At 34.5% G+C, this 144,179-nt stretch overlaps 2 protein-coding genes and 1 long non-coding RNA gene across 3 annotated transcripts; all 3 read left to right on the forward strand.

The window, feature by feature from the left end:
• Positions 1–32,291: 32,291 nt before the first annotated feature.
• LOC129754408 (nuclear RNA export factor 1-like) lies at positions 32,292–40,068 on the forward strand. Its single transcript, XM_055750471.1, has 6 exons — positions 32,292–32,519; positions 34,689–35,581; positions 35,650–35,759; positions 37,691–37,727; positions 38,213–38,623; positions 38,688–40,068. Exons 1-6 carry the CDS (start codon positions 32,429–32,431, stop codon positions 39,153–39,155), a joined length of 2,010 nt encoding a protein of 669 aa, XP_055606446.1. The 5' UTR covers positions 32,292–32,428; the 3' UTR covers positions 39,156–40,068.
• A 7,980-nt stretch (positions 40,069–48,048) lies between these two features.
• LOC129754411 (uncharacterized) lies at positions 48,049–113,864 on the forward strand. The gene is made up of 3 exons (XM_055750473.1): positions 48,049–48,564; positions 58,030–58,934; positions 111,797–113,864. Exon 3 carries the CDS (start codon positions 112,041–112,043, stop codon positions 113,679–113,681), a length of 1,641 nt encoding a protein of 546 aa, XP_055606448.1. The 5' UTR covers positions 48,049–48,564; positions 58,030–58,934; positions 111,797–112,040; the 3' UTR covers positions 113,682–113,864.
• Positions 113,865–142,306: 28,442 nt separating this feature from the next.
• Positions 142,307–143,366, forward strand: LOC129754415 (uncharacterized). The gene is made up of 3 exons (XR_008739022.1): positions 142,307–142,800; positions 142,863–142,981; positions 143,041–143,366. It is a non-coding gene; the product is annotated as an uncharacterized LOC129754415 (long non-coding RNA).
• The last annotated feature ends 813 nt before the right edge of the window (positions 143,367–144,179 follow it).

A 144,179-nucleotide genomic window follows, 5' to 3' on the forward strand; every position in this document is an offset into this window, starting at 1 on the left:
ATTTTAGGATTGTAGTTGAGAAGATACACTTCAGTCCGGAACCAGCTTTGAAGATGCCTTGAGAAATCCAGCAATTTCCAGGCAATTTCCTGCACCCTCAGGTGTGCCCCAAGGAAGCCATTTAGGACCGATAATTTTCGTAATCTACTTCAATGACGCACTCTCGCTTCTTGACGGCACAAAACTCGCTTATGCTGATGACCTGAAACTTTTTCACGCCATAACTAACCAAGACGACATCGACTTTTTACAGCAGCAATTTTCCATATTTGCTCACTGGTGCGACATTAAGGCGGCATCCATAAATTACGTAACGCAAAAAATGCACTTTTTTGACCCCCTCCCCCCCGTATGTCACAAATCGTAACGCTTCGACATACCCCTCTATTAAAATTACGTAACGCTGGCAATTCCCCCCCCCCCCCCATCTTCTCATGATTTTAAACACTGATTTTCCAAGGTAAAAAAAATATAACATAATTTTTTATAACATTCTTTAAAACGAAATTATTATCCTTCCAAATCGCTTCTCAGTACACATTGATGAAAAATCTCTGATAAAATAAATTAATTGTCATATTACGAGTTGCTGTGTGCTTGTTAACTGGTGATCTACCTTGTTTACTTTATTTATTTTTACCTTGTTTACTTTATTTTGTTCAAGCAGCATAACTTGTAAAAAGCATAACATGCAAAATAGGGGAAAAGTTCATATAACGCCCCATGTGGCTAATACGCGCCACTCTTGTTCTGAAGAATCTGAAACATTTTAAGCCTGCAAAATATTACCAATTTGTTTTAAATGCTGTGATTGGTCATGGCAAGTATGAATTTTTCCTTAAAATGCCCCTGTGTCGTGATAATTTCACAATTTAGGTTTTTCTTCATTTCGATCTAAATTTTAAAACACTTTTAATAAGGTGTCACCAAGCAGAGAAACACGAATAAGACAATATTTTCTGACACATCGATAGAGGAGAATCTAAATTATGGTTTTATGCTAAAAAATCATACTGAACTCGCTAAGGTATGCTTTTCATGGGTATGTTCTATCACGGCCCATGCGCTCTTTATAACGCGCCAATCGTAGTAGGCTGAAAATAGCATTGATTTTTCAAAAAGGCCAATTTTCATTGAAAATGAACAAAAAGTCTAAAACCATATTTTGAACGTTAATTCAGCCCAAAAAACCTATTTTTCATTTTTTGTTAAATTTCTATTAGTCCATTTTGATTTTCTTTTCAGTCAAAGTGTCTGTAAGTATTGGTGTGTTTTCGGTCTTCGGCTGCTCTCGGGTGTGTTCGGCTGCTAGGCGCGTATTGAATACACAGCGGCGCGTATTCGCAACACAGTTTTGTTTTGTGGCTTTGAACATGGTTTTTAAAAATCGTGTTTTTGAAGAAACTATGGTAATTTGAGTAATGAAAAATCATAGGAATTTGTAGGAAACACTTTTCTTCAACGATTACACCCATTTTTAACACAATTTGTACGTGGAATACATAGAAAATCAGCGATTCGCTTAGGTGGCGCATAATAGGGCATGTTCCCCTATACTACACTTGGTAATATTCATCGGAATAATCAAAATAGCTGATCGGAATAATCAAAATCAATTGAGAAAAAATAGTAAAATTTCCGTCTAAAGATTGGATTGAGTTCTTGGGGGTATATGTACCTAATATTAGGTTTTCCAGCGGTTATTTCACGGATATCCAATACACTTTTAGTCTATCTTTGATTCTTCAAATAGGAATCGTTACAAACCAGTTTCAATCTTGTTAAAGCTTACAAATTTTAAGCTGATTTTGGATTGCTTATCATTCAGCAAAAATTGCATGATATCAAAAAAGCTGCGATTCAACCTAAATTTTTACGTTAAATTATCGTTACGTAATGTTGAGCATACCTCCCCCCCTCCCTTATGTCACAGTTCGTAACGTTAGAGCTTTCTCCCACCCCCCCCCCCCTAGGAGCGTTACGTAATTTATGGATGCCCCCTAGCTGCCTGCCGTTGAACCGCAGCAAATGCTTGGTTATATCATTTTCCCGTAAGCGGCACACTCTTCATGTTGAGTACATCATTGGAAGCGATACCATCACCCGAGTGGAACACATCAACGATCTAGGAGTTATCCTCGATCAACGGCTGGAGTACAAGACTCACACGAACTATGTTGTTGACAAAGCTTCTAGAAACCTTGGATTCCTGTTTCGCATGACCAAGACTTCAAAGACTTCGTGTACTAGCTTAGCTTAGCTAGCTTAGCTTGATTAACTACTCACATCCACCTTAAACCGTAAAACCCGAAGTGCATGGTTGTAGAAAATGTATGCATTGCTTGTTCCAAAAACATAATATGATAACAATCACTTCGAGGTCCACGATCGCTGGCGTGGCTCAGTAGAACAAGTTCCACATTGCCAATGGTTGCTACTCCGTGATTGACCGAGGGCATCAATTTTGATCAGAGGTCAAATGAATGGTGCTTGGGATTAGCAGCTCATTCACACTGCACAAAACTGATGCTCTCTCTTTTAACGTCAATAACGGCGCCGGCCACGTCCTAGTAGTCAATAGATAGATTGGAAGGAAGAGAAAAGAATGAAAAATCTATTTTGTGCTTTAGGACCGAGGTTACCTCTGCATCCTAGCAAAACAATTTTTGTTCGGAGAGGGGTTGAAGGAATTTATTGGGAAACACTTTTGACTAGTGCTACGGTGAACCTTAAAAATTATTTTCCTAACTCCTATTATTTCCTATTGAAAGCTTTCAGTTCATTGAAAGGCTTGAGTATGTTAAGTTAAAAAGTGACAAAAATTAATTATGAAGGGACTCTAAAAATTCTTGTTTCTTATTGTTTCTTATTTCGAGTGAAAATTTTAATGCATAGTGTCTATCAAATTTAATCATGCTTCCATTTCATAGTTTTTCCCTACTTAAGCAATAAACGTTTAACTTTAATACAAAACATATCAAAACTACTTTAAAAAGACTTGAAGTATGGTTGAAACCCCCACAAAGTTTGTTTCTGGATCATAGAGCATTTTCTTAACAGCTCTAATGATAAAAAAAAACAACAAACAAAAAAATTATGCAAAATAAAATGTTTCCGTTTATTCCGAAAAAAACCCGTTAAAAAAACGCATAAATGAAGACCACAGTTTTCAAATATATTAACCGTGCTATCAATATTTCAATTAACATGAAGTACTGACCCCGCACAATTCCTGATTCCTACATTATTCAATTCATTACAAACATCAAACTTTAAGTTTTTGTCTGTTATTCTGTATGTCTGATGACTATTTATACCTTTCACTGTATTTGGTACTAAATAACTATTGAAACTTTTTCTTTGAATGCTTTGTTAAGTTTCAATTTATAACAGTCAAATGAAAAAAAAAATACTTACTCCATAACATCTGATGAACTATTTTAGAAATATGAAAAAACTTCAATTGTAAGGAACTCTGATGTACGATTGCTAGAGAAATGAGGTCGTTCATCTTGCTGCTGATACTTAACGCTCAATAAGGTTGAGGAAGTAACATAAAATTAGTTACCTTTAAAGAACAACTCAAAGTAAAAAGAAATTAGATGATCAAATAAATAATTTGTTTGGCATTATCGGTATAAAAAAAGCTCTTGTCGGACAATCAAGTTGTTACTGAGCAAGTTTACTTTCAATTTAACTGTAACTAGTATCATTTACAGAGTAATTATCCGGAAATATAATTAAGAAATACCACTTATCTTAAACATCCTGCCGGTCGCAAAGAAATAGGATCCAGGGACAGTCCGGAGGGCGCAGAACCAGCCCCTTTCAGGCACAGTTCCAGCAAAGAGTATTCCGAGAAATCTTCGCCGAATCCGAATCAGGGAGCCAAACAATTAAAAGAATCCTGTAATCCTCAAGGATAACACTCAAAACTAATTCAAAACTGCACTTGTTGATTATAAAATATCAAAACACTATTCAAATTTTAAAATTTTTGACACGAAATCACTTCAAAGACTTCGTGTACTGCCTTAAAAGTCTTTATTGCTGCATAGTTCGTTCCATCCTCGAGTACGCATCAGCTGTCTGGTGTCCCTTCTATCAGAACGGAGCTGAACAAATCGAGACTATCCAGCGGCGCTTCTTGCGGTATGCCCTATGTCACTTGAATTGGCACGATCCGTTTCGTCTGCCATGCTACGAAAATCGTTGCCGTCTCATAGACTTGGACAGGCTTCAAGTTCGTAGGAACGCTTCTCGAGCTCTGGTTGTGGCTGACCTGCTGACATCGAGAATAGACTCTCTCACGCTGCTGGAGGCTGTCCCTCTTAGTGTACGACCCCGAGGATTAAGAAACCAGCATTTGCAGCTTTACGTTCCCATTCGTCTGAACAACTATGGGGCCAACAGCGCTTTTGTCGGAATCATAAAAACTTTTATTTGGTTTTTCTGAACATTTTGACTTCGACGTTTCGAGAAATGTGTCGCGAAGGAAAGTATTAGACGTGTCCAGAACTGTGTCGAGTGGATTTTAATTTAAAAAAGTTATTTAGGATTAGGGTATCATTTGTATCAACATGTGATCCGTTGATTTTTTACACAAATGAACAAATAAACAAATAGAAAGCAAACGGGCCTTCAATTGATGAACCCGTTGAGAACTGAATTGTCGATGCATTTTCTCCAGTGGAGGCAGCTTTGGATTCATTTTCATTATTTTTGACGGTCGCCATAAAACAAGAAACTCACCGTATATAAATAGCATTCACACCCTCCCGGAAGATAAACATAAAAATTAATACATTAAGGACTGACTGCGAAGAAATTTGAAAGCCAAAACATCGAAATCAGAAGATTTTTTTTAAGAATTATGACGCTATAAAGGATGCTAACAACACACTCGCGGAAAACTAGCTACAAGATATCTCAAAATCAATCCGCAATGTGTTAATTAATTAAAATTAATAATCGGAAATCGATAGATCTTCTGAATGGTTGTCTAAATTTATCATACTCAACGCATCTTTAACTGGAGTGTTTAGTGGTTTATGGTTTTCCACAAACCCGAAGGAGTTTAATAGAATCGTTATGGCGAAACGATGGTTCTAGTAAATAAGATCAAACAATATGCTCTATGTCGTGATAACTTAGCTAATAACCATCTAATTTTCAGGCAGAACAAAAAGACAAAGTATCGAAAATGTTCGATGTAAGAGATAAACTTGTAAATTATTATAATTCATTATTTGTTTAAGGTTTGATTTTATTCGTTTTTAGATTTGATAACAATTTGTGTATAAAAGGCAAACCCTCGTGAAATTATTAGCAGATGTGGCCTTCTCTTTGCAGGCTGAAGTAGTTGTCTCCTAAAAATCTATTGAAGGCAAGGGAAAAATTACATAAAAAAGGCGGAAGCGAGCAAAAACGAAAAAAAAACAAATAAACCAACAATAAAGAAACTATAAAAATTAAAAAAGGTAAAATAACGAAAAAAAGCAAAGAAAATACGAATAACATTGAATAAGGTCAGTCGAGTTTGTCATTTTTGTAATTTTTGTAAGTTTTGTCATTTTTTGTCATTTTTGTCATTTTTGTAATCTTTGTAATTTTTGTAATTTTTGTAATTTATGTAATTTTTGTTATTTTTGTAATTTTTGTAATTTTTGTAATTTTTGTAATTTTTGTAATTTTTGTAATTTTTGTAATTTTTGTAATTTTTGTAATTTTTGTAATTTTTGTAATTTTTGTAATTTTTGTAATTTTTGTAATTTTTGTAATTTTTGTAATTTTTGTAATTTTTGTAATTTTTGTAATTTTTGTAATTTTTGTAATTTTTGTAATTTTTGTAATTTTTGTAATTTTTGTAATTTTTGTAATTTTTGAAATTTTTGTAATTTTTGTAATTTTTGTAATTTTTGTAATTTTTGTAATTTTTGTAATTTTTGTAATTTTTGTAATTTTTGTAATTTTTGTAATTTTCGTAATTTTGGAATTTTTGTAATTTTTGTAATTTTTGTAATTTTTGTAATTTTTGTTATTTTTGTAATTTTTGTAATTTTTGTAATTTTTGTAATTTTTGTAAGTTTTGTCATTTTTTGTCATTTTTGTCTTTTTTGTAATCTTTGTAATTTTTGTAATTTTTGTAATTTTTGTAGTATTTGTGTAATTTTTGTAATTTTTGTAATTTTTGTAATTTTTGTAATTTTTGTAATTTTTGTAATTTTTGTAATTTTTGTAATTTTTGTAATTTTTGTAATTTTTGTAATTTTTGTAATTTTTGTAATTTTTGTAATTTTTGTAATTTTTGTAGTTTTTGTAATTTTTGTAATTTTTGTAATTTTTGTAATTTTTGTAATTTTTGTAATTTTTGTAATTTTTGTAATTTTTGTAATTTTTGTAATTTTTGTAATTTTTGTAATTTTTGTAATTTTTGTAATTTTTGTAATTTTTGTAGTTTTTGTAATTTTTGTAATTTTTGTAATTTTTGTAATTTTTGTAATTTTTGTAATTTTTGTAATTTTTGTAATTTTTGTAATTTTTGTAATTCTTGTAATTTTTGTAATTTTTGTGATTTTTGTAATTTTTGTAATTTTTGTAATTTTTGTAATTTTTGAAATTTTTGTTATTTTTGTGATTTTTGTTATTTTTGTAATTTTTGTAATTTTTGTAAGTTTTGTCATTTTTTGTCATTTTTGTCTTTTTTGTAATCTTTGTAATTTTTGTAATTTTTGTAATTTTTGTAGTATTTGTGTAATTTTTGTAATTTTTGTAATTTTTGTAATTTTTGTAATTTTTGTAATTTTTGTAATTTTTGTAATTTTTGTAATTTTTGTAATTTTTGTAATTTTTGTAATTTTTGTAATTTTTGTAATTTTTGTAATTTTTGTAATTTTTGTAATTTTTGTAATTTTTGTAATTTTTGTAATTTTTGTAATTTTTGTAATTTTTGTAATTTTTGTAATTTTTGTTATTTTTGTTATTTTTGTAATTTTTGTAATTTTTGTAATTTTTGTAATTTTCGTAATTTTGGAATTTTAGTAATTTTTGTAATTTTTGTAATTTTTGTTATTTTTGTAATTTTTGTAATTTTTGTAATTTTTGTAAGTTTTGTCATTTTTTACCATTTTTGTCTTTTTTGTAATCTTTGTAATTTTTGTAATTTTTGTAATTTTTGTAGTATTTGTGTAATTTTTGTAATTTTTGTAATTTTTGTAATTTTTGTAATTTTTGTAATTTTTGTAATTTTTGTAATTTTTGTAATTTTTGTAATTTTTGTAATTTTTGTAATTTTTGTAATTTTTGTAATTTTTGTAATTTTTGTAATTTTTGTAATTTTTGTAATTTTTGTAATTTTTGTAATTTTTGTAATTTTTGTAATTTTTGTAAATTTTGTCATTTTTGTAATTTTTGTAATTTTTGTAATTTTTGTAATTTTTGTAATTTTTGTAATTTTTGTAATTTTTGTAATTTTTGTAATTTTTTGTAATTTTTGTAATTTTTGTAATTTTTGTAATTTTTGTAATTTTTGTAATTTTTGTAATTTTTGTAATTTTTGTAATTTTTGTAATTTTTTGTAATTTTTGTAATTTTGGAATTTTTGTAATTTTTGTAATTTTTGTAGTTTTTGTAATTTTTGTAATTTTTGTAATTTTTGTAATTTTTGTAATTTTTGTAATTTTTGTAATTTTTGTAATTTTTGTAATTTTTGTAATTTTTGTAATTTTTGTAATTTTTGTAATTTTTGTCATTTTTGTAATTTTTGTAATTTTTGTAATTTTTGTAATTTATGTAATTTTTGTAATTTTTGTAATTTTTGTAATTTTTGTAATTTTTGTAATTTTTGTAATTTTTGTAATTTTTGTAATTTTTGTAATTTTTGTAATTTTTGTAATTTTTGTAGTTTTTGTAATTTTTGTAATTTTTGTAATTTTTATCATTTTTGTCATTTTTGTCATTTTTGTCATTTTTGTCATTTTTGTCATTTTTGTCATTTTTGTCATTTTTGTCATTTTTGTCATTTCTGTCATTTTTTTCATTTTTGCCATTTTTGTCATTTTGTCATTTTTGTCATTTTTGTCATTTTTGTCATTTTGTCATTTTTGTCATTTTTGTCATTTTTGTCATTTTTGTCATTTTTGTCATTTTTGTCATTTTTGTCATTTTTGTCATTTTTGTCATTTTTGTCATTTTTGTCATTTTTGTCATTTTTGTCATTTTTTGTCATTTTTGTCATTTTTGTCATTTTTGTCATTTTTGTCATTTTTGTCATTTTTGTCATTTTTGTCATTTTTGTCATTTTTGTCATTTTTGTCATTTTTGTCATTTTTGTCATTTTTGTCATTTTTGTCATTTTTGTCATTTTTGTCATTTTTGTCATTTTTGTCATTTTTGTCATTTTGTCATTTTTGTCATTTTTGTCATTTTTGTCATTTTTGTCATTTTTGTCATTTTTGTCATTTTCATTTTTGTCATTTTTGTCATTTTTGTCATTTTTGTCATTTTTGTCATTTTTGTCATTTTTGTCATTTTTGTCATTTTTGTCATTTTTGTCATTTTTGTCATTTTTGTCATTTTTGTCATTTTTGTCATTTTTGTCATTTTTGTCATTTTTGTCATTTTTGTCATTTTTGTCATTTTTGTCATTTTTGTCATTTTTGTCATTTTTGTCATTTTTGTCATTTTTGTCATTTTTGTCATTTTTGTCATTTTTGTCATTTTTGTCATTTTTGTCATTTTTGTCATTTTTGTCATTTTTGTCATTTTTGTCATTTTTGTCATTTTTGTCATTTTTGTCATTTTTGTCATTTTTGTCATTTTTGTCATTTTTGTCATTTTTGTCATTTTTGTCATTTTTGTCATTTTTGTCATTTTTGTCATTTTTGTCATTTTTGTCATTTTTGTCATTTTTGTCATTTTTGTCATTTTTGTCATTTTTGTCATTTTTGTCATTTTTGTCATTTTTGTCATTTTTGTCATTTTTGTCATTTTTCTCATTTTTGTCATTTTTGTCATTTTTGTCATTTTTGTCATTTTTGTCATTTTTGTCATTTTTGTCATTTTTGTCATTTTTGTCATTTTTGTCATTTTTGTCATTTTTGTCATTTTTGTCATTTTTGTCATTTTTGTTACTTTTGTCATTTTTGTCATTTTTGTCATTTTTGTCATTTTTGTCATTTTTGTCATTTTTGTCATTTTTGTCATTTTTGTCATTTTTGTCATTTTTGTCATTTTTGTCATTTTTGTCATTTTTGTCATTTTTGTCATTTTTGTCATTTTTGTCATTTTTGTCATTTTTGTCATTTTTGTCATTTTTGTCATTTTTGTCATTTTTGTCATTTTTGTCATTTTTGTCATTTTTGTCATTTTTGTCATTTTTGTCATTTTTGTCATTTTTGTCATTTTTGTCATTTTTGTCATTTTTGTCATTTTTGTCATTTTTGTCATTTTTGTCATTTTTGTCATTTTTGTCATTTTTGTCATTTTTGTCATTTTTGTCATTTTTGTCATTTTTGTCATTTTTGTCATTTTTGTCATTTTTGTCATTTTTGTCATTTTTGTCATTTTTGTCATTTTTGTCATTTTTGTCATTTTTGTCATTTTTGTCATTTTTGTCATTTTTGTCATTTTTGTCATTTTTGTCATTTTTGTCATTTTTGTCATTTTTGTCATTTTTGTCATTTTTGTCATTTTTGTCATTTTTGTCATTTTTGTCATTTTTGTCATTTTTGTCATTTTTGTCATTTTTGTCATTTTTGTCATTTTTGTCATTTTTGTCATTTTTGTCATTTTTGTCATTTTTGTCATTTTTGTCATTTTTGTCATTTTTGTCATTTTTGTAATTTTTGTAATTTTTGTCATTTTTGTCATTTTTGTCATTTTTGTCATTTTTGTCATTTTTGTCATTTTTGTCATTTTTTAATGGCATAAAATTCTGCCTCTCACCTTAAAATGATAAAAAAGATATCAACACTTTGTTTAACGATCCTGAAGGGTTTTTGTTTTTTAAAAAAATGTAGGGGAGAGTGGGGTATCGTGGGCCATGGGGAAACGTGGGCCACTTTTAGTATCTCAGATGTGTGTTGAGATAAAAATCTCAAACCAACTGTCATCGTCGTCTCTTTGTGTGAGCATATATTTCTATATGTTGTTGACTGAAATACGCATCATATGCTTCCTTTATTTATCAAGCTGAAAAAAGTTAGAAAAATTTAGAAAAATTGAAAAAAAAACCCGCTAATTTCATCGATGGGGAACCTAAAGTGCATAACAAAAATATGCTCATACGCTTATGATCTTAATTCTGTCATGATCTTTCACGTGGAAAAGTAATTTTTGATGAAACATCAATACGTCACACAAACGCAACCAATTTGCAAATCATAGCTTGTGGAGAATCGTGGGCCACACATCTTGAACCACCTATATTTTTTAGTTTTTATTCACATTCAGAACTTAAAATACGTTTTTCCTATCTGTGAAGTTTTCTTATGCCAAATGAAGAGTTATGAAAAATATTTTTTCCATCCTATATAAAAATTTTCCCAAAACGTGGCGAGCTAGGTTTTGGAATCTATGCGATCATACACAGCTGTCTTTTTTATTTCATCATCTGAAACTGCTTTAAAATAACGAAATGAATTAGGAAATCACAGTTTTCTGTCAACTCATAAACTTTGCATGTTATTTGGTCAATTTGGATTTGGTGGCCCACGATTCCCCACCATTTTTTAAAATCCAAAAAATATTGCTTTTTTTTCAAACAGACAGAATTTGAGGAAAATAACTTATAAAAAATTATAAAAAATACCGTATGATACCTTGAAAATGTAGAAAACCATACCATTTTTTATTTTCATTTTATCTTTTATAATAAAGAAGTTATGGAACAACGAAAAAAAGTGGCCCATGATTCCCCACTCTCCCATACGACTTGTGCGGAAAATATTTTCTATTTAATTTTACTAGTTGTATTTTTCTAGAAAACTTTTTGAAGCTGCATAACTGAAATGAAAACTACGCTAAAATTGCAAATATTGCATCAGAACAACGCAAATCTTTAAAATGTGTCCCGTTTAATCACGTGCACAACCTTTAACACGGCATCATCTTAAGTATCCCTATATAGCTAATTCGATACCAAAGAAAGAAGCATCCAACCAAACCGGCTCCAGCTGGTGTCTGACTTACCTCCCCGAGAGGGGGCGGAATGGGAAAGAAAAATCACGTAGGGCGGATGCTCTAATACGTCCTATCAACTAAACACCCACCCAGCATTGAAAATGCCCTTACTAGCAGGCAGCGTATGGAAGATTTGCTCAAAGAATTAGATAAATCCACCCAAGGTCGAGAAACCGCCGGCCACTGCAAGCCGGAAGAGTGAGATTTCCGCCCTTTTTTCTCATTAAGGAAGAGCCACGGCGGAATGCGATTGATATTTACAACTTAATTCACACGTTTTCCATCGAGACCGATGACTTCGTGACTAGACAATCACTCAATCGAACGGAAATCTGAGCGGATGAAAAAAAAACTAAACTATAGGACAAAAAACAAAGGAAGGCACCTCTAGGTATGACTTAGTCGGTATGTGATTCATAATGACGTCCCTTTTGGCTGCGACGCAATTAATAATGGCTAGTCGCAGCAGCAGAAAAGTGATGCAATAAACGTTTATTTAGGTGAAGTGCGAGAAATGCAAGTGCACGCAATTGTGTCACTACTTGAAAACGTGTTGAGTTAGCGCGAGCAATAATTCCAAGAAGTTCACCCACCGTTATCAATGGATTTCTAGGGAAAATTAGAAATTTAAAATAAATATTGATTGTCTTTTAAAAACTCATAAATTTAAAGTAGCTGTGTAACGTTTCGGAAAGTACCCTTTACGTTGCCTTCAATTTCAATTGTTTTGTAAGATTTATTGAGGCGGAAGGACAAGATTTATAGCTTTGATCGATTGATTAATTGGTGACAGATTTGTACGCCCTGTAATAGTTTCGAAGATTGCGAATAAGAATTTAATTAACCATTCGGAGTGTGTACTGCCATATGTACATATCTACAACTACAAGTATTTAACTAATAGCATTTTGCCGCGTTAGAGCAAAACCTGGCTGGCTAGCTGATGCAGGTTTCCGCATTTATGATTAATATTTATAGCAGTGAAATGAGCTAAAATGCGGTGTTCAAGTTGTACTGAGTGCTTAGCTGAATTCAAAATATAACATGCTTTCTAAATTCCAAATAAAGATGACGTGGTCATTTACGAAGGTGCTTTTAAGTGACAAACAGTACAACCAGAACAGAATGATAATTTTTCAAAATTTTCATTTAAAAGCATGAAAATCTAAAGAATATGGGATCAGGAACGTTTTCTTTTCACGAAACGTATGTAGGTAATGTTAGTTCTACACTGAGCGAAACAAGAATAGCACCACTCTGCTTTTTGCTTGTTAAAATGAATTATTGGTCAACGAATAACTCAACCTAATTTTTTTTCGATGAACCAATGAGGCCCGAAATCATGAAAAAAGGTGCGATTAAAATATGATCATTTTTTCAAATTTACTGTAGGGTGAAAATGAGAAACATTTACCCGGAAAAGCGCAAAAATGTTGTGAACAAATATTTCGCTGAGTAGGCGAAAACGGAAGAAGTAAACATTGGAGCGCACTGTGGTTTAAAACTCGAATTTTTATTTTAAAGAAATGACAGTACCATCAAACATCAAAATAGTGACTGACATCTTCAATGAAGTTGTGTAGTTTTACAATTGTCACAACTCTCTAATACAAAGTTTGTTTAAAAAACTCGCTTCGCAAAAAATTAAACCAATTTTTCGTTTTTTATGTTAGTTTTTGAAAAAATGTCTTCAAACATAAAAGATAGAACTTTGACGTCTTCGACAAAGTTTCTTAAAATTTGATGATCTACAACTTTTTTGATGACTTTTTCAAAGTGATAAAATTATAAATACAAAAAAATAGAAAAATTATCTCACTCATAGGTGAATTGATCAGGAAAAAATTTACAATAAAATATGTGTATTTCAAAATTATGAAACATTGTAGAACATACCATAAAGCTATTTTGATATTTAAATCTTCAAAAAGCTCATGATCACGTTTTTAGAGTTTTAAACCACTGTGCCGGTGCGATATGCGATTTGGAAGTATGGAGAGGAAAGCAGCTTCGTGAACAAAAAAAAATCTGGGCGGAAACCGGGTCCAGTGGACAAAACTTTAGACCGGAAAGTTCGGAAAGAAAGCCTCAGTTCGGGATGTGACAAAAATTTTGGATCCCCTCTCAGCACCGTCCATCGTGGGATTGGGTCTCAAGACATATATAAAACACAAGAAGCCGAGGCGGAGTCGAAAATAAGCTGCTTCTGTGAAACCAAGAGCTTGTAAATGATATGATCAACTGTTGTGTGGAAAATCGGTGTGTTTATAGTTGGCGTGAAGTCTGTCAAAAAACTGTAATTGTTACTTGGGATTTTAACCGGCAGCGCAAGTTGGTTCATTTTTGTCACTCTAGAGTAAAAATTTATAGTTGACAAACAAACATACATATGTAGGTATTTGATCAGTGGATTCACCTGCTGTTCTTGCAAAACCCATTAAAACTAAATGAACTTCCAGTCATGTCTCTGGAGCCACTATGACATGCACAAGTAACACAGATTAGGCTAACTAGCATTAGGATGTTTTATATTGGTTTAATTATGGCATTTTTTTTGTGTCGTTTTATGACGGTTTTATTATGGTCATGCAAAATGCTTATATTCTTGAATCGACCAGATAGTTTTGAAAACGCTAATAGAGCTTTTATTAAACATACAGTTTTAATTCTTTTGTAAGAGTTGCTCTGTTCAAACTAGAATAAAACACCAACTTAGAAGTTTGCCCCAAGCTTTCTTTTGCAGGTTCTATAATTGCACTCAGTGCATGATTATTAAGTCGCCATAAAACTTAGTGACAGTTCCCGATCAAGATGATAAAACAGGACATGCTCAGGTTAGATAGCACATATTTGAATTGGAATTCCCATTTTAATAAATTTTTTTATAAGTTATGTGTGTTAGTTTTGAGTTAAAATAATAAAGATGCTCATAATATGGTTAAAATATTTGTGGTTTTGGCTATTAATTTTACCTACCAGACAGGCCCGTGCGAAGGACCCGTCCATGAGGGGGGTTTTCGAAATTCAAATTTAGCTAAAAATAATAACAATACCAAATTACACAATAAAGAAGGAAATCGATTTCGGACATCATTTCCTTATTCATTATTTTTACACGAACTCAAAAAATAAAAACTAAAATTTATTATTTTTTGAGTTCGTGAAATGAATCAATCTTTTTAAAGCAAATCACAATGAAAGTTTTAAATCCATTATGTTTTCGGTCATTCATTGAAATATTTTTCAAAATGATGTTCCTTATTCTGAACTAGAAATTTGCTTCAAAATAATTTCTCAACAGTCTAGTTTTCAGATTTGAAATACCTATGTAAATATTTCCAAAACACAGATTTCAAAATAAATCTTAATTCGAATTATGTCCAATAAATAAACGTCAGATCAGGAAAAAAATAAACCATGATTGATCGTTAGGAAAATGATAATAATTGATATTTATTACTCATCTTAATTTACATTTCTTTTCTTCATTTTCAACTCAAGAGTTGATGTATTTTGAATATGAAAAAAAAAATAATCGCGATTTGAAATGTGAATAGTTTTATAAGGATTAAAGGTTTATGTTTTCAAACAATAAAATTCAGAATAGAAAAATATTTATAAAATTTAAATAGCTTGACTTTAAAATTCGGTAGATTTATTTAAAAATTGAGAAAAAAAACTGTACTATGGAATTCGGTAAACTCATTTGAAAATTGAAACAGAATAGAAGGATGAAAAAGATTCAAAAAGATTTTTTTTTCCAATAAATACGTCTTACTATTATTAAACTTATTTAAGAAATTTAATTGATAACTCAAGAGAATAACATTTTGGTGCTGATATATTTAAATGATCAATTTGGAAGATTTTAGCACCCTTAACTCGAATCTTTTGTTAAATTTGAACTTTCATATTTAGTTTTAAAATGTGTTAGTTTTAAGTGAAATCAATAATTGATAACTGATTAACCATTAAACCTTCATTTGAGAAAAAATCTGGTACTAATTTCTTTTATAATATTTTGACGATGATGATGATGATGATGATGATGATGATGATGCATGATTTTAAAAAGTAGAATTCGACAGTTTTTGAAAATTTGGAAAGAAATCATTACAATTATTTTTGACATTGCTGCATAAAGGTTAAAAAAGTTGGTTCAAACTTTTTTAAAAATTCGTTAAATGAGAAAAGTAATCAAATAGAACTCTTAATTACTTAACGTCTTGAAGAAATTTCTTTATTCCTTTAATAGGGCATATAGTCTTAGTTACTGGCCCTAAATCCAGAACTGCTGGCAGATCATCGATGCTGCAGAAGCAGTTCAAGTAGAAAGAAGAAGAATCATTTAATACTTTTATTTCAAAATGTTTTTTTGTTGTTTTCAAGTTATGTCAAAAGAGTCCAGAACTTCCTTAAAGATTTTAACCTATTTTGAAAAGTTATAAGTTATTTCAATAACAGCTGATCACTGATAGAAAGATTGCATATTTAGATTCAGAGCACTCAAGTTAGACAAAAATACTTTTTTAAATTCTTTTTCCTTGGAAAAATGTAGATTTTGAGGTCTTTTGTTATTCGTAAATCGCTCTTCTCTATCGATTCACCGAGTATGCGCTGGGACTTGAACCTCCCAACCTCGGCAAGATTCGAAGATTTTGAGGTCTTTTGTTATTTATTAAAACCTTTTCAAATCTGATGTTGAGTAAGAACAAGAAATACAAAATGTAATTAAGACTGAAATTGGTTTCTTGAAGAATATTTCATAACAGCATAATATTTTTAATGACATAAACGATTTTATTAAATCAAAATTTAAGTAACAAGGTAAGGATATTAGATTTTAATTTGTTTTTTTTTTTGCTAATTTTCATTGTGCCTGTTGCATGGTTTCCCACTTTTCGATAGATAAAATTAGTATTCGATAAATAATTTTAAAATTAAAATGGTTCGCTTCATACTTTGATCTTGCTTAGTTACAATTCTTAATGAAAAACCATTCTAAGTTAAGGGTTTTTGTATGTCAAGTTAAGAGTTTCAATACAAAAGGTTAATTGAATTGCATCCAAATCATAATTTACAATAAAAAATTAGTTTCAAATCGTGAACGTCATGAAGTGTCGTAGAATGAAATGTCTGAAGCCAAGGGTGATGCAGACTAAATTCCGCCGGAGGCTAGCAAAATTTTTGGCTTGCTTGTTAACACTTATTTAAGATCAAGTTATCTGATACTACTGTGAAAATTTTACTTGGAAAAAATCTTCATGGGGCGAGGGGGGGTTAAACCCCTAAAACCCCCTCTCCGTTCGCACGGCCTTGCTACCAGATCATATCTCAATAATGCAATAATCATTCATCAACCATTATGGTTGCTGGAAAAAATAAAAATAAAACTTCGAGAACTCACATAATCGAAAAAAACTAAAATTGCTAACATGTTTGATAATAGCTTTTTAAAAGCTTTGGTGACCAATAATGATTGGTTATGATATTTCTAGGATAGGGTATAATAGCCTGATTTTGGCTTTATTAGAGTCCAGGTGATGTTATAGCTTTAGCTTTTTATGAAGATTAATGCTATAGTCCTAACGAAATTTTTCTGACCATAACAAAGCTAAAATTGTTACTTGGGGGATTATTATTTTAACCTGAAATTAGAATTTCGTGGGTATTGAATCTTTAAACAGAGGAAACTGTTTGCGAAAGGGTCTCATCAGAAAATGTTGATCAATTTGGAGGTTTTTAAACGTCACAAGGCTCACGTCAAGGGAAAAATGTTCATATCAATACAAACAGAATTCCTATTTTTAGGAATGACTTTCTTATACTTTCCGAAGACAAGGGCAACTGACGAACGTCGAGTGATTATAAAAAAATACGTATATGCTGCTTTAAGTAAAACAGCGAACCGTGATTTGATCCACATAAAGGAAAGTGGCTCCATAGAGTCCATCCACGTAAAACTCATAATCGGTCATGTTGCAGTTAGGTTCTTAGGTGACTTTATGTAATGCTAGCTAGCTAGCTGCCGCTTCTGGAAGTTTGTACGCTTGAGTACATAGTAATGGATGGATCTTTCATGGGAATACAACGTTGCACTAAGGATCTCATGTGTGAACTAAGGTAACGTAAGGTTATCTGGCACTTATGAATAGTGCCAGTGTAACTGGAAGCATATAGTTAAAAGAAATAACGCGGAGTAACCCTTCCAAAGATATAACAACTGGTCACAGAGGTCTCTCTCCAACAGAAAAAAAAATTATGTGCGAGTTCGTTAACCTTCAATTTGGCAGAAATGTGGATATACCACTAAGGTATTTTTGCTTTTATCACTTTTATGATCGGCCGTTTTTCGCCCTTTTTGTATTTAATGAGTTGCAAAATTGGAAAAGAATTGTGATTGAGGAAGACACTTGTATAATTTTAATATGTGTTGTGAACCAACTTGGATAGGTTTAAAAAAATTGAATTCAAACCACATCAATCGATGATGTGCTGTTTAAAAAAAACAACAACAAAAAATATGTTAAGCCTGACGAGGGCATTGTCGTGTGTGTTTGAAAGAAATTTTATCATCGCATGATGTTTATTGTTATAAATAGTTATCTAAGTTTTCGATTGAAAAATGTGTTATGACAATTATTCATCTTTTCAGATAACACTGAATTTCTAAATTCCTCAATTTTATAGGGTGGTAGTTTTCCAAATCGAACATCTTGTTCTACTTCCAAAAAAGGCAATCATCGGAACGAATCACACGGTGCTCGGCGACTCATTGAGTTGGCACGATGCGCCACCTCGTTCGAAAACAATCTTTCAAAATAGAGCTGATCGACGAGCAAACAGATTTCAGAAAAAGAAAATTGGCACATTTCCACCGGATGGCAAATTTAGCGACATACATGCCTCCATATTTCGAAACAGTTGTGCGGACTCGGACTTGGTGAATGGCATTTTAATTTCAATTAGCGTGCGAGTGTCTGGGTGCGTTTTGGTGGGAAATTGTTTGCCGCAAAAGTCAGCGACGGCGTCCATTCCGGATGACGTATGTCCGAGCCGGTTCCTACCGGTTGAGTCCCGTTCACAAATGTCGTAAATTTCGAAAATGTAGAATATGGACTCGCACCACCAGCTGTTGAGGAATAAGAAACCTGACCGAAAATAACGGCCAACAGACAACAGTATTTGAAATATGCTGAGCGACGTCCTCTTGTCTGTGGTTTCGTGGTTTGTCAGGCGACGGTTAAAATTGTTGTTTACCACGCCCAGTTAAAAGTTAAACCCCAAATCGAAAGAAATCTGTACAAAAAAAATGACATACCTACTATCCTGAAAGCGAAAGAAAGAAGGAATATTATATGTAATTGTGCTATTTTAGGATACGATATTATTGAACCCGCGTGTTTGTGTACATACGTCAATTATTAGAAGATGGACCCAGCTGCCACAGTTAAGTTAAGGTTGAGAAAGACGCCCGCACGCACGGGGTCGTCCATTGTTGTGTTTATTCGGGATAGGTATATATTTATTGTTTTGTGGCGGCTTTTTCTTATTCACACCACCCAGAGGTCTTCTCAAGGGCGGCCATATTTGTTTGTGATCGTGTTGAAAATAAAATTATAATTTAAGACACGATGACTGCTGCTGGCGTCTTCGATTGGATCCGGATTCTGATCTGCTGTTTACGATGCACTGGTTTTTCGGTATTTTTAGATGTTATACAATGTTGTTGCGGGTTTTTCTTCATATGAAATCTACATGTGATCTAAGCTGAAAACAAACCTGGATAACTACAATAAATTGATCATGACATCGTGATTCCGGTTTCTAATTCGGATCTTATTTGTCGTTGCCGGTTGAACAAAATTTTTGATGAAAACTGGTCATTCAAAAATTGCAACGAATATATAGTTATGTTAGTCTCTTCAATTTTTCACATAACTCAAATACTAACTAAAGCATGGATCATCCAAAATCTGGACGCACTGTTTATTATACCATAGCGCTCCTAGTTGTCGGATCTGGAATGTTTTGACAGTACTTTGATGATCGGAGAAAGGCGAAAGTCGGAATTGAGCAGGCATGTACCGGGTCAGCCAAAGCAGCCGCCCGCTTACGATATGCGGAGCTGGAAAAGGCAGTTAAACGAGCTTGTAGACGAGACAAGAGAGCCTGGACAAACTCCCTAGCCGAAGAAAGAGAAAGAGCCGCCGCCATTGGAGATATCCGATTATTATATGAAATTTCTCGCCGCCTTAGTGGTGCAAGGACTAACGCAAGAACGCCGCTGAAAGACCGAGCAGGTCAGCTGCTGACAGATCGAACAGATCAGCTCAAGCGTTGGACTGAGCATTTTGAACAACTTTTCCGAGTTACAAATAGCGATGGCCAACAGAACCCGCAGCTCGAGGCGCCCACAGTAAGTCGCCATAATGGCGTCAACTCGGAAGCGCCCTCGCTGGCTGAAATAGAAGCGGCAATCAAGGACATGAAATCCAACAAAGCGCCTGGAATCGATTGCATTCCTGCTGAAATGCTCAAAGCCGACCCTGCCTTGTCAGCACAAATGTTGCACCGTCTTTTCGCTGACATTTGGGATACTGCAACATTCCCGGCCGACTGGATGCAGGGTATCCTCGTAAAGGTCCCGAAGAAAGGAGACCTGACAGAGTGCGGTAACTGGCGTAGCATAACTTTGATCTGTACAACCCTCAAAGTACTCTGCAAAGTGATCCTGAACAGGATCCAGGAGAAAATCGACGCTACACTCCGACGGCAACAAGCTGGATTCTGATCCGGACGATCATGTGTGGACCACATCACAACGCTACGAATAATACTGGAACAAATCAACGAATTCCAGGACTCTCTTCTACTAGTGTTCGTTGATTTCGAAAAAGCATTTGACAGACTGAACCACGAAAACATCTGGGCTGCTTTAAGACGACGAGGGGTCCCAGAGAAACTTGTCCATCTCATCGAAGCACAGTACAAGGCATTTTCGTGCAAAGTCTTGCACGACGGTGTCTTGTCCGAGCCTATCCCGGTAACTGCTGGAGTGAGACAAGGATGTATTTTGTCACCGCTGCTTTTTCTCATCGTAATGGATGAGATCTTGACTGGATCGATTGACTGTAGACCATACCGAGGATTGCCGTGGAATCCATCAATGGAGCAACTGAACGACCTTGACCTGGCAGACGATATTGTTTTGCTCGCCCAAACACAACAAGACATGCAGAGCAAACTCAATGACCTCACCGAAAGCTCCAAGGCAGCAAGTCTCAAAATCAATGTCGGAAAGACCAAGTCTATGGAAATCAACACAGAAAATCGTTCCAATTTCGTGGTAGCTGGACAACAGATTGAGAAAGTGGAGTGCTTCCAGTATCTTGATAGCCAGATTACGCCTGATGGTGGTACCAAGAAGGACATCGAAACCCGGATCAGAAAAGGCTGATTTGCGTTTGCGAGTCTCCGAAACATCTGGCGGTCACGCCAGATCTCTCTACGAACTAAGATCTGAATCTTCAATTCAATCGTCAAATCCGTATTGCTGTACGGGTGTGAAACTTGGTGCATATATGCGGTAACGACGCGAAAACTGCAAGTTTTTGTGAATCGCTGCCTGCGGAACATCATCCGCGCTTGGTGGCCTGGCAACTGGATCTCAAACGTTGAACTTCATCGCCGGTGTCATCAAAAGGCGCTAGAAATCGAGATTCGGGAACGTAAGTGGAGATGGATTGGGCACACGCTGCGAAGAGATGAAAACGAGATTTGCAGAGAGGCGCTTGACTGGAATCCAAATGGGCATCGAAGAAGAGGCAGGCCCAGAAGCTCGTGGCGGCGTAGTCTAGCCGCTGAAATCCGCACAGTTGACGAGAACCTTGAATGGCAGCAAGTGAAGACACTGGCTTCGGATCGCCAGCAGTGGAGATCTTTTATCTCAGCCCTATGCGTCGGTCAATCGGCGCCGGACCCTTAGGTAGGTAGGTAGGTTGTGTGGAAATGTTTCTTCTATCAGTGCTGAAAATTTCATTACGATTCGTTTTGTTCCAAAAAAGTTACACGTGATGGAAGCCGCGAGACGAAAATGAATTTTGGACACCCACGTCAAAAACCCGACGTGGTTGGGTTCAAAAATCGCAAAATCTGTAAAAACGGTCAAATCGCCGTGTGCAGAATTCTCAAACGTTTCCGTGAGATGCATACTATCGATCGGCAGGTTCATACCAAGCGTCATAGTGGAATTAAGGATCGGAAACTGCATTTGAAGGTGTTGAGAACGATCAAGGTAAACCCAGGGCAGTCGGACTATGCTATCACCGAGAAATTCAATGCCGACCGGTACACCGTCAGAAGGATTCGTCTACGCGGGTGATGTACCGTCAACTGGGGCAACATGCAACAAATTTCAACTTCAATGGCTTCTAAAATCTTAATCCTGTCAAATAATCATACCTCTTGTACATCAAAAGTTTCAAGGTAGATGGGTCACCAAACTGACGTAGTCAGAAAAATTATTGGTTTCTCCAGTTATTTTTAAATTTACAAAAACATGCGATTTTCACCCCACTAAGAAAAAGGGGTAAATTGCAACAAACTCTTTAATTTATAAAAAATCAAATGAAAACGATTGAAAATTCATAGTTTTTGATTCATTTGTGATGTCATAACGCATAAAGCACCAATTGCAGTAAATTTTGGTTTTGTTCGAATTAAATTTTTAATTTTTTCTGACAAAAATGTTTTTAAGAAAAAAAGTGTTAATCTTCTGCATACATTTAGGGGTAAAAAATACTACAAAATATTCTATTAGTTCAAATCATGAAAATAAATCTAGGAATGGATGAAATTTTAATGTTAATTAACGCATAATGCAAAACAATCATATCCCAGCATATGGGAAGCGATTTATGAGATTTAGTTCCGATTTGCATTTTGTTGCATTTTACCCCAGACGGGTAACTGAATTATAAAAATATTTATTTAAAAAAATTGAGTGATTGTTCGAAAAATATTTCCACATGGTCAATGTTGGTATAAGATGAGGAAACCAGTATAAAGTTTGTAGGTGATATTATCAAGCCAATCCGTCATACTGGGTAAAGTTTTTTACGGCACCGAAAAATGTTAAAAATTGTTCATTCATTGTTCGATTTATCAAATTTTATATGAAAATCAAAAATTTAAAAAAAAAACTATCTTAGGATTCAAGAAACTATGTCATCATCATTTTGCAATCATTAAAAGATAACTTTATCTCATTACATTAAATTAAAAATTGAATCTGTGTGGTGTTATATAAATGTTGCATTCAACCCCGCTGTTGCATGATGCCCCGTTTGACGGTACCTGCCAAATTCAAATTCGTTTTTGCCGATAAGTTTCCAAGAAAGTGTTTGATCTGGCAAGGTATTTGCAGCTGCGGACGAAAAACACGGGTTTTTGTGAAAAACAAGACCATGGACTCCGAAATCTACAAGGAGAAGTGCCTGTAAAACGTTTTTTTCCGTACATTAGATCTCACAAAGGACCAGTAAAATTTTCGCCAGATTTGGCAAGCTGCTACTATAGCAAAGAGTTACTGCAGTGGTCTCGGGCCAACGGGTGAATTTTGTAGAAAAGGACATCAACCCACCCAACTGCCCTATATTCCGTCCTATCGAAAAATTTTGGGCAATTGTCAAGCAGAAGATGGAGAAGAATGGTAGAACGAATCGGGATGCAACAGAGATGAAGAGATTGTGGAACAAAATGGCCGCTGAGGTCAGCGAATAGGGTGTCCAAACTATGATGAGTGGTACTCGACAAAAAGTTCGAAATTTCATCAAAACAACATCGGAATAATTTTTTTTTAATTTTTTCTCCTTTAAAGAGCAATAAAAAACCTACATTTTGAGTACAAAACATTATTATTTCGTTTACATAGCTCCCTTTTTATTGCGTCCAGATTTTGCGTGATCCATGCTTTAGACCATGGGTGGCCAACATTTTCAACAGGCGGGCCATATTTCTGAAATAAGATTGGCTGGCGGGCCAAAAAAAAATTGATCGGAAGTATTCAAAAAAAAAATATATATATATTTACGGATTTTTGAAAAGTAAAGATTAAGCTTATCAGATTGCCTGGTTTCATCCGGACTTGCCCAGATATTTAATACAAAATTTGGGAAACGTCCGGCCGGACTCGGATTTAATCACCTTTTTTGCCAAATCTAACAAAAAAATAAATCAAATTGTATTGCAATAACTTTTTATTCATGAGTCCAAACCAAGAATTTTTGAGCAAATTTTATAAAAATAATGATGAAAGGTTTTGTGGAAGTCTAAAATACAATTTAAAATCTGCTAATAACTTTGGATGGACATTTTTTTTCAAGTTTTTTCCAATTGCTTTGCTATATTGCTTAGAGTTTTAGTCGACAATTTTGAAATAAATTTCCCGGATTTGGCCAGTTTTTTTATGAAAATAGTTCGAATTTTTCCGCTCCGAATACGTCCTGAAAAAATTCTAGAAACCTTAGTATAGATTAAACTTTATATGTCGTTTTTGGTACTTGCATATTTTTACAAATTTTTCTCCATTTGAAATAAAAAGTATAAATATTACCCAATGCGAAATCTAATATATAAAGATGAGTTGGACTATATATGTTTGTATGCACCTTATACAAATCGACACCGCTTAACCGATCAGCCTGAAATTTGGTACAGAGATGTAGTTGGACCATGGGAAGGTTTTAGTAATAGTTCTGAGCTCCGCCCACCTAAGGAAAGGGACCCTCCCATAGAACTTTCGTTTTTAATCCCACGAATCAAAAGTCATGGCACCCATTTTGTTAACCGACTTTTTTCCCCTTGGCGGGTTGTTTTCATCATCACCATGGGCCGGGCATTAGAAACAACTATCCAAAGTTCACGTGTACTGGAAAGCAAATCAAAGCTTGCTGAGCATTAAAGATTTTAAAGGGGAAATTTTGGCGGGTGTTTTTTGTACCTTCTTCTGCTGAAAGCACGTGGTACTGGTACGTGATTTTCGGATGCAATAATGAGTTTACATTTTGGATTGAAAAAATAAAACTAGCCTGTTAGTAATATTTTGACTAGAATTGTAGAACTTTTCAAAGTGCTCCGTACCGCCCTAGGGAGCGGCTTTGAGCGTCTTCAATCATATATAGTGAACAGTGAATTTACTTTTTTAGCTGGATAACTATTTGGACTGAGTTCAGAAAACTAATCAACCGATTTTCACGAATTCCAGCTTTTGAGAACCAACCATTTTAATATTCCTGGAGTTTCCATAGAAAAAGAAAAGTTACCTTTTTAGATTTAGAGTTATAAGGCTGCAATTTCAATGCATTGATAGCCATCGGGGAAATCAAACGGGGGATTAAAGAATTTCTGAGATAATCAAAACAGAGGGTTTTTAGTTTTATAAAATTCAATTTCATTGGCCTACCATACCATCAAATTCTAATAATCTTTACATTGATCAGTTCACAATAATTAATAGGATAGAGCTGGAACAAAAATCAATTTCCCCTTTTTGTCCTCCCTACTCGAAATTTCCAAAAAAAAAAAACCGAAGGGGGGAAATAAATAAAGCTTGAAGTATTTTTTAGTAAATTTCAAAAAAAATAATCAAATATCCTATAACAACACCAAAAAAGAAAGGAAAGACCTCTTTAATTTGATGCATACAAGCTTCCGTGTAATTTATTCCAATTTATTTGTTTTTAGCATTTTGTTTTATTATGCCACCCCCCCCCCCTCCCCCCTCGCGATGTTCCGACTCCGAGTGACAAAAGAAGGATTTGAAATTTGCTGCGGCCTTATTGTGTCCAAAAAAATTAATATTTCAATAGAACTCAAATAAAACCTTTAACATAATAAAATGAGCGATATTGATTCCAAGATGATTTGTTTTCGATTACTTCCAAAACTATTAGTAGAAATTTCAGCATGTTAGAAAAACTTTTCATAAAACAGTGTGAAATAAATCACCGAAAAAACACACATACATTTGGAAACATGCAAAGTGAGCGTTTAACGATGTTCGATTTTTTTTTATAGAAGTTTCTTAGTAAATTAAATTTAAATATACCACTTAACAGGGAGATCATCCATGTTGAAAAGTGGGATTTTCATTAGATGGGGGATGGGAAAGATAAAAAAACAAGTTTTCTCATTTGAAAATAAAAAATATATTGCCATATCTGTACCAACACGTGAAAAGGATCTATCTCCAAAAGTAAACAAAAAACATTTTCAGCACCTCATGATAGGCCAACATTTGCACTACTTAACGGTGAAACCCTTTTCAGAAAATATTATTCCGTTACATTAAAAATTCAATTTAAGTAAAGGATGTATAAACATTCTAAAACCAGAACCGCCATCACATTGATATACACCCTTTACTCCGGAAAAATTGTTCGCTGCTACTCCGCAAACAAACTCAAAATAATCAATTTGACTCTTTATTCAATATAAAAACACAGTTGCAAATGAATGCGAGTTTATAACTAAAGCTAAAAATAAGAAAATAGCGAAAGGTGTATAAACAGGTTAGACAAAATATTACGTGAGCAAGGTTCTATCTACGATAGCGCGTTGTTTTTGCATGAAAATTGATATTCCTCTATTCTAACACATAGAGAATGCTTATAACAATCGTTTGTCTTGCATAAAAAGTAAAAATTTCAAGTGATTTTTAATAAGCGATTAAAAATAGGTTGTATTTTTTTCAAACGCGTTTTTCTCGATTCGCCATACATGGAGATACATCCTTTTCAGGCGTTGGTACAGATATTTGTTCAAGTGTCCTAAAAATCGTGGGTAAATAATGTTTTTTGTAATAGAATTAATAAGCATACAAAGGAAATTACTAAAAATTTCTATTAAAGAAAACCTCATAAATGTAAGTTTTTCAATCATATGAAAACGATAAACACAGTAAATAATCTCAATCAAAACTAAAAAAAAACTTACAACTTACAATAATGAATATAAAGCTTTCAAAATTTCAATAAGTCTAACGACTCATTTTGATTTATATTTTTGTGAATCCGAGCAAGGCCGGGTAAAATCAGCTAGTTAATTATACATACCAAATGTATTTATGTACGTAATTTTTTTCAAGGCATTTAAAATTTCATCGGTTTATTCATTCCAGAAATTTCAAATGACATGACTACTACAATGGACATAAAGTCAATTTTATGGTCTCCAAATATAATAAAAAGACCGCCAATTTTCCAATGTTTGCAAGTTCACCGTTTTTTTAATAAAAAGTTGATAGGCAAATAAAAAAAAAACACACAGGATGGTATTGCTAAAAAAGTAGCGTTCTCAAGCTTTTGACAATTAAAATAATAATTTTTTGACCAACGGTGCTAGTTGAAATTTACTCAACTGTAAAATCTGTCTAGTTTTTCATTATTGATGGTCATAAATACAGATCAAGATGCCAATTAAAATATATTTGGATTTGGTTTAATTTTCATAAATAAACCCTTTTCTGTTAAAGCTTAGCAAACAATAACAAATTGGAAAAATTTCGATATTTTACAATTATATGAGGCCCGCAGAGCCAAATAGGTATAAGTGCAAAAATGATCGATTTTGAGTAAATAAGGCCAAACGATTCTCAATGTTGAGTTTTTAAGATTTTTAAAATTATATTCCCATACTTTTACGTTCGAAAGAAAATTGCAAATGTTCGAAAAATGTATGTAAAATGGCCAAACACAAAAATTTAAAAGCGTGTTTTCTCGAAATTAGTTTTAATACACTTTTACCTCTTCGGCTTATGTCACTTCAAAGAGATTTTCAGATCTTTGTTTTGAATTTAGTTAGAGTAGATAGAGATATATTTTTCCAAATGATATACGCAGACCAAGAAAACCAATCAATTCTTAGAACATGGCTCTTCCAAAAAGAGCTTCGCGGGCCTCAAAAAATTGGTCGCGGGCCAAATGTGGCCCGCGGGCCATGGTTTGGCCACCCATGCTTTAGACGGAAAATCTGTCAGTGATGCTTGTTTCTTTTCACAAATAAAAGAATGCTCTGTTTGGGGGTTTTGACTATTTTCTTGCTGCTGCTACCGCTTTGCCGCCTTCGGCAAAGTTGTAGTCACAAAATTTTCCACCTAGCTCCATATATTGGAATTTCATTTGCATTGCGAGAGAACAAAATATTCAAGAATAATCAAAAAAGTGACATTCTCCGAACATTAGTTTTTTCCGAAAGGAAACTTTTTAAACCACAGGGTTTTTTAAACTCGTAAAAAGTTGCAAAATTATGCAATCTAATAAGCCTGGACCCCTCGTGGATTAACATTGAACTGGTTTCTCATGTAGCAAACAGTGGCCCTTGATAGGTTCCCGATTTTTTTTCGAAATGACGGAACATAAATAAAGGTAAAATTTACCGAGAAGCGATTTATTTTATCCACCCATCTTTCTCGGAAAATTTTACTTTTTTTTTCATTCACCTAGCAAAAAGATAAATTTTACCTTTTTCGCATTCACCTAACAAAATAGTTTATAATACTGTTTTGCCATTCACTGGTTTAAAAGGGTAGATGTTAGTTGGTTTGATTGGTTTTTCAATAAAAATAAAAAAAAACTAAATTTATTTAAAATTTATGCAGTTAACATGTACATTTTTAAGCTAAATAAGTTACCAAACATTTAAGCCAAAAAGTTTTATATATGTTCAGTATCATCGATGTGAGATTGCTAAAGAGCCCAAAAAACAACTGTTCAGTAAATGTTTACTATTCCTAACTTATGTACACTCAACTCTCTGGGGCCACCATTATTTAAAAAAAAAATTAATATAGATTTAATTCATTCAATTTTCTTGACCTTATAAAAAGGCCTGTGCTAAAAGGTTTCCGTGAGTAAATAAATCAACAATTACAATTATAATTACAATTACAATTTTGATATAAATAACACTAGTTTGTGAACCAAAAATATAAAGTCCAATTCAGGAACAATATGATCAACAGTTCAATTGAAAAAAATCCGTCTGTCTGGCGCCGGTTTTTTGTTACATTTAATAAAATTGCCACAGATACTCACTTACTCATCACTTAAAGATCCCCGCCCATCTGATGGTGATGTACCGAAACAGAGGTGGAATGTCGCAAAACTGTCACCGCGGTGTCATTTGTTTATTAGTTAAGCTTGCTGCACCAAATTGGCAACGTGCAGGAATTCAATCAACATTCAGAAAATTTTAAATCTATGGATATAAACTGTACATTTATTGACTTCAAGCATTGCTATTCTTAAATTTCAAATTCAGTCGCTGCTAGAAAATCAAACTTTTCTTCCACTTAAACAATCATTGTTAGAGTGACTGAGCAACGACCTAATCAGAGGTCTTCAGTAAAAGTGATCAGAAAATTACGTCAACAAAAACCGTACACCAATTCCAAGAATATTAAATTGTTCCATTGTTTCGACACAACTGTCATACGCGGTCATATTTTTACAGTTCGGCCTTTCCGTTATGAATGTCCGCTGATTATTTCCTTCCGTGGAAATTCTTTGTCTTTTGCCCGCCAATTTGACCTAGATAGATGATCTTCGTCAGAGATCTGACGTTTAGCAATAATAAATCGCATGCAGCCAAGTTCTCTTCTTCATTAACTAGCTTGAAAACCGCCTGGTGATCGTGTTCGGATCAAACCAGTAACAATTCCCGAGTCACTCGATCGGCATCCGGGAAGTTGTTTAGCGGAAGGTCTTTCTGGCAATATTTCTTTGGCGAGAATTATTTCGAGCCAGCTGGGCAGATGTCTTGCTCTCTGGAGCCGCCGAAGGATTTTTCCTCGGTATGAGAAGGTTGTTAAACTTCCGTCTGGTTGCTTCGAGATGCTTCCGAGGGTTTTGGACCCAGTGGAGGGTGATCTTGAATTTTATAAGCATTCAGAAGAGGCGTATGGTAAATTTTCGTAACGGATGATTTTTGCCGGTGGGTATAAACATTGTATTATAAGGCAGTTGACGTTCAAACATTCCTTTCGCGGGCAGCCATGTTAGACATGTTTGTAAACATTTAAAAATAGATCCGGAAAAGTGTTTCTGCCGCCGGTTGTCGCGACCAGATCTCAGTCATAGGCACATGTGTTAGTTTGATCATAAGCAGTCAGTAGTCGCAAAAACTTAGCGTCTTCGTCGTTGGCTTATTGCAGTAGATTGATATTTTCGTCTTCATTTATTTTTCACAGATGATTTGGTGGATGCTAAATGCGCTCTATTAGTTTGTTTTTTTCTGGTAGTGGCCCGTGCAGTGATAAATATCACTGAATTGGGAAACACGTGCTCATAGAAGAACGAACATGAAACTCTGAATCTGAGTCTCAATACCAAATTCATAAGTTTTCAACAATCATATTTCATAATAGAACTATAAATTTTGGTTTACGAATTTGAACCAGAATTATGAAATCAAAAACTCTCGTAATTTTGTGTTTATTTTGTTATTTGTTGACATTTGTTGTAACTATGTAAACTTTTATAATTTTTGTCGAATTTCGCCATTTTAAATTTTATTTAAAATTTTTTCATTTAGAATTATTTACATTAATGGTCAAACTTCACCTTGTGTCATTTCTATTTTTTATCGATTTATCGTATTTTTTTGTATTTATTGTCATTTTTGTCATTTTTGTCATTTTTGTCATTTTTGTCATTTTTGTCATTTTTGCAATTTTTGTCATTTTTGTCATTTTGGTCATTTTTGTCATTTTTGTCATTTTTGTCATTTTTGTCATTTTTGTCATTTTTGTCATTTTTGTCATTTTTGTCATTTTTGTCATTTTTGTCATTTTTGTCATTTTTGTCATTTTTGTCATTTTTGTCATTTTTGTCATTTTTGTCATTTTTGTCATTTTTGTCATTTTTGTCATTTTTGTCATTTTTGTCATTTTTGTCATTTTTGTCATTTTTGTCATTTTTGTCATTTTTGTCATTTTTGTCATTTTTGTCATTTTTGTCATTTTTGTCATTTTTGTCATTTTTATCATTTTTGTCATTTTTGTCATTTTTGTCATTTTTGTCATTTTTGTCATTTTTGTCATTTTTGTCATTTTTGTCATTTTTGTCATTTTTGTCATTTTTGTCATTTTTGTCATTTTTGTCATTTTTGTCATTTTTGTCATTTTTGTCATTTTTGTCATTTTTGTCATTTTTGTCTTTTTTGTCATTTTTGTCATTTTTGTCATTTTTGTCATTTTTGTCATTTTTGTCATTTTTGTCATTTTTGTCATTTTTGTCATTTTTGTCATTTTTGTCATTTTTGTCATTTTTGTCATTTTTGTCATTTTTGTCATTTTTGTCATTTTTGTCATTTTTGTCATTTTTGTCATTTTTGTCATTTTTGTCATTTTTGTCATTTTTGTCATTTTTGTCATTTTTGTCATTTTTGTCATTTTTGTCATTTTTGTCATTTTTGTCATTTTTGTCATTTTTGTCATTTTTGTCATTTTTGTCATTTTTGTCATTTTTGTCATATTTGTCATTTTTGTCATTTTTGCCTTTTTTGTATTTTTTTTTGTTCTGTCAGTGTCAGCCATTTTAATTTAAATTATTTTTGATTTTGTGAACTCGAAAATAATGTGTTTTTTTTCCAAATTAGAATGGTTATTTTATATTATTTTAAAATTTCCAGTTTTAAAAATAACAATTTTGTAATTTGTAATTTTGTAATTTATAAATTTTAACGCAGCCTGTCGGTTACACAATAATTTTTGTATTATTTTAATTGCTTTTTTTAAAGATTTTCTTGCTCTCGGATGATTAATCTGTATCGCTTTCTTTAAATTTTCCTCATCGCGTTATCACGTTTTTTAACCTACATGAATATTTCTAAAGCCTGCTATATTTTAATTTTTTTAGCAATTCCTCGCAATCAGACTGAATCAATATGGAATACATGTTTTTCAATCGTTAGCAATGAAATAACTCAATTTTGTTTAAGTTGGTTCATACGACCTAATCAAAACAAACTCTAGATTTCATAAGACATGCATTTGTAATTTATTTTTTCTAGAACTATTGTTTTGCAGTTTACAAAAAAATAAACCTTTATATTTTTGATTGAATTGTTTTCAAACTTTAAATTATCTAATGTTGATTGAAACATTTCCGATAAATTGAATAAAGTTATTTCTATAATAGTTGTGCATAATTTATACAATTTTCAGAAGTTTGCCTAAGCGTGTAATTTTGGTTCATCTTCGGATTCATCTGATTCATCGATATCCGAGTGAATTCTATCGGAATCCATCTCCGAAATTTGAGAACTCAACCGTCAAGCGTTTTGAGAACAATTCATCGCTCTGTGCTTGCACGCTCTTCTTTTTAAACTCAAAATTAAGTTGTTTTGGTTCAAAACAGCATTTCGGTGGCTTCCCTCAACTTTGAGTTTGACTGGGCAACAGCAAAACTAAGTTCTGATAGGCATACTCAATACTAAGTTCGGCAGCCGAACTCGAATTTATCCTTTTTTTTCGAGGGTAGCTGATTTTCAGGGAATTAAAGGATGATTGGTTGTACCCGGATGTTGCTGTTCCGGTACATTGCATTGCAATTACAGAGCGGTGGAAAGTTTTGACATTCCCGGTCAAAGAAAACTTCCGGATGTTACTTCCCACGGGAAGTAAACAACATCCGGAAGTTTCCGGACATTCCAAGCCGCTGATGACAATGACGGACAGAATTTTACGCTGACACGGTGAACATGCATTCCATTATGAAGTTCCTTCATATCTTCCGGTAATTGTTCCGGAACGACAAAATTTTGCGACGTGTTCGTTGGTTGCTGCTCCGGTTCGGACTGAACTCGTTAAGTGTTTTCAGTCCAACAGAGAGAGTTCAATTTTTAGTTCATAAGGTCGAACTCAGCTTTGATCCCTCGCCGAAGGAAAAAAGGGATCAATTTTGAGTTCGCAGTTCGAACTCCGTTTTGATCCATCGCAAGGAGGAAAAAGGGTACTTAACTTTAAGTTCATAGAATCGAACTATGTTTTGAACCTCGGTCATACTTAATTTTGAGTTAAAAAAAAAGAGCGTGTGTGTGCGTGTGATTTTTGTGAGCTGATTCACAAAAAGTGCGAGCAACCAAACCGAGTGTTTCGTGTTTTCATCCGTTTCGTAAAAGTTGCAGAAAAAGCGTGATTTTCGATAGGAATACCGTCCGGAAAGCGGCCCTAACTGTGTGGACCATGTCGAACCGGGGTGGCAAGAATCGAAATCGTAACCGTAATTATGGAGGAGGCGGCGGCGGTTCCGGTGGAGGCCGCAAATTTTACGATGGTAAGTGGAATGTTGCTGGGTCGCCAAGTCTGGTCATCGCCATTTTGAGGTCAAGCTCTGTTGATGTGGACGGGAGAAAATTTTCCACCACCACCTCCGTCATGTTTTGATTATGTTTGATTTTGTTATGCACGCTATTTTTTTTAAACTCAAAATTAAGTAGTTTTGGTTCAAAACAGCACTTCGGTGGCATCCCTCAACTTTGAGTTTGACTGGGCAATAGCAAAACTAAGTTCTGATAGGCAACTCAATACTAAGTTCGGCAGCCGAACTCGAATTTATCCTTTTTTTTTCTAGGGTAGCTTATTTTCAGGGAATTAAAGGATGGTTCAAATTTGTTGTACCCGGATGTTGCTGTTCCGGTACATTGCATTGCAATTACAGAGCGGTGGAATGTTTTGACACTCCCGGTCAAAGAAAACTTCCGGATGTTACTTCCCACGGGAAGTAAACAACATCCGGAAGTTTCCGGACATTCCAAGCCGCTCACCATATGATTACAATGACGGACAGAATTTTACGCTGACACGGTGAACATGCATTCCATTATGAAGTTCCTTCATAGTCTTCCGGTAGTTGTTCCGGAACGACAAAATTTGCGACGTGTTCGTTGGTTGCTGTTCCGGTTCGGACTGAACTCGCTAAGTGTTTTCAGTCCAACAAAGAGAGTTCAATTTTTAGTTCATAATGTCGAACTCAGCTTTGATCCTTCGCCGAAGGAAAAAAAAGGGATCAATTTTGAGTTCGCAGTTCGAACTCTGTTTTGATCCATCGCAAGGAGGAAAAAGGGTACTTAACTTTAAGTTCATAGAATCGAACTATGTTTTGAACCTCGGTCATACTTAATTTTGAGTTAAAAAAAAAGAGCGTGTGGTTGCTTAGGATAAAGTTAGGGAAAAAAGTTTTGATTAATAATTATTTATCAATAAACACCGAAACCTCCGGTTATTGATTGGCAGAATTTTCCCCAACAAGACTTATTCGGTAGCAACATAGATCGATAGCTCTTGGCTACTGCATTTGAAACGATTAGTAACAGATCTTATTCGATTTGTCTTGTTCTGTCAGAAAGAGAAAGCATTCGTCTGGCCAAATTAAGGCAGATTGGCGTTTAGTTTTTCAAAAAATTTAAACCAAAAAAGTAAGATTAACAAACCACCCATCCTGCTGACTTCTTAACTAAACATAAACAATAAGGGAAAATGGAAAAAATGGAAAAATATTTCGTAATATGCTGAAATCATAAACTCCACGAAAAAAAAATAGTAATGTGTAAGATTCAGAGATATTTTTGTTACCATACATTGCAAGCAGCATAACTTAACTGCTGGCATTCCGATAAATTATCAACTTACCTACCTAATGTAATGTAACCTAAATTTTTTTTTTCCTACCAAAATCCTGTGTTCTATAAACGAAGGATCCAGATCACTTTAGTTAATCTTGCCTCTTAGTATGAATTCGAACAATAAGTTGAATCTAGAAAATCTCAGCTAACAGAGGAATGACTTCCTTTGAAATTTTATATTACTTAAAAGCTCCGTATGTAGGATTAATATTATTATTGGTATGCGAGTGACCCTTCTTGTTTCCTGCAATTGATATCATGAGGAGGTAACTCGCATCTAAATAAAAAATCTTTTGGGATCACCAATGAATTTATGAAATCTTAAATGGAAGCCCAGACATCCTTAATGAGGTCTAGAGTGTAAATTCGACATTCTTTACTAAAATCGCTATAGCTTTCTTGTTTCTCTACCGATTTGTACAAAATCTAGAGTTTCGAAAATCTCGTTATTTAACTCAAATATGATTCTGAAACTTTCCAATTTCAAAAGCAACAAATATCGAAAAATATGCTTCGGAATAATGGCAGTAGATCAGCTATCGAATGCCAAAAAATAAATTAGGTGAGCTGAAGTAAGAAGATATCTTGTTGCGCAAGTGGAAATATTTTTTATTATATTTTTTTCAAGTTTAAGGCTAAAGTATGAAACAACTGAAATGTTAAAACCGAACTTTCAATCGAACAACCGTCAAAAAATTTGAAAAGTGGTAACAACGACGTTCACATTTGTCCTTTACTAAAATCTATAACGATTCACTTAGATTTTGTTTTTTTTTACCTTAAGTCACGATCATAAAACTCAACTTCCTTACCTTTTCCAGCTGGCAGCAAATATTCAGAGCACGACGACCGGATGGACCGGGACCACCACCTGGTCAAGGATGTCAAACGTCGGGTCAGCTTCAAACCCTTCAACGGGGGCCGAAATAACAAGGGCATCCGGGTGTCGGACATTCAGGTTCGGGCCCATTTGGAGAATGACGAAGCGATGGCCGGTGGCGATGGATACGGACACGATGGTGGTAACTCAACGCGTGGCAATTACAACAATGGAAAAGGATTCGACCGGAGGGGAGATCGTCGCCTGGGTTCACCCATTCCCCGGGGCAACGGTGGCGGTGGCCAGTCAGGTGCTGGAATACCGTTTAGCAAGAAGATAATTGCCAGTCCGAACGGATGGTACCAGATCAAAGTTCCGTACGGTCACAAGTACGAGAAAGATTTCATTCTCCGGTCGATGATCAACGCAATCAGTCCGAAAGTTTTTATTCCACAGTACTGGAAGGTGGAAGACACGGCCGTTAGCTTCTATATAGAGGACTACGAAGCGGCAGTCGCATTGCAAAAGATAAACCGCACGATTGCATTACCTGAAAATCGCAAAATGATAGTCGTTGTCAGCACCAGGTTTCCCCAGGTGCAGGTCAACGAACAGCTGAAGGAGCGGATGAAGTTGGCAATGGTGAAACGATATAATCCGGCGACTCAGGCGCTGAACCTGGAAAAGTTCCACTCCGATCCGGATCTGAAGGACATTTTCTGTGCCCTGTTTCGGCCGCCCATAATGCTCGCTGCTGCCGATATCATCAAGGAAAACATTCCGGATCTGGTAGCGCTCAACTTGAACGACAACAAGATCTCTCAGATGGATCACTTCCGACAGCTTGCCACCAAGCTGCCGAATTTGAAGATTCTTTATTTAGCAAATAATAAGGTGGGTTTTTTGAAATTAATAGAAAAAAGTGTAGGAGAAAATTAACATACTTTTATTTTAAAACACAGATCCCGTACGTAACCGCGCTGGAAACGCTGAAGTCGCTGCCGCTGGTCGAAATCAACCTGGAGGGCAACCCGTGCAAGGATCGCATCAAAGATCAAACCGTCTACGTCAGGTATTGGTTAGGTTCTGGGTGGCAGCACAAACACCAGCGAGGCTGCAAGGCTGCGAGGTGTCTTTGTGTTGTTGTGTCGTCTTTATTTCTCTTCCCGTCGATGTCGTCCTTGCCACTAGCTTCGTGCTCGGGGACTGACCGATGCAACACCAGCAATGGCTGCAGCTACCGAGCAGTTGATCGATCACCACGGTCTACGGTCGTCCGGGTGGAGCACGGTGCAGCGGGGAAGTTGGTGGGGATTGTACCTTTCGATGACAAGGGTTGACGACTCGGCGATGATGACAAAGTGTTTTGAATTTTTTAAAGTTTCATTTGATTGAAATTAACAGAAATGTTCAAGAAATATTCAAAGTTTGAACAAGCAATCACTTTTGGTTGCAACAAAATAGAACTGTTCAACACATAGAGCACATACGATTGAAAAAGAAAAACAAACTTTTGTACAAATATTCCTATCACGCCCTCCATGCCCGCGATGATAGCTCCTCAGAATTTAAAATCCTTTAAAGAAAAAGGCTTAGTGTAGGGAACAGTTCTATTTTTAATCTTAACAAATTTGTTCTACCTAGAATATCGAAATCATTCATCAAAGTTTTGCTGCTGAGTTAGTTTCCAAAGAATTCCTATCCTAATTTACATTGGCGATGTGCAACAAAGTAATTATCATTCATCATCGAGCCCTCATAAGTACTTGAAACATTGAGATCAATTCTGGAGGCTACCAAATGTGTACTAGTTTTGAAAATACTTGTGCAAATTTTGTTGAGATGCGGAAATATCTGAGATTAGTTGATAAAAAAACGATGAGTTGTGACAAGCAGGAGTTTAGGGAAAATGGAAATTGTAATTCCGATGGTTTCTCAACGAAAAAAAAAAAAATCACAAAACAGAACAAAACAAAACTTTGAAAAAAAAATGTCAACATTAAAAACTTCGAATTGATTCGTTTGATAATCAAGTCTTTTGTATAAACAATAATTGATAAAAACAGCATCCCATTGTGGCCACGATTCAAGTGTTCATATGCATCTGAGGAATTGAACAAGCAATCAAGTGGTATCATTTAACAAACGTTTAAAAAATTGTGATTGATTTCCAACGGAAATCTTGTCAACACAAAACAACGACACTCCACTTATTGTGGACCACCAAACGTTTGTGTAAATCAAACGAACAAAAAACAAAAGGGTTAATAACCCGTATCTGTTTTGAACTAACGACGTTAGAAGGATTGTTCCTCCACCGGAGGTCTAACAATACATCTTTGTTAACCTACAACAATCATAGTCTCCACAAACGGGGACACTACTCCAAACCGAGTCCGATTAGTTCCTCTTACCATGGTGCAACAACTATTTTACCGATAGTTTCACTGGATCGTAAGGCTTAACATTGGACAAATTGGCTGTCGAGTCGGTTTCATATCACCGGCTTATTAATAATGGTCATGTATACATTTTGCCTTTAAAATCATTACGAGTCAATTGAAGGATTTTAATGATTTGAAAAAAAAACTGAAGAACCAAAAAAAACTTAACCTGCTGCATGAGAAACCTGAGGAAATTTAGTTGTAAGAAAAAAAAAAACCATTTTTTAACGTTAGGACCAGTCCAGGGATCTAAAAGTTGAACTGAAACACATTTAAAACTATCTTAGCATCAAAAAACGAAATCTGCACTCGTATATAACGATTCGAATACGACAGAGCGGTTTTGGTGGTCCTTCGGAATGGTCTCTCTATTGAATACCTTAACTCTTGAATGAACATCTAACAAAATTGTTGAACGATGATTATTTGGTTGCATGTTTTTCCTTCTAAACCTTTCACCAACTGGAAAACTAGAGAAGGGGCTTCACACGATTAACAAGATTCAACATACCGATTACTAATTCTATTGATTCGTTTCGTTTCTCGTATCTTCCGATAGTGAGGTTCGCAAGCGACTACCCAAGGTGATCAAATTGGTGAGTATTATTTCCACATTATTTTTACAAATTTTTTTCGTAAGAGATGTTTATGTTGTTTGACCCGACAGTTCATGCTTTTTTCGCGTTGTCAGCCTACCGATACGTTTTCCTATGTAGTTCCGATCCGGCTCGAAAGACCAAGTGATTCGTCTATCCTAACCTGACACTAGGTGTTAATGTTGATAAAATCGTGGAAGTCTTAAATTTTTTTAGAGGCCTCCCTGAAGTTCAATTTCAGCCCATCCTTGGCCTTTGAATACGCTTGAACACACTTCTAGAACTCTTCTTTACTTCCCTCGAAGTCTCTCCACTTTTTGAGTCCAATGCCCTCCTTAGTTTATGTCCATGACGCGCCTCTAGTTTTCGTTAGTCTCGCAGCAGTCGAATATTTGCAGGAATAAGATGAATTTTCTGTTTTAAAAAAAATGAATCAACAAACCGCACCAAGACGAGATGAGTAATTTTGATTTTACCGCTTCCAGGACAACATCGACTTACCGCCACCGATCGGTTTCGACGTTGCCGACGACGATCTGAAACTGCCAGCGGCGAAGGCCGCCTTCCTTTGCGACACCGCCGGCATCGACATCGTACGGCAGTTCCTGGAGGAGTACTTCCGTATCTACGATTCAGACAACCGTCAGGAACTGCTGAAAGCCTACCACGAGCATGCGATGCTTTCGGTCACCGTATTCACCTGTCCCAGCCAAGGTAGCCAGCAACGGTTGCAGGCCTACATGTCACACAATCGGAACCTTTACAGCAAACGGGAACTGGATGCGCGGTGTCGATATCTGAAGATGGGCAAACTTCCGGTGGTGTCTCATCTGTCCGAACTGCCTATGACCAGGCATGATCCGAAGTCATTTGCCGTGGATCTAACTCTCTTTACGGTTGGTTGATTATAGCTAGCCACGTTGAACAGCTAAAATAATCCATTTTTAATCCATCCTTTAGCCACAAATGATCCTGTTCACGGTAACGGGTGTATTCAAGGAGCGTAAACCAGCCGTCATCAACGAACCGTACCGATCGTTCCAACGTTCTCTTGTGATCGTGCCATCGGGTGGCGGTTTTTGTATCCGCAACGAGATGATCCACATCAATAACGCCACTCGGCGACAGGAAGAAAATGCATTCAAGGACCCAGACATGAATGGATTCCAGCAGCCAGCAGTAGCGCCTTCTACGGCGCAAGCACCAGTAGCAGCAGCACCGATTCCACCGGCAGTGGGCGGCGGCGGACCAGACGATAACACCAAACTGATGATGATCCAAGCCATAGCCACGATGAGCAATATGAACGTTGAGTGGAGCCGTAAATGTTTGGAGGAAACTAACTGGGACTACGAGCGAGCCGGATTCGCTTTCCAGGAACTACATAAACAAAACCGAATACCGCCAGAGGCATTCGTTAAGCCGTAGGCGCCCTGGTAGCTCGCTGCCACCGTCGGAGACGCGTCGTGGGATCTTTATGCGAAGCGAAGGATTTGTTTAAGATACACATTAATGTGGTAGGGTTTAGAAGGGGGAATCAAAATAAGGGAATGAACTTGAGGAAAAAAAACGTTATATCAATGTACAAAGTACCGACTGTTACGAAAATAGACTAAACACACTTTCTTTCATTTTCTATTCCTTTTTCCGTTTCCGATGTGTTTTTTCTTCTCAAGTAGATCCCATATATTTTTTCAGGTCTATAAACTAGCAGTTTAGAAAAAAAACTGCACATAAAACAAAAAAAAAATGTCACAACTCATGCAAAAATACATTTATACAAACATCATTCGAATGAAACAAAAGTTTATAAAAGTTCTCAATTTCGACTTAAAATATATAGAAAAGTTTGTGTTGTCAACCTAGGAATCAATAAGAAAAGTTAGGATCACTGAAGCATGTTCCACTGATAGGTAGGCCCAATTCAAAAGGACATTACTTCTAATAAGTAACAATTGACCATTTATGAGTTAACATTTATGTTTTTTTGATGAATTGGTTTCCTCACAGTTGTCAGATATGGAGCAGAATCTACAATAACATAGTTGAAACGAATTTTGCAATGATAAATTCAGGAAAATCTTATAAAAATTTACGTTTAAGTAGCACTAGTTTATAAAGTGCAAAAAATTGTAAATCATACAAAAACAACCCGGAAAGTCCTACTCTATTAACATAGAAACGTGTAGCCGATGATTTTATAAGCTCTTGACTAAGAATGTGAAAGTAAACATTTGCTTTATTATTGTATCATGTGTAGTTGCCGGATTGCTCCGGAAAAGAAAGGAAAACAAACATTAAACGAACACAATTAAGAAATCATAGATATGATTATTTTAAACAGTTGGTGATTTGAATTATGTCACTAAAACCTACCGAAATCATAAGATGGCGAGTGTCTCGTTTGAACATAACAAAGGTGATCAATAATAGAGGTAGGGAAAACGTCGCATTTTTTTCCTTTTCAGGAGGTTCTTTTTGAAGTCACCATTAGGGTCATAGACACAACCTGCGCTATTGAATATCACTGGATTTGTTTTGACCGAAAGGTGAGTTAAAGTCTGTTTAACTTAGGTGAATGTTATGACTAATAGTTGAATTTGATCACATTTATTAGTGCGTTTGGGCTCGGAATCGAGGAGTTCGTCGGATCACGCCAGGGAAGTCCGCAGTGGGAATCCATGAACTCTCCAGGTTCAGAAGAACGTCGCCAACCCCAGCAGTTGGTATCTAAAGATGCAGATCTCGATCAGCTCTGATCCGCCGTTGAGGACAACGTTTTGAGCTGTCGTCATCCTAACCTGTATGGGATCGTAAGATACCTGGTATTTTGCGGAAGCCTCAAGTTCTTGGGAGCTAACAAGTAAGTTCAGACTTTTTCACTAATCGATAACTCAGAAGGACCCTCTCCTCACGTTTCTTGGCCATCGCTGAAAACCAACCAATTGGTTAAAGGCCTTACGTGGCTAGTAGGAATCGTCTGACGTTACTGTACTGCATCCGATAATATACCTTTGATAGCATTACTCCTGTTGGTACCAATGTAAATTGTACTTAATTATATCATAGATGTCGCAAAGTCCCTTTTTTATTTGGGAACAAAGGTAGTAAATCCTAGTTTACGGATTGTAACCCTAGGCACGGCGAGCCACCGCGTCCCCTTCAGTTTGATACTTTGGGTCCATGAATCCATGGGTACAATTGGAAGACTCAAGATACACTCCGTGTATACCTCCTACTCCTTAAAATCCACCTTGGGCCGCAAGCCTAGTTCCCACCTCGAACTGTTTAACACCCAATCCTTTATAGTGGGAGGTCTATTCGCGCTAGTGCGCCCCAAGACAATACTCATTGACGAGACCAGTTTCAGCAAAACCTCTCATCCTTGCGACTCGATGTCCGAACTCTCCTCCAGCGACTTGAGAACCGACATCTCATCCGATGACTCGCGCGGGACTCGCAACGTCGCAACGACTCGGATGATTCCCGACGAAGACGTCATCGTACTCCGACTCGAATGGCTCACCCGGCGTCGAGAGCCTCTCCCGTGGGTATCCCCCGACAGTGGTTAACCCTCTTCTTGCGAAGTCCGCTACGAGAAAGGTATAGTGTTATCCCCGCAGTTTCCCCCTTAGGAACGCCAGAAGATGATGCCTTATCTTTGTAGCTTCGATCAAGGGATCGGACGCACACAAGCCACATGTCAAAACTAGTAGTGGTACTTCATGAAGTATCCATGACCAGTCGGGAATTGCGTCAAATGGAAATCCACTTCACCGTCTCTTTGTTATCGTAGCAATAGACATCCTCCTCTAGCAAAACCCAGATGGACATGACGCCTGCCACTACGAAAGCGCCTTCGGACGACATGGTCCGGTATCCACTGATAATCTGCAGGTTCATCAGCCGCTGAACCCTGCTAAGTCTCTGCAGGTTACATTGCCTTCCCAGGGCCTGCCTCCAGGCCGCTGTTCCGTACCGCAAGATTGACGTTGTCACGCTTGCCAGTATTCTTCTTTTACTACTGCGGATTGCCGAGGAGTTTGACATCATCCGTGTGAGTGCGGCCGTGGCCATAGCAGCTCACTTACACACGTAGTCGACATGACTCGTAAAACTGAGTCTGTCGTCTATCATCACCCTTAGGTACTTAATTGCGCGTTTGGACACGATGTCGCACGGTCCAACTGCAATGGTACCTGTTTGGGGTGAGATCAGGTTGGTGATCAACACCATCTCGCTTTCGTGGTGTGCTAGAGTGCATCCAGCTTTCCACTGCCTAAGTGGTCTACTGTGGTAAGTATCTGTACCTCTGCTGTTGAGGAGCTTCTCGCTCCGCAAATCCTACGGGTTTAGCTCCCGATGGGAGACTCATTCGCAGGAGCTCGTCGTACGTGATGTTCCACAGGCCTGGGCCGAGTATTGATCCCTGTGGAACACCCGCCAACCGGTCATATACTGATATATACTTTCCACAAGCCTATACAGATACGCCGGGACGTTTCAGGTGGCGCACCCCCACTTTTAGTTTTGCTCATGATTATCCGATAGGCATCACCCCATGGACAGTCATTGGCGTCACGGCATAGTTGTTTGAAACGTGCTCTGATGGCCCTGTGGAGGGCCGATCTCGCGCTTGTGAAGAGTGGCCTAAGCTCCGCTTTTCCTTCTTGGGTCTGCCATATGGCAGGCGGCATGCAGACCCGCGATTTCCTCTGTCCACCAATAGATGAGTGGCATAGTGTCTTTACGCTTGGCCCTTCTCGTCATCGCAGCATCGCAAGCGCGAGCTAGTACCCTCGTCAGTTCCTCCGCGGACAGGTTGTTCAGGTTACTCTCCCAATGCAACACTTCGACTAAGAAGTTCTGGTTGAATTGTGTTGTCTTCCAGAAGCATTCACCTGTCCTAGACTTACGTCTGCCTGTCCGCGTACTTGAGCCTAACCGATAGCCGATCGCGAAGTGATCGCTATTTGTATAGGCCTTGCTCACCATTCCATCGTACACCAACCCTGGGCTACCGAAGGTGACATCTATGGTTGAATCGCTTCCTTTCCAACGTTGGCCAGCTCCACATTCAGCCTTGCCAGGGCTTCTTTAAGAATTTGACCTCTGGGGTTTGTGAGGCGGCTATCCCATTCTATCGGCCCATGCGTTAAAGTCGCCAGCAATAACGATGGGGCTTCTCCCCGTAAGAACCTCTACCATCTTGTCTACCATAGTGCCGAACCTCTCCAAGGACCATCTTGGGGAGCATAGCAGCTACAGAAGTAAATCCCGTTAACTTGGCACACCACCATGCTTCGTTTTCGCAGACGAGCCGACATCTGGTCAGGGCGGATTTTGCACTGCTCGACTAGTGCCACCCGCAGTTCGTCTTCCGTAGTGACTTCATCCAGGTTTTTAACCCGGATGGTCACCTTCTTTCAGAGGGCACGTACCTCAGCCTTGTCGCCAAGGGCTTCGGCTGCCTTAGCCGTAAGGGTCCCGCTGGAGTTTCCCGCGCCACGCTTTAGTTTTAGGATCATCTCGCCGGTGCGGGTCCGACAGATTCTCCAAACGTTTTCGCTGAGGCAAGGTTCTCGTTTGTATGCATATGTCGCAAGACATCTGCGTACGTGCTCTCAGGCAGGCTTGTAAGTGGTCACCATCGTTTGAATTTTTCCGGAGACAACCATCACACATCGTTCGTGACAATCGTGGAGAGCGCAATCGTTTGATCGGAGAGCAAAAAAATGTCAAATGAAATTTTGATCTTTGGTGTGGTTAGTCGTTTGACGTTCATCCCTCTTGCGTAGATAATCGAGATAATCCCCCTTATTCTGCGCCGCGCGTGAGGTGACGATAGTCGAGTCGAGTCGGAGTCACGTGAGTCTTGTCATCTTATTCTCGAAGCCGATGTGACAGAGCATACGATTTGTACCTCACGGTGACTACTAGATTAGGATAAGAACTCAAAAAGTTCATTCTAAAAGACGTTTCTCACCTAAAGCGACTACTGGAATCGGGTGACTCGACTATCGTCACCTCACGCGCGGCGCAGAATAAGGGGGAATCATTCCACATTGTTCGACCAACACATCCAAACATCACCCGGCGCTGCAGAGTGGCAAATTTTTTTTCAACAGGAGGGAGTGAATAGAAAAGATTGCATTTGCTTATTGAGTCTGTAAGTTCTGCTGCGTGAAAGAGATAGGCGATGTCGTAAACTGTCGGGAATTATGGTCGTTTGACCATCAAATTATCCCTCTCGTGTACCAAGACACGAAATTTCGTTCGACAATCACACAAAGAAGAATGAATGTCGTTTCGTTCGATGGTAGTTGACTGTTCGGCAAGTTTTCGGTCGCATTCGTTTGATGGCACGAACAATGATACTGATAAAAGCAGGCTGTGCGACTGTCAGAGAAAATGTCGATGGTTTACAAGTCTGCTCTCAGGTGCTTTGATGACAATCGCCTCTCCCCTCTCCCTCACGCGACGTTTGCGTCGTTTCGTCTCCGCACCTTTGGGCCTCCCCCTTTTGCGCGATACCGTTTGCCATTCTCTGCAGGGCCTTCCGCCCGCTTGGAAGCGTTGGTCGCAGGATCCTGCCGGACAGACAGATCCTTCGCTCTATTTTTAGGGTTACCGTGTCTGAGTTCCCCTGGAGACCCTCTCTTACGTTTGCTGTTGTCGGCAAACGCAAGACCGCCCTCAGTTTGGGCAAAGGCATTGACCTTCTTCGAGCGGATGGTATCCGCCAACAGAGGGGCTCTGCCGGCCCTCACTCCTTTGGTCTGGTCTCGAGCTCTGCAAGACGTTCTACCACAGCTTTGTTGCCTGCGATGAAAAGCTGCATCACCCTAGCTAGCTTCTCGCGTATTTCCTTGTGGATGTTGGACTCCCCCTTCCACAAGGTCAGCGATGCCAGCCATGGCCGTGACCAACTCTACTGGAGCTCCCTGATCTTGGAGTTCCGGGGAGCTCAGTAGGTCCTCCAGCGCTTCCTCCTGTACTTCCTCGTACGGGTCCGCTTGAACCTCGCATGGTGTTTCCACCGAGTTCACCGTCGGGTCCAAGGTTAAGCTTTACACCTTCACCAAATGGAGTCGGTTTCCAATAGTGTTTCCATTGCCATGATCAATGTTCGATAGCGAGGGTCTTCATATTTAGTTCTCTCGGCCGTACATCTGCATAAAGCAGACACGTTTCCACTCTGCATCACGGGGAGGTGGAACTACTTCGCAGAGCAATATGTACAACACCGCATATGTAAACCAAGTTTCACATCCGTACCACAGTACAGATTTTTCGATTGAGATGAATATTCGGATTTTTGGTCGCAAGAGATCGCCCGATGTTTCGAAGAATCGCAAACGCAAATAGGGCTATTCGATGTCTTTGGAAGTACTCTACTATCTATTGCCTAGCTACCATGAAACTGAAAGGATTTTCTGTGTTGATTTACATCGACTTGGTCTTTCCGACATATATTTTGAGACTTGTTGTAGTTTTCGAGGCGGTCGTTGAGTTTGCTCTGCATGTCTGGATGTATTTGGGCGAACAAAACAATATCATCAGCCAGCTCAAGGTCGTTTAGCTGCTCCATTGTCGGACGATTATCCATCCGTTGGCTCAATACCACTGTAGAACCTCCTAGCTGGCAGCTTGCCAAATCTGGCGAAAACTTAACTGGTCCTTTGTGAGATCTAATGTACGAAAAAAAAAAGTTTTTCAGGCATTCCTCCTTGTAAATTTCGGAGTCCATGGTCTTGTTTTTCACAAAAACCGGAATTTTTCGTCCGCAGCTGCAAATACCTTGCCAGATCAAACACTTTCTTGCAAACTTATCAGCAAAAACGAATTTGAAGTTGCCGGGTGTGGTAGATATGATAAGGGTAAAAGATTTAGGTTGAGTAATCATTGAAATTAGAGTATAAGAAAAGCTGTTAAATAAACCAACATTCTAGGTGCAGACTTGTAAACCATCGACATTTTCTCTGACAGTCGCACAGCCTGCTTTTATCAGTATCATTGTTCGTGCCATCAAACGAATGCGACCGAAAACTTGCCGAACAGTCGACTACCATCAAACGAAACGACATTCATTCTTCTTTGTGTGATTGTCGAACAAAATTTCGTGTCTTGGTACACGAGAGGGATAATTTGATGGTCAAACGACCATCATTCCCGACAGTTTACGACATCGCCTATCTCTTTCACGCAGCAGAACTTACAGACTCAATAAGCAAATGCAATCTTTTCTATTCACTCCCTCCTGTTGAAAAAAAAATTCGTCACTCTGCAGCGCCGGGTGATGTTTGGATGTGTTGGTCGAACAATGTGGAATGATTATCTCGATTATCTACGCAAGAGGGATGACAGTCAAACGACTAACCACAAAAAAGATCAAAATTTCGTTTGACATTTTTTTGCTCTCCGATCAAACGATTGCGCTCTCCACGATTGTCACGAACGATGTGTGGTGGTTGTCTCCGGAAAAATTCAAACGATGGTGACCAATTACAAGCCTGTCTAGGTGGTTCGAGTTATAGGGTTTCGAGTTATTAATATGATACGAATTTGATTACTGATGTGAAAAAATGTACTACAATTGATAAAGCAATTGGAAGTGTGTGATTGTTTCAGTGTTGTTGCTGAAGAGAATGAACGAAACTGCGAGAGAGAATGAATGAGTTAATGAGTAACCTGACGAAGAATGAACGGACGAGGGAAATTGATGAATCAACCGACGATGGTGATTGTCGTGACGGCACTTGCTCAAGTGGAAGAGCAAAGCGAGTCGCGCGCGTCCTCAATTAGGATCTCCTATAAACTGAATTCAAGCGTTTGCTAATTCATCTTCAAAACCCGAGAGAAAGAGAGAGATCTATCGTTTTTTACGCTTACTTTTCTTTCTAGAATTTTCCACCGTTTTACACGCTAAACAGAGAAATTATCATTAAACAATATAATTAAACATTAAACGCATGAATATTTCAAAATAATAGTAGTGTTCATTACAAAATGATTACATATATTTATTTTCTACCGGTACTATACACTACAGTGATCATTCTGTATTCTAAATTCCTAGATGAAAGATGTGATTATCGGCAGGATTTAAATTGATGTGGTTAAAGTGGTATGTAAGTTTGAAATAGATTTCATAAATAAAAAAGAAACAGTGCGTGAAATAAAAGTTACCACACCGGGGACATCACCATGACCAGTGCAGTGCACCACTGCAGTGGCTTTACATAAAATTTGGCCAGAAAGCTGCCCAAAATCCATCTTCACGTACGTTTCGTCATCCATGAGGATGCATCCGTCGAACTTCGTTGGAATCTTCTTGTATAACTTGCGGGCACGTCCTTTGGCTATCAAATTCTGCTTAAATGTCCGGTTTGGTTGCTTACTGGTCCGATAGGATCGTATTCCTTCGCGTAGACGAGTTCTGCTGACGGTGCACCGGTCGGCGTTGAATTTCTTGGCAATGTCATAGTCCGACTACCCTGTGTTTTCCTTGATCGTTCTCAACACCTTCAAATGCAGTTTCCTATCCTTAATTCCACTATGACGCTTGGTATGAACCTGCCGATCTATAGTACGCATCTCACGGAAACGTTTGAGAACGCTACACACGGATGATTTGACCATTTTTAACGACTTCGCGATTTTTGAACCAGACCACGTCGGGTTTATGACGTGGGTGTTCAAAATTTATTTTCATCTCGGAAGCCATCACGTGTAACTTTTTTGAAACAAAACGAATCGTAATGAAATTTTCAGCACTGGTAGAAGAAACATTCCTCTACAAAGTGCTGCCAAAACATTCCAGATCCGACAACTAGGAGCACTATGGTAAAATAAATAGTGCGTCCAGATTTGTAGTGATCCATGCTTTAAGGTTTTTATTGACAGGAGAATTTATGTTTTGTTTGATCTCGTGTCCTCAGTAGCCTTTTTAATTCGATACATTTTTGAAAATTCAAATTATCGGTTCGTGTATCTGTTAATGATCACATAACTTAAAACCGTTTAAACTTTGTGTATAGCCAGGTTACATGAATGTTTGCCTTCATTAACTTTAAAACTCTCTCGATCTCTCTCGCTCGCATAAACCATGGAATTTCTCACGAGCGGCACCTGTTTCGGTTGGAAACTTGCGCTCAAAAAGCTACCCCTTGAACAAAAATGAGCAACACTTGTTGAATTCGCGAAAACAACAATTTCATTGATACCTCTTTGCATAGCTGGCTACCTACTTGTTGTTGACTTGAGAAACCATCGATCGGCGGGTACTGTTTCGTAGGGTAGCTCTAGTCGATCCTCGGTCGTCGATCGTAGTAGTCGCGTGATTCGTCGGCGCGTAACCGGTGCTGTGCAACTGTGAACTTCGACGCGTATTCAACTTTCCGGTCGTCCGGTGTCTCGATTCGCGATCTTCGATCGTTCGCCACCTGCGCCAATGTTGTGATTGCTCTTGTTGTTTTAATCATTGGCCCAGTATCAGTGTTAAAAAAAGCCTAATGGAGCGCCACTTCGTCGTGGCCTACTACCTACAACAAACCGTTTGCTGACAGAGAGATGCGAGATTATGTTTGAAAAAAAAAAGAATGGATCTCGCGCTGTTCTCATCCTACTACACGTGGCAAGAGTGATCTATTTTTTTCGGTTTCCCTTTCGCGCGGTGTTTGTGTGGTGATTTCGCGAATATTGTTTCGAGGTTATTCACAGCGTCAGTTTTTTTGCGTTTCTTTCCTTCGTGCAAGTGGCCTACTATTTGGGGCAGCAGCCTGCGGCGTTGTTTGCTTCCATATTAGCATCCGCTGCAATGGGATTTAAGTGAATGGTAAGTTTCTGTTTAAAGTTTTTTGAGGCAAAAAGCTCTTACGATGAATTGAAGTTATGAGTATTTAGTCCTGGAATCATTTTTAAAATAAGATTTCTAATATAAGCAATTTTCTTTGAATTTAAGGCTTGAATTATAAATTGAAATTCAAAATACTTAAGCAGAACACTTACAATGTAAACTAATGTAAAAATCTAAAGAAAATAAATTTGTTATTTAATCGAAAAAAAAATTGCTAGGACTCCGCCTAATGATAGCTCAAATCCGTTTCTGTTGATCCTACTAAATTCATATCTACACCCATAGAAGAGGTTACAAAAATTCAATGCGTGTTTAGCAAATCTCTGTGCCGAAATTGCGCACAAAAGTGTACTGTACTAAACTGCCGTTCTAAGCAAGAATGTCCCATGTGACTTTTGGGTCATTTTCACTTTTTCCTGGAAACGGTCTCTTTTAGTGTTAACTTTCGAATAAAAACACAAACAAGTATACTTTGTTCTGAACTTATACGAAATTTTCATCAAGGTGGTTGTCTCTATGTAGATAGTTCTACGCAAGAATGTCACACTAGAGAAAATTCTATGAAAAATGCAAATTTTATCAAAAAATTGTCTTAAGATGAGTTTAAACTGTTGAATTTAATGTTATTCACTGAAAAGAACACTGAAATAGAGGGCAGAAAAGGAGCGAGAAGCCTTGAGTGTTTTAAACAGAGAAATTTTCACTAAACACTTTTCGGTAGGCACTACTTACAGGATCCATACTCAAATATACATTTTTATAAACGAAGAGGAACGTATTCCTCAAAGTACGGTTTAGCATGAGTTTTTGGGGAAAAAATAAACTACGCAAGCTTTTAAAATGATAGAAAAATTGTAGCCGTGTGACAGTTTTTTCGTATAACTAGCATCGGCATGCGTTCTGATTCTACGCAAAAGTGTCACACGGAGCAGTTTTGGCTCTAATTTCCCGTTTTTTTGTAGGAAATGTAATTTTTTTGGCAGAAAACATTGTAAAATGATTAATTTGAACTGTTCACTACGAAAAAACTGTCGGTGAATTTTTAGTTTGAGAGAAAAATTGGAAATATAGCTGATATTTCAACCGCGTTTTTCTCGTTTGCACGTTTTTCCGCATGAGACAATCTTGCTTAGAACGGCAGTAAAGATGATATGATTGGAAAAGCACTGCTGGCTCCCAAGCTGAATTATGCAAGCGAAACAGAAAAACATTTTATGGGTTTCTAAAGCCTAGTCCACACTAGGCAACATGAACGGCGATTTTTGTTATGAGACGGACTTTGTTGTCTGTTGTTGATTTTGGAAGCCTGAGATGGTCTCAGTGTCACCCGAAGAAAATGGGAGACGCTGAGAGACCGTCTCGAGACGAACTGTCTCCTAGTGTGGACTAGGCTTAATCCTATTGGATAAGTTATCCCGAAAAAAATATAGTGAGAATCGAACTCACTGTCAAATCTCATCTCGGCTTGTCAGTCCGATATCTTACCCAGTGCACCATCTGAGTCGGTTAGCAAACGAAAGTTTATTGTCATAAAGCATGGATCACTACAAATCTGGACGCACTGTTTATTATACCATAGCGCTCCTAGTTGTCGGATCTGGAATTTTTTGACAGTACTTTGTTCGGAAATGTTTCCTCTATCAGTGCTGAAAATTTCATTACAATTCGTTTTGTTCCAAAAAAGTTAAACTCATCCGAAAAGGAAACGTTAAATTCACCTGGATTTTCACGTAGGCGCTCGTTACGTGAATTTTTGCTTGACTTACGTGAATCACTTAGAGGTCAATAAAAAAAAACACTTGATCCTTACGTGAAACTCACATAATTATATTCTGTCAAAATGAAGACACATTCGATTTACGTGAAAATCCAATGATCCGCGAAGTTTAGACGGAATGGGTGCATTCTATGTGATGTTCACGTAACTCTTAATGGGTCATTCACGTTAAATCTCTGTAAAAGAATACCGGTACTCAATATGGCGTGGTTCCAAGTTCAAGCACAGTTGTTACAGGCAAATAGAGACATTTTGAAGCTGTTTTTTGTAAGTATAAAGAATTTAGCTTTTTGATTGTTCTTTACAACCTTTTTTATTTCTTCTATTTAAACAGAATGTGGAATCGGGTCAGCTGCAACTTCAGATAACCGCTATGGAGGCACATCAGTTTCGGGAAATGCCATTTTTTGGACGATTGTGTCAATTAAATGAAAAGTGAAAGTGTAAATAGTGTAGTTGTGAAAGTGAAAAAATGGCACAGTGTTTTGTAAATTATGTGGCATTATAAAAATCCTTAAAAATAAAATAGTTTTTATTTAAATGATACGAAAAAAAATTCCTACATTCTTATTTCAATGAAATCTATGTGAATCGCGTGTAGCAGAACGAATCCCTTTTCACATTCGATCTACGTTATCTTCACATACAACGCATATGAAAATTACGTGAATTCTGCTTGCTGTATGAGCTCTGTTTGCTACCTGAAGTTCACGTAGGTTCCACGTGATTTTCATGGTGGCAAAAATCCATGTACATTTTCACGTAGCGTTCATGTGAAAAGTTTTTTCCGTGTACACTTAATGGAAGCCGCGAGACGAAAATTAATTTTGGACACTCAAGTCAAAAATCGCGCGATCGTTAAAAATGGTCAAATCGACCGTGTGCAGCGTTTTTAAACGTTTCCGTGAGATGCATACTCTCGATCGGCAGGTTGATACCAAGCTAACTAAGGATCGGACACTGCATTTGAAGGTGTTGAGAACGATCAAGGTAAACCCAGGGCAGTCGGACTAGGTATTACATCGCCAGGGAATTCAATGCCGACCGGTGCACCGTCAAAAGGATTCGTCGGCACAAAGACCGGTAAGCAACTAATACGAACATTGAAGCAGTGTAGTAGCCAAAGGACGTGCCTGGAAGTTATACAACAAGGTTCTAACGAAGTACGACGGATGCATCCTCATGGATGACGAAACGTACGTGAAGATGGATTTTGGGCAGCATCCTGGCCAAAAATTTTACAAAGCCACTGGTCGGGGTGATATTCCCCGCCAAGTTTAAATTCGTTTTTGTCGATAAATTTGCAAGAAAGTGTTTGATCTCGCAAGGTAGTTGCAGCTGCGAACGAAAACCCCGAGTTTTTGTGAAAAACAAGACCATGGACTCCGAAATGTACAAGGAGGAATGCCGGAAAAACTCTTTTTTTTTTTCGTACATTAGATCTCACAAAGGACCAGTTAAGTTTTCGCCAGATTTGGCAAGCTGCCACTACAGCAAAGAGGTACTACAATGGTATCGGGCTAACGGGTGGATTTCGTCGAAAAGGACATCAACCCACCCAACTGCCCTCAATTCCGCCCTATCGAAAAATTTTGGGCAATTGTCAAGCAGAAGATGAAGAAGAATGGCAGGATGACTCGGGATGCAACAGAGATGAAGAGATTTATTTATTTAAGTCTTTGACTGCTGCCATACAGACCGGATATTAAAATAAACTTATGTTTGAATTAAGACTATGTTAAAGCTAGGGAACGTTACGGATTGCACATTTAAACATTGATTTAGATACATTGAAGTCGAACAAGTGTGAAACATCGTTGAAGACTTTACAACATCGATTAAGCGGGTGGTTTTGTCCAAAAACTGTTCTGCTTCTAGGTAGCCAAAAGGTGGTTTGGTTACGCAAACGGCGGGCTGGGGCGTGCAAACTCAAGTTTTGAAGCAATTGTGGACAGTCTACAGAGTTTGTCAGGATATCGTATACAATTCGCTGCAAAAATGTTCTGCTTTGGTCTAGGGACGGTATAGACAAAAGAGCACACTTTTGTGGGTAGGGTGGTAGCCTTACAGGGTCTCGCCATGGCAGTTGACGCAACGCATAACGAAGAATTTTTTTCTGAAATCGTTCGATTCGTTTGATATGGACAGAGTGGTAGGGTGCCCAAACTGGTGCCGCATACTCCAAGACACTTCGCACCAAAGAGCAGAAAACTGTCTTGAGAGCGTATGGGTCCTCAAAGTTCAAAGTATTTCGTCGCAGGAATCTAAACAAAACGAAGGCTTTAGCTGTTGTTGTTGCGATATGCTGATTAAACGAGAGCTTCTGATCAAAGGTTACTCCAAGATCCTTAATTGTGACAACTCTTTCGAGCGAAGTGCCACCAAAAGCGTAATCGAAGACCAAAGAGTTTCTGGTTCTAAAAAAGCTGATGCACTTGCACTTATCGGCGTTTACTTTCATTCCATGTTTTCCACACCATGCGAGAAGACTGTTAATGTCTTCTTGAAGCGCAACGTAGTCCACTCTTGAGTCAACGATCCGGTAGATCCGGCAGTATTTTTGGCGATTGAAGGGCGATTGCTAAGTCGTTTATGAAAATCACGAAAATAAGTGGTCCTAAGTGACTACCTTGCGGAACACCAGACGGCCTAGTAAACATAGTGGAGTGAATTCCACGGATATTTACGAAGCCTTGACGATTAAGCAGTTAAGAGTGCAACCATTTGCTTACCCATTCAGGGAAACCATAGCGTTTTATTTTCTCCATCACGACCATATGAGGTACTTTGTCGAAGGCCTTGCCAAAGTCGACGAATATTGATTCTACTTGCAGTTTTTGATCAGTTGCAGTATGCAGGTCACTGGCATAGCACATCAAGTTGGTCAACGTTGATCACTTCCGGATAAACCCGTGCTGGACTTCGGCAAGTATCGAAATAGTTGCTGAATCAAAACTTCAAGCACTTTTGAAAAACAGCAAAGGATTGAAATTGGCCGGTAGTTCTCCACACGATCTACTCTACATTTTGAGTACAAAACATTATTATTTCATTTACATAGCTCCGAGATTGACCCTTTTTAATGCGTTTAGATTTTGGATGATCCATGCTTTAAATCAATAAATTTTCACATTGAGTCTGAGTCAAATAAAAAAATTCTTTGAACTCAAAGAACTTAATATTTGGATTAAAAAATTTGGAACATAGGTTTAATGGAAAAAAAATTCGGTTCAATATAACATTTACTTGAATCAAGGAAAATGGCTTTTGTTTCAATGTACACGAGGTTTTTGAATCAAAGATGTATTTTTTTTATCTCAATGGTACTACTTTTCCCTGCGTGCAGACTTTACTTCATCTATCCGTGACAACGTTGCTTACACGATGTGGACATATTCAATGTGTGAAACATTTTTTTTTAATGAAAAATACATCAGACAAAGCCGTGTTTGCATAGGAGAGTGAAAATGTTCATGGATAGGCAAAAAATCGGAAAGCTCTCATCAAGTTTTCGTGTGTTTGTCGTCCTTGCGCCCGATGTTCTTCTCATTATGGCAGTCATTTTTCTCGGATTCTTCCTTTTTGTACACCACAAATCACAACGTTTTTCTATTTAACCATACACATTAGCTCTTCTGGACAAAACGAAGATGTTTTTCTTTTCTCGCAAATTTCTATTTTTTCTAGTCACAACGCGGACAGAAAAAAACACATCCGAACCCTTACAAGGCCTTCTCCGAATCCATGTAAACGTTACTCAAAAATTATGCAGTTTTGAACAAAAACTGTTCTAGAAGTAAAAGCTCATAACAGCTGTCAGAAGAATCTTTATTCATACCAACAGAAACAAATATTTTCAGCGACACGGCTCGTTTCGCCTAGCAGAAGCAATAGACGCTAGGTCGACTACACGTTAGGCTTAGAGCAGTGGTTTTCAAAGTGGTCCCTACCGCCCCCCTGGGGGCGTTGAAGACTTCCAGGGGGGCGGTGAGCTCAATTACGAAATTTGGGGGGCGTTGGAAGGGCTGAGGGGGGCGGTGAGGTCGTAATTCAAATTTTTAACAAATCACGAAACAACGTAGCTTCGAAATAAAAACGAGTAAACTCGATTCTAAACAATGAAATTACGTTACAGATGTATCTTCAAGCAAATTTTCGTTCCAGTATCTTTTTTTTTTTTCTAAAAATATATCTAAAAGATTCTTTTATATTGTCTCAGATTTTGTATACGCTCTACATGATGATCTTATTGTGCAAGATTATTTTGTGTTATACTAAAAAGGACTAATTTCAAATGGCAATGCTTGATAATTTTAAAATGTATTGTCTCAAAACATCTGCAAAACAGAAAAAAACCTCCGATGAAAATCTTTTTTAAAAGGTGTCATCTGTGATTTAGTGATAGTTTTAGGAAAGACCATATGAATGATTTTTTTTTAGGTAAAAGAATTTCTTTTAAGTTCTTGCTTGTTCATTTTTATTTCAACCGATTCCAAAAATCAATTGTGCTATTTCTAATGGATAAACTTTTAATCTATCCGGTTGTCGCAATATTTTCGGAATTCTGTTATTAGAATCAAATTTAAACTTATATATTTTTTACGATATTTCACCAGATGGACAGTAATTAGTTTGTTTTCTATAAATCAAATTAATGGTCAATATTGAATTTTGTTTATCAAAATTTAAAAAATAAGATTTTTTTTAGGACCTAATGATATGGATATGTAAAAAAAATTCTAAAATTCTGAAAATCACGAAATATAGTTTGAAATATGAAAAATGTTAGACATTGTTAAAGCAAAATCGACCATTTTTACACCACCCCCTACCCCTTTGGCTTTGAGGGCCTCATACAAATTAGAATGAATTTTAAGTATAGTCGAACTACAACATAAAGCCAAAAGCTATTGGTTTTTCAACAATTCAGATTACATTTTTCTAAAGTTTTTTTTTATTTGCCCAGGGGGGCGTTGAGCGCGAAAATTTTGCAAAAGGGGGCGGTGAGTGAAATAAGTTTGAAAACCACTGGCTTAGAGTGTCCATTTTGCGGCCATTCTAGCGTTCCCGGTAATCGGGAAACTGACGATCCTTTTCCTGGGAATTCTCGGGTTCCCGGGAAAATTGAAAATGAAGATCTTAACACTCTTCTGCATACGAAACCATAGGGGAGAGTGGGGATACTTGATCCCCTTTTCTTATTTTCACCATATCTTTTCGGAAAAATTTAGCAACTCGCCGTCTTTGACATTTTCTGACAGCTTGTAACTTCAAGTTTCTATGCTCCAAAAAATAGAACGATACTTAAACCCGTTGATGAACTAGAAGCATTTTCGTGGGAGTAAAAAAATTGCGAATATTCTGGAGTTAGGGGAGACTTGATCCCCTATTGAAGGAGACTTGATCTTTTATTCAGGAAGCCCTAATCCTTGTATAAAAATCAAACAAAACCCCAAGATAGAATGTTAATTTACTATTTTGGTCATGTTTGTTCTCATTTCACAATTTATAGCAGACATAAGAAGAAAATTCGATAACTTTGTCTCAACGCTAATAACATTGCATACTTGAAGGCGCTATTATTTATAATTATGAGAAAATTAATTATTTTTGCTCTTTTCTTCAGACAATTGTTTGATAAATATTAGTTTTTGGATAAATATTAGTAGTTTCGTGATCAGCAATCATAACGATCAATTCAGAAAAAGAATATGCCGTTTGGAAGGGGGATCAATTGTACCCAACTCTAGGGGATCAATTATACCCATAATCAACATTTTAGAAAACTTTTTCTGGAAAAAGTTGAGAGTTTTCCATTGCTTTGAAAATATGGAATAATGAAGTTCATTCTACGCTCGAACGATTGATACATTGGAACAAATATTTTTTTCATAATTTTCCCATGTAACGAACATTTTAAAGTGATGAAAAAAGATCTTCAAGTTACATTTTGTGAAATTTTTCAAACAAAGTTCAATTACTCAAACAATTATTTTGTTAAAATTATTTATACTACAGGCTTTGTAATTTTGCTCATTTTGGCACATTTTTCTAGAACATTTGATCTTTGTAAGACATTACAGTTTTGAGATATAGCTAAGGAATCAAGTATCCCCAGGGATCAAGTATCCTCATTCTCCCCTATCTATATGGTATTTTCGTTTTTTAGGTAGTTGTTTTGCTAAACATTTCAAACTTGTTTAATGCCCCAAAAATTCAATAAGCAATTATAAAACCCTAGATACCTTAAAACAAAATACTCTAACCGAAAAACTAGACTGATAATTGCTGCAAAAATCAGGAATAATTGAGATTTTTTTTTTCACTATCGATAGAAGTTGGTTAGATAGACTTCAGGTTATTCATCAAATCTCGTAAATTTTGCGATAGCTATCCTTTTGTTTCAAAATATGTCATTTCTTTTCCGATCAGTTTGCTACTGTCAACAGTTTGCGAAACTGAAGTTCTAAATGATGTCTAAAATCAGATTCTTTACGTAGCGTTTCTTTATTGGAATTGTTTAGTTTTATAGATTCTTTGTCGTTTTTCACTTTTACACTAAGCTGCCGAACGAAAAAAAGAACATTTTTATCAAATTATATGTATTAATCTGTTTAAGAAAAAATGTTAGCGTCTCGATCATATATATCTGATCCATGTTTCCAATGTACCCCTGTAAAATGTTAGTAATTTAGCACTTTTCATTGGTTTTGAGAATTCCCGGAATTCGGAAATTCCCGATTTTTCTTTTTTCCCGGGGTAGGACTCTCTAGTTAGGCTGAACTGATGTTAGGGAGAATTAATCGGAAGAATCAAAAAGAGTGGTTCTGGGTTTATCCAAAAACTAGGGTTGATTTTCTAGTCATTAAGCATCATGACCAATACATATGGTTGCCAGATTGCCCGGTTTTATCCGGGTTTGCCCTCGATATTTAATATAAAATTTGGGACCAGTTCGGCACGGCCAGGTTGCCCGGATTTTATTGAAAAATGCCCGGATTTTGCCCGGATTGATTCACTTTATTTGGCAAAACATTAAAAAAACAGCAAAAAATGAAATTGTTTTAGCAGGTTTTATAAAAAATGATTATGAAAGGTTTTTGGAAGCCTAAAATACAATTAAAAATTTGTCCATGAGTTTTGATGAAAAAAATGTTTTTTTCTTGAATTTTTGTTGAATAATTTTTGGGTTTTGAAAAAATTTGCCCGGATATTGCCCGGATTCCCGGTCGTCACTTTTGAAATCAAATGCCTTACCCATACAGGCTCATGACCCATTCGGCCTAACGTTTTTTGAACGAATAACCTGGCCCTGTAAAAATCGTTCACGAAGCTTAAGAACAAAATAGGTCTCAAATTACTGCCTTGAGGAACATCAGAATTGTTGCTTCATTGAAATCCAAGTTTAAAATTCAGATTTTTTCACGTAAGTCTGAGGTGTCGTGTAAATGGAGCAAGATTGACTCAATAAATAAATAAATACAATTGGAGCTTTCATTGATACTTCATTGATAGATTTTCATAGACTTTAAGGGAAAAAGAAATACCTATAATCGTATTCTAAATTTTTTTTAGCTTGCTTTGAAGATTTTATATCTTTTTAATACAATCCTTCCGTTGTTTATACAGATTGTTTTGTTTTTTTTTTTTTCTCTCTTCATTTCTAGGTGTTCCCAGCGGATTGTCAATCACTTACATACCTTCACGTGACGCGCCTTTGACATGAAAACGGACGACGGGACGGCACGGTTCCTTCTAAGGAGGATTGATGAACCGAGTCATCATCATCATCCGGTGTTGGCGGTTTTTGCGGATTGACATGCGCACACGGATTCATCGCGACGATTAATTACCTACCGATTGTGTATTGTGCGGTTAGTGCGGTGCGATCCTTATGGCAAGCAAGCAAGTGCGCTTGCTGACGTATGAATGACAGGGAGCCTCAATTCCATCCGATTCATTCAACGGAAACCGCCATCAGGCGCCAATTAGAAAAGTGTCACGCGCGTATTTTGAAGTTGTTTTGCGGCGGGGGGTGGCTCGCGAATAGTAGGCCAAATTCAAGGTTCGAATAGGCACCCACAGGGGAGGCGGCCTTCGATTCGGAGGTTGTGCCTTGCCTACTATGATGTGGTTATCTGTACGTGATGATTGCGAATTCTGCATTAGACCCCCAGCTATTTGCCACTGCGTGTCTAGTGGCGAGTGAATTTAAAAATAACAAATAGGTGGCCACTGCTCTGATGTGGATGGAATTTCGACCTTGGCAATCAACCGAGGGGTCATCCAGTGGCGTCGAAAAGCTTCAAAACAAGTGAGGAGTGTTTTCGTGGGGTGGTTATTGGAGGGTTCACTGGATATCAACAGTGATCACAACCTGTGCTTTAAAATCGGTTGATATTTTTGAAAAGTGAGAGCAAAGCAATGTGCTGAAAATCGAATGTTTATTGAAGCATTAGCTCAGAAGTGTTTCGTTCCGGAATGTGACATGAAGCTTGAAAACGTGCATGAGAATATAAACAAAAAGGGCGATATGATCCTCGATAACTTCTGTTAGTGGCTCAAACACAAGGTAAGAAAACAATTTTATGTTTTAACATATACAAACATGTATGAAATTTTATCTCTTAAATTATTCTTTGCTCTGATTAAAAATTTCTTTCATAAAATTCTCACATTTCTTACATGCATTATTCTGCTAAGAAGAATCAATCATGATAGGAATGCATCAAGAACACTTGGTATGCTAGAGATCTCTCCGATCATTTGAATTATGAAACCCGGCTCGAAGAGCCAAATGAACCAATTCGTATGCATCGCAGAACGCGTCGTTCCGGCGCGATGATCATTGTCTCATCCGAATTGCGACCCATTCCTCCACACAGTTTGACAGTTGCTGACCGAGAGATGGAAGTTTCGTTTACCTTTCTCAACCATCCGATTCAATTACCGATTTTTTTTTGTTTCACTTCAATTCTCTTTCGGTGGGCCACCCAGTGATTCGAAAAGAATGGCTTAAATTGGCACAATAAATTGATTCGTGCTGCCCCTTCCCGGCCTTCTTGGATTCTCCTGAGAAGACAAAACAAATTATCGGTGTCGATATTCACACATTCGCGCATTCTGACGACTGAATTTGTTTACATACAGATTTTGGGCGCACTGAATTACTTATTGTGCATTCGATGAGGTCATTCGCATGCAGCGCCAACTTAGATTGAATTATCACTGCCCACAATCCAATTTGGTTTTGTCAATCGATTCGATTGATTCAAATCGAAGCAACCGGATGAGGATGAAGTGGTCCGGTCGAATTGATCGTTTGTTTTGATTCGTTTGCAATCTACTCAATAATCGAACGTTTGTGGTCATCGTGTGAATTGGGATCATGGGGAGCTTTTTCAAGAAGGATGAGGCATAAAACAGGAAATGTTTTTAAATATAATTGACGAAATTTATGACGATGATTACTGAATAATAGTTAACAGAAAACGCCAAACCAATTTTTGGCGCAGCAAACGGTACCGTGGTTGAATTAAAAGGAATTTTTCGATTGCTTTGATTCAGTTGAATCATTCAATCAAGTAGGCTCACAACACAACAGAGAAAAAAATTTGTTCCACGAGTTGTGTGTGTTTTCGCTTTGCATTTTTTTTTTCAAATTCCTAGTTATCATCTTTTTCAACACCTGCGCTAAACTCTAGGTGCAAAAATGGCATACGAAATTCGAGATTTTCCCCCTAGATTTCTAACGAAAGCTCAAAGTCAAATCCTTCTAGGATCAACTTGAATGTACATTTTCTTCAACCTTTCTGAGGGTCCGGCGCCGAATGTCCGATGCATATGGCTGAAACGTATATTTCCAAAATGTTGCTATTTCTAGTTAAAAATGGAAGAGATAAAAGATCAAAACCGAAAATGTCTCCCGAGAAATTGTTGCTGGTATTAGCCAACTCGTTGAGAAATGTTATAAAAACGAGTCTGCAGCTAGGAATAATACCTAAAATGTGGAAGTATTCCACTGTAGTTTCTGTAGAAAAACAGAAAAATTCACGAGGGGTTATATCGTCCTATAAACGTATTAGAAATTGGAAATTCAAGAAAAAGTGCTGGAATTAGCAGTAAAACAGCTATTCTTACGCTTTTTTGAAGACATATTGGTTGTTGAACATTCTGGATTCAGGAAGCAGCATTCAACTGAATCTACAGTTAACTTGATACTTCGAAATTGGAAAAATAATACACTGAGGTTTTTTTTACGCGGTATTTCGTCCCGCGTAAAAGAAAACCGCGAAAAAAAAACCGCGTTAATTCGAAAATCCGCGTAAAAAAAACCGCGTTAATTCGAAAATCCGCGTAAAAAAAACCTCGTTAATTCGAAAATCCACGTAAAAAAACCCCGAAACTCGAAAATCCACGTAAAAAATCCATTTTAATTAAAAAATTCGCGCAAATAAGCACGTTACTAAAAAAACGCGTAAGAATCATGATTATTTAAAAATTTACGTACAATGATAGTTTATTTTTAAGATAAAAAACAAAATCAATTAGATTAATAGAGTAGTAGAATATAGTGAGGCTTATTTGACAGTGTGGAATTCAGATCGTCTCATGTCTCAGGTCTCATGTTCCATGTCTCAGGACTTAGGTCTCATGTCTCAGGTCTCATGTCTCAGGTCTCATGTTCCATGTCTCAGGCCTCAGGTCTCATGTCTTAGGTCTTATGTCTCATGTCTCATGTCTCATGTCTCATGTCTCAGGTCTCATGTCTCATGTCTCATGTCTCAGGTCTCAAGTCTCAGGTCTCATGTCTCATGTCCCATGTCTCGTGTCTCAGATCTCGAGTCTCATATTTCAGGTCTCAAATCTCAGGTCTCATGTCTCAGGTCTCAAGTCTCAGGTCTCAGGTCACAGATCTCATGTACTCACGTTCTCACGTTCTTAGTCTCAGAGCTAAGATTTTCCCAACTACAAAAAGATTCTAAGTGTTTTCCTTTGAAAAAGTCTTAGAATAAGTTCTCTGAAAAACCGCGTTAATTCGAAAATCCGCGTAAAAAAACCGCGTTAATTCGAAAATCCGCGTAAAAAAACCGCGTTAATTGGAAAATCCGCGTAAAAAAAGCCGCGTAAAAAAACCGTGTAAAAAAAACCGCGTAAAAAAAACCTCAGTGTACTGAAAACGGAAACTTCATAGTGACTGTGTTTCTAGACTTCAAGAGAGCGTTTGAAACAATTGATCGGTTATTGCCGTTAGAAGTGTTTGTAAAAATTGGCATCAACGGGCACGGTTCTAAGCTGGTTCAAAAATTATTTGGAGAACAGAATGCAACGAACAAACTATGGTTCATCTTACTCGCGATACAGAGAAAAGATCTTAGGAGTTCCCCAAGGAAGTGGGTTGGGTTTCTTGTCATTTATACTGTACATCGATGACATGAAAAGAGGCCGTCTCAAGCTATTTGCAAAAGATTCAGTGAAGGAGTGAAAATGACTTAGAACTCGTTGTACAAGTAGCAAATACTGATTTGAAAAATATTGCAGATTTTTTTAATGTATGTATGGTATGGTATGGTATGTATGGTTCCCCCATCAGTAGCAAGGTCCTGCCTATGGCTGTGTGGCTTGGCCTTCGAATTTCTTCTAGGGCTTCCACAGTCCGATGGTTCGTCGAAAGAAGGCATCCAACCCTCAGAAACCTACAATGGCCGGCTACCCGTGCCGCTTGCAATAATTTCTCCAGGTTATCCCCAGATGCATTCCTTCTAAAATATTTATAATGGTTTGAAATAATATATGGCAGTAAGGAAAATTACTAAAATATTGGATATTCATTTATAGTCTTATAAAATAAAGAAAAAAATATTATTTATTTATAAAAGGATACGAACCTGAAAGTTAAAATTATTAGAGCATATAATCATAACCAACGTTTGCTTTCAACAAACGTATCCTAAATTTTGAAATAAAAATCTTAAATTTTATTTATGAGGATATATAAAAATATTTGGAATGTTTTCGAAGTTATTTTTTTTTTTAATATTTTAAATTCTCAGAATTTTGCAAGGAAAAACTTCTTTTATGAGTTTAAAAAGATTCATTTTCGAATTCGATGTTTCCAGAAAATATTCATTAAGTCTTGAAAATATGGAACTTTTGAAGACAAATTTTAAATTTTCATTACCAACTTTACAAATTTCACGGGTTTCAAAAACATCAAATTTTCAATTAATTTTTTTTTATTTCAAAGCATTCCAGAATTAATAATACTGAAAATCAATATTTTCACTTGTAAGGTTTTCATGTATTCAAACTTCCAAATTTTTATCTTATTCCCAACTTTCATTTTTTGTTTTTTAAATTTCAATTTGTTTTTTTTCCAATATTTTATATTTCTGATCCCCCCCCCCCCTCCCCCCATCCTTCCACAGGTTCCATTTATACAATTCCCATTTTTTTGTAATTTGAAGGGATTTTTTTACAAATTTGAAATTTTTAAAATAAATCAATTTCCAATTACACTGAATATTTTATAACTATTTGAACAAATTTTCTAACAATATCAGTCAATTTCACAATTTGATAGAAACATCGGAACACGATGAAAAAATGAAATTAACCACCTCCTGAGTGTCGATGGCTCAAACAAATAACATAATTCAGGCTGATATCCTTCTGAGTGTCTAATGCTTTGTACTTGCATCCCGACTTGTATACAAATTAAAAATAAAGTAAGATGTTGAAACATTTCACAAACCGACTCCTCGTGCCTTTCCTCGAAGATTGAAATGGGTTAAAATGCCATTTGCTGTTCGAAGAAAATTATGTAGATGGTTGGTTGACCAACCTCCTTAAGGGATAAAGTTATGTTTATTAAAATTAAATATACTTAGCTTAGAGTTAACAGAGACATCTTGGGGTCAATTGCCGATAACCAACTTCGGAATCCGATCGAAAGAGGTCACTGTCATCACATACCATCTTGCACACAAGCCTTCCAATGTTGTGTTCAATCACTTGATGCAATTTCTTCTTTCTTCCTCTTATAGCAGTAACGCGTTCGTAGCGTCACCATCATGAAGAATTTTCCGATAAAAAAAATCGACAATTTGCACATAAAAACCCTTTTCGCACTCACTTCACTCTGAATTCCACTTTACTCGAAGAAAACCAAACACTGCGCGAATAAATCACTAGACTATGCAACGGTACACTTTATATTTCACCCGAAATTTGATAACTTTACTGCACCGATCAGAAAAAATAAACTTCACTCGGCAGGGCAGGGTTGCCGTCGTCGAAAAATATTGCAGATTTTTTTTAAACACAGAAAATAATGTCTCAATCTTGATCAATCTAACTGGATGATTATTGGAAATCGCAAAATTGGAGCAATTTTTAAGTTATTAATCGATGGTTATGAGATCGAAAAAGTTCGTTAAGTCAAATACATAGGAGTACAAGTCGATGAATAATTAAATTAAATAGCTCACCTAAACTACACAAAAAAAAAAAAAAAAAAAAGAATATGAAATATGGATTACTCAACTCAACTCGCTTGAAATTTCTATCGATACGTTCCGACTGTCCTCTAAACTCGGCTTTCAATTTGAATCTGTCCTCTCAACTCGTACGAAATTTTTTATCAACACGTTCAGGCTGTCCTTTCAACTCGCCTCTCAATTTCAAGCTGTCCTTCTTACTTGCTTGAAAATTGTATCAATACCTTTAGGTTGTCCTCTCAACTCTTTGAATACTTCTATCGATACATTCAGGCTGTCTTCTCAACTCTTCTTACAATTTTAAGCTGTTCTCTCAACTCGTATGAAAATTTCTATGGATACGTTCAACCTGTCCTCTCAACTCGCCTATCAATGTCAAGCTGCCCTCTCAACTCGCTTGGAAATTCTATCAACAAATTCAGGCTGTTCTCTCAACTCGCCTTTCAATTCCAAGCTGTCTGTAGAGTCCTCTTGTCTGTCGAATTCCACACATCTTCTGCACTCAAATCTATTTTTCCTTCACACCTCATCGATCCCGCTGTCCAGTCCCCATCCAATTCCAGTGCTGCCAGTCAGACTGTTTTCCTGTATATCTGTCTCAAGGTATGTCAAATGACAGATGTTGACGATATGATTCAACAATGCATGTTTGATAAAAGGCAAGACCCTACATCCCTACTGTTCATTAAATGAAAAATAAAAAGCAAAATAAATAAGTCAGTCATTCTACCTTTTATAGGTAGGCTTTATTCATAATTAATTTACCGGTATTATTCGTTTTTCAATATCATCTGATTCTATTATCAGTTCCAAATTCAAATAATCATGATCTTTTCATTAAGATTTCTTAAATCATATTGATCGGCTCAGAACCCAATCCAATTAACATTTCTTCTTAACAATTTCAAGAAATGGATGATGCTTGGGCAGATAAACCTGTAATCAAAACTCAATTTATTGCACTTTCTGAACTAGCTCATCAACCTCATTACTAAATACTAATTCTATAAATCTTTCAACAATCAACGCACTCTCTCGTGCTGTCTCCCCTTTTCTTCAGATGTTTTCATCTTCCCCAACGTAATTATCATCACCAAAACATGTATTTGCAAATTTTGGCATGACATATATGAGACAGGCCTCGAGTCTCGAACTATTAACTCAACTGGTTTTTCCAGAAAATTTAGATAGAAATCCCTAATTACCTGAATACTTATAACAGCGATATGAGAAGTACATTTTTTCACGAATTGCTTTTCCGAAGATTATCCAATTCATTCCGAAATTCTAGATAATTCACCTAAGGTTAACATAGAATTGAGAAGCATATTTAAACAAACTCGTTATTCAATTTTAAATTCTTTTCGCTTTGATACCAAAGTCTTCTTCTTTGTTAACTTTTTACAATCAGCTTTCCACAATTGTTCTAGAGCTGTAATTGACTTTCAATTGCTTAACCAATTTTTTTCTCCATTTTTGTCCATTTAAAATACTTTAAATTTCTACCTTCTCTTCCATTCTCTTCATCCCTGCTCTGACTACGACGAAACTAACCATTTCGAGCCAGCTTATTATTTTTTTTTTATTTATTCTAATGTGAACATGAAATTCGCAAAGTAACAACACGTTTCCAACCAACTCATTCGCTTATTTCGTCGGTATTGGCCCTTTTATTGTTCAAGTGGAATCAAGAGCGATTTGTTCATCAAGCCGGTCTTGCTGTCGTTTCATGTTTGTTATACAGTTTTTCAATAGCTGCATGCCTCCATTCACATTATTCTGTTTTGAACTCTTTTTTGTAAGAATCAACATTTTGTAGAATTTCGAGATTTTATCTTAACGCGTTTGATTTTCTTCGAGAATCATCAGATCTTAGATATGAGTTACACAACTTCCAATCATTTTAAACTGTATAGTTTATTCCTTTCGAATGCTTCTTTAATCATAAACACAAAATGCTCGTTCACAATCGTAACTCCTAATAAATACTTCTTTATGCTCGAATTACAGACATCATTTTCGTCCTCTTCTCTACATGATACAAATTTTCTCAAATCATGATAGACATGTCTAGATATTCTGCTCTACACAATTCTATTTAGTTCACTACTAAGTTTTTACTTTTTTTCTATGCTTCCTGCACTAGAAAAACCATAGCCCAATGCTTCTGTCATATTCTTATCTAGGCTCTCTCCCTATAAACCATTCAACTTAGCACCCTACTTATTTTGTACTGCTCTCCATGCTCCCTGCAGTAGAGACACACGTAGCTCCATGTTACTTTCAAGTTATGTCTAGGCTTGCTCCAGAATCAACGAACTTAGCTACCGGCTGAGCTAAATACTCATCTCTATGCTCCTTAGAGATTATTACAGCTCCCTGCTATTATCACGATTATTTCTAGGGTCTCTGCTCTAGAATAATCCAGCTTAGCTCTCCCGCTAATTATCTTACTCATCTCTCTGCTCCCTGCACTAGAGATCGTTATAGCTCCCTGCTATTATCATAAATCCTAGGCTCCATGCTCTAAAACAATCCAGTTTAGCACCTGCTTCAAAGCTCTAAAATTCAGCTCTCTGTTTAGTTTAATTCTCATCTGAGCGGTGCCTGCCCTAGAGATATGCGACATTTCTAGAGACATTTCCAAGTTATGTCTTCAACCCTACTTAGCTCACTGTCGAAATTATCTAATTTCTAGGCTAATGGCTGTAGAATTATCACACTAAGTTCCCTGCTAAGATAAAACACTCTCAACTCTAGGCTCCCCGCACTAGAAATGAACAAACTTCCAGCTTATGTTCTATCACTCCTCTCTAGGCTCCCAGCACTAGAGTTGAACATAGCTTCCTGCTAATGTTCCATTACTTCACTCTAAACTCCCTGCATTAGAGTTGAACACAGCTCCCAGCTGATGTTCTTACACTCCACTCTAGGCTCCCAGCACTAGAGTTGAACATAGCTCTATTTACCTTCAACACATTTTTTTCCGTTTGCATCAATCAATTTCTTAAATACTGGTAAATTTTCGCAATTTGCTTTGATAATTCATTTAACATCGAATGATTTCTTCTTCGTTTATTTCCTTGTTAATAAACTTAAACTTGTCCATCGGTCCATCGGTGGCTCCCTCCTTTTCTTTACAGTCCTGAGCCATGTTGCGGAACATTTCCTTAGCTTGAGCCTTCTTAGCTTCCGCATCGTCGTCAGCCTACCGAAAATAAGTACTAACATAGGCTTACCAGATACTTTCAGAAAAAAGCGGGACATTTCACGAAAAAAAGCGGGACACAGCCGAAAAAAGCGGGACATTTTAGAAACTCTCAAAAAATCTAAATTGTAGAGCTTAATATATAGGTATACGTAGCCAAAGTTGGTCATAGAAAGAACACTACATTCGCCATATGCACTGTTATTTTTCACAGTTCTTACGAATTAATACGTTTTTTGAGGGAAAATATTTCAAGTCGTACATGTTAACGGCGGATTTTATACCGCATGAAAAACTTCGGTGCAATTTGTATAAAAATTTGTTTGATTGGTAATTTTTTAAGAAATTGTAAACTCTTGAAAGCTTCCCTTTTAATATACTTTGGACAATTGAGTCGAAAAAGATGGTGTATAGTATAAAACAATTTAATTAGGATTCTGGCGAAAAAATTATTTGGAAGGCACTAAAACAATATTTTCTTCATACATTGGTTAAACGTGCTCCAAGAAAGCATAATTGAATCAGAATATTATTGTAATGCTAAGAACTATGGAGTTATTTTGTATTGTCTTATGTAAACTTTGAAAAAGGCTGTTATTTCAAGTATTTGAAGGATTTTCAGTGTTGAACCAATGAATTCAAATTGAGACTTAAGTTTTATTTCTTCCAGTTTAAGCCAGTGAACTGAAAAATTTCCAAGAAAAAAAGCGGGACATTTTGAGGAAAAAGCGGGACAGCGGGACATTCAACAAAAAAGCGGGACATGTCCCGCTTTTGCGGGACGGATGGCAACCCTAAACTAACACCTTTATTCCAATTCAATCAAATAAATTCTGTCTGACCCCAAACCTTTGTTGTACCAATTAGGGCCACAACGGCAATCACCAAAATAGCACCAGTAATCCAAATCGACAGGGTGAAATTACCGCGAACGAGTCTCTAGAACTGTCGACGTCCAGTTTCACAACTGTTCGCGGGTGTTGGGTAATCAACACAATACAAAAATTCGTCAACCGATACGGCTACCAACACGCCAACACGAGCCTAAATTTGTAAATAATGGGACCATCGGAAAGAAACGAAACTCATTTCAACTTTTGAGCGGTTCAGCGTTTTAACTTAAACTTGTTTCCTTATTAATTTCAAGACTTGTTTACTTGCCTCAGTTCAAATCAACCATTTTTATCATCAAAATATGAACTTAAAATTTTTATTACTTAAAATTTTGAAATATCCTTCATTTCACCCAATCCGGTAACTTTTCCATTCAATATACGCTCGAAATCAACCAATGTGTCAGATTTTAGAATCTAATAATTTACCGGTCCATGTCATCAAGTCAATCAGCTCCTACAAACAAATAAAAATGATTAACAAACAGGTTGTATTCCAGTAAATATTCTCGGTGATATTTTCCATAAAAGATTCTGATTAATTTTCTGCCTCATTTATGTGCTTAACTTATGAAGCTAAAATGTACCTTTATCAGTGTACTCACCAAATCTAAGAAATCCCATCAGCACAAAAATTCAAAAATTTTAATACCTTATTTTCACTTTCACGATCTTTTTTTTTTTGCAATTAGATTCACTTGGTTTATTTATTCCGGAAGATTTTAGTTCATTAGCACAAACAGCTTTTTTTCCACCTTTGTCACACAACAACACATCATCAATAACACAACACATCATCAATAACTTTCACACCATTGCTTATTTAAGCCCCCATAAACCTTGACAGCCTTTAAAACTTTAAATGACAAAAAATGAAAATATTACTGGCTTCTAGATAACATCAATATTTTGAGTACCCCTACATATCATTCCGGGTGGAAGAAAAAACAGCCATTTGTTCTAATTTCATGTGTAAAATTTCTCATTTAGCTTATTTCCTTTTCATCTTCAGGAACAGCAGAACGCTAACCCCATTTTCGACGGCCATTTTGACTCTCTTCCCCTAGAAAAAAAATCGGCCGATTGCGTTTCAATTTCACGGCCAATCCAACCAAACACTTTGCCATAATGATAAAAACAACGTACCTTTATGGGTCCTGATCCGTTTTCCCAATCGTCGCCAATTGTAGAGTCCTCTTGTCTGTCGAATTCCACACATCTTCTGCACTCAAATCTATTTTTCCTTCACACCTCATCGATCCCGCTGTCCAGTCCCCATCCAATTCCAGTGCTGCCAGTCAGACTGTTTTCCTGTATATCTGTCTCAGGGTATGTCAAATGACAGTGGTTGACGATATGATTCAACAATGCATGTTTGATAAAAGGTAAGACCCTACACTGTCCTCACAACTCGCTTTAAAATTCTATTCATACATTAAGGCTGTCCTCTCACCTCGTCTTCCAATTTCAAGCTGTCCTCATAACTCGCTTGAAAATTCTATCCATACATTCAGACTGTCCTCTAAACTCGTTTGAAAATTCTATTGATACGCTCAGGCTGTCTTTTCAACTCGCCTTCCAATTTCAAGCTGTCCTCTCAACCTGCTTAAAACTGTGAACAAAATAAGGCTGTCCTTACGACTCACTTAAAATTTTATTTTAATTTCGTGTTGTATTCTCGACGGAACTTCAATTAAGATGGATTCATAAATTCCAATTTCGGCATTATTTCATATGGCACGTTTTCCATTTTCCACTTCACTAATCACTATCACTTCCACTAGTTCACTTTCGATATCCATCAAACAGCGTTGCTTTTTATTTCAACTATTTGTAACATAAGGGATATTCGAATTACTCATTTTTTCTGATGAGTATTCCATAAACTGTTTGATTATCAAGCAAGCGTGATGATAATAAATCCAGCGTGAATCGTTTACCAAGTTTGTTTACTTTTCGGTTTTGATACTTCTTAATAACTTCTTGTTTTATCTTGTTTACGAGAAACCGCCGGCCACAGTCGTCAAATGTCCAGATCTGTCCGGAGCTCCGGAGCCCGGAAGTAGCACTGGAGGGCCACCAGATCACTAACTGCCGCGGGAATCGCACGCACTACTCGGCTAGCTCGCTTGCTTGCCCACTGACTGACTTACTGCGTGCACGCTTGAGGAGGATGACCCGGTATCGGTTTCAATCCATTCACACAGAAAGTTTAGTTTTTTAGATGGATCGATCATGTGACCGTTCATCTAAATTGATCTTGGAGATCGATCTTTTCCCGTTTGATCAAACTATCCAAAATTAAATACGACCAAGTTTTTTTTTTAAATTAGCCCAGTTATTGGTGTTTTAATTTTTAAATTTGTTCAACCTTTTGCCTTTAAGTATAAAGAGTTGCATTTTTTGGTACCTCAGCGTAGAAGATTCAAAAGCTTTGCAAACACTTCATTGTGTATAGTGTGATACATTAGCGCACAATGCCGATCTAATAAAACTTAAAATTGTGATCACAAAGCCGGCCTCAACTGGACGGACGGAATAATTTCAAAGAATAAATTCTTCTCCTTTACACTTATGAATGCAAACACCAGCAGCAGCAACAGCAAACGGACAGTTCGGTGGAGGCGAGATATTTAATAATCTCTCATAAAGCGATTGACGTCAAACGGCGAAGCTACTGACTGGCTGACTAAACCCGATGCCGGCACTCTCGGTTGATCAGTCCTTTCCCCGCCTTTCAATGGTGTCCTCTTCAACTCCCAAAAGATCCCTCGTCTTCTAGATCTGAGTCGGTTACGATCGTTTGTTCCGTACATCATCGGACTTGATGATAAAGACACTTTGCAAATCGGTCGACCGACACCAATCATCATCCTGCATGAGCCTATCGACGACCTACCTATATAGTCATACGTAGTCATATGAACACGACAACCGCTTTCTGGGGGCCGGCTAGCTTTTGTATGGCTGATATTTATAATTGACTCTGAAATGAATGATCTGCTCCGATGGTCGAACTGACTGAATGACGGACAGGCTGACTACTACTGGTTCGATCCCCAGGAGACTAAAATAGCGACCGGTATCTCACTCGAGTCGATTAAAAAAGTTTACATCGGGTTCTTTTACTATGAGGGAGTGCGGTCGTTAGATTGGTTCAATAATCTGATGCTTTTGACCCGGGGACAGAGGACCTTAAAGGGTAAATTAGCAAAATTTGTGTTTTTCTTTAATTGTTTCCATTTGAAATCATTTTGGAGCTAAATCTTAAAAAATCAATGCGCCCCTTTGCTAAAAACTGCATTCACAAGAATATGACGATGTTGGAGACAGCATCGCAGAGTTCCAACTCATCGCTCTCGATTATCGGATACAATCTTGGTGTACGTATAAAGCTCGATTCAAAGATCAACAGACAGAATAAAAGGGACCGATCCCACCAAAGGAAAGGAAGCCGAGGGAAACGATGGTGCAGTATAATTTATCTATTTAGCATGATCTTTACAACTGATTGTAATTTATGTCGCTACCCGGCGACGAGGTCTCCGAACAAATTGAAAGCGATCGCCGTCGTTGGCCAGACTTGATGGCGTTTTCGTCGTTGTATTGTAACTTGCTGTAACCGTCTCGTACACTCAAGTTTGATTTAGGTTACAAGTTTCATTCGAATACTGATTGTGCATTGTACTGTCTAAGTTTTGGTTCAAAATTTCGATTTGAATTTTTTAAATCTGATCCCGAAATAAGATGTTCCTAGAAATGAGTATGTGCTTCGAATTCGGTAAGTAGTTTTATTATATCATTAGGAAACTTTGAATTTCACTCTTATTTTAATTACATTTTTGAGACAAATTGCGTAGTAAGTCTCATTATGAACTACTGATATCCATAACAGTCGAAATTTCGTCTGTAAAAAACAGAGGCGTTACGCATCCCCATATCACTGCAATGCTGACTCAGATCTGACATGGCATTCAAATCAGTTGGTACGTTCTAAAAAACCTATCTGGTGCAATTCTGCTCGATGTTTATTCTAAGGCTTGAAGTCACGGCCATCGGCTCAGAAGAGTAGCATGAATTACGAATTGTATTCCAAGGCACAGTTGAACGACTACATCTCCTCAATTTGCAACTCTGGGGACAATGAGTCGACTCATGCTTAGACGCCTGCGTAGATAGTCTCTGAACATGACTCCACGAAGGTACTCGATGAAACTGCTGTCGAAAGTGGTAGATCATACTTGCGCTATCGTGCTCCACTGCAATACTCATAAACTCATTCACCATGCATAAGCTCGTGTATCAGATCTTCTTTTGACAACTGAAGGTTTAACGTTTCCTTGAACAACTCAAGATCCTTCCTCGTAATGACTCAAAGACCCGGGACTTCACGCCATTACTTAAGTGATTCTCGACATCATCCTACATCGGCTGAAGTAGCTCGCCCGTCGTCGAAAGCTACTCTTCTCCACTCCACTCGCACTCTAAACTTCCTTTTCCAGAGCTGCAGCCAGTTGGTCATGGATACCCTCTGGATTGTTTTTTTTTACGCCAGAAATATCGTAAAGATATGCGTCGTCTACTGTAGACAGCTTGATGCACAGGAAACTTACGGTGTCCAGCAAGAGGCCCAACTTTCGGGAAAGGCCGTCAGGCCGAAGGTCCCTGAAAAAAATGCTATCAGGCAGGCCAAAGGCCAAATGATTTCTGGCAATCCTTGCAGCGATAAGTTACATTGAATAAGCGCTCCGTTTGCAAATATCGACAGTTCGACAGTATCCTCAAATGTCATTATATTTTGATCGGTTTTTTTAAGTTAAATCCCTGTGAGTCGATATCCGGTCACTGATAAACAACTCTGCACTACATTTCCATCAACCAAAGGTTCGTGTCTTAACTGCATAGTAAGAGATTAATACACTGCTGGCTGTGATGGGGCGCTAGCATTCAAAAATTACTCCACGTGTTCTATGGACACGTAGAAAAATATATAGACATTTCATTATCTACCAAGCATTTTTAGCCTGCTTCAATTTTTCTGCGTGCAAAACTATAAGTTGCTATGGTGTTCAATTTTTGTTATGTTTTCCTCCCAGTGAAAAAAGGTCCCGATGGTTGAAATGTACTAGATCATTGAACTTTGAAATTTGAGGAACAAAATTTTAAACGAAAATGAAAATCAATTAATCATATTTTAAAAAAAACTATTCCATTTAATAGGATATAAAAATTTACAAAATAATTTCATAGTATAATTGAATTTAAGTTTAACAGTTTTTAAGAATTGATTATAGCAAATGAATAAAAGTTATAGATTCAAAGACTTCCAAAGCGAAAATGTTCTTTAGGAGGAAAGAATCGCAGTTCTTTAAAAAAGTATCTTCTAGTAGAGAATATACTTTTAAGATCATCTGAAATTTCTTCAAATTTCCCCTTTGGATAAAATTTTCAAAAGATCATACACTCTCTTTCAATAAGAATGGAAATGATCCGATACATTGAAACTAAAATTTAAACTAACTGCGTTACATAACCTTCATAAAAAATATTTCCGAATTGTCAAATAAAAAATGGAATGATTTATGAAAAAATCGAATTTAGCTATTTGTATCATTACATGATCTGGAAACGAAGCTTAGAAAATAATGAGCCAGTTGGCGCCAGGAGCTCTGGGCGATTAATATTTTTTTCCTATGCAGGGGGAGTTATATCAGCTTATCAGTGATCCGGTGTCATTCTTGTACGTAACATCCAAGAAGTACAGTTACCAAGTGCTCAACCTCCATCACTTTCATCAAGCCAGAAGCTCGAAGAAGGCTAAAAAAACCGTAACTGAATCTAGCCCCGGCTTAACTCTGGAAGCAGCCGTATTTACGTATATCAACCCGCCGATTTGATGAAACGGATGGTAAAATCGAGTCGCTGAAAACGGACCTATATGTGAAACTGGACACTACTCGGGAAGATCTACAACAGCAACTTAATGGGATTAAAAATGACATCACAAATCTCCGAACTCCACGTGCCGCCGTCGATGACGTCAGATTCCGCATTTGAGTCGTTTAGTCGCTTCGAGGCCAGATCAGAGCTTATTGTGCCTGGAATGTATATCTCACGAACAAGGATTTGGGTCTGAACATCAATAATATTGCTGCTGCTGTTGGGGACTATCTGATGGTGCCGAGTGTCTCACGCTTCTCCAGTTCTAGATGATCAGCCTCCGGAATGAGTTCTACAGCAAGTATTTACCTACCGAAACGCAACCTGAAATGTGATCAACTTATTGACACTTTTCGTACCTTTGCGATGTTTGAGATCGGATCTGAACCAACACACTTTCACGAATCGGGATGTTCGTTAATCGATTGGCTCGTCACAAATCGCCGAGAACTCGTACTCTGCTTTGATCAGGTTTCTATTCCTGAAATCTCAAAACATGACCTGATCTATTGCTTATTGGATGTATACATTAATTCGCAGAACAGAACGAAGCAATTCCCTGACTACATAAATTGTGATGCTACTTCCAGCAAATTCTTTGGAATGATTTTCATCAGCTGCACCATAAAGATTCTGCAACGAGTCTCCATTCTTCATAGTTCGTTTCTACTGCTACGAACAGCTGTGTGGGACTCATCAATCGTTGGTTCAGCGACCAAGTAAGAAAGGAAATACTTAAACGAAATTCGGCATACGAGGACTGGAAGCGTGCAAATGTAATCCAAAAGGATGAAAAATGGCTGAGTTACAAAATAATTCGTAATAATGTGTCCTCATTTTTAAGATGTGCAAAGGAATCTTATCTTGATCGACAGTTTAACGTTCAAATCACCGCAACAATGACCTGAAAAAACCTTAAAGCGATTCGAATAGGGAAAGCTAAGCACAATGAAACCTGGGGCGGGATTATGGAACACGAAACAATCGAGTTTCGTTCGATTAGACCGACTTTGGCATTACCGATCTTGAACGAGCTCGATTCGAATGGAACGTTTCGAGATGATCTACTACCCGGTTTACTCGAAATCTAATATTTTAAAATTTAGAACTCGAACGAGATACGCAATACCGATTCTAATTAGATTCGAGTTAAAACTCGAAACGAGTATCTCGAATCGAATAGGTTTCATAATTTCACCCCAGTTTGCGCTGCTTCAAATGTTCTTTCGCGCTCTACTTCCTTCTCTCAGCACAACGCTAACATCAACCGTTGCTTCCGCCCAGGTTGAATCTTGTCGGTGCTGGCTCGGTCGATGCTGCTACGTGTCACCAGTTGTCAGTTGTCTGGGAGCTTTTCACCACGCAAATCCGGGATATCCTCCTTGATCGATGGCTTCGGCTCCGGCACACCAATGATTGCAGAAACTTTCTATCCAACAATTAAAGCGCGATGACGCATCTTACCGCTTAACCGATTTCTTGTTCTGATTGATTAATTACGATGATGATTGTTGTTTTTCGTTTTTTTTCCACGTGCGCGTTTGACAGCTACACTCTTATTTCTATACACTCATTATTTGGTATGTTTTTCACTCACATGGTAGGACTACACGCTCAAAATAAAATAGCTACACAAACTTATTTATAATGCTACAACGAATGCTTCGCAGTCCACAAGATTTAATAGGCTTCCATAAAAGTGTTTTAAACCAATGCACAAAGAGGAGAAAAGTGTATCAACCGCGAAGAAATTCAATATCTTCCTTTATACACGAAACAAATCCATGAAAAAGTACTTTCCTCTAGTGAAAATTTCCAGAGAATCGATTGGACGTAGTTTCAGACGCCACACAAGCTTACCAACGGAATTATAGTGCTTTTTTAACCTCCAATTCCCCTATATTTTGTTAACAATAAAAAAGCTTATTTAGACTTGAAAATTTTGAACAAAAGTAAATGTATCTTTTGCAATTTTTTTCTGAGGAATTCAATGTAGGCTGTTGAGCTACCCCACGCTTTGGAAAATGGAGTTATGGCTGTTTCTACCCTCAAGTTCCCAAAATTGTTTCAATTATTTCAAAGAAAGCATGTTCGGACTTGAAAATTTTGAACAAAATGGTGCGTATATTGTGTGATTTATTCCGAGGAATCCAACAAGGCCTACTTGAGCCACTGCACGCATTGGAAACAAGATTTATGGCTGTTTTACCCTCAATTTCCCAACATGTTTCAATTTATTTTGAAAATTGAGGGTGAAACAGCCATAACTCCATTTTCCAATCCATGCGGTGGCTCAAATAGGCTTCGTTAGATTCCTTGGAAAAAATCACACAAGATACGTCCCATTTGGTTCAAAATTTTCAAGTCCGAACAGGCTCTTTTCTTAAATAATTGAAAAATGTAGGGGAACTGAGGATAAAAACAGCCATAAGTCCATTTTCCGAAGGGTGCGGTGGCTCAAACAGCCTCTGTTGGATTCCTCTTCTTCTTCTTCTTCTTCTTCTAACACCAACATGGCCAAAACTTGTATGCATCCTGGAAAATGAAAAACTTGCGTTTCACATTTTTCTTTTCAACATGGTATCTGATACATAGAACATGCATTGCAGATACCACTACGGCCAGGCCAACCATGTGATGAAAACGCAAAAGATACAGGAACAAGGGAGGGATGAAGCGTGGAGATCCCTGCCAAACGCTTCTTATGATTATGAAGGTTAGGTTATAAAGTGCAATGTTTGATGTATACAGTTAAAATAAGAAAAATAGGATAGATCTCACCCGAAACTTCCTAAGTTTGGCGCTTGTTCTCTATCAGTTTCTTGATTTCACATTCTACGGTCGTTATGTGCAGACGCTTGATGCTCTGATGACATAGTTCTTCGTCCTAGAAAGCTGATTTACAGAAATATAAACACCCCGCGAAAATATGTGAAAAGTGGAAATGTCTTCAATAAATAAAAATAACTCTTTCTAGAGAAATACCTTACGATTTGAACTGCAAACTTATTAAAATTTGGCACAAACTTAACAAGTTATCACTTCTTTTGACATCAGCATTCTTTTTTTTTTTAATCTAAACATAGTTTTGAGCTTTAATCTTGTTAAAGTACCTGATGATTGAATGATTTAAGATCTCAAAGTTATAACCGAATTAACGCACTCAGTTTGCATTGCAATCCATCGCAAAATATCTTTCTCCAGATTATGAAAAATGAGCTATAAATTAAAAATACTTAGCTTCGGTTTTCTGCAAACAATTATTTTTTCCCGTGTAGATATTCCAGGAATAAAATCGTTGTAGAAAGCCTTTCAAAATTTCTCGAAATTGTCCAGTTGACCAGGGAAAACGCCAAACAAAGCCGAAAACTATGGACCTCCTTCAAACTCACACACATACACTTCCGGTTGTCCACTTAAAGAACTTTCTTGCACTTGTTTCTTGAGTAAAAACTATAAATTTATTTAAATTTCCAAATAGAAAATTTTCAGCTCTGAAAAAACGCGTCTGACAGTTTCAACCGACGCCTACTAAACAGCCTCTGTTGGATTCCTCGTTAAAAATCTCATAAGATAAGTCACATTTGGTTCAACATTTTCAAGTCCAGGCTTTTTCTGAACTATTCAAAAATGTAAAGGAATTAACGGTAAAACAGCCATAACTCCTGTTTTCGATGCGATGCGTTATTCAAAAGATCTACCAAATCATATTTTAATATAGCAATCATCATTCATCAACCATAATGATTGCTGGAAAAAAAATTGTAGAAATCATGGAATCGAAAAAAAATACAAACATGTTTTATAAAAGCTTGATCAAAATGTTACAGCATAATGGTTTTATCAAAGTTTTGAAAAAATGGTCATTCTGACGTTTCTAAAACAGTTCATTTTAGCTTTATTAGAGTACTGATTATGTATATATTGCGCTTTAGCTTTTTATGAAGATTAATGCTATAGCTTTAACGAAGTTGTGCTGACCACAATAAGCTAAAATTGTTACTTGGGTATTAACTACTGCTATCTTATTAAGGATTGGAGGATTCGATGTTAAAAAAAACAATCTGCCAAATGTACCTCAGGAAAATTAAATATAGATTAACATATTCCCGCTATATTTGACTCAGGCTTTTTTTTGGCCAAATAAATAAACGACAATTGCGAAAAAAACTATTTTTTTATTGTTTAGCAAAGTTATGAAATGGCACAGGTGAACTATTTTATTCACTCGTTCGAAAAAAAACTCTCAAATTAATTGTGCTGCCAATGTGGCTGGCAGAGCGCAGGTAAATTAAGCTCCACTAACGCAAGCTGACGTTTAGAGTTCATAGAGTAGTGATAAGCCGCGTGTGATCGATGCTCCTCCTTTTTTGCTCAATCTTTTTCGTTTAAAAAAAAAATACCTGCCCGGTTCTGATGCAGTAGTTTGTCTGAGGAAGCCAGTCTCAGCTCAGCTAGTATGTGTAGAAGAAAAGTGGAGTCGATGGAAGGAAGAAGGAACACCACCTAGACTCTAGAGTAGTAGTTGGAGGTTCGATAATCGCCGTCGCCGTAGGAACGGAACTGGTTGACCTCATCAGCCATAAATCAGCACACCATCCGCCACGATTGGCGAGACTGCTCCGGTGCAAAAATTGATCTCTGGCTCAAGACTGCCAACCTGAGAGTAGATGTTGATTTTTTCCCTGTGTGAGAAAACTTGCGACAACTTAATTTTTTTTAAATAAATTAGTCACTTGGAAACCAATAAATATTTTTACAAAAAATTGTGTTTGAAATTTCAAAATTTAAAATCCCTTAATTGATCCTGAATACATGCTCAGTACTTGTTGATAATTGTGCACTCGTGATTTAAAGGTGCTCAACTTAGTATTCATTTCGATTGACTTCTTATCAGTCGTCGCATGAGTGCAGCCCAAGAGAGGTTGACCCCGATCTGACTTGGCCTGGCCGGTAATTTCTCAGTAAAGAATGACGCTCATTAACTGTGCGATTTGAACAATCGCTCGAACTAATTAACTGCAAGTTAAATGGTGAAAATTCGACCAACCTTAATCGAAATAAAATTGAGCAAGCGAACAAAAAATAAAAATTACCACAAAACGAGCCCGGTTCCAGCCTCGGTAATCAGGATATCCGTTCTTTGGACAACAAATCATTGACCGTTATTTAGCTGAAACGACGGCGACGATCTGAATGGAAGCTGCTTAGCTCAAACTCGAACTTCAATCCGGTTCCGCGACGAGAACTCCATACTTTACTTACAAATATCGCGCGCTAAGTGACGATGATAAAATGAGTCCTAATTGGAACCGGTTTTCAATGATCGATCACAGTCATTTTCAAATTCGAACCAGACTAGGGGGCATCCATAAATTACGTAACGCTCCTAGGGGGGGGAGGGAGTAAGCTCGAGCGTTACGAATTGTGACATAGGGGAGGGGGGGAGGTATACTCATCGTTACGTAACAATTTTTTCCTTCAAAATTTTAGTTTAATTGCAGCTTTTAAGATTCAGAATAGTAAGCAAACCATAATCAGCTTGAAATTTGTAGATAAGCTTCAATAAGATTGAAACTGGTTTGTCACCTTTCCTCTTTAAAGATTCTGAGAGAGATTCCATAAAATGTGCATTGGATATGAGTGAAATAACCGTTGAAAATCCGAATATTAGGTACATTAACTCCCAAGAACTCAATCAAATCTTAAAACAGAAGTTTTATTATATTTTCTCAATTGATTCAAAAAAAAAAAAACAATTTTGGTTATTCCGACGAATAATACTAAGTAAAGTATATTTTGCATAACAAGTGATGCACCTTGAACAAAATAAAGTAAACAACGTAGATCATCAGTTTACAAACACAGATCAACTCTTAATAAGCCAATTAATTTTTTTTTATCAGAAAGTTGTCATCAATGAGTACTAAGAAGCGATTTGGGTAGATATTGATTTCGGTTTAAAGAACGTTAAAAAATGTATGTTAATTTTTTTTATTACCTTCGAAAATCAGTATTTAAAAACATGAAAAGAGGGGGGGGGGGGGGTAATTATCAGCGTTACGTAATTTTCATAGGGGGGTACGTCGAAACGTTACGATTTGTGACATACGGGGGGGAGGGAGTCAAAAAAGAGCATTTTTTGCGTTACGTAATTTATGGATGCCGCCCTAGACACTGACACTAGTAGTTGTAGTAGTCAGTCAGTCAGTTAGATAGCGTCTGAAAGCACTTTTCGAGTGTACCTGGCCTCTCAGCTAAGTAGTACTGTACAGTGAGGTGATCGTATTTACTGATTTATAGTAACTTCCTTAACCAAACGTTAAAAATTACCTATATTTGCAATGTTGAGATTTTGGCATAAACAAATATCAAGATTTGTTTTCAAGAAAGAACCCTTAATCTTAATTTACCGTGTAAATGAGTATTTTACTGTACTTTTCATAGACGCTATTTTTCACTCGAGCTACATACATATTTAGGCTTCGGACTTAAGCTACCTAGCTAGATGTTTTGTAGCCGGTTGCAATTAACTCTGAAAGCATTGACATATTACTTTATGTGGACGCAGTAGGATAAAGTGAGTATTTCGCCTGAAGCATTTGGTTGAAGTGTAACAGTCAAACTGTCGCGCAACAACTAGAATTCAGCCAGTTTATTAAATAGGAGTCGATTGAGCGTGATAAATTTTAGAAATGCAGGAGCAAAGGTGTCTCTGATCAACATCTGACTAAAATGACTGAAAGGACTGAAAAGTCTAAAATGACAGAGAGACGGAAAGGACTTGATAAGCTGAAAAACTAATAAGTCAGAAAGAACTGAAAAGACTGAGAAAAACGAACAACTGAAAAGACTGAATGAACTGAAATGACTGAAAAGGCTGAAAATACTGGAAATACTAAAAAAGACTAAAAATAATGAAAAGACGGAAAAACTGAAAAAGGCGAAAAGACTAAAAGACTGAAATAACTGAAAGGACTAATAACATTGTAAGGACTGAAAAGACTGAAAAAACTCAAAAAACTGAAAAGACTGAAACGACTGAGAAGACTTAAAATACGGAAAAGTCAAAATAGATTTAAAAGACTGAAAAGGTTGAATAGACTAAAAAGACAGGCTAAAAAGACTGGAAATACTGGAAACATTGAAAAGACTAAAAATACCAGAAAATTGAAAAGACTTTAAAGACTGAATTTACTAAAAAGACTGAAAAGACTGAAAAAACTGAAAAGACTGAAAAGACTGAAAAGACTGAAAAGACTGAAAAGATTGAAAAGACTGAAAAGACAGGAAAGACTAAAAAGACAGAAAGGACTGAAAAGACTGAAAAAACTAAAAAGACTGAAAAGACTGAAAAGACTGAAAAGACTGAAAAGACTGAAAAGACTGAAAAGACTGAAAAGACTGAAAAGACTGAAAAGACTGAAAAGACTGAAAAATTAAGATAAATGACAAAAATAATCAACTTTATAACAGTGGAAAAATGTGAAAGAATTCAAAAATTTTGGTATGCTAAAAACTGTGAAAATGCTTAACGAAGAAAAATGTAGAAATGTAAAAATTTGACAATTTTAAAATCGTTAAAAAAGGTAAAAAATATAAAAAAAATGTGCATAATGTCAAAACTAGAAAAAAACTACATGTAAAAATGTTAATATTTAAAAAAGAGTAATAGTGAAAATGTATAAATGTAACAATGACAAAATGACAAAATGACAAAATGACAAAATGACAAAATGACAAAATGACAAAATGACAAAATGACAAAATGACAAAATGACAAAATGACAAAATGACAAAATGACAAAATGACAAAATGACAAAATGACAAAATGACAAAATGACAAAATGACAAAATGACAAAATGACAAAATGACAAAATGACAAAATGACAAAATGACAAAATGACAAAATGACAAAATGACAAAATGACAAAATGACAAAATGACAAAATGACCAAATGACAAAATGACAAAATGACAAAATGACATAATGACAAAATGACAAAATGACAAAATGACAAAATGACAAAATGACAAAATGACAAAATGACAAATGACAAATGACAAAATGACAAAATAACAAAATGAAAAAAATGACAAAATGACATAATGAAAAAATGACAAAATGACAAATTGACAAAATGTTAAAATGAAAAAAAATGTAAAAATGTAAAAATGTAAAAATGTAAAAATGTAAAAATGTAAAAATGTAAAAATGTAAAAATGTAAAAATGTAAAAATGTAAAAATGTAAAAATGTAAAAATGTAAAAATGTAAAAATGTAAAAATGTAAAAATGTAAAAATGTAAAAATGTAAAAATGTAAAAATGTAAAAATGTAAAAATGTAAAAATGTAAAAATGTAAAAATGTAAAAATGTAAAAATGTAAAAATGTAAAAATGTAAAAATGTAAAAATGTAAAAATGTAAAGATGTAAAAATGTAAAAATGTAAAAATGTAAAAATGTAAAAATGTAAAAATGTTAAAATGTAAAAATGTAAAAATGTAAAAATGTAAAAATGTAAAAATGTAAAAATGTAAAAATGTAAAAATGTAAAAATGTAAAAATGTAAAAATGTAAAAATGTAAAAATGTAAAAATGTAAAAATGTAAAAATGTAAAAATGTAAAAATGTAAAAATGTAAAAATGTAAAAATGTAAAAATGTAAAAATGTAAAAATGTAAAAATGTAAAAATGTAAAAATGTAAAAATGTAAAAATGTAAAAATGTAAAAATGTAAAAATGTAAAAATGTAAAAATGTAAAAATGTAAAAATGTAAAAATGTAAAAATGTAAAAATGTAAAAATGTAAAAATGTAAAAATGTAAAAATGTAAAAATGTAAAAATGTAAAAATGTAAAAATGTAAAAATGTAAAAATGTAAAAATGTAAAAATGTAAAAATGTAAAAATGTAAAAATGTAAAAATGTAAAAATGTAAAAATGTAAAAATGTAAAAATGTAAAAATGTAAAAATGTAAAAATGTAAAAATGTAAAAATGTAAAAATGTAAAAATGTAAAAATGTAAAAATGTAAAAATGTAAAAATGTAAAAATGTAAAAATGTAAAAATGTAAAAATGTAAAAATGTAAAAATGTAAAAATGTAAAAAGTGTAAAAAGTGAAAAACATTTTGGTGTTTAAATGAGAAAATGGTCGAAAATTTTCAAAACTATAGGTTTAATTGAAATTTGAGTCTTTGAATTTATGAAGTTACTCAAATTTTTAACTTGATTCAAAATTTTCCCAAATTTAAAAATGAATCAAAGTTTATAATTATCAGAAAAAAATCCAGGATTGTTGAAGGTTTTTCTCAATTAGCACGTTCATCATGTTGGAATGAAAGTTCGATTTAATCTGTCCTTTTAAGAACGACGCCTCGCCCTGAAAAGGATTCAATCCTTATTACCTTCCATTTTAATCTGTATCATAACCAACCACCAACCACAAACTGGCAGTTTGACTACAACCGGTCAATTAAAACTAAAATCAACATTTCAGCAACTGTAAAAAAGTTTTCGCACCATTTTGGAGCGATTGTCAGGAACGACTTTTTTCTGCGAAGTGATCGACTTCCCTTCCTTGATGGGTTTAATTTTACTGCTGTTTCTTAGCCGAATGCCATTTTTGGTAAAAATTTTGCTACTTTTCAGTAGGTCGATTTGTACTATTTTTGATTTTCTGTCATTTGTCAGGGACATCTCCACTGATTAGGCTTTGTTTAAAAAGTAAAAATAATTCAAAAATTTAACCTTCAAATATTATTTGTGAAATAGGGAAATCGGTAGCAGAAAATTCATTCATCAATCGAAAATGGTTTTTTTAATTTCTTTTGTTAAAAATTACACTATCACAAAAAATAATGTCTTTCATGTTTATTGATTCATCTCATGGACAACTGTTTGAATTAGTAAATGTGAGGACTTTAAATAAACCCAGAACATTTCAATTTTTCAACCTAGCCAAATGGCAAGTTTTGTATTGATCGCGATATCAGTACTGATGATCATTGGTTTCCCGTTTAAGTAGCAATAAAAAAGGAATATCACACCGCCAGCAACTCTTTGGTCTCTTTTAATTGGAGCCGATCTGAAATCCCGCTGCGCCAAAAGTCAAACAAACAAATAATATTGACTTTTAGTACTTAGGAGGTTCTCTTGGGGACTACTAGGAATTGTGAAACGCCCACTTGGAAAGGGTGGTTCAACAAATGTTGACAAAGATTGTTTTTTCTTTTTTCTGATATATTTGAACTTCTTCTCGAATCAACCAAACGAAGCTGCCGGAAACATTAACAATCTGCTCGAAAGTCAACAATTTTTTAACCAAACACCAATGGAGCACCTTAATGAAAGAGGGTTTATTTTGCCTTCTCATTAAATAAATGCCGCGACGTCCCGCGGCGTCTGGAGGTTTTGTAACTACGCTACAATAACTATATTAGCACAACACCAAAATAAAGAAGGAAAAAAAGCTACGAGAGAAGTAAGTATAAATATTTAATTAAATTTGCCCCCCAACACCTTCGACTTGTTGTGTTATTGGCTGGGTGAGCTGGGTAAAGTGCAATCGTGATTTCCGTTTGCCCGCCAACGTTCAGAAGCAACAAAATATTGACATTGGGGATTCAGAGCGGAATTATTTGCGGTTAATTTTTTTTTTCTTCTCGAGACGTTAACACCCCGGAAACAGTTTTTAGGAAAAGAAAGAGCGTAGCTGAGCAACAATCTTGACCTTTGCGTGGGATTTTTCAACACTTTTTTTTTTTTTCTAACAAGCATTAATAATATTGAACGAGCAAAAATCTTGCATCCCAATTTGATAAATGCGAATGGAAAATTGTTAAGTTTGCTTTTAAATGCAAATTCCAGCTTTATTTATTTTTTTACATTTTTACATTTTAACAATTTTACAATTTTGCAATTTAATATTTTAACATTTTTACATTTTTATATTTTCACGTATTTAACATTTTTAAAATTTTTACATTTTTAAATTTTCACATTTTTACATTTTTACATTTTTACATTTTTACATTTTTACATTTTTACATTTTTACATTTTTACATTTTTACATTTTTACATTTTTACATTTTTACATTTTTACATTTTTACATTTTTACATTTTTACATTTTTACATTTTTACATTTTTACATTTTTACATTTTTACATTTTTACATTTTTACATTTTTACATTTTTACATTTTTACATTTTTACATTTTTACATTTTTACATTTTTACATTTTTACATTATTACATTTTTACATTCTTGCATTTTTACATTTCTACATTTTTTCATTTTTACATTTTTACATTTTTACATTTTACATTTTTACATTTTTACATTTTTACATTTTTACATTTTTACATTTTTACATTTTTACATTTTTACATTTTTACATTTTTACATTTTTACATTTTTACATTTTTACATTTTTACATTTTTACATTTTTACATTTTTACATTTTTACATTTTTACATTTTTATATTTTTACATTTTTACATTTTTACATTTTTACATTTTTACATTTTTACATTTTTACATTTTTACATTTTTACATTTTTACATTTTTACATTTTTACATTTTTACATTTTTACATTTTTACATTTTTACATTTTTACATTTTTACATTTTTACATTTTTACATTTTTACATTTTTACATTTTTACATTTTTACATTTTTACATTTTTACATTTTTACATTTTTACATTTTTACATTTTTACATTTTTACATTTTTACATTTTTACATTTTTACATTTTTACATTTTTACATTTTTACATTTTTACATTTTTACATTTTTACATTTTTACATTTTTACATTTTTACATTTTTACATTTTTACATTTTTACATTTTTACATTTTTACATTTTTACATTTTTACATTTTTACATTTTTACATTTTTACATTTTTACATTTTTACATTTTTACATTTTTACATTTTTACATTTTTACATTTTTACATTTTTACATTTTTACATTTTTACATTTTTACATTTTTACATTTTTACATTTTTACATTTTTACATTTTTACATTTTTACATTTTTACATTTTTACATTTTTACATTTTTACATTTTTACATTTTTACATTTTTACATTTTTACATTTTTACATTTTTACATTTTTACATTTTTACATTTTTACATTTTTACATTTTTACATTTTTACATTTTTACATTTTTACATTTTTACATTTTTACATTTTTACATTTTTACATTTTTACATTTTTACATTTTTACATTTTTACATTTTTACATTTTTACATTTTTACATTTTTACATTTTTACATTTTTACATTTTTACATTTTTACATTTTTACATTTTTACATTTTTACATTTTTACATTTTTACATTTTTACATTTTTACATTTTTACATTTTTACATTTTTACATTTTTACATTTTTACATTTTTACATTTTTACATTTTTACATTTTTACATTTTTACATTCTGTGTTGATTTTACATTTACATGGTGGAAACGCGTTTACACTTCCATTCCAACACAAGAAACGTGTTTCTTACACTTTTTTCAATTTTACCCTTTTTAAAACTTTTTACATTCTTCACATTTTAAATTTTTTCCAGTTGTACACTTTTAACTCTTTTTAAACTTTTTAAACTTTTTACAATTTTTACGCTCTTTACATTTTTACACTTTTTACTTTTTACATGTTTTACACTCTTTAGATTTTTAAGTTTTTACACTTTTTACATATTTACATTTTTAACCCTTTTTCATATTTTGCACTTTCTCCCTTTTTACACATTTTTCACTTTTTATATTCTTAAATTTTAAACGATTTAGTTTTACACTTTTAACACTTTTTACACTCCCTACACTTTAATTTTTTTTTACAATTTAACCCTTTTTAAATATTTTACACTTTTTACATTCTGTACATTTTAAATTTTTTACAGTTTTACACTTTTAACACTCTTTACATTTTTTACCCTTTTTTTATTTTTTACATTTTTCACACTTTTTACACTGTTTACTTTTTAAAAAAATTTACAGTCTTACACTTTTTATACTCTTTATACTTTATACACTCTTCACACTTTTTTTATATTTTAAAACTTTCTACAATTTTTACACTTTTTTCACTCTCTAAATTTTTACACTTATAACATTTTTTACACTTTTACACTTCTTACTTTTTCTACACTCTTTGCACTTTTTTAAATTTTTAACACTTTTTACAATTTTTACATTTCTCACACTTTTTCACCCTTTACATTTTTACACATTTTACGTTTTTTATACTGTTTACACTTTTTATAATTTTGACACTTTGTACTTTAAATTTTTACAGTTTTCAACTTTTTACACTGTTCATTTTTTACACTTTTCACACTCTTTACACTTTTTAAATTTCTTACACTTTTTAATTTTTTACACTTTTTACAATTTTACTTTTTACTCTTTTTACACATTTTCCTTTTTTTAGATTCTTTACATTTTAATTTTTTTTATAGTTACACATTTTTTACACGTTTTATATTTTTTACACTTTTTACATAATTACACTTCTTACACCTTATACACTTTTTACATTTTAAAAATTTTTCCTGTTATACACTCTTTACGCATTTTACATTCCTTGCATTTGATTTTTTTACAGTTTTACACTTTTTAAACTCTTTACACTTTTTACATTTTCTACACTTTTTACACCTTTTACACTTCTTACACTTTTTACAGTTTTACACTTTTTACGTTCTTTACACTTTTTACACTTTTTGCATTTTTTACACTTTACTTTAATTTTAAAATTTTTACACTTTTTCACTCTCTACACTTTTTACACTCTTTACATTTTTAAATTATTACAGTTTTGCACATCTTACACTTTTAACAGCTTTAATTTTTTACATTTTTTAAAACTTTTATTATCTTTGGTCTAATTGTACTTTTCTTTTTGTGAAATTTTTGCACTTTTCTCACTTTTTTCTCTCTTTACATTTTCAAATTTTTAATTATTTTACACGTTTTACTTTCTTTTACATTTTTTACACTGTTTACACTTTTGAAATTTTTTTTCACTTTTAACACTCTTTACGTTTTTTACAGTTACACACTTTTTACACTCTACAATTTTTACACTTTTCACAATCTTTACACTTTTTGCATTTCTTACACTTTCTACAATTTTACTCTTTTAACACTTTTTACACAATTTACAGTTTTTAGATTCTTTACATTTAAATTTTTTTTTCAGTTACACACATTTTACACTGTTTATATTTTTTACACTTTTTACATTTTTACACTTCTTACACCTTATACACTTTTTATATTTTTATATTTTCCCTTTTACACTTTTTACACTCTTTACAGTTTTCCACTTTTTACGTTCTTTACACTGTTTACACTTTTTGCATTTTGTACACTTTTTACACTTTTTACACTTAAAACACTTTTTACACTCTTTTCACTTTTAAATTTTTACACTTTTTACACTCTTTACATTTTTAAATTTTAACAGTTTTTCAATTCTCCTTTTTTTTAATTTTTGTTTTCTTTTGTCTAATTGTACTTTCCTTTTTGTGATTTTTTTCTTATTTTTCTTTCATTTATTTCTTTGTCTGTCTCATATTTTCCAAAACTTTAAAAAAAGTTTTGTCTCTAAGTTGTTTCCTTTTTATCGAATGTGTCTCTTAGTTTTGCCAGAATTTTATCTCAATTGTCTTGATTCTGTTTCATTTGAGTTGATTTTTTTTTTTAAATTTCATCAATAAGGATTTCTTATTCATTTGTCTTATTTTTATCTCTTTGTCTAAATATTGTCTCACTTTCGTTTTTTTTCACCTTTTTTGTCCTATCCTCAATTTTTTAAATTTTAATTTCTAAAATTTTCAGTTTTCCAATTCGGATATGTTCACTTAAAAAATATTTAACAAGAACTTCAATTGAAGCACACCAGCTGATATTATCATTCACCCGTCTGATCTGATACTTTCATTGAGTGCAGCTTAATGCTACTTAGCGGAATTAAGTCATGTATTATGGCTTGCACCAGCTCAACACAACAATGGCAGAACAACATACATTTGCCGGTGTACCTGAATGGAAGCAGGTTTAAAATTCGCACACATCAGCCAGCCAGACTCGCAAAAAAGCGCAACGCAACGTCTCCACCAAGTTCAGATGTCAAGTTGAACCACCCGACGCCCGTCGATCGAATCGACGCACTTCGACGAGCCACGTCTGGTACCTATTGGAGGTCCAAAAAACCTGCTCAACGCCACAAAATAACACACACACATGCCCTATGGATGGGACCCAACAACAAATGTAAATATTGAGGGGTTGGTCGTTTTGTTCGATTGTTGGAACAAAATGCTACCAACCTATAACTTGTTCATTCGCGATACCTCGTAGTCCGGATCCGGATTTCGAAATGTGTTCATAAATAAATATGAATAATACCGGGGCGGCAAGTATAATGTTGTCTCAATGGGCCCCGCTTCTCATTGTTCCAGATGACCTTTTGGTGAAATACATCTCCTATGCATGAAAAGAACATATTTAGTACTTACACGTTTTGTATGTATGTATGTATGTAGATAATCCACCATGGGTGCACGGATTCACCGCAGTTTCGCCAACGTATGCGCTAAATTGCATTCTTTAGATTATAAGTTCGGCCAATCTTCAATGCAAATTAGCACATACCCGACACCATGGCTTCGTGTGAACTGTCATGTAATGAATGAATTACGTGTATGTGTATGTCTTATTTGTAGAACGAGCAAACAGTTTCGCAACCGTATAAAATTCATAACATTCTCAGTGTTATGAATCTTCGACAGGTATTCCGCATGCGTGTAGATACCTGCCCAGCTGGCAACTGATTGACCGTTCTTATATAATATAATCAATAAATGAAATAGATATACAACAGAATAATCTCACCTTTATACCCAACTTACCTCAAGACACACTAAGCTTACCTTTAGCTGTAACCGACCTTAATCAGTATAATAACCATATTTATTTCCATCTGATCTAAAATGAACAATTTTTAAAGTATTAAAAAATTGCTATGCAAAATATTTGAAAAAAAATATCGAAAATGATAGATTCATTTTAAGTACAAAAAAGAAAGAACAGTAAACATGACCACGTCTTACTAATAATTATTCAAGGAAATTGTATTGTTAAAATAAATGAATAAAAAAATTGTTATAATAAATGTTGACATTATGTTGCCGATGTACATGCTGCAGGAAATAAACAATTAAATTACATGGAATTCAGACGATAGTTGCGATATAAATAAATAGTAAACAGTGAGATTCGAGGAACGAGAATCTGCACAATTTTTTAGTATACTAATAACTGAAACTATAAATTCCATGAATATCTGAAAATAAAATAATCCGGTGCTGAGGTGAATATTTCAGGTCCAAGTCGATAGCTGTAAATTGAATAAATCACTATTTCATCATGGAAAATTTTAAAAAAAAATCCAACAACAAGCCATACAAAACCATGAGCGGTTCGAACTCACATCGGGGGGACTCAAATTGTCCTCCCACTTTGTTTGAAAAATGAAGATCCTTATCGATGTTCCTAAAATATATGTGTAGACTCGAATTGATTGTTAAAATAGTATACTGAAGAAAATTGTATTTGGGATGGTTCTAAGAAAATTATACATGTATGTATGTATGTATGGTAGCCACCTTGGGTGCATACTCATGCGCTCAATCTATTTGTTTGATGCCCTGATGCATCCCCCCAATCCCATGAAAACGACAATGATATACAGTGCAATTGATAAATACAATAAATAATGATTATAATGAGTAATAATAAAAGATGAATGATAAGCATAGAAAATAATAATAAGTTATAATTAAAAATGATAAAAACATACTATAATAAAAAAAAATACAGTAAAACTAAGAATAAATAATCATAACAGTGACGTAAAGCACACTAAAATTTGATTAAATATTCAAGATGTCACCAGATAGCCTGTAAGAAGTTATAATATTAGTTGAATTCGAAGTATGATCACGCACAAACATTCAATAGAGTATGATATACCGGGTCAGCTAGAAACATATTAAAAATTGTAATACAAGCTTAATAATTAATTATTTTGTTGATCAAGGAAACACTTCAATAAGTAAATGGATTTATGGATCTATAAATGTTTATGATTAAACTTCAATTTAGAAGATAACTTTATTTGAAAAATAACTAAAAGGTAAAGTGTAAATAAATGGATTCAATCAAACTATTACAGCGCAAACAAAAAGAAACAAATCCTTTTGAATAAACAACCATTCATCAAGTTTCCTTTATCAAAAAAAATATATATTAAAACATCAATTGTATAAACATAATAATAAATATAAGTGCACAATATAATCTCCAATTTTCAAAATTGTCATTTTGCTTCAATGCATAAACCAACACTCAACTAAACTAAATAGCATTATATTTATTCTCCTTGCTTGATTTGAAATGATCATGCTGAAAATCTGCCAAAATATAGAAATGTAGGTTAGTTTCTCATTGTCTATCAATATTTTTGAGGGAATATCATGAATTAAATCAGAAAAAAATCAAGCAGGATGTTGGAGATTTTATCATTATTCCATCTTCATCACCTGAAATGAATGCTTAATTTTATAACATAGATTGTTTTAATGCTCGTGCGAATATAAATGATTGAATGTTTTTGATGTCGCCATTTTCTAATCTTTACTTTTTTTTTATTGTGGGATATAAATAATTACTTCAGTTCAAACTAGTTTCTAGAGATGATCCAAAATTTTTGTTTAGGATGGGAAACTAACAAATAAATAGCAAAATAAAAATAAAAAATGTATGGTGATAAGTAAATATAATCAAAACAATTAAAAAAACCCACAACTATGAACTTTTCTGAAAAATAAAAATATAAAAATTATAATTATAAAAAAAATGCTTGATTACATTGAACGCCACTTATTGATAACCTTTTTGGTTGTTTAGTAAAAAAAAAAAAAGTTTATTAAAGTCGAGGCTCTAAATCTCATGGTCTATTTTCAAAATGATGTGTTAATATGCTACCTCCTATGCTCCTAGATTTCTATCTTTGAGGCCTTATCCAATATCAGTGTCGATGAAAATTTAGTTTCAACAACAACAGAAAGAAAAATATTTCAATAAAGTATTTGAGAAAAAAAAAAGGTTTTCAAACAATGTTTTATACAGGTAATAAAGTTTGCCTATTAATTCTTATTATGTTATTCAATATTATATTTCTTCGCACAAACATGCACCAATTGAACCGCCATGTGAAAAAAACTTAATTTCGAACAATTTTTTTTTTAATTTAAAGTTTTTCAAGCTGCAAATTTCAAAAACATCAAAGGAAACTTGACCGGCAGAATTAATCGAGCTTTCATATGTTGTTACCCTAGCCGATACTCTCTTTATTTAACTTGTACATTGTATCCGTTAAGTGTTCATAAAAAGCTTAACTTTACCATCCTGAACATTTACAGAAAGTGTTGAGTATGATTAGTAAGTTTTAGACTCATTAATAGAACTCTACCATTCTCTAATAAAGTTTCAAAAAAAAAAAAAAAAAAAAAAAAAAAAACTACCAAACTACTTCGATAGAATCGCGTCATTTTTCGTTGTTAAACAACTAAATCAAACAAAGAACTACAAATATTTCATGCGAGAGGTTTCATAATACGACGAAACTTGAATATATTGAAATTCAATCCATTCTTACTTTCAAATTAAAAAAAAAAGAAGATAAACAAGCAGATTAAACCACTATATCAATTTTAATCTACAGTGTAGCACAATTTTAAATCGGATCTATGAAGAATGCGCCGACGAAAAACCAAGATCAATCCAGAAGGGTTAAAACTTTTTTGGACCGCTCAGGTTCAAGTTTGTTGGCACTGCTCCTTTTCACAATTTGGCAGCATGCATCGTTCAATTTACATAAAGAGAAATCACTTACCTGCCTTTTTAGTCTTACAACCTAGATCAGCTGGCACGTCCTCCGTCCTCCGTCCGTCCGTCCCTCTACCTAAACTCAAAAGAATATACCCACATTTAGTATTCCAATAGTCGCTCAAGTCCTCAAATTTATAATAATTTGAATTTGTTTTCATTAAGATTCCAACAAGATAATTGGTTTGGCGAAAGACACTATTTTTCAAAGATGGTAAATATATATGTAGCTTCTCATATACTTTCGTTTGTTTATCTAATATTTATATATGTATACATAATGTTGAATAACACTTTTTCAATGGCATTTTAATAGTAAAGTGTATTTAAAGTTCAACTTATCATAATAGTTATGCTCTTGGTAAAAAAACTACAAAAATAAAGATGATTGCCAGTCTTTACTATCTCCACTATCTCTTCAAAAATGTTTACGAGTGGAAGATCCCATGCAGCAAAAAAAAATTCATTTATTTTACACGGAAAGAATAAATCGGTGAAAATCAGTAAAAAAAAAAAAAAGTAACTTAATTATGTATTTGTTAATTATTTTGCCGTTAAGATTAACCAGTCACCATACTTTATAATAGTTATTTTCTATCAAATTTTCCGCTATTCCTTAAATGGAATTTTGTCAAATCTTCTCAATTACCATGAGTAATTAATATTTTTCATCTTACCAAGTTTTTGTTTCACAATTGTGCGTATATTTAGGAAATATTTTTTTACTGTGTGTTTTTCTTTCTTACCTGGAGAGGTTTTGCTTCAAAGGATGATTAAATTTTTCACCGCATTTCTCAGTCGAGCGAGGCCAAATTAAAATAGGAATTACTTACCAATAAACACATTCTTTGAAAAGACAAAACCATAAGGGCTAACCAAATTGTTTTCCGCATCCACTTTACACTTTTTAACCCACTGAGGCTCACATTTCACAGTTGAAATTGAAAAAGATTACCACTAAAACACTTTTCCTTTGTACCTAGCAGTGCTGCCCTCAATTATTTCTCTATTTAGTACTTACACGTTTTGGCCCCATAATAATGTAACGCGCATTGAGACGAACGACGATTATTCTGGCTGAGTAAATTTCAGCAAAATTGCTTGCTGGTGCAAAAATAAAATAAAGTTCACTACTAGAAAGATGTGAATGTGCTCCTAGGAGACGAACCTTGAATGTTGAACTGATTGAGTAAAAGGTTTACAAATGATTTTTAAACATGACAGAAGTATAACTGAGATGGAAGAAAAATGTGACAACTGTCATCGGATGGAGAATAACTCTTGCAAGTTGCAACTGTAATTAAGAAAATTGTTTACAGTAGAAAACAACTGCTGAACTCTGGTAATTTGTCGTTCGCCAGTTTGTAACTGATCAACGAAAGTGTAATTTCAAAACTCTCAGAAAAGGTAGCGAGAACTAATTTTGGAAATGTAAAGAATTTTGTGAATAATTTCAAAATTCATATAAAAAAATCAAAGCCATCAGAACAAAGAAAAATATCAAATAAAAGTTTTTCACAATGTTTTCTAAAACTGATAAAATACACATATTAAGCAAAAGCACAAAAATACAACAAAAATATTAATAATACAAAAGGCTCGATGATGCCAAACTTATCATAAACGCCAAATATGATTAAGCCTTCAACATTTAATGAAAATTGTTCTAATATGTGTTGTGAGCCTGAATAATTCTACTGAATCGAAGCAATCGAAAGATTTCCTTTAATTCAACCACGGTAACCATGTGGTTGTACTAAAGGGAATCTTTCGATTGCTTCGATTCAATGAAAATTGTTAAAATAACTAAAAGTATCATGAATGGTAGAAAAAATAATAATTAAACTAAAAAAAACAACATGAAAGGGTTAAGCAAAAAAAAAAAAGTATAAAACGTATAAATGATGGAATACCTCAATTGACAAAACCTACACAACTAAAAAAGTTGATAAAACTGTTGAATTACAAATAGTAATATAGTTGTAAACATTTTTGAAAGTTTCTAAATTTATCCGAATGTAATTATTTTTAACATAACTTAAATGACCAAACTGCGAATTGACAAGACTGCGAAAAACGAAAAAAAAAAAAATACCAAATTCTCCGAACTGTCAATGTCGAAATTGACAAAAATGACAAAAAAGAACAAAAATGACAAAAAGTACAAAAATAACAAAAATGACAAAAACTGTCCGAGATATACAAAATGTCCCAGTTAACAATGCTTTTTAAATTGACAAAAAATGAACTGGTTATTTCAAGTTTTAAATTTAAAAAATTATCTGAATGTCATATGCAAAACAAGTGGACATTTACGCAATTAAACCGATCAATCAAAAGATTTGACGTTTGAGTTGAAAATACCTGAGGCATAAATCAAACAAAATTATACAAAAAACTACATATAAAAACAGATGAAAATAATAAATACGGACACAATTAACACAAAAATGAAATAAGAGAAATAAAAATAAGGAAATATTGAACGAAAAATATGTGGCAAAAATGAGACCAATGTGAAATTATTGAAAATGGAACCAAAATGGAATTGAAAAAGCAAAAATGGAAAAAAAGAATAACACATAATTTAGACCAATATGCAAAATAAAAAAAAAAATGAAAAAAAGAAACAAAATGACACACATCTGTAATGAGCGGGACAAAAAATTGAATAAAAAAACGAACGACAAAAAACAACTAAGACAAAATCAGACTTCATTATTGAGACTAAAATAAAACAAAATTGAGACAAAAAATTTCAAAACGAAGAAAAAAGAAAAGAAATATTGAAAAAACAAGCAAATGCAATAAAATAAGAGACAACAATATAAAAATGACAATAAAGAATAAATTTAAATAAAAATATATAAGACAAAAGTATTCAAAAAAAAAAAAATTAAAGTAAAAAAGGTAAAGAAAGAAAATAACGGAAAAAGTGGGTTGAAAATGAAAAATAGAAGACAATAATTAAGAAAATTAAGAACATGATATCGGTGGAAATTGTTAGAAAATGATGCAAAAATGAGGCAGAAAGAGCGATAAAATGAGACTGAAATAATTAAAAAAAAAAACAAGTAGAAAATGAGACATTGTGGTTAACGATTAACGAAAAATTAAAAAGAACTTTAAACAATGGGTAAAAACAGTAAACCAAAAATCGACGAACAATAGAAAGAATGGAAGCAAAAAACTGTCGAAATGGACAATTAAATATTAACGAAAAATTTAATTGCAAGAAAATGGATAGAATTGTCGAAATTGACATTCAAATTGTCATACTTGATGAAATTGAAAAGCTGTAAAGAATGTAAATAAAATAACAAAACTAAGATTAGAATAAAAAAAATACAGAAAAATATTAAAGCGAAGAGAAGAATTCTTTAACTTGAATGACAAAAATGACGATAATAATAAAAATGACAAAAATAATAAAAATACGAAAATTGACAAAAATGACAAATTTGACAAAAATTACAAAAATGACAAAAATGACAAAAATGACAAAAATGACAAAAATGACAAAAATGACAAAAATGACAAAAATGACAAAAATGACAAAAATGAAAAAAATGACACAAATGACAAAAATGACAAATGAAAAAAATTACAAAAATTACAAAAATTACAAAAAAAAAACAAAAATGACAAAAAATGACAAAAATGACAAAAATTACAAAAAATTTTGTCATTTTTGTCATTTTTGTCATTTTTGTCACTTTTGTCACTTTTGTCACTTTTGTCACTTTTGTCATTTTTGTCGTTTTAGTCGTTAAAGTCATTTCAGTCATTTTCGTCATTTTTGTCATTTTTGTCATTTTTGTAATTTTTGTCATTTTTTGTCATTTTTGTCATTTTTATCATTTTTGTCATTTTTTGTCATTTTTGTCATTTTTGTCATTTTTGTCATTTTTGTCATTTTTGTCATTTTTGTCATTTTTGTCATTTTTGTCATTTTTGTCATTTTTGTCATTTTTGTCATTTTTGTCATTTTTGTCATTTTTGTCATTTTTGTCATTTTTGTCATTTTTGTCATTTTTATCATTTTTGTCATTTTTGTCATTTTTGTCATTTTTGTCATTTTTGTCATTTTTGTCATTTTTGTCATTTTTTATAATTTTTGTCATTTTTGTCATTTTTGTCATTTTTGTCATTTTTGTCATTTTTGTCATTTTTGTCATTTTTGTCATTTTTGTCATTTTTGTCATTTTTGTCATTTTTGTCATTTTTGTCATTTTTGTCATTTTTGTCATTTTTGTCATTTTTTATAACTTTTGTCATTTTTGTCTTTTTTGTTATTTTTGCCTTTTTTAGTCATTTTTGTTAATTTTTTCATTTTTGTCATTTTTGTCATTTATGTTATTTTTGTCATTTTTGTCATTTTTGTAATTTTTGTAATTTTTGTAATTTTTGTAATTTTTGTAATTTTTGTAATTTTTTTAATTTTTGTCATTTTTGTAATTTTTGTCATTTTTGTCATTTTTGTCATTTTTGTCATTTTTGTCATTTTTGCCATTTTTGTCATTTTTGTAATTTTTGTAATTTTTGTCATTTTTGTCATTTTTGTCATTTTTGTCATTTTTGTCATTTTTGTCATTTTTGTCATTTTTGTCATTTTTGTCATTTTTGTCATTTTTGTCATTTTTGTCATTTTTGTCATTTTTGTCATTTTTGTCATTTTTGTCATTTTTGTCATTTTTGTCATTTTTGTGATTTTTGTCATTTTTATCATTTTTGTCATTTTTGTCATTTTTGTCATTTTTGTCATTTTTGTCATTTTTGTCATTTTTGTCTCTTTTGTCATTTTTGTCATTTTTGTCATTTTTGTCATTTTTGTCATTTTTATCATTTTTGTCATTTTTGTCACTTTTGACATTCGTGTTATAGTTGTCAATTTTGTATTTTCTGTTATTTTTGTCATTTTTGTCATGTCACAAAATTGAAAAAATTTACAAAAACGTCATTTTTGTCATTTTTGTCATTTTTTTCATTTTTTTCATTTTTTTCATTTTTGTCATTTTTGTCATTTTTGTCATTTTTGTCATTTTTGTCATTTTTGTCATTTTTGTCATTTATGTCATTTTTGTCATTTTTGTCATTTTTGTCATTTTTGTCATTTTTGTCATTTTTGTCATTTTTGTCATTTTAGACATTTTTGTTATTTTTGTCATTTTTGTCATTTTTGTCATTTTTGTCATTTTTGTCATTTTCTGTCATTTTTTGTAATTATTGTCATTTTTGTCATTTTTGTCATTTTTGTCATTTTTGTCATTTTTGTCATTTTTGTCATTTTTGTCATTTTTGTCATTTTTGTCATTTTTGTCATTTTTGTCATTTTTGTCATTTTTTGTCATTTTTGTCATTTTTGTCATTTTTGTCATTTTTGTCATTTTTGTCATTTTTGTCATTTTTGTCATTTTTGTCATTTTTGTCATTTTTGTCATTTTTGTCATTTTAGACATTTTTGTAATTTTTGTCATTTTTGTCATTTTCTGTCATTTTTTGTAATTATTGTAAATATTGTCATTTTCTGTCATTTTTTGTAATTATTGTAAATTTTGTCATTTTTGTAAATTTTGTCAATTTTGTCTTTTTTGTCAATTTTGTCATTTTTGTCATTTTTGTCATTTTTGTCATTTTTGTCATTTTTGACATTTTTGTCATTTTTGTTATTTTTGTCATTTTTGTCATTTTTGTCATTTTTGTCATTTTTGTCATTTTTGTCATTTTTGTCATTTTTGTCATTTTTGTCATTTTTGTCATTTTTGTCATTTTTGTCATTTTTGTCATTTTTTCATTTTTGTGATTTTTGTGATTTTTGTCATTTTTATCATTTTTGTCATTTTTGTCATTTTTGTCATTTTTGTCATTTTTGTCTCTTTTGTCATTTTTGTCATTTTTGTCATTTTTGTCATTTTTGTCATTTTTATCATTTTTGTCATTTTTGTCACTTTTGACATTCGTGTTATAGTTGTCAATTTTGTAGTTTCTGTTATTTTTGTCATTTTTGTCATGTCACAAAATTGAAAAAATTTACAAAAACGTAAAAAATGAAAAAAAAAATGACAAAAATGGCAAAAAATGACAAAGTTGAAAAAAAAAAAAATTTTCAATTTTATAAATTATACAATTTTTTCATTTCGGTAATTTTCAACAATTTTTTTCAATTTTGTCATTTTGTAATTGTTTAATTTTTTTTCAATTTTGTCATTTTTTAATTTTTGTCTGTTTTCTCATTTTTTGTCATTTTTATCATATTTGTAAAAAAAAAAAATGAATGCGACAAAAATTGTCTATCAGCTTTGTCATTTTTGTTTATTTTGAAAATCTCGTAAATTTTGTAATTTTTTTTAGTTTTTGCCAATTCTGTCAATTTTGTTAACTATCCTAATGTTGTAATTTTTGATTGTTTAAGGTTACTCAGGACAAACGTTAAATTATACGGAACTCATGGTTTCGCATCCTTTTTTTTAAATTGTTTTCTAAATTTTTATATGTATCTGTTTTAAGTTAAAGTTATCTTATGTTGTGATTCCCAAAATAGTAAATTGAATTTATACTTGTTTTAAAATTTTTCATAGAAACGGAATCTTGCAGAATATTTCAGGATCCAGTCATTCAAAAATCACAATTTATTTGCAATTAATGTTACATATATGAAATTTATGACTATTTTCAGATTCTTTTATTCTTTTAATAATTTCAAATTTCTATTTTTTTTTTAAATTCATTCTGTATCTACTGCGAATGAAATTCTTTAGTCATAATTTGAAAATCTGTCATTTGTTTATTATTTTGTGTCAAATGTATTCATATTTAATTTACATTTTGTAAGAATGTTTTCAATCCATTGTCATGTGTATTTAATCGGGTTTATTTTATATTGTTTCGTAAATTTTTTCAAAAAAAAAAACAATAATTCGAGAAAAGTACATAATTAGTTTCACATGAACAAGTCATGTCAATAAACTATAACTAGCTGATAATAATTAAAATTGACGAATTTTTCATACTTTAGTCGATTTTTTATCGTAAACAGAAAAAAACAATAGGATTTGTTTGAGTTTTGTATTGTTATGTTCTCACATATTTCTTCCATAAGATACTTTATCTTCAATAAATTCATGAGAAGAAATTTTTGAATCCATTCAAAATAACCATTATAAGGAAAAGGATTGTTCCAGAATCTCTTAAAAACAAGGACCTAGATAAGTGAGAAACCTCTTTAAGCGAGAAAAAAAGCTCAGTCCCCTGGGCTCTCGCTTATCCAGGTTTGACTGTATATGGAACCAAAATCGAACAAAAATGAAACAGATATAAGACTAAAACACATAAAAAGAGACAAAAATAAGACAAACATGAGACGAAATGAAGACAATGACGAGACAAAATTTCCGTTTGTAAATTGTTGAATGGACGGAATTGACAAATTGTAAAAGTAGTAAAAATTGAGAAAATTTTAGAACAATTTGTGTCAATTTTAGCAGGTCTGTTCTTTTTGTAATCCTAGTCAATTTTGACTTTTTTGATCTTCTTTGTCATTTTTGTTATTCTGTCATTTTTTTCAGACAAAATAAAATGATAAAATGTCAAAAATGACAAAAATTTGATCAAGATTTCAAATTACTATCAATTGATATTTATCAATTATACACATTTACTTACAAAGATCGACGCTGTTCCGATATTGGCACATTCAAAAGAAAGATGTCAATTAAAAAGTAAAACACCTCGTCTCATCACATTTCTTCCGATCTGTTCCGAAGTCAGGCTTTAAATGTTGGAAGTAGTTTGTTCACCAAGTTGCTTTACCAATAAGGCAAATAATGATGATGTTGACAAAATCTGTCATATCCCGCTGCCACTGTCGGTCGTCGCTCGCTTTTCTACGGTATGCCGCCTATGTGTTAATTAGTCGTTGACTATTGACAGAACTGATGAACACCTTGGCGTGACATCGAGTCTAGTGACGTTTGTCTATGACATTTGCAATTGGGGTAGATCCATTAGTTATTGGGTTTGTTTTTGACAATGTTCAATGTAACCAAAACTCAAAATTTAAGTATTTTGTAATTTTGTTAACTTTGATAAAATTTACAATTTTTTCTAATTTTTACAATTGATTTAATTTAACCTTGCCAGTTCATTGTACTGGCAAACCAGTTCATTGTACTGCCTTCGATGGAATTTTTGGAACCTAAAAAAACAAACAAACAAACAATCGCACTCGATTATGTCATTCCGTCAACTCGGAAGAACCATTTTCAATAATTGCTGAAGCCGATTTTGGGAATGAATTAATTATTCTCGATTGAATGAGGACTGCCCACGCTTAGGTGATAAAACTGGCACAGCACTATGTAAACAAACGTTTGTTGGCTCCGCGAAATAAAGTGACTGACTTAACAATGACATTGACACTTGAAGCGAGAGAGAAAGACCGTCGATTGTCGATCGTTTTTTTATGAAATAATTTGCGAGCCCCATTCGGAAATGGCGCTGAATTCCATCCGAATGTGGGATGAATGATATTCAAAACACAACATGCCTGTCCTGTGTGATGTGGAATTCATTCTCGTGTGTGGTCGAGCGAACCGGTTTTTTTTTCTTCGTTTATTTTCAGGTATTGTTACTTTTTTGTCTCGGCTTTTTTTTTGGTTCTGCATGTTTTCCTCACGCTTTTTCGGAACTGACCTTGCGTATCAAATGTTGTCTGTGATGTTTATTGACAGGTTTGGCAGATTTATTCATCTCTTTGCATGTTAGATTTCTGTTAAAAAGAACTCTGAAAATAAACTTGATTTATGTGATATAGTTTCTTTTTACAGGCTACTGAATTGAAATTTCATTAAGGTAATTAAATGAGAACACTCAATTTTAGAATTCAGATCTCACTGAATTTTAGAAATTTTTTTTGAGGGTTAAAAATTCAGGGTTTGAAATTTAAATATCGATACCTACTCAAAATTGAGAATTAAACGTGCAGCCTACAGATTCGATCATCAGAAATCACAATCAAGCTTCACCACGGTCTTAATCTTTTTACAATCTGTAAGTATGAGGAATAAAATTTGGGTCACCTTTCGGTTCGAATTCTGCCGACCAACTGTGCCAACAAATAACAACGCTATTTCAGCGTTCAGCACCTATAGCAAGTTTTTGCTTAACTAAATTTTTGATAACGAATACAGAGTAGCTCGAATCTCTGAGCGTCAGGTCGCTGAGAAAAATTAAGCTGAGCTTGAGTCTCTGAGAGAGTCTCTCTCAAGTATTTACGCGTCGATGCAATGCAAAAGAAAGTATCGAGAAATGAAACTTAAAAGCTTATTTTGCTCGCCGGCCGGCGCGTCAACATACACGGTAAGATGGAACTACTTTATTCTACTCTTCGCCTACTATTTAGAATAAAAATGAAACGTAATTCAACATTATCTAATTGGTTTTTCATCGGAGAATTTAAAGTTTGTGATATTTAATTCAATTACCTTACGTCAAATTCAAATCCCTGAGCTTGGATTTAGAAATGGATGTACGATTTCTAAATCTAAATTCCAGATCAGAATTATTATGACGAGCCAACAAGTGAAAATCATATCAAAACCTTGAATCATTGGGTTTTAATCTGCATTCATCATTTCAATTGCCGGCTAGTGAATCTGAATTTAAATATGAAATTCAAATGAAGAATCTTATTTTAATTTTTCTAAATTCTAGATCGGGTTTAAACCCTCAAAACTATTCCATAGATAGAAATTATCATAGAAAATAGACAAATAGACCTTCATTACCGTGCTTTAATAATTTTGATACAGTTTTACCAGTTATTTTTACGACTTGTTCTAGAAAAAAAATTATTGTAATTTATGAAATTTAACATTTTTGACAAAATTTTTGATAAAAAATAATTTAGGTCAAAATTTTTGAAGTTATTATTTATTTTTGAAGGAATATTAATAAATATCAGCTTTAAAATGGTAAATTTGACTGAATCAAAGCAATCGAAACATTCTTTTTAATTCAACCACGGTAAATGAAAAGTTTATATGCCAGTATTTCGATAGCAACTTACTACCTTCTTCAGTGAGCGTTTTCGATTCTAGGGTAGAATTGAATTTCTTAGATCTTCTTGCCAAGGTTGCCGAAATCATAGAAAAATCTGTAATTTCACAAAATTTTGAGCAAATTTTCATCACAGAATCTGTGTCACAGAACACAGAATTTTGAAAAATTCACAGATTTCACAAAATTTTTGTATTTTGAAAGGATTTTGAAATTATTATTTTTTTGGCTAACATAAAATTTAGATTTTAACTTTGTAATTCACTAAAGTATGATAGAATTGGTAATTTTAAATGATTTTACCCTACTTCATTGTATAAAAGACCCAATTTATCATGAATCTTTAATAAAATTAAAGGAAATAGCGTCACAGAAACCATCACAGAATTTTTGGATAAAATCACAAAATGTCAGAATTTTTTTTTCAAAAACACAGAATTTTTTTCGGCAACCTCGTTTTTTGCTCGTGTATTTTGTTCGCTAATGTCTAAAAATTTTTTTTAGACTTCTCTATCCTTTTTTTTCCTGAATAGGGCGTTCGATAGGGGATAGTCTCCTCTATAATGTGATAAATTTTCAGCGCTGCTGAATTTTTTTCTTGAAATTGTTCTTGAAAAAAGAACCGTGCAATGAGAATCAAAACTCACTTTTTTTAACAACTAAATTGAAGGTACATATTCTGTTTGCAAAGACGAATTACATGTTGGTTAAAATTCTCCTTTAATACACAAAATTAAAAAGAATGTTTTTTTTTGGTTTTTACTTTTATTTAAAATTTGATTTACAGGCTTATAATTTCTTAAGTGTTTTTTTTCAAATCAACAGTTAATTTCCTTAAAATTTGACGGAATCTGATTTGAAATCACTGAAAAACTACTCACACAGAGATTAGATTGATTGATACTTAAATTTACAAAAAAAAACGTTGCCTAAAAAAAATTTATTCGACGCGAAGGCGAAACGCCGAAACCATCAAAGACAATGTTCGATTCGAGTTTTATCAGAAACCACGTGGATTTCAAATGAATGATTCTGATCCAAGATTGAAAACCAAGCAGCCGATGACTGTTTTCAAATCCTGATCACGGTTTGATCATGTTTTTTTTTTTTATAAAATCATGTTCAGTAGGGTTCAAATCAGCTCACCAATTGTGGGGAATAAATTTGCTTACTAAGCAATTGCATGATTTGTTTTGATTTTTTTCTGGCGAGTTGCTAGATGGTGAGCATGATTAAGTTTCCGAAGTGATCAAAATGTATTGATTGAATCCGATCGAAGATTTAAATTTGAGCGATTTTTTCTAAAATGATTTGATTTTTTATTTTAATTTTTAATTGAAATTTGATTAAAATTTAATTTATTTTTTGAACTATCTTTATACGACAAACAATTAAAATCAAAATTAAAAAATTGAAATGAAAAATCTAGAATATCTACACTCATGTTTATTAATCGAAAATCTTTTGTCTTTTGATATTAAATTAAAAGTAAAACGAATGAAACTTTCTAAAGCATTTACCGAATGATTCAACAACTATACTGCACAGACTTTAAAAAGCAGCAAACTGATGTGGTCGCAGCTTAGCATTGCCAGACTACAGTATGTCAAAAGCATGGGAAAGAAAAAAAATCTCCCAATACCGGCGATCGCTATTTATTTACCTTTGTTCCTGTAGGGACGAGATGAAGGATATGAAGAAAGGAAATCAAATTTAATTAAAAATAAATTAAAATAATAGTTGTATTCGGCAACACTGAAGATAAATAAAATAAAATAAATTTCATTGGCATCGTTTGCTATTTTGGCAACACTAGGCAAACAAACAAAACAAAGTCAGTCATTGATCTATTCTTGTGAGCGACAGACGTGTTTAAGTGAATCTCTGAATTGAGATTCGTAAAATCACGACAGTTCCCAACTCTGAATTTGTATCAAATCTATTATCACTTTGATACAAAATTTTATATCATTCGATTGGATATAATAACATAATCTTTACTTAACACTGATTCATCCAAAAATAGAATTTCAGATGGTCATTAAGAGTAGAGTGTAGCATTATAATAAAGTATTTGTGCTTGTTTAATTTTGAGTGTGTTTGGGTTCATTCGAATCAGAATTCAGTGTTTAGAATTAAGAGTGTGGAATGTCAAACACGCACAAACAGGAAAGTAAACGAAAACAAAACAACATCGTGGCCAGAAATGTTTAAAAATTGTACGGCAAAATTCGTTTTGGCTCCATTTTCATGCCATCCAAAAGCTGTTGCCCGTAAAGGATCGGAGCACTCCGCTTCAGCTGATTGCAGGTGAGCGAATATAAGTCGGTTACCACAAATCGGACGTTAATTCTTCCTTACTCCCAGGCAACGGTAGAATTGAATATCCTGCCACGGCGGGTCATGGCCAAACCAAACAAAGCGGAAGGTAGAACCAGCTTGCCGATACCGGCGGCCCCATTTGATGAGTGAAGAATTTGCGCTGCAGAAATTCTTGAGAAACAATGAACCAACGTTTGTTTTTCTATAGGGCCGTTGTTTGGGATCTGGAATCGTTTTTTTGCGAGCCGATCAGCCGTCGCATGGCCAAGCCGGAACAGATCCAGCCGGAACCAGACATCGGAGGTGATCCGGGTCATTGTCATGCACCCATGGAGCATTTCAGCCGTGAGGGGCTGCCAGATTCTGTGATACCTCTGAAAACCGAGCTGTGATACAAATGTTTGTGCTTTTGGGATGTTGTCTTTGTAAATTATGGTAGGAAAACGGGCCCGTGAGTAATAATGTTAAGTTAGCTTAGGTTTTTTTTTAATAAGTTGTAAGAGTAAACTGTGGTTGTATCTTCGAAGTTTTGGGTTTTAAGAGTTTTTGATTTGGGTATAAGTGAGCCGTGCAGCACACACTGAAAGTCAGTGCTGCTTAACTTGTTTCAAGTGCAAAGAACGAGATCACCAATTTCTAAGCAGCAGAATCCGCATCAGCTACCAAACACTCCCTTACACACAAAATTTGTGGGCCTCCATTAGCAAAAATAGTCGGTTACATTCGATAAGCAATTAAGCTCGTTTTACTAACACGATAGCAAAAAGCTTATTTTGCTGATTTTTTTTGTAAAAACTAAGTTTGTTGGGCGCTTAATTTTATTTTGCGGCAACCGAATTTGTCGTTACATAATAAAACAGTGTTAATGAAATTTGACGCCGGCGGTGCCTTTGGTGACAAAATCTTGTCTACGAAATCTTCGCCGAACCGCAACTGAGAGCATACAGGTTAGAACCAATCTGGAAGCAGATACATTTTCCGATTTTGATGTGTAAAATTCTCTTTTTTTTATCAGGTTGCCGCTGCCAGTGGAGGAAAGATTCAATGTCAGAAAATGAATGGGGAAGTTGCGAAGACCACGCAAAATGGAACTTTCCATGGTTTCTGTTGACCGAAGAAGGAAAAATCCGCCGGAAGAAAATTATCATATTCATAGTATGAATCCAGGGCTGGAAAACAGAAAAAAATTAAAAAAAAAAACGCTAAAATGTCAAATCGGGCTGATTAAATTCCCGACCAGTGAGTGGGTAACAAATTTTGTTACTTAAAAGTGATCATAATAATTTTTTTTAAGTATTTAAGAAAGTTTCTCATTGAACAGATTTGTGCAGTCACTACACTGAGCATGTCTTATACATAAAACAATAGTTTTGTTAATTTTTTGTGGTTCCGGGATGATTGTTATCTTATACTCATTCCAACTCGTTTAAAAACCTGCTCAGTTTTTTTTGTCGAAAATTGTGTGTTGTGTGTTGTGAAATAAAGTGAAGTCCAAAGTAAAGTGCAATAAAGTTTCTGATAGTGAATTAATTCGTGTATTTTTTCACATCTTCTCATTCCTACCTGCGTATCCTGAGAAAAAAAATTGATTTGGAAATGTACAATTTTTTCTGGTCTTTTTCACCAGTTTTTGCGAAGAACGTAGCGGAATATTTCGGAGGCCTATTTTTCCCTTCATTGCTAAATATCTAGCTGGTCAAATTTGAGCAAAATTATGTTTAATTTCGGTAATAATTGACAAATTTTGAATATTTAGTCAATTTCATTAGTTTTGTCATTTCCTATATTGAGGTTTTTTGTTCATAAGTTACAAATTCAGCTGTTTTTGTCATTTTTATGATTTTGGCCATTTTTTGTCATTTTTAAAGTTTTGTTATTATTAACTTTCTTGCCAAGAGTCTTGTAAATTTAGTCTTTTTTGTAATTTTTTATCCAATTTTGATTCATTTTGATCGTTTATCATTTGTAAATCGTTGTCATTTTTTTTCTCCCATTCGACAAGTTTAATAGCTTTTAGCACAACCCTGGCTAATCCAAAAATAGTTGAGGAAGTGTTAGCATATCTCCACATAAAACGGTGATACGATCAAAATTTGTTCAATATCAACTTGACGTATTTCTTTAAATTTTGCATTTGAGAAACCTGAACACCCCTCATTTTGAAGGTGTGTGAGTGTAGAATGTTCCTCCTATTTTGATTTTGGAATTCACTCTTCAGTTGTCAAAATGCCGTCCAAGGAAGAAGAGCAGCGTATAAAAATTGGTGATGGGCGACGAAACCTACTTCAAAGCCGACTACAAGCAGCTTCCGGGACAGGATTTTTATACGGCAAAAGGGAGTGGGAAGGAAGCGGATATTTTCAAGCACATGAAACTGTCAAAGTTCGCGAAGAAATATCTGGTTTGGCAAGCCATCTGTACATGTGGCTTGAAAAGCAGCATTTTCATAGCTTCCGGGACTGTCAACCAAGGAATTTACGTGAAAGAGTGTTTGAATAAACGTCTGCTGCCTTTCCTGAAGAAAAACGGTTGTTCCGTACTGTTTTGGCCGGATTTGGCATCTTGCCATTACGGTTAAACGGCCATGCAGTGGTACGCCGCCAACAACGTGCAGGTGGTTCCCAAGGACAAGAACCCTCCCAACACACCAGAGCTCCGCCCAATTGAGAAATACTGGGCTATTGTCAAGCGGAACCTAAAGAAGACCAAAAAACTGCTAAAGACGAGCAGCACTTCAAGGCAAACTGGCTTTCTGCGGCGAAGAAGGTGGACAAGGTGGCTGTACAAAATCTGTTGGCACGGGTTTAGCGTAAGGCCCTGCAATTCGGATTTGGAAAAGCGGAAGCCTAACTGAATATTTTTCCTGAATTTTATACTAATTAAACTTAAAAAGAAATTTAATTTGATTTTTTAAATAAACGATTTCACCGATTTACACGCGTTTTCCTTTGACCAAATTTTGACGGCTTCCTAATTAATCCTATCAGAAGAGAAGTATCCTCCGTTTCTACATATGTATATATTAGACTGGCCCACAACAAAAAAAATCCACATATTCTACGCGGCACCCCCTAAATTTGTGCATTTAGGTGAAAAAATGACTTTCTGAAAGTTTCAGTTCATTTGGCAGAAGTACGAGCTGGCGCAAAGGACTTGAAATTTGTATGGAGATTTTCGGCAAAATGTATGAAAAATCGACATACTTTCACACTTGGTGTTCTAAAATATGTTACCAGTATGCTAGAAAGCTCAAAATTTCAGAAATTGTAGTTCAAACAATGAAAAACAAGTTTGTAGAAGATTGTGATGCGATACGAGTTGACTGTGATGAGTTATCCGCAATTTAATGTGGGTTTTTTCGCATTTCTTTGATATATCGTGAACGGAGTATGGGCTAATAATCGCACTAACTTGATCGCATCGTCACACAATAAGAATAACAAATAGAAAGTTTGTGACCTTTCTTTAAACTTTTTGCAGATATTTGTTATAAAATGAGCTACAACTTTGCCTAGGACACAAACATTCTATCTGTTATTCTCATTGTGTGGCAATGCGATCAAGTTAGTACTAATAATCCATCTAAATACACCGTTCACGACATATTGATGAAATACGAAAAAAATCACACATTCATTTGCAAATAACTCATCACAGTCAACTCGTATCACGTCACAGTCTTCTACAAACTTGTTCGCCATTGTTTGATCTACAATTACTGAAATTCTGAGCTTTCTAGCATACTGGTAACATATTTTAGAACACAAAGAGTGAAAGAATGTCGATTTTTCATACATTTTGCTGAAAATCTCCATACAAATTTCAAGTCCTTTGCGCCAGCTCGTGCCTCTTCCAAATGACCTGAAACTTTCAGAAAGTCATTTTTTCACTTAAATGCACCAATCTAGGGGGTGTCGCGTTGAAAAAAATGTTGTAAAAATCATCCCATACAAATTTGGGCCAGTCTAGTATATATGTATGTACGTTAAGGTGGTAGAGCCAGATGGGTCATGTCGAATCCCGCTAACCGACCATATACATTTTGTAAATTGGCTCAAAAAACTGACCAGTGCGCTTAAAATTTCGGTTTTTTTACCCTTAAAAATTTCCAAAGGGAATTCGTTAAATCATAAGGCATCAATGCCAAATGACTTAAAAATGCATAAACGCCGAGATCTGGTGTTATCTCGAAAAAAAATGTTTGCCCAAAAATCGGCTTTCTGGGACTTTTAACGGAAAACCGACTAAGTCCTATAAAGTTGATTTTCAATCAACAATTTTTTTCGAGATAAAACCAGTCCTCGATGTTTCATGCATTTCCAAGTCATTTGGCATAAAAAGTTTGAATTCCGAATTTCGTTTGGTGTCCCCCCTTCGGTGTTTTTTTTTTTAATTCTAGTAGTCGATTTTTTACATAACATTTTTATTTGAAAGAATGCCAGAATCCGAAGTTTTATGCATTTCAAGTCATTTGGCATCGAAATTAAAATTTTGTTTTTCCCAATTTCCTTTGGTCCCACCTTTGGTGATTTATGAAGGTAAAAAACCGAAACTTTGAGCGGTTAAACGATTGCTTTTTAATGTGTTTAAAAATATTGTTTAAAAAAAACATTTAAATTGTTTTAAAAAACCTTATATGAAAAGTCCGGATCGGCATTTTTGGTATCAGATAGATAGGATGGATAAGGCTGATGTCATGCTGAAACAACTAGCAACGCAACGCAACGCAACGTTCCAATAAGATTGCGTTGCATTGCATTGGTATGTCATGCTGGCTCGACCTGTCACTTTGAAATTCCCTACAAATCATCACTTCTCTACATCTGATAATGCTTTGAATCGTCTCCTTTCTTTCCGGAGCCATCAAAAACTCATCAAATCACGACCCGGATTGCAAGAATGCCGAAATTTGAACCGACAAAATTCCTTGTTTTTTTGCCGGAACTAAGAATTCATGAAAATTTTCTCGCCGATTAAGATAGTTTTTAGTTTATTATCACAAGTTCGGACAGATCTTCGTACTATTGTGCTTAAAACCCGGAATCACTGCTTCAAATCGAGAAAAAACAATGTTCCTATTGGATTTCCTACTAGTCGCGCTACTAAACACATTGGCATCAGATTGGTCGCGCTACACAAAGCGACCAGTATGACAGGTCTGCGCGATTTCCATGGAGATCAAATGAGAGCTGGTTAGTCGTGTGAACGTTGCGTTGTAGGTCGCGTTGCTAGTTGCTTCAGCATGACATCAGCTAACGCTAGTGATTTTATGCATGACTAGCTAACCCGGAAAATTTCGTTTTACCTTTTACTTAATATATCGTTGTTAAATGTTTAATTTTGTGACCTTTCACACTGTGATTCACGCGCTCGTGAATCAATTTTCATGAAAATCGTCATAAATAGTTCGAGTTGTGTTCCATTTCAAGTTGATCTCGATTGGGATCCCCCTTCCATCAAAAGTGAGAATCTCGAAACTATTATACAAACCATCTCTGGCTCGAAAAACCTTCGGATACAAAATTTCACTTCATTCCGACCGTCCGTTTATACGTGATGGTGTTACAAAGAAAACGCATCCATTTTTATATATAAGATTAACACCAATGACTTGATTACATTTGTTATTCACTTGAATTGATTGAATCAACAAATGTTTGAGAAGCTTTTATGTTAATTTGGCTCAGACATTTTTTTAAACATACGAGTAGGATTCATCATCCTTTATAATATCAGTAGTTTACAAGTAAAGAGATCCTCGAAAATATCTCTGTTTTACCAAGAAGGTACGTATTTTTTGAGCTAATCGAGACAGTGCTGAAGTGCTGTAAAATTGGAATTGTGTGATCATCTGAGGGGTTTTTGAAAATTCGAATCGTATTTCTGAATTTTTAAAAATTTGGGAGGAGCAAAGGTTATTGGGGGACTGATTAATTTAAAAAAATGTTTAATGTCAGATGTCGCATGGTAATCCAAACATTAGCAAATCCGTTCGACATGCCGATACCGGCACCGGCACTCGATGGTGATTCTATTGTATAAAGCTACGCAACTTTCTGGAGCCACTAATTGTTAAATATTTTAATTTAAATATTTCCAAATAATAAATAAAAAACTCTTATACATTAAGAGTGATTGAAGATGTTGGTTTACCGCAATTTTCAGCGAGTTGTTGAGATTATTTCATAGTGGCTCCAGAGAGTAGTGGGTGATCTTGGCAACAATCTTGTTCTGTTATATCTAAATATGTACCCAAATGCAAAGTAATGTCAACGGAAAAATGCCTGTTATATAATCCAGTCAATGGAATGAATTTCTAGCCGCAGTTACTATCTCAACAACTAACTATCATCCCCAGCTAAACGAACGACTTTAAGTAAAGGGTTTGACCTTCCATTCTTTCCCCATAGATATAATCCCACAGACAATAAAAACTGACTAAGGAAAATATTGCACATCCAATTCCCATTGCAAGCCGGTAATTACAATTGTATCTAATCAGTTTGTATTTGTTTTCTCTGTTTTCAGATTTATCCAACCACCATCCCCGTTGTCGTTGTCGTCGTCGTCGTCCATCGCGGGCGATGATAAGCGGGTGCCCGCGATAAACACAGCTTTCGGCAGCTATTTTTGGATTTGGGGGAACTAGAAATGGGTGACAATGGGATTTTCCGGTGAAAAGAAGATACCATCGATGATCAATGATCAGTAGATTAGCTGAGTCAGTGGGTTTGAATCAGAAATCGGAAAACCAAACTCAACGGGCTCAACGATGACCGAAGCTTCTGTAGGCTGTATTCGCTGTTCGGTGGCTCGGATAGTGGGGATGTTTGAGGCGCAATCTGCGATAAGAACATCGGCGGTCGGTGGTTCCAGTTCAGTAGGCGTTGACGTCAAAGGGACCACCAGTTCGATGATGGGCGAGGACGGAGGGCTGATGGTTTGTTTGTTGACAAGTGACAACAACGGTGGCGAACAACGAGATAAAGAGATGGCCGGCAGTGGCCAGGTGCGTCAGCGGAAGACGGCCGTTTTCGAGCCATTCTGGGAGGAAAAAACGGGCGAACGTAGAAGCTGTCGATCCGGATCGGGGTCACTGTCATCGGGGGTCGAAAGTGACGAAGAATTGATGCGATTTCCTTGTGTCGAGCGGCTGATCGAAATGTACGGCCGTATAATTCAGCAGAAGGAGGAAGAGATGCAACGGTTTATGAACTCGATTGGTGGTGGACGAGGTGATGAAGGGGTCGTGAAAGCTGAAGGGGTTGATAAAAGACGGCGATTAGATAAGACGGCCGCCGTCGCGCGTTCGGGTGATAAGACAGGTGTGAGAGCTGCCACTCGGGGACAGTCTAGGTTGGGTAACAGTACGACTTCAACCGGCCAGCAGGAGGCAGACAACAGCAACCGAACCAGGATCCGAATCCGTGATAGTCGAAGCCCAGTTTCGGATGACGGTTGGACCAGTGCTGCTCAACAAATTAGTCCACTGTACTCGAGCGACGAGGAAGAAAACGGCCAACGTCGTAGCCAAGAGATGAAGAACCGAGACAAAGTTACTCGCTCCTCAAGTTCCGATTCGGCCCTCGGGCTAGACGAAGAAATTGGAGCACAGGAACAGCAACAGATCATCAACAGTGTCGGTAAAACTCGCCGACTTACCCTAGGTGTCTCGGACATCCCCCTTCGATCGGCTCTACTTCCTGTTCCGGAGCCAGCCCTACTCCCAACCGCCGATATGGTCACCCTAACCACAGACTACTGTCCACAGGTCGTCCGCAGCAAAATGATCCTGGAGGCCAAACTCATCGAACTTCCGCTACACAACACTAGTCACCCCAACAACACCCAGGATTCCGGTTCAACGGAATGTCTCAGCAACACGATCTCGCGGCGAGAATCTGCCCAAAGCTACATAAGCGACTCCGGCGTCGATGGCGTCCGATACGTCCGGACCCCCTCCGTTGTCGTCTCCGACTACTCGGACGACACCATGTGCGGCATCACCCTGGAGGAAATCGAATACCTCAGGCGCCACCGACTCCGTAGAGCTTCCACCGACTGTGAATCGGACATCAGTGCCGCCTCATCCTGCAGCAACCTCAACTACTGTGGTTCCTCCATAAGTGCCCTGGAGGGATGCGACTATCAGCAGTGCGGTCTTCGCACCCCGGAACGTAAAGTGTCCGACTGTTCCACCTGTTCGACGCTCAGCTGCGAGGAAGAAACCCACGCCGAAACGACGGAAGTTTTGAGACAGAGGCTTCAGGATATCGGGCTGCGACCTCCGGTCGCTGAATCCGGTGATAAAACTCACTCGCCTGCAGTTGATCTTCAAGCGAAACGGCGCAGCAAGAAAAAGGTTTGTATTCATCATCACAGTCACAGTCATCACCAACATAAGCAACCATGAAAGGACAGTTAAAGGAAACGGCGCGGAGGGGAGAAGTTCAAATAATCACAACAACAACAACAACAACATAATTATATTGTAGTCTATAAATGAATAAATCGATAAGCTCGACACAGAAATGAGGTCAAGGTTAATGATGGTCTTCTGTTCGCTTTTTTCTATTCAGGTATACATATGTGACAAATGAGGATTGATTGACATAAAATAACATAAAATTGATACGTAATAAACATTTATGATTCCAGTGTCTAGAGCTTGTGTAAATCTTCGCACTGATAAAGTTTCAACATCAAAAAACGATGAAAAAGAAAGAACTGTTGCTAACAAACCTATCTTGATTATGACTTTGCTGTAATCGGTTCAAAATAACATTTAAGATCGGATTTTAAATTTTTCTGCCGATAAAACCAAATCATGTTCAATATTCCACCCCAATTAGGTATTCTATGATTTGGTCGTACATTACTTTTAAGAACAGATCAATCACCGTAATTTATGTTTGTAACTTGATTTATCAGATTCATCGGTGAAAAGAGATGTTTTTTTTAGTTCCCGCTATATTATTGCTCAGTACTGCTCCTCCGGGCACAGTTCCGGACGGTTTGACAGGTTCATGTCCTTTGGAACAAAATGGACAGAATTGGCCTCATTCATACCACTCCAGGATAATTTTAGAATAGTGGCATGATGCCAAATCTGGCCAAAATAGCGAAGCTTCGTCGTGCTGCTGTAAGAACGACAAAAGCCGCTGCTCGAGGCACTCAGATTTGTAGATCTCGCCATTTACTGTGCTCTTTGTCACGAAAGGCACACTCCTCATTCCGCAAGAGCAGATGGCCTGCCAAACGAGATATTTGGAGGCGAACTTCGTCATTTTCTTCTTCTTAAATTTGTCATCCACATCGAACTTGCTCTTGCCGATGAAAAACTCCAACCCCGGAATTTCCTTAAAATCGGCTTTCTCATACGTTTCGTCGTCCATCACACAGCAGCCATATTTTGTCAGCATCTTCTCATAGAGCTTCCGTGCCCGAATTTTAGCCGTCGATTGTTGACACTCATCGCGATTTGGGAAGTTCTGTACCTTCTAAGAGTGTAGTCCAGATCTCTTTTTTGCATTCTGGACGTAGCTCTGCGACATGCCAAACTTTTTAGCCAAATCACGGCTTGAGGCATTGGGATTTGTTTTAATCATCCGCTTTACCTTTCCCTCCGTCTTTTTGTTCTCCGGTCCCGGTTTTCTTCCAGCTCCTTGTCCAACGTCGAAAGCTCCTGGAACCGCTTCAACACTATGGAGACGATTGAATGGTGAATGTTCAATATTTTTCCCAACTGCCGTTGCGACAGATCAGAAAATTGCAGGTGATTGGAAAGAATTTGTTTTCTCGACGGTTCACCTCCATTTTCGTTAAATCGAAAAACACGACTTCGAGTTTGACAGCATGTAAACAATACACATCAATTAGAAAGTGTGCAAAATTTGGTTGATTTCTACCCAATGGTAAAAAAGTTATGCCCTTTTGAATATGTCGCAATAATTTCGTGTTCGCCATTTATTTTAAGAGTTACATTTCGTTACATTTTTCAAACAAAGTGCAATAACTAAAAAAGTATTTTTTTAATATAACAGGTTTGTTGTTTTGTTTTTTTTTTCTAGAATATTTGATCTATGTAAGACATTCCAGTTTCGAGATATAGCTGAGGAATCAAGTACCCTCATTCTCCTCTAATGTTGAACGTCAAATGTAATGTTTCATGAATGAAGGTCAAAGGGATGGACAAGGGGGGGATCACTTCAGTGACAGTGGTTCAGATTTACAGTCGTGTGCGAAAAAATAGCAGCGCCTCTAACCTACCTACCTACCTAAGGGTCCGGCGCCGATTGACCGACGCATGGGGCTGAGATAAAAGATCTCCACTGCTGGCGATCCGGAGCCAGCGTCTTCACTTGCTGCCAGCCAAGGTTCTCGTCAACTGTGCGGATTTCAGCGGCTAGACTTCGCCGCCACGAGCTTTTGGGCCTGCCTCTTCTTCGATGCTTATCTGGAAACAGCGCCTCTAAGGTGTACGTAAAATGCTCTTAACCTATTTAAATTTGATTCAGTCTCAATTTTTTTTTTGGGTGTGTACTAGACTGCCCCAAATTTGTATGGGAAATTTACGCTACAGGCTAAAATTGATCCTAGGCATAGTACTAGATCTCTTGCCATATTTGGGCCAGGGGGTTTTAACGAGCCTGAAGTTTGTATGGGATTTTGAGGAGCTTTTAAAGGGTGGTATTCATCACTGTTAATGAGTCGGGACATATTGACGCCTCATTAACATGATGAACAAGATGAATACCACCCTTGAAAAAGATAGGCCATTATTGAAGCCTAATAACTTCTATATCTAAACTTTAATCGAAATGCAGTGTTAGGAAGAAATATTCATCATTATTTGAGCGTATTCAAAAGAAATCGGCCGTTGAGAACCGATGTTATCGATGATAAACTGTTTTTTTCATGTTTTTCCCGAATAAAATGTCTCAAAATCTCGTACAACCTTCAGGCTTGTTGAGCAACCCCTTCCAGTGATCCGATTTGGCCCAAGTTTGGCATGAGATTTCGTACTAGGCCTAGGATTAATTTTAGACTGCAGAACATAACTTTTTCAAAAGTTGGGTCATTTGGAGCACTCTAGTAGTCATGCAATACCTCGCTAGGCACCCAGCAGAGTTGTAAATTGAATTTATTATTTTGCAATGCCAAAAGACATCTCCCGGTTTTAAAACTTATAACTTTTCGGCCTAATAAGATACGAAGTTTCGGTCTTCGACAAAGTTGTTCAACGGAAAATTTCCTTTAGAGAATTTTAAATTGGCATCATACCCATTAGCAAGCTCGCTGTTGGTTTTTCAGTGCAAAATATAAAATTTAATTAAAATCAAAAAGTTCAAATTTTCTCATGTAAACGTTACTTAAAAATTCTGCAAAAAATATGGATGAGTTTTGAACCAAAACGAAGCTTTTCAGACCCCAGGGTTTGGAAAATTCAAAAATGACCCCAAATCGACGCAGTCTAACGTATTATACCAGTGTATAAAGAAAATTTACTGTACTTTAGGTCAAATAACACTCCACTCAAATGTTTCCGATCAAATCCGTAGGCAGATGTGGATTTCTATGAAAATTTCACATAAAATAAGAACTGTTTCAGGTTCTCAAACGTGCGGCTTCGATTTTTTTGAGAATTTGGGTCCAAATAGGAAACATCGTGCAGTGTCTTCCAAATGCTTGGATGCATTTTTGGCATTTAATAATTTTTCCCTTATTTTGTATTGTGTAAACCAAACATTCTCCTGTTTATCAGCTGTCCAATCTGAACGAGTATGACCTTGTTTATCATCATCATCGTGATTATCTCCTCGCCAGAGATACCGTTGATAAGGTTTTCTGCTGTCGAGTGGTGGAGAAAGACGTCATTGGAAGTTTTCATTTTACAGCAATCGTAAACATTCTCCCCGGGTGATAAAGAGTTTGTTTTTAGAGTCGGATGTTATCACTATGTGCTTATCTTAAAATTAAAAATTTAGATTCCAAAATGCAGATTTAGAATTTCTAGTTTTGATTTTTTTTAGTTTAGATTTGAAGATTATCTTTTCAGAGTTGAAGACCTTGCTTAGTACAAAACCAGAGACAAATTTGATTAACTACAAGCCTTGCGATGGTTACAATCGTTTTACAACGTGTCACAAACCGCACGACTCTGGAGATAAGATCGTTGTCACATAATTTTTTTTCTGCTTCTTTCGCATCTGTCCAATACAAATTTCCTTCCACACCCGACTTGATACAATCAAACAGAAACTGTCTCGCGAGCTATCTCGATGAGCCAAGTGCTGTACTGACCGGCTTGTTTTATCTGCTGTATTTTGTGTTTTTTTTTCTCGTTTTGTTTGGAAAACCACTCACTTCAACTCGCGCTGCTCGCCGTTTGACGTCAATCGCGAATTCGGGAACTCGTGTGTTGAAGCTGATGAAGAACATTGCCCTAGTATTTCGGAAACGGCAGCAATGGGACACGTCCTAGGGATTGAAATTTTTCATTCGTTTGTCTAAACAGCACACACCGGTAGATATCGGGAATTGGAGCTTGGGAGATGGTCATTCACATAAGTTTTTTTTTTTACTTTTGTTGATTTGAATGGAACGAACGTAAATCACTAATCGCGGACGTCAGCCAAAATTAACTACCTGCGAGCTATTATTATTAGTATCAAGATAACGATGGACGCACATCGGTTGTCCCCTAGTCTTCGATACGTTTAGCGTCGAGTCATACAATCTAGGCGCAAAATTCGTGGAATTTTTCCATAGATTACTGGTTTGGGTATTTGAGTTGGAATTATTTAAAAAAAGAAAGCTGCAACAATATGATTGAAAAACATTTAATCTGTTTTTTTTATTTTTAGTTTTTTCGGGGATATACTAGACCGGTTTACTCAAGTTAGATAGAAAGCAACTCGTCCTTGAAGCACCAACCCTTTTTCCGTTGGTGAATTGATATCATCCATAAGTGGCCTATCTTATCGTAAAACCATCATGGAGAATTGTGTACGTTTATTTGACTTTAGTAAGAAGGCAAGTGCAAGTGCACGTCAATCCCCTAAACGGCAACGAATCACCATTCGCTATGATTCCGAAACGATTACATACCTTCTTAATTGCCCACTCGAAATGTCAGTAATATTCCATTCTTCGGCAAACATTTTGTCCTCCATGTGAGCAATTACGCATGACAACCCGATCGACCGACGTCAAATTGAGCTAGGCAATGGCAATAACATGTTGAAATTGTGCTGATTTTCTTGTTGTCAATTTTTCAGTATTTCTCTCGGAATTATTCATATTAGACTAATAATGGAAGCCACTTAAAAGAAAAGAAATGGCTACACGCAAAATAATTTAGAAATTATTTCCACGGGAATTTCCACGTGAATTTAGATTTTGTTGCATCATATTTTCCGTGATTCTTTTAGTAACCACAAGTGTTATAAGGACGCCCAGGAAATAACTACTTCACTTCCACATAACTGACTGATTTCACGAAAAGTCTAAGTGGATGGCTTGCAGTTTTTTTTGGGTAATAGCGAAAATCGATATACCTCACATATTTGGTCCCCAATATGTTGAAATTCTTAGATTTAATACTCAAATGTCGCCCAATTAATCACTTCTCACTTATAACTTATCGTACTTCCACAGCCAGAATTAAAGTTTTAATCCTCATGAATAACAAAACTTTTTGATATTCATCTTGTCTTAGTTCATGCTTTAAATTATTTTAACATAAAAACTTTAAAATAAGGTACACTGGGGTAAGTGTGGACGATGGCTTTTAAAACAATAGGGGAGAGTGGGGATACTTGATCCCCTTTTCTTATTTCCACCATATCTTTTTGGAAAAATTTAGCAACCCGCACTCTTTTACATTTTCTGACAGCGTGTAACTTCAAGTTTCTATGCTCCTAAAATTAGAACGATACTTGAACCCGTAGATGAACTAGAAGCATTTTTGTGGGAGTAAAAAAAAACTGCGATATTTTTGAAGTTAAGGGATGTAACCAGTGCGTTAGTTTACCGTTGAGTGTAGTGAGAATCTTAGTTTAAACTTCGGAACACACTATTATGATTCAAGGAGGTGCTTTGGGGAGGAACGGAGAATGACCACTCCACGATACTGAACGCGTAGAGGCAGCGTGATCAGGTCAACAGAGCGCTAGTCGACACCAGGTGGAGCTGAAGGACGCGTTATGGTAACGGTAACGCTAACGCATCAAAGCGTAACAGGACATGATGGGAGGAATTATAGGACGGACCCAAAATGTCTTTGACCGGAGTACGGGGTCAATAGCCTAGCTCAGAAACAGGCTCATTTGGATCCATAAGTTCGAGACGTCGACATCGCCAAACCACACAACCACATAAAGCCAGTAGGCAACCCAGCGAGTTATATGGGATACAATGACAACCAGGTAACCGCCATTTTTGAACCCCATACCCGGCGTCCGACTGATACATTTCCGTTTCCCATCATGTGCCTTAGGACCCCGTAGTTTTTGGCTGGATAATATTCCCAGCTTCACCGGTCGATCCACCGAAGGTTTACCCTTGGATCACCCTCCAGGAAACCAGGAACCAGCTCCACCCGACCTTGCGCACACCGTGAACCAGCCGATACCCAGCGTGCCTCTTCCGAATCCGACACCCAATACATCGTCGTTCGGCCTTCGCCACCCACCAAGAGATCCTTGGATCCCTGTCAGCAAGCCGCTAGGAGTATTGTGCCAACGCCAACCAGCAACACCGTCACGGCACCGCGACGCAACACGAGGTAGGACAAAAATTGTTTCCTTGGGAAAAATTGTCTGGGAAAGGTCAACAGCCATAGCCAACCCCATGTAACCAGTGTCACGTTTGTCAATACGGTTTCGGGAAAATAAAGTGGGAGTTTTCTTGACCAAACTAAAGCGTTTCCTTGAGTCCGCGATTCCCTTTTTACGAGTGCCGACCCTGAGGCTAGAGGGGGGTTCTTGCTCCACTGAGCAGTAGGCTAGCCCGTGGTTACAGGGAGACTTGACCCTTTATTCAGGAAGCCCTAATCCATGGAAAAATCAAACAAAACCCCAAGATAGAATGTTAATTGACTATTTATTTATTTGATGTCTTTGATGATTTTGGTCATGTTTGTTCTCATTTCACAATCTTGAATTGTCAGAAAAAAATTCTATAGCTTATTCTCAACCCTTATGACATTGCATACTTACGGGCGCAATTTCTTATGAACAAGAGAAAATCAATTATTTTAGCCCTTTTCTTCAGATAATTGATGGATGAATATTAGCTATTGGATAAATATTAGTAATCTCGTAATCAGTAATGACCACGACCCATTGAGAAGAAGAATATACCGGGATCTTTTGTACCCAAACATTAGGGATCAATTGTACCCATAATCAACATTTTTGAAAACTTTTTCTGAAAAAAGTTGGGAGTTTTCCATCGCATTGAAAATATTGCATTTTGAAGTTCATATTACACTCGAAAGATTGATGTATTGGAATAAATATTTTTGTTTTAATATTTCCATGTTAGAAACATTTTAAAATGATGAAAAAAGATCTTCAAGTCACATTTTGTAAAAATTTTCAAACAAAGTTTAATGACCCAAAAACATATTTTGTTAAAATTTTTTGAGCCTCAACCATTGCTGTTTTGTTCCATTTGGCACATTTTTCTAGAACATTTGATCTTTGTACGACATTCCAGTTTCGAGATATAGCTAAGGAATCAAGTATCCCCAGGGATCAAGTATCCTCATTCTCCCCTACTGTGCACTATTTTTTCAAACTTTTAATGCAGAATGTTCAATTTGTTTACTTGTAATCTATCCAATAACTGTGAAAAAAAAACGATTCCGACAGATACGGACGTTTGCAGCGACTTTTTGGGAATTTTCTATTTTCAACTACGATGTCGAGTTGATGTGCATCTTTTTCAATTGCAAATTTCAAGTAAACTAGCTGGGTTTTGACATAAAGCTCTACATTGAAACAATTCTTACATTCGAAACAACCAGTTTGGAAAAGAAGCGGTGGTTGAAAATGAAGAAAAAGAGTTTATTAACAAAAAAAAAAATAATAAAATTTTGTATTCAAACTCTACCTGAGGTAAGTGAGTAAGCTTTCTAAGAACTTAAGGTTCACACATTTTTTCAATTTTCTGTCCCTCATCCAATACAATTTAGCTTTATTTAGCATTCGGATCATAAAAAGTTGGGTAAAGTACTTGTTTGTTCTGGAATAAGTATTTAGCTTAGCTTAGCTTAGCTTAGCTTAGCTTGTTTGAATACTCACATCCACCTTGAATCATTGAATCCGAAATGTTTCATACAATTTTTGAACAATTGAAGTTTATATTTTCTTTTTTTTTCTAAACATTTCGAGTTCCATGATCGCTGGGGTGGCTCAGTAGAACTAGTTTCACATCGCCAATGATTGCTACTCCGTGATTGACCGAGGCCATCAATTTTCAGCAAAGGTAAAAAAATGCTGCTTGGGAATAGCAGCTCATTCTCTTTGCACAAAACTAATGCTCTCCCTTTGAACATCAATAACGGCGCCGGCCACGTCCCAGTAGTCAAAAGATAGTTTGAAAAGAGAGAAAGGGATGAAAGATCAATATTGTGCTTTAGCAAAAAAAAAATGTTTTTGGAAGTATGGATGAAAGGATATGATCAGGAGATACTTTTGACTAGTGTGATCATCTAGAACAAATTTTTCATGTTTTTTCGGTTTTAAATTTGTGGTGATTGCTTATACTATCAGCACACTGTAGGCTTAGTCATTAAGCATTGGAAGCCATTATACTAATATACACCTGCTTACTAAGTCATCCCTGCTAACTATATACGAACACTCGGTGCGTAAGCTGTCTTAATAGACTGAGTCGATTTGGAGTCATTTTTGAATTTCTCAAACCCTGGGGTCAAGAATGCTTTGTTTTGGTCCAAAACTCAATCGTGATTTTTTTCAGAATTTTAAAGTTACGTTTACATGAGTAAATTTGAACTTTTAGTTTTGTATGGGAAAATTGAATATTTTGTACTAAAACATCATCATCATTTTTGTTTCTTCTGTGTAACCTGTGTAATTGATGGTTTTTGTGCCAATTTATAAAATTCCTTAAGGAAATTTTCTGCTGAACAACTTTGTCGAAGACCGTAACTTCGTATCTGATTACAAAAAAAAAGTTATTAGCGGTTTAACAGGGGTATGTCTTTTCGCATTGATTAACAATAAATTCAATTAACATCACTGCTTGAGCGTCGCGAAGTATTGCATGAAAAGAAGTCACATAATACCTCGCTAGGTACCCTGCAGGGATGTCAATTGAATTTATTGTTTATCAGTGTGAAAAGACATATCCCTATTCAACAGCTAATAACTTTTTTGTTTGATAAGATATTAAGTTACGGTTTTCGATAACGTTGTTCAGCGGAAAATTTCCTTAAGAAATTTTATAAATTGGCACAAAAACCATCAGCTGGCTCGGTTCCACAGACGAAACAAAAATGATGTTGGTTTTTCAGTACAAAATATTCAATTTTCCCATACAAACCTAATAGTTAGAATTTACTCATGTAAACGTTACTTAAAAATTTTGCAAAAGATCATGGATGAGTTTTGGACCAAGACGAAGCTTTTTAGACCCCAGGGTTTGAGAAATTCAAAAATGACCCCAAATAGACTCACTCTACTGTCTTAAGCATTCTATCGTAGACCGCCAAACGTAGTGCATTGCACATGAGATCGCTCCCACAAAGTTCGAGAATCGTTATAATATACTTTGAATTGATGATGGTTTTTATTTTTTTCTGTCTAAACTTAGCCTCAACATAATAGTTTACGTAAGAAGAGTTAGTTAGCACGTTAGATTTCATATAATTTATTCGGTTTCTTTTTAATTATACGCTAATACTATAAACGAATCTCTATAATCGTTCCAAGTATAAGACTATTATGTCTGCACTATAAAATAAAAAAAAAACACAAAATATGCAAAGAATTAAGTTCGAACGGGTATCATGTAGGTCGTTTTATCAAAGTAGCAATTTTTAATATCCTTAAAAAAATTGTAAACGCGCACTCCTTCTTGAAGGTTATTAGAACTTATTATTTCTGTAATAAAATCTTACGACACTTAAATTTCTTTCTTCCATTGTTCTGTGTTCAATCTGTTCTCCTAACTTGAATCATGGTACCGTACTTTGATACTAAAAATATCAAACGAATGTTACTCAAATTTGGGTTACCGTTTCTGTCCATGTTTGCGCAATTTCACTCTTGGAGGTAACAATCTTTAATGTATTATGGTTCCTAATGATCATTAAAATAACAACATTATTAATTCAACAGTCGTATGATAAACGGGCTTGCTAACCTTTAATACAAATGGGATTATTCAATTTGTTTGCAGCACCCATCTTCTTAATTTTTGCATCATTTTGTTCAACTGGCTAACACTTTAAACAAGTGACGTTCTATCTTTAATCGCAAAACACTCATAGTTCAAAACAAACGAATGATTAAGACAGTGAATAAGATTCTTTTACATAGAATGCACTGTAATAGAAATGATCTGGGTATAACAAAATAAATAATTCGCTTCGAAATGTTGTTCACTAACCTTTCGAACTTCTGAGATATTCAGTATCAATTCCTTTGTCCCTTCAACACCGTCATTTGTCTTGTTCGATCGGTTCGGACCTTTGGACCCTTCCAGTTGCTGTTGTTTAGTTGGAGCACAAACAAAAACTCGCACAAACTTAAAAAAAAATTAAAAATTTTCGGAGCTCATGTTCCATTCCGGTCCATCCACGGGATTTTCCGATTATCTGCAATGCTCTTCACAATCCTGTTCTGCTTTGAGGTTAATAAGCTCGATTTCTTGTTTGTTCTGGAATAAGTAATTTTCGATTAAATCGGATCTCGGATAATCGGATCGGAATCGGATAATTTTTGGCATTTTCGGCGAGTTAGAAATTCAAAGTAGAATCATTTTTAGATAGAAATGAAAGTATTGATAGGTGGAAAGGTCAAAGCTAGAGCGCTTTGGGTAGAAGAAATTGAATAGTTGGTGAAAATTTGAGCAGGGCTTTTGTTTTGTGAACAGCTTTTGAACTTCTAGCGTGATTCTTTGCCCCTCGCCGTTTCAATGTTGATAGGAAGCGATGCAGAAACCCATCGCATTTCTACCCACATTGAAACACGTTTTCACAGCAGTTGTTCAGCGGGTTCCCTTTAGAGGATTTATAAATTGGCACAAAATCTATTAGTAGGCTTGGTTCCACAGAAGAAACCAAAATGATGTTGATTTTTCAGTACAAAATATTAAATTTTCCCATACAAACCTAAAAGTTCAAATTGACTCATGTAAACGTTACCTTAGAATTCTTCAAAAAATCATGGATAAGTTTTGAACCAAGACGAAGCTTTTTAGACCCCAGGGTTGGAGAAATTGAAAAATGACCCAAAATCGACTCAGTCTAGTGTTACATGTCTGCTGTCTTGAAGGGTTTCAATATCTATGAGGCGGCATTGATTTTCGTAGCTTGGCAAGCGAAAAGGGTCTTGCCAGTTCAGATGTCTAAAGGGCGTATCGCAAGAATCGCCACTGTCGATCGGCTCGACACCGTTCTGGTAGTAGGGACACCAGACAGCTGATGCGTATTCAAGAATTGAACGAACAAAGCTGCAGTATAGGCAATATACGTCTTCGAAGTCCTTCGCCACTCTAAATATTAAACCGGGACTTCTGAATGCTTTCTCAATCACGTAGTTGGTGTGTGCCTTGAATTCCAGGTGCTAATCTAGGATTACGCAAAGATCGTAAACGTGGTTTACATGTACATTAAGATCAACTCCAAGGAAGTACTCCGCAATTAAAGGTTGTCGCTTATGAGAAAAGCTGAAGACTGCACATTTGCTGCGGTTTAATGGCAGGCAGTTAATGTTGCACCAATCTATTTGTGCCTATACTATTCATTTTAAATCGTGCTTAGACATAATGGGACACCCTATAAATGAATGTATCGCATAATGCCGCAGAACACTGCAAGAAAAATTCGTGTAATTTAAGACCGAAAATGATGAACGAAACGGAACACCGATTTTTTTTTTGTAAAGGCGTGAGGCGTGTAAATTTAGATCGAAAACAATGCACGAAATCGGATGACGAAAGCCGTCGTGTACAAATACCTAGGAATGTAAATTTTCATTTTATGATCGTAAATATAAGAAATCTTTGCTATATATACGTGTTTTTTTCTGTTGTCTATGTCGTATTTACGCCGCTTTCATAATTTTTATTTCACATGTATTTCCTAAATTAACATAAAAAGATATCACCCATCATCACGGACAGCATCATCCTGGAATTTGTGTTGCTTCCGATGATTCCCAGCACGGTGATGTTGAACAGATTAGCGTCACCACCCAAGTAACAATTTTAGCCTTATTATGGTCAGCAAAATTTCGTTTGGACTATAGGATTAATCTTCATAAAAAGCTAAAGCGCATTCTATAACATCACCTGGACTCTAATAAAGCCAAAATCAGGCTATTTGGCCCTATCCTAGGAACGTCATCATGACCAATCATTGTTGGTCATCAATGTTGGTCACCAAAGCTTTTAAAAAGCTATTATTAAACATGCTAGCAATTTTTGTTTTTTTTTTCGATTCTGTCAGTTCTCGGAGTTTTTTTTTTATTTTTTCCAGCAACCATAATGGTTGATGAATGATGATTGCATTATTGAGATATGATCTGGTAAAATTTATAGCTAAAAAACCAATGTTTTAACCATATGATGAGCGTCTTTTCTACTGCCAGTCAAGATTTTAGGTAAAATGTATATGAAAAAGTATCTTAAAATAAATGCGCCTCGTCAAATCTGATGGTCAATCATGATGGAATTGATGGAAAAAAGGCCTAAAAAAATATTTTCCAATGCTTGCATTGTGAATCCATCAACATGGCGTCATTTTGTGCCCTTCGATTTTGCAACCAACATGGCGTGAGTCAATTCATAGTTTTATTATGGTTCAATGATGACCCCAAAAAAAGCTACGATTTGACATTTCTCTCGCAAGCCAACCAATTACACGCTAAGGACAAGTTCCTCATTTCTGAGTTGTTAATCATTTGTACAGTAAATGAGGACAGACTTTTTGAATGAAAAGGGATTGGTTGTGAATGACCCGTGGAATAAATTATGAGTTGAAGTCAAATTTCGTTGTCTGACGCCATCTTGAAATCCAAGATGGCGGCTTCCGCTGAACTTTAAAATGGTGTAAATGACTTGAAATCGCATGAAACCCCAACAAAATGGGTATCGGGTGAAAGGGCTAAACGAGTAGAAATCGAATTTTGCTATCAGACGCCATCTTGAAATCCAAGATGGCGGCATCCGCTCAACTTTTAATGCTTTAATGCTGACAAAAAGTCGCATTAAACCACCACTATACGGGTATTGAATGAAAAGGCCAAACTAGAAGATGTCGATTTTTTTTCTTTCCGATGCCATCTTGGAATCCAAGATGGCTGTTTCCACTGAACTTTAAAATGCTGTTTATCAATGAAAATCGCATGAAACTACCACAATATGGGTATTGGGTGAATAGACCAAACGAGTAGAAGTCGAAATTTACTATCAAACGCCATCTTGAAATCCAATATGGCGACTTCCCCTGAACTTAAAAATGATTTAAATCACTGAAAATCGCATGAAATCACCATATTATGAGTATTGAGTGAAACGACTCAACTAGAAGAAGTCGAATTTCGCTATCTGACGCCATCATCAATCCAAGATGGTGGCTTTTGCTATTCTTTTCAAAGCTGTAAATAACTGAAAATCTCATGATACATCCACAATACTGGGTATTGGGTGAAAGGGATATACAAATAAAAGTCGAAAATCGTTGTCCGACGCCATCATGAAAGCCAAGATGGCGGTTGGCGTTCAACTTTAAAATACTATAAATGACTGATAATCGCATAAAACCCTCACAATATGGATATTACTTCAAAGCGATCAACGAGTAGAAGTCGAATTTAACTATCTGACGCCATCTTAAATGCGAAGATTGCGGTTTCCGCTGAACTTTAAAATGCTGTAGATGACTTTAAATCTCCACAATATTGGTATTTGGTAAAGAGGTGGAACCAAGAGAAGACAAATTTCGCTACCAAACTTCATCTTGAAATACAATATGGCGGCTTCCGCTTAGCTGTTAAATACTGTTACTCGCTAAAAATCGCATGAAACGCCCACAATTTTTTTTGGGTTCAAGGGCGAAACCAGTAAATGTTGAATTCCTCTATTTTACTTTATCTTGAAATTCAAGATGGCGGCCTTCACTGAACTGTCAATGACTAAAAATCGCTCGAAAGCTTTACAATAATGGTATTGAGTGAAAGGGCTAAACAAGAAGAACCAGACCCTGTTTGTTTTTGGCAACACGCCCGAACTTTTTGTGTTGCCAAAATCGAACGATTTTTTTTATCAACTTTTCTATTCACTTAATACTACATTAAAACTACTATTTTCAGACAATTTAGATCATTTTAAATCATTTTTATTATTTTTTCATTATATTTCTAATGCAGTTGTAACTTTTCTTGTTTTGTTTATAGTTTTTGATTTTTTTTGTCATTTATGTCATTCTATTATTCCTATCATGCTATTATGTCTAAATTTTATTGGTCTTATTCTAGCGAAAACAATAAGGTTATGTTGTTTTTGTTAACCGTCTGATTTAGACACATGTGCCAAATTCGATGTTGCCAAAATCGAATGTTGCCAAAAACGAACGGGGTCTGTATTGTGGTGGTTTTTGTGGGATTTTCAGTCACTTACAGATTTTAAGAGAAACGCGAAAAGAGATATTTGACTTCTATCATTTAGCCTTAGCACCCAATACAATATATTTGGGAGTTGCATGCTATTTTCATTCATTTACAGTATTTTTAAGTTCAGCTGAAGCCACCATCCTGGATTTCAAGATAGCGTCAGAATGCAAAAATAAACTTTTTATAGCTTATCGCAATTTACAAATACCCACATTTTGGAGGTTTCATGCGATATTCAATGATTTTGAACATTTTTAAAGTTTATCGAAAGCTGCCATCTTGGATTTCAAGATGGCGTAAGATAGCAATATTCGACTTCTACTCGTTAATCCCTTTCACCCAATACCAATTTGGGTTTCATGTCATTTTAAGTCATTTACTACATTTTAAAGTTTAGCTGAAGCCGCCATTTTGGATTTCAAGATGGCGTCAGATAGCGAAATTCAACTTCTACCGGTTGATCTCTTTCAACTTATACCCCTATAATATGGGTTTAATGCAATTTTCAGTCATTAACAGTATTTTCAAGTTGAGTGATAGCCGCCATTTTGGATTTAAGATGGCGACGGGCAACGAAATTTGACTTCTACTCGTTTATTACTTTAACCTAATAACCATATTGGGAAGGTTTCACGATATTTTCAGTAATTTACAGCCTTGAAAATAAAAGCGGAAGCCGCCATCTTGAATTAATGATGGCGTCAAGCAAAAATTTTTTCCTACTATTTGGGCCCTTTCACTCAATACTCATATTGTTAAGATATTCATACCACTTTCGGTGATTTCAAGTTTTCAAGGATGTATTTTTTAAATTTTAACTCAAAACCAACACGCATAAATTACCAAAAATGTGTAAAAATGGGAGTTCCAATTCAAATATGTGTTATCTAATCTGAGCGTGTCCTGTTTTGACATCTTGATCGAGAACTGTCACTAAGTTTTATGGCGGTTTAATAATCATGCACTGAGTGCTATTATAGAACATGCAAAAGGAAGTTTGTAGCAAACTTCGAAGTTTGTGTTTTATTATAGTTTAAATAGAGCATTCATAACTCTTTCAAAATAACTAAAACAGTATGTTTAATAAAAGTTTTACTAGCGTTTTCAAAACCATCTGAAAACATATGGTCGAAAAAAAATATAAGCATTCTGCATGACCATAATAAAACCGTCATAAAACGAACTGCACAAAAAAAATGCCATAATTAAACCATAATAAAACTTCCTAATGCTAGTTGGCTTAATCTGTGTTACTTGGGGCAGGAACCTCGATTCTCAATAAATCATTATTTTTCGGTCAGCGTCACCTGTGTTTGGCTAAAATTTTTCCGGAAAATCACTGTTAGGAACATTTTTGTAGGTGATGGAAAGAATTAGAGAAACATGAGGAATCAAAGAATGAAAGAACATAAGCCGTAAATATCATGAATTTTTTTTGAAAGAGATACAAGGGCTCACCGGCAGGACTTGAACCTGCAATCTCCGCGGAGATTTTTTTTTCGTAATCATAATAAAAAGATGGACTCAAATGATGATTTGGGATTTATTTTCATATTTCCATTGAAACCTTCAACTGTCTGATGTGTTCAAATTTTTTAAAAACTATATTTTAGAAACATTTTTTTCCTACATAACATTGACAAGCCATTTAGTTTTTCTCTGATATCTGGGGGAATTTCTTATCAGCCAATTCGAAAAACCAGTTTAATTTTTTGCAATTTTAACTCTCTGCCGTACAAAAACTATGTCACTATTTTGCACAATAATTTCATCGCAAGGTGAGTGAGCTTTTCTTGTGAACTCATTTTTTTAAATGCCTTGGTAAGAAGCAGTGATGGCAAATTTCGCCCGTCACGCTTGACCCGACTAGTTTTGTTTCATCAAACGACTGGCACTGTTCTCAATTGACGGAGCTTCACCACTCGCATGACGGATAAAGCACGACAACAATCAACATTTCTCCATCATCGACTGGCGAAGCTCCTACACAAGGTCAAAATTTCTCCTGAGAGTGACTGGCAAATCTTTTCACACTTCGATCGGCTGCTGACGGCAGGTACAACTAATTGAACGACTTGCTGGTAGAGAGCAACAATAGCAATAAAAAACTGAAAACGAGCTTGCTGGCAGGAGCAACAATAATAATAAATGCTTTTCTTGTTCCTTTTCGGTCGTCTTCGGCTTGCTGGCAGGAGCAATAATAATAATAAATGCGTTTCTTTTTCGTCATCGGTCGCTTGAATGCGATTGCTTGACTAGGAAATTCTTTTAGCTTCAAATGACTGGGGAATGAATGACTGGCAAACGAAGTGACTGGTCGTTAAGGAACAGTCAATTGAGTTTGACGGACCAAGAGGCTTCACAGTCACAGCTTCACGCCTCATGACGATGACTTTTGCCAAGCATGGTAAGAAGTAACACGAAGCTACGCTCAAATTTCCAAACCAGAACGGAACGCTTTCTTTCCGAATGAGCCTCCAGAATTTATCATCACCCTCGGACATCACTGAGGTCTTATGTTCCACTTTTATTCCTGTAATGCTTAGTTAGACACAAATCGCTGTTCGGTTAAAAAACTGAATACATTAAAATTGTTCTTTACATCCGGTTGTTGTGAAAACATCGAGCCATCTTTCTTCAGCCATGTATTCAATTAAAATTTCTTATAAATGAGAAGAAAAAATGTTTAAGTACTAAGCATTTTGTGTGCAATGCAGAGTGCTTGGAAATTTAAGATTTGTCATTTTTAACCCACCCTGATTGAAAGCAACGTTTAGTACATAGTATGCTTATGCTTGGAAAAGCTTCAAACCCACATTCGTGTTCGCGATTCGAGCTTATTCCGAACGCGCGCGGGAAGCTTGGTTTTGCTGAATATCGTAGCTTTCAGGTCTTACTTTGAACTCTCCTCTTTCGAAAGCTTTTGGGTTAAGCCAATACTCTCAGCTGCTCTTCTCAGATTTTTCGAAACCCCTACCATATTGATGGATCCAGTCTAGTCTTTAGTAGTTTGACTTATTCTGATACTTATGTTATTTTAATTAATGGAAGCTAAATTGGGAAAATCTGACTTCGATAGCACAGATAATGTTATATTTACGCTAACTGCTATTGTATTTATAAGTTCGACAATTTGGATGATTTTCATTGTTATCTTTCAACTTTCAAGATTATTCTTCGATGAAGATAAAACAATTGCCAAAAGGTCATAACGCAGTAGATGAAATACACATACTTTGCAACACTCAATTTCACCAACGTGCGTTCTTTATGAACTTTAATAATCGGGCCACACCTCAACCCGGGTTGTCGAACAACAATCTCAGAGCATTTCCCTCAGCCAACCGCGCCGTAAAAGGAACCGCACAAATCCGTGAGCCGGGGAAATAAAACAAATAAACGATATCTGCTTCTCGGATCATCTCAAAAGAATTACTACTTCTGTCGGTACCTCAACTTACTTGTGGGCGATTGTTATTACCGGTCCTTAAGAACAGTGCTGCCAAATTCAAGATTTAAAAATTAATTTTTGTTAAAAAAGGAACATTTAGGAAAAAAAATTAAAATTAAAATTTTCAAATATTTTTATCAATTTTTCGAATTTGGCATCACTGCCGTCATCATTCAAGATGGGGGTGAAATATAGCTCTGGCTGGCTGCCGCTGCTGGTGCTAATCTGAAGAGTTGCGAAAAGTATCAATCTAAAGTGCCGAAATGGGCCACTTTACTAAAGTTTGGATTGCCATCACCCGAGACCTTGGAGGAACCTCCGTAAAGTGGCTGCAATAATGATTATATCAGGACCGGGCATTTGTCATACTTTAGATGAGAGGAATTTGCGGGAGATCCTTTTGAATTGATCCGAAAATTGAGATATTTGGATTTTGTTTTTGGGTTAACATACTTTAGTGAAATGTACTTTGAGACTAAAACAAGATTAACATTTTTTAATGAAGATTAAAAAAAAATAGGAAAAATCCCTTTTTTCAAAATCTAATAATCTTTTAAATTATTTCAGATTTTAGATTTCCGTTGAAGATTTCAGATTTCAGATTTCAGATTTCAGATTTCAGATTTCAGATTTCAGATTTCAGATATCAGATTTCAGATTTCAGATTTCAGATTTCAGATATCAGATTTTAGATTCCCGGTTTTAGTTTTCAGATTTCAGATTTCAGATTTTAACTTTACAGTTTAAAAATTCTTATAGAAAATCTAAATCAAAAATCGAAAATTGAAAATGTTTCTTCGTTAGAGTGAAACGAGTGTTAGTGTGAAAATCGAATATCGTTAAATGAAAATCGGTATTTATTGATTTATTCCCATTTCATAATGATCATTTCAAAATTTGCAATTATTAATTTTCAATTCTATATTTTATATTCTCAATTTTCAATTACCGATTTTCAATTCTACATTGTCAATTCTCATTTCTTATTTCTCAATTCTGAATTCCCAGTTATCAATTCTCAATCCACCGCTTTCAATTCTCAACTCTCAAAATCTGAGGATTGTTTTTTTTATTCTTTAATTGATCAATTTTTTTAAATTTTTTTATTTGAATTTTGAATTTCTGTATTTTGAATATACTATTTCATATTTTTTTTGTATTTTCTTTTTGTTTTTGAATTTTAAAATATTTTATTTTTTGATTTCATAATTTTCCCATTTTTTAATTTTTCAATTTTATGATATTTTGTTTGTTTTCAGTTTCTGATTTTTTAATCAAAAATTTTGATTTTTTTATTTGTTGATTATTAAATTTTATGATTTTTTTATTTTTTGCTTATTTTTTATTTATGATATTTGGATTTAATTTTTAACAACAATTCTCAATGCTCAATTCTAGGTTAAAGTAAAAAAAAAAGCGAAAAAAAACCAAACTATAAAAATTTCAAATCATCGAAAAAAAAAAATTAAAAAAAAACTCAATATAAAAAAAACCCAAAGTCATAAAACCAAAAATTTAAAAAAATATTTCTAAATTTAAAAAAAAAACCCTTAGTGAATCAAGAATAAAAATTGAAAATATCAAAAAATTAAAAAATTCTAAAATGATAAAATAAAAAAAAACAAAAAAAAATTCTAAAATTAAAGAATCTAAATATCATGAAATTATGAGATCCTTAAATCACAAAACTTCATACCAAATAATCACAAATAAAAAAATTCAAGAAATTGAAATATCGAAAAAAAACATCAAAAATCAAAAAAAAAATCATACCAAAAAATCACAAATCAAAAAATTCAAAATAAAAAAAAGCATAAAAATATAATTATATCAAAACACCTCAAAATTAAAAAACTAAAATAACTTAAAATCACAAAATCAAAATTTAAAAAAAAAATTAAAATCCAAAAATTTAATCAAAAAGTAATTAATCAAAGATCAAAATAAGATAAAAGAAATTTAAATATTAGAACATCAAAAAACAAAAAATCAAAAGACTTAGTTATCATAAACTCAAAGAGAATTTAAAATTTTTGATTGAAAAAACAGAACTTGAAATCAAAATATCAGAAAAATGATAAATAAAAATAATCAGGAAATTGTGAATTCGAAAAATCAAATATCAAAAAATTGAACATTCAAAAAATTATAAAATCAAAAAATTAAAATACAGAAATTGAAACTCAAAAAAATTTAAAAAAACAAATTGAACAATTGAAGAATCGATAAAATCTTTACATTTACAACTTTAAAAAATTAAAAAACCGATAGATAAAAAAAGTAGTATTGTCAAATTTTGAATAATAAAAAGTCGGATAATTTAAAAAATCTAGAATAAAAAAATCAAGAAATTAAGAAATTCAAAATAAAAAAAAAACAAAAAATTAATAAATAAAAAAATCAAAACACAGATGTACAAAATGTAAAATTTATTAAATATAAAAAGAAAAATTAAGAATACAAAAAAAACATCGAAAAATCCAAATATTATTTTGGAAAATCGAAATTAAAAAATGAAGAAAATCTTAAATTAGAAAAAAAAACAAAATTTAAAAATGAAAAAATAAATAATCAAAGAATCAAAAATAAAAAAATAAAAAAAAATAGTAAAAATAAAAAAATCAAAGATAATAGTAAAATAAAGATAAACAAAATAGCAGAACATCAGAAAATAAAAAAAAGCAATAAATTTGGTAATCAAAAACAAATCAAAAAATTTTAAGTTTTACCGAAAAATCAGAAATTGAAAAAGTTGAAATATCAGATATATTAAATTAAATAGAAATCGAAATTAAAAGAAATCGAAAAATTTTGATATTGAAAAATCAGAAAAAAAATCATAAAATAGAAAATTTTCAAAGAAGATATTAAATCGAAAATTAAAATACAGAAATTCAATCTACATAAATTTAAAAATGAAATTGAACAATTAAAGAATCCAAAAAAGAAAAATAAAAAAATCTATAGTTTTGAAAAATTAAATAATCGGTTAGTTAAAACAAAAGAAGGATTGTCAAGTTCTGAAAAATCAAAAATTCAAAAATTCCAAAAATGGAGGTAAAAAGCCAGAATTAAAAAATTAAAAATAAAAGACAAAAAATCAAAAAATTAACCAACCAAATCACAGAAATACTAAATCTAAAAGTAATAAATTAAAAAAAGAAAAATTTGAAGCCAAATATGTAATTGCAACAATAAAATATCGAAAATTCTGATTTTTTTGTTTTTGGACAAAAGAAATATGAAATCCGTTCAGGAGGAACTTTTAAATTAGAAAAAAAATACAAAACATCAAAAATCGAAAATCGAAAATGAAAAAACAATCGTAAAATCTTGAAATTAAAAAATCACAAAATGAAAATCAAATTGAAACATTTTCAAAAAATTTATTATATCTTAAAGTCAAAACAAAAATTTACAAAATCCAAAAACGAAAAACCAAAAAATTAAAAATTAAGAAACAAAATAAAAATTAGACAACATCAAATCAAAATATTAAATATAAAAATAAAAAAATTAAGAAATCAAAATAAAAACTGAATAATTCAAAAATCAAAAAATTACTAAAACAAAAAACCGAAATACTAAAAAATCAAAAAAATTTAAATCAAATCAAAAATTCAAAAATTTTATAAATTTAAAAAAAAATCTCAAAATCAACAAAAGATCAAAAAATTAAACTAAAAAAAATCTTATCAAAGATCATAGTAAAATAAAAAAATCAAAATCACAAAACAACAAAAAAAAAATTAAAATAAATTAATAATCAAAATATTAAAAAAACACAGACTATTGGTTAAAAAAGTAGAAATTGAAAAAATCAAAATATAAGAGAATTGATAAATTACATGATTGGAAATTAGTGGAATCGAAAAAATCAAATTATCAAAAAATTAAAAAAAAAGAAAAAACAAAATGCAGATATTCAATTCCAAAATCTAGACATTTAACAATTTGAGAATAAAAAAAATCATTTATAATTGTTTTTTAGTATATTAAAAAATCGATAAATAAAAAAAATACTATTGTAAGATTATGAAAAATTATGAAATCGAAAATACAAAAAATTAAGAAAAAAAAATTAATGATTGGGAAAAAAAATCTTTAAATGAATAATCAAAACATAGAGATACAAAATCGAAAATTATAAAAACAAAAAAAAAGAAAATTAAAAATATATATAATTAAAAAAAAAATCAACGAAAGATCCAAAGATAGATATGGAAAATCAAATTAAAAAAACTCAAAAATCAAATTTCTTCTAAATAAAAAAAAATAGCAAAACAAAATAAAAAACAAAAAAAAAAAATCGTAAAATCTTGAGTTTGAAAAATCGATATTTGAAAAATCAAAACATAGAAACATTAAAAAAAATTATGAATTTATTATATCTTTCAATAAAATTTTTTTTTCAAAATCCAAATTTTAAAAAATTGATATTACGGAAATAGAAAAATTTAAAGAAACAAAACATAAAAAAATCAATAATTTCAAAATAACAAAATCAAAGTTTAAAAATTGGAAAATCAAAATCTCTCAAAATCAAAGTACCAAAACATTAAAAAAAATTACAAATCAAATATCAAAATTCAAAAAACTAAAAAACAAAATCAAAAAATTGAATATTCGAAACACAGAAATAGAAAATAATAAAGAAAGAGAAATGGGAAAAACGGACTACTTAAAATTCGAAAAAAAACAAATCAAGAAATTTAAAAATTTTATCAAAAATTTCAAAAATTCAGACATCCAAAAATAATCATATCAATGATTGAAAAAATTCAAAAAAAAAAAACAAAACATCAAAAAATTGTAAAATTCAAAAAGTCGTTAAACCTGGAAATCAAATGTATGTGTATGTATGTAGTTATCCACCTTGGGTTTGCGGCAGCGCCGCGGTTATGGCCAAGAAAATAACCCACGCGTCTATCTTGTTTACCACGCAATACAGCTATAGCCGCCCAATGAGACTTTCAAGGGAGTAGAATCGTAAGCAGAGGCACTTACGGTATCCAGGATAAAAGGGGAAAAAGTCTCGAGAAGCTATAACCATGTTGTTGACTAACCAAGATAGCATGCAAATTATAATCCCGCCGCCAAGGCTTCCGAAAAAAGAGTGCGTCCTTATTTTACAAAAAGTAATCAAATAGTTTAATTCCCTCAACCATGCCAAATTCCCTTGACATAGATTGAGGAACGTTCATTATTCGAAACGGGAGACAAGCACATACTGTAACCCGCTCCTTTTGCAAAACGAGGATACGTTAAACCTGGAAATCAAATATCCACAATTGATAAATAAAAAAAATACACACACTCATTATATTTAGAAAACGAAAAATAAAATTGCAATAATACAAAATCATTAATCTAAAATCAAAATATTTAAAATCAGAGTATTTTAATTAAAATAAAAAAAAAAAAATAATTCAAAAATTTACAAAAAAAATTTATCATCACAAAATCGAAAAAGCCAGAAATCAAAAAATCAAAAAGTCAAAAAACCAAAAATCAAAAAAAAAGGTCATTGAAAAAAAAACCAAATAATTAAACATAAAAAAATTAAAAACCGTAATATTGTGAAATCACAAAATCGTTAAATAAAAAAAAAAGAAAACGAAAAATGTTCAAATAATATTCAACTTATCAAAAAATTCAAAAAAATATCTTGAAATTAAAAATTTTTACTTGAAAACCAGTGTCCAAAATAGGAAATAAAAAAATGGAAAGATTTTAAAGTTTGACAAGTCTGGTGAGCCCGAAGTTCGGATTTTTCGATTTAAAAAAAAAATGTATAGTTTGAATTTTTAGTGAGTTTAAAGAATGTGGATAATTTGTAGGATTTTCAGAGTTAGTTGATTATGGTAAATTTTGAGATTTTGTGGGAATTGGGATAGTTTGGAGAACTTGCAAAGTTTTTTAGAGTTCTCAGAGTAATCTTGTATAAGTTCTTTAAGTTACATTCGTTTAAATAGTTTGATAGTTCTAAATTTTGATAGTTTGAAATGCTTTGGAATTATGAAAATTTTGGAAGTTTGGAAGTTTAACAGAGTTTGAAGACTTTGGATTCAGAGAATTTGGATATTTTGGAAAGAATGTAGAGTTTGGAAAATCTAGAAATTTTGGAGAGTTATAAAATTTGAAAGTGTCTTGAGAGTTTTTAGAGTTTTCAAAGTTCAAAAAATTAGGAGAATTTTCATATTTTGAAACTCAATTTTTCAAAATATGAAAATTCTCCTAATTTTGAGTTTGAAAATTATTGAGAAAAAGAAAGTTATGTTTGGAGAATTTTAAGCTTTTGAAAGTTTTGAAAGTTGAAGAATTTGGGAAATTCGATAGTTTTGAGAGTTTTCAGAGTTTGGAGTTTTCAAAGAATTTTGAGAATTTTCATAAATTTGGAAACTTATGAAAGTATTGAGAGTTTGGAGGGTTTGGACAGTTTTAAGATTTAGAAGTGTTTTGAGAGTTGTAAGAGTCTAAAGTCTTAAGAGATTTTGGAAAGTTAGGAGAGTTATGAGAGTGTTAAAAGTTTTAACAATTTGTGATATTTAGAAAGTTTATAAGAGAAACTACCAACATAATTTTTACTTAGCTTGTTATTCAAAATGAAGTCACGGTTTAAATTTTCCCACGCCTTTAATTAAAAGTCAAATTGCTTGTCGGACATGACATTTTCTTCAAGTTAATTTTTCACGGTTTGTCCAATTTAAGTGATCGTGGGCATTGAAATATTTTTCTCTTGATTTCATTCACCTCGGATGAAGATTCGTTCCTTTTTATGCTCATCCCGAGCGATGATTTTGCATATTTCTGGTCATTTCACTCAGTTATGAGCGAGTAAAGCAAAAGTGACGCATAAGCCAATTCGGCGAAAAACTTGAGACACTTTCAACCCTCTCAAAACTGATCTAAAAGCCCATTCGTGACCAGGACTATGATTGACTGACTGACTGACTGGCTGACTGAATATCTGACTGACGGGCGAAGCAAAAAGGGAAAAAAATAAAATGGAACGATAATATTAGAGTTGACAAAAGAGGGGAGGATCAATCTAATCGATGGATGACCTTTCTCCGTTTCGAAGTTGGAGTCCCCCGGCGTCCTTTTTTCTCCGTCGTCGTTGATTGGCGGTACTTTTTTCTTCAGACCGGCCGCCAAAAGCCTCCACATCTCCCCTTCCCCGCTTAAATAGTTCTGCTCCACCCCTACTTTAGTTAGTTGGATCGGGAAAAGTAAAAACACGATTGAAAGTCGTTATGCATCAAGCAAAAAATGCGATTCATTCAGCCGTATAGTTATGATATTTATTATAATCAGTTTTGGCAGGCGGCAGCGAGCAGCTGGACAGGAAATGAGAGTTGTTATTTGAACTTTTAAGTTTTTTTTGCCCTCCCTCGTCCTCATGCTTTAGGTGATCGATTGAGTGATTTGTTGTCGGCTTTGATGTTATTAGTATTGACTTTGATGTTGTTGTTTTCTCTTGTTTTATCTGTTTTGTTTCATCGTTTTTATACCTCTTTCTGATCTACTTTCAGGTTAGTACGAAAACATGCATGTTCAAAACACTTGTTAATTAGCATGGCTGGATCAAAAGAGGATTTGCCGACTCGAGTTCGACTTCGAAGAAACCTGAAACGTCAAGAAAGTAAGTAAGTAATTTTGCATAAACGGATGTAGGTGTTTTAAGAAAAAAAAAGTTTCAAACCGGTTTTTGGTCAGTCTTTAACAGGTGACCCCCAATCTAAAACTTCATTCAAAACTTAAGGGCACACCTGGTTTTTATGCTAATTTTTTAATGTTAGATTAAATAAAAAAAAAAACGTGTGTACTGACACTTTTTTGCTTTCTTCGAAGCATTTATCCTCCAAAAACGAATGCTGGGAACGATCATTTCAACAACTTTCGGAAGGATAATCAATCATCAGGGTACACACCTTTTCAGAGCTTCGCGAAACGCCAAAACTTCCATGGCATGACCAAAATTTTGTTTCCCCCTATTAACAACACAAACATCTGTCCCGGTCCCAGTTTGGTTCAATTTTGCCACCGAATTTGTTTCGCAAAACTAAAACCTAAGCCCGCCCATTGTGAGAAGTCAGGAATAAAAACATTTAAAAAGTATCAAAAAGAGCTTCTGTTCACATGAAAAAAAAGCAAACGACGCTCAAGCGTTTGTTATTTTTTCCATATTCAAATTTTGACTCTTCAACTTTTGTGTCGTAAACAAATCCACGAATGATGAATTGGGAAGCAGCAGGACTTTGTTGTGTGTGGGATTTGTTTTGTTTTCTCGTGAAACCTCACGGTTTCAATTTGGGGTTTCGCTCTGACCTCCTCTGCTCAGAGGAGTTTGATTTACGACGAGTAAAAGTGATTTATTCGGAAGCGTCATGCGAATTTCCTTCGAAGCTTAGCTTGAGCAGCTTGAGCTCAAATCATCATTTGTGAACATCAGTCATCAACATTGTTGGTGGATTGTTTGATTCATTTTCAACTAACTACAAATCACGTATGAAACTCGATCAACTCGTCTAACCATGTTACCGAAGTAAGACCAATTTTTTACGGTCGCCATGGAATGAGAATATTCACAGCAAACTAGTGCTTTCTATTCCGCAATAGATAACCAACTTTCATTGGTTTTAATATAAATTAATCGTTCCATCCCTTTATATTCCAAATGCAAGCTTAAACCTAGGCTTTAGAATAATCTTCACACAATTATTTCTGATTGCATTTTGAAATTACAAATGCCCGATAAGATTTTTTTTAAATAGTTTTTTAAAACCTCATATGTTTATTTCCTTTCAATCAGACTTCCAATCAAATAACATATTAAATCTTCGTTTGAACTGCTAATTATAAGACATCATACACTTTTTAGCTTCCAATTATGGATTCAGTTACAGTTCTTTACAAACTTAAAGTCAGTTTTAGATTTCTGAGCATGATTATCTTCCGGCATCACGTTCAAAACTTAAAACTTGTTTAGGTTCCAAATTTAGTCATGATATTTCAATAATCCAGACTCAATTCTTTCCAGTAGACTTGAATTTTGATTCACGTGAACTAATGTAACCCATTGTAGTCATCTCCAGTCTAAACTTCATAATAAATTTCGGGGTTCAAATTTGAAAGCCCTCCTGCTTTTTTTTAAAACAAACACCAACACCTAACACCTAACACCACGATGAAATTGCTACACTTGAAACTGTTCTAACTTTTTAACCGTTGGGTAGAATGTAATGAAAATTTGGGTGGATTTAGTTCATAGTGCATTGTTTACAGTTTTAAAGTCCTGTGATCAAAACTCGCGGAAATGGAGTCGAATGAACAGCTCGTGCGAGAAAAAAATTTGCGCATTAATCACGAGAACAAGGATCTCTCGCCAGTCTTCACGGAGCAACCCATGGCGATGTGTATAAAAGTTTTAAACACACCTATACCACACCCATGTAACTTATCGAAAATCCTTTCTATACGCTCAGTGCTGCTCCCTTCTGAGTGGGGGTATCATAACAGGCGGCGAAAATAGCTTGTACACCCTCTTTACTACCTAATAGTTCGAGTCTTTGATAACGTAAACTTCAAAAAAGGTTAAAAAAAATCAAAGTAGCCGTTGTTTGAATTCGTTTTGGTAGCATAAATTTCAAGAAGTCATTCAACCAAAATGGGTCGCAAAAACTGTGCAGTTGTTGTATGTTTTGCTTCCAAATCCGGAATAGCAAAGAAAACATTCTTTCGTGCATCTGGTAAAGGCAGATAAGTGTTCTATTATCAAAATTGATAAGATTCGGTTACATTGAATGATCTCGAACATTTCAGATCATTTGAGTGCTGGAAAAAGTTTAGCGGCAATCCAGACATGAAGCCTCACCACTTAATCTGCGAGAATCATTTCTCAGAGGATGATTTTTTTAATAGATCCAACCATTCCCAAGGGTAGGTAGTTTTTTTGTACGAAGAAACAACCGGACAATCATTTTATGATTTTTAGCCTTATTCAAAATGCGAAACCAACACTTAATGGCCCGAAGATTTTTGAAAACGTATTCGAAACCAAAGATTTTCCACCATTTTTACAGGATGCTAGTGATATTCCTCGCGAAGTCGAAAGCTACCATGGTAAGATATTTTCGAAAATTTTAACGTTTTGAATGTATCCTTATTTCCTTGAAAACCACTTACTTGGAACGATACACAGTTTGTACCTGAATGGTTTTCCCTGATATCAATGTTTTTTACAAAGTTTGAAGTTTGAATTTTGAGAGCCCCAGAAGGCCCACTAAGGTAAATTATTAATGTTCTGTTTAAAGCAACGCAAAAACAAATTTAGGCTTTCTAATTGCTACTAGAATAACAGGAAAAACTTTAATCAACGGGTAGGAGGGAGTTAAGGGACAACATTTCTTTTTTAATTTATTACTCTTTTTTGTTAATTCAATGCAGACTGCTCCTTAAAAAAAGAACTAAAATTGGATGTATATTTATAAGTATATTTAAGTATTGTTTATTTATTAGGTTAATTAGTTTTAACATTATTTGAATAAATAATTTGTAAATTTTGACAAAAATTAAAAAATGTTTGTTTTGTTTGATTCTGCATATTAAATACTTTTCACCTTCTACAAACCACGATAGTTTCGATAAAGTTTAATGATAGTTTTTAATCCATACAATCTTATTTCAATTTAATTGATTAACAGATTTTCAATTAACTCAACGAAATAATCAAAAATATTCTTCAGCTTGTAAAGCATGTAGATGTCGCTATTGTACTGACTGCCAACCATAATAACTTTGAATGCGATTTGTTTTCCCAAGACACACTTTGGTATCCTTAGTAACATGGGTGAGTTTTGTTGCCCCAACTCTTTAGATGGCGTTGCGAACATCGAATATCCATATAGAAGAATATATGTTCGCGGCAAAGCCCACTTCTTTATCTTGAAGTGACGGTATCTTTGCCTATACCCTACTGGTAAAGTGCGTGTTGAACATGCTTTGATGTGAACATACTCGAACTCAAGCGCAGAGTTCAAGTTTAAACTTGGGTGCGCTTTCATGTTTGAAATGTTTTAAAATCAATCACAGCAGTCAGCTACGGTAGTTTTTTACTTTTATTTCGGTTTCTGTTACTTACTATACTGCTTCTGATTTTCGGGGCAACAAATCTAAACGGAAGTGATGACCTTAAGCTGGAGAATTTAGAGGTAAGTTATGATCAGTGTTTGTGGTGTATTAAGTCTAATGCCATTTCAATTTTCCTTTGTAGGATTTTTGTTTGTGGCCGGTTTATAGTTGAAAGATTAACGACAGTACATGCTATTCCTGAACCTTCTTGCACTCATGTCAAATCAGCCGCTGCACTGAGTCCTGAAGACTGGATGAACGGTAATTTGTTAGGTCAAATAAATTAATTGAACTGTTCAACTAACAGAAACCTCTTTCAGCCGTAAGCTATTCCATTTTCGTTCTACAAATTAGTGACCAATCAGCTAAGTACCCATCCTCAAATGTCCAGCGGCCCTAAGAAGTTTATGATGGATATTCTGGCATGAGGAGCGATCGTGTAGACATTCTTGCAAAGCAATGATCCAGAACGCAGGACGTCTGGATTCACAAGTCTGGATCTGCAAGCAGATGCCTAACCTACTAACACCGACTGGTTCTGTCGCATCGGGCCGACGAGTATCGCTTCGTTTATAAATTTTTGCTACGGATTTTTTTAAAAAGAATTCCCGGTTGGAAATCATTTTTCAAAGTACCTTTATCTGAGTATAATAAAATGAATAAATAAAATAAAGCCGAAAACTTTTATTTTTCATTAGCAATTTATTCACACTTCGAAATGCAAGGAACGAGTACTTGATTTGAATACACTTTTATAACATCTGGATTAAATTTTGTCCAATTAGGATTTAAAGATTCAATAACATAAAAACGTACCAGATAAAAAAAAATAAATTGAAAGACAGTGGCATCATTTGTCATAGATCGATTCGGAACTTCAACGACTTGTGGCATGATAAATTGTTAGGTCAACTTTTGTCGATGTTTGTCCCGCTATTGCGTCACTGTCCATTTCTGTATTTTGGGCCGCTGACCGCTAAAGCCGAATTTAACCAGAATAGACATTCTGATGCAGGAAGTTCCTTTCGGAGGACCGATTATTGTTTAAACATTTCCGTGTTCCACTTTTGAGATCAATGCAATTGCTGTGGACAACTGCGAATGTATAAACACTCCGAAAGTTAACACGCCGGGGCTCGGAGAGGGAACTGGAATATCTAATAATCTTTATCGGTTTTGTGTACGAGTTAAAATTTATAAACAAATACCTACCTATGTTATGTTCGAACTTGGGTGCAAAACTTCGGTGCGAACACTCAGGTACAAAATAAACGCTTGGGTTGCTGTTTTAAATAAACCTATGTTTAGGATGTCATGCAAGTTAAAGATGAACTTGCACCTAGAATTTTGCACCCAAGTTGAACTTGGTACAAGTTTTCGTGAAGACTGTCTCTCGCATTATTCCATCGCTAAAACGTTGGTAATCGTGAATTCCACGGTGTCGCGAGTGATTAAGTGG

This window comes from Uranotaenia lowii, chromosome 3, assembly GCF_029784155.1.
Source record: "Uranotaenia lowii strain MFRU-FL chromosome 3, ASM2978415v1, whole genome shotgun sequence".
In the NCBI taxonomy this organism is placed as follows: domain Eukaryota; kingdom Metazoa; phylum Arthropoda; class Insecta; order Diptera; family Culicidae; genus Uranotaenia; species Uranotaenia lowii.

Excerpts from the sequence above, each read along its gene's own strand:
- LOC129754408 (XM_055750471.1), top strand. The coding sequence starts at position 32,429 with ATGTCGAACCGGGGTGGCAAGAATCGAAATCGTAACCGTAATTATGGA. Across the intron at positions 32,520-34,688 it reads AGGCCGCAAATTTTACGATG|CTGGCAGCAAATATTCAGAG; the intron begins GTAAGTGGAATG and ends TACCTTTTCCAG. Across the intron at positions 38,624-38,687 it reads TGGATCTAACTCTCTTTACG|CCACAAATGATCCTGTTCAC; the intron begins GTTGGTTGATTA and ends TCCATCCTTTAG.
- LOC129754411 (XM_055750473.1), top strand. The coding sequence starts at position 112,041 with ATGACCGAAGCTTCTGTAGGCTGTATTCGCTGTTCGGTGGCTCGGATA.